At 48.9% G+C, this 140,844-nt stretch overlaps 3 protein-coding genes, 3 long non-coding RNA genes and 1 pseudogene across 30 annotated transcripts in view; 6 read left to right on the top strand and 1 right to left on the bottom strand.

The window, feature by feature from the left end:
- The window catches only part of LOC124092173 (uncharacterized), a 1,847-nt gene extending 1,334 nt beyond the window's left edge, over window positions 1-513 (top strand). The window contains exon 3 of the long non-coding RNA XR_006851542.2: window positions 196-513. This is a non-coding gene — a long non-coding RNA (uncharacterized LOC124092173). The remainder of the gene's footprint in view (window positions 1-195) is intronic.
- Window positions 514-5,025: 4,512 nt separating this feature from the next.
- On the top strand, window positions 5,026-14,786 carry LOC131424158 (uncharacterized). Of its 3 annotated transcripts, none has more exons than XR_009226724.1 (4): window positions 5,026-5,146; window positions 5,380-5,456; window positions 5,621-5,752; window positions 6,052-14,786. It is a non-coding gene; the product is annotated as an uncharacterized LOC131424158 (long non-coding RNA). The 3 variants fall into 3 exon arrangements; XR_009226725.1 differs by lacking the exon at window positions 5,380-5,456 and having other exon boundaries at window positions 5,073-5,146; window positions 6,052-6,218; window positions 8,933-14,786; XR_009226723.1 differs by lacking the exon at window positions 5,380-5,456 and having other exon boundaries at window positions 5,073-5,146.
- Window positions 14,787-17,355: 2,569 nt separating this feature from the next.
- Window positions 17,356-75,338, top strand: Shank3 (SH3 and multiple ankyrin repeat domains 3). 9 transcript variants are annotated; one of them, XM_058579116.1, is made up of 23 exons: window positions 17,356-17,640; window positions 17,958-18,161; window positions 19,214-19,285; window positions 21,017-21,125; window positions 21,199-21,350; window positions 21,443-21,610; window positions 21,700-21,816; window positions 22,289-22,366; window positions 23,261-23,327; window positions 36,504-36,777; window positions 39,470-39,663; window positions 40,560-40,673; window positions 45,966-46,041; window positions 46,331-46,413; window positions 46,803-46,927; window positions 47,032-47,164; window positions 48,123-48,203; window positions 54,537-54,560; window positions 58,042-58,172; window positions 58,724-58,808; window positions 62,801-65,063; window positions 71,896-71,923; window positions 72,844-72,982. In XM_058579116.1, the coding sequence occupies exons 1-23, from the start codon at window positions 17,371-17,373 to the stop codon at window positions 72,862-72,864; spliced, it is 4,869 nt and encodes a 1,622-aa protein (XP_058435099.1). In that variant the 5' UTR covers window positions 17,356-17,370; the 3' UTR covers window positions 72,865-72,982. The 9 variants fall into 9 exon arrangements, with proteins under 9 accessions (XP_058435099.1, XP_058435101.1, XP_058435102.1 ...); XM_058579118.1 differs by lacking the exon at window positions 71,896-71,923 and adding an exon at window positions 67,429-67,463 and having other exon boundaries at window positions 72,844-72,936; XM_058579119.1 differs by lacking the exons at window positions 71,896-71,923; window positions 72,844-72,982 and adding exons at window positions 67,429-67,463; window positions 68,870-68,885.
- Window positions 75,339-78,645: 3,307 nt separating this feature from the next.
- On the top strand, window positions 78,646-84,510 carry Acr (acrosin). The gene is made up of 5 exons (XM_046443486.1): window positions 78,646-78,722; window positions 79,642-79,848; window positions 80,053-80,336; window positions 83,208-83,353; window positions 83,929-84,510. The coding sequence occupies exons 1-5, from the start codon at window positions 78,646-78,648 to the stop codon at window positions 84,508-84,510; spliced, it is 1,296 nt and encodes a 431-aa protein (XP_046299442.1).
- Window positions 84,511-99,923: 15,413 nt separating this feature from the next.
- LOC124092132 (proteasome subunit alpha type-3-like) lies at window positions 99,924-100,641 on the top strand (annotated as a pseudogene).
- A 12,021-nt stretch (window positions 100,642-112,662) lies between these two features.
- Window positions 112,663-127,174, bottom strand: Rabl2b (RAB, member of RAS oncogene family like 2B). 14 transcript variants are annotated; one of them, XM_046443635.1, is made up of 10 exons: window positions 127,032-127,174; window positions 126,629-126,819; window positions 125,602-125,752; window positions 118,694-118,723; window positions 117,509-117,588; window positions 116,652-116,731; window positions 113,935-114,046; window positions 113,570-113,667; window positions 113,204-113,287; window positions 112,663-113,045 (listed from the first exon to the last, which is right to left on the bottom strand). In XM_046443635.1, the coding sequence occupies exons 3-10, from the start codon at window positions 125,706-125,708 to the stop codon at window positions 112,965-112,967; spliced, it is 672 nt and encodes a 223-aa protein (XP_046299591.1). In that variant the 5' UTR covers window positions 125,709-125,752; window positions 126,629-126,819; window positions 127,032-127,174; the 3' UTR covers window positions 112,663-112,964. The 14 variants fall into 14 exon arrangements, with proteins under 14 accessions (XP_046299591.1, XP_046299593.1, XP_046299590.1 ...); XM_046443637.2 differs by having other exon boundaries at window positions 126,633-126,746; window positions 127,032-127,133; XM_046443634.2 differs by having other exon boundaries at window positions 126,629-126,746; window positions 127,032-127,132.
- Window positions 127,148-140,844, top strand: part of LOC124092177 (uncharacterized) — a 14,294-nt gene continuing 597 nt past the window's right edge. Inside the window, exons 1-2 of one of the 2 annotated variants that reach the window (XR_006851543.2) lie at window positions 127,148-127,313; window positions 129,540-129,816. This is a non-coding gene — a long non-coding RNA (uncharacterized LOC124092177). Of the gene's footprint in view, window positions 127,314-127,405; window positions 129,079-129,539; window positions 129,817-140,844 lie in introns of those variants that run through there. The other variant, XR_009226726.1, reaches the window with a different exon arrangement.

A 140,844-nucleotide genomic window follows, 5' to 3' on the forward strand; every position in this document is an offset into this window, starting at 1 on the left:
CTGAGGGATTGGTCTCCTATGCAGTGGTATTCTGAGGTGGCTTTTGGGAAGTGATTGGCTGTGAAGGTGCCAACTTGTAGTGAGGTGCCCCTTTGTGCTGCTGAACTGCCGCTGAGCCATAACCCCAGTACCCACCCCACCCCCGTGTATTTTAAAACTGACATTTTTTTCCTTCCTCTTCTCCCTCCAACTCAGGAAGGCAAGGTTAGCCTTCCCATCCTAGGCTGAGTTACCTATTCTTCAGCTCACTGACCACAGAAATGAAGGAATCCAGACTTCAGGGCTGGCACGGAGGATCTGAGAACAAGTCTCCAAGGCCACATGTGAATGATGTCCTGAAGGGCACACCTGGAGCTTACTTTTCCCATCCCCTCTTTAATAGCCCACCATTTCCTGGCAGTGAGAGTCACAGCATCTGGGACAGGAGACCCCTCTGTGTTCTTCTTTGTTCTTTCCTTTGAAAACAAAACAAAACAAAAAAAAAATAAATAAAAACAATTTTAAAAAATTAAAACTTTTTTTTTATTTGAAAAAAAAAAATAAAACTTTTTTCCTTTTCCTCAAAACTGTGTCCAGCATTGTGGAGGAGGATTGAGCTTTTGGTGTCAGCCTTGTTATTGGATTAATCCACTAATAGCTGGGACTCAAAGAAGGTGGCGTCTGTGGGAGGTGGGACCTGGTTGAAGATCCTTGGGGACATGTTCTTGGGACTGCCGCCCCCCGCCCCCCCCCCTCGCAAGGCGAGAAATTTTGCTTTACCAGGTGCTCTTCCACCTTGAGGGTTCTGCCTTTGGCCCAACCATGGACTGAAACCGTGAACCAAGATAAATCTTTCCTCCTCCAAGTCATTTTGTCAGGTATTTGGGTCAAAGCAATGAAAAGCTGATTAAAAACAGGCAGTGTGGAGGGAAAGTGGAAGGGCAGGAACTCCCAGGGTGTGATGGGGAAAGGGTTGGGCCACAGGCTGCTGCTGTCTCTGGGGACATCTGGCAAGTGATCCCCTTGGTGTCCCATTGCAGCGTGGTTTCTGGGCCTGTGCAAGAGGTGGAGTGGGCACTGCTGGTGCTTCAGTCTGGATCCAGGACACTGCTCCTCTGTGACCCAGAAATCTTTGAACCTGTAATTGGATCTCTCTCAGTGAATTGGTGCTGTAAATTGGAGTTTTGTTTTTTTTAAAAAAAATCAACCAAAAGCACTTTTTTTTTGTCCAACTGCAAGCTGGGAACTACCCCAGGACCTACCCATCACTCCTGGAAGGGACTGTGTTATGCAAATAGTGGTACTCACCCGGGTGCCCACGTGATGGCTGCTTTGCCCAGCCCTGACCTCAAGCCTGCGGTTAGGGCGGGTTGGGGAGGCTGTGCTTGCTGCCAGCTCAGTTTGTTCAAAGCCAAGCTCTGCAGGCTGTCCTGTATTTTGGGGATGTGAGTTCTTTTTCTGCATTGACAAAGCCCCAATTGGAGGCAGCCTGCTGGGGTTTGGGAAGTAGCTCTGGACACCTGGGGCATCGCTAATTTGGGACAAACGCCCACAGTTAGGAGAGAGGCATTGCAGTGAGTAGCAGGTCTCTTCTTTCTGCACCTTGGACGAGGGGGATGAGAGGCCTCTGCATGGGAGGGTGGGATGGAGGAGCTGCACAAGTGAGAGCACTTGGCCTGAGTGGAATTCTGCGCAGTTGGACCAGCTGACTCTTCCACTTCTCCCACCCCCATGGGCCTGCTCCCTAATGTTACTGACAGGACCTAGGTGTGCTGTGCAGGGTGGCAAGAATCTAGAGCCAGGGTGGTTCTCCAAGGAGGGGGCATTCTGGCCCAGCACTGAGGCCTGATGGAGACTGTGCTGGTGACAGTGGTGGTGGGTGGAAAGGTGGGGACATGGCCTGGAACCTGTGAACCCACTGTTGAGTTTTGAGAAGCAGGGGCCAGGTTTTGTTATAATCCCAATGAAAGAGGAAAGCCCTGAGAGACCCCCTTCAAAGATTCACTCAAGAACAAGAATCAGATTAGGTACAGAAATAACCTCTGGTTGCAGATGACTGGACCTGTAGATGACAGCCAGCTAGGCAGCGATTAGTTCCCAAGAACAAGTCTTACCAACATTATAAATTCATAAAGTTACAGAAAATTTTGTTAGCATTTTATTAAGAATGCTTGTTCTGCCCAAACCAGGTTATTTTCCAGTGCTTTGAAGGAACTAGACAGAGCTCATGAGGAGGACCTCTCCAGCAGATCCAGGCCCCAAAGTGGATATAGATAGGGACACTAGAGCTGGCACTTACAGCAACCAGGAACCCCCAGTGCAGAACCCAGAGCAGGTCTGGCTGGGATGGGCTGAGAAGCAGCTGCCATCCTGTGCAGGGTGCCAGAAGCATGGAACCCTGCACAGGTCCAAGGGCCTGAGGAATTCAGGCACTGTGATGTGAACCCTGAACTGGTCACCTTCCAGTCTTCCAAGACAGGGCAGGGGCTACTTAAAGTAAGTCTGGGAAGAGAAGACTTGGACACAGAAACAATGGTATCATTTTGCAAATCTTGTTCAGATTTTGCAGTCCTGGGGAATGGATACCGAAGAAGACCCGTCCTAAACCAGGCCAGCCTGAGGCAATGAACACAGGTTTTGGATCGGAACCGCAGGTGGAATGCCTGGAAGGGGATTGTTTATATTCTGGTAATTAAAACCAGAGTTCACAAAGGATGTGGGAATGAAGGTGAAATAGTAGACACTCCTTGGTTTAATGGAGGAAAAAGGCACCCAAAGGTTAAAGGAGGCAGGTGTGCCCAGTGCTTTGCCTGCCCAGCTGTTCCTTAACTGTCCCAACCTCCCCAAGGTATTAATGGGGTGCACTGTGGAAGGAGACACCCTTGAGAAGCTCTGGGGAGGCCAGCTAGTGTATGGCAGAGATAAAGAGGTGCTGCCTCCAAGAAGCAGGATAAAGAGACTGTGTTGGGATGGGGTTGCTGTGATGGGCAAGCCGAGTGTTGTGGCATCAGAAACCTCTTCGCTGGCCCTTTGTCTAGGACAAAAGCATTAGGCAGCATAGGGTGGGGTGGTGGAAGTAGGGTGCAAAACCTTGGATCTCAGGAATGTGTCCTGACTTGGTCACAATGCAGGGGACTGGAGTTCCTTTTGCAATTCCTGGATGTGAGTCATTCCTGGACCAGAAGCCCTCTGTCTAGGGACAGACCTGGCGGAAACACCCAAGGCCCTTTGGTCTTCCCTCAGCCTTGCTGAAGGGAGGAGCAGCCTTGGCCAGGATGGCTGGGGGAGGGGATGCTTCAAGCAAAGGGGCTGCTGGGCAGAGGGGTTTGGGAGGACAGGTGAGAGGCACATTTTGATTTGACAATGAACACAGTGGGTATGGGAATCTATCCTGTGTTAATTTCCTGGTTGTCTCATATATTGTTTGATTGATTGTTTTGAGCAGTTGGCCAGAGTTTGTGCATAATAAAAGTTTTAAAATGCATATGTGAGCTGGGGATGTAGCTCAGTAGTAGAGCACTTGCCTAGTATACTCAAACGCCTGGGTTCCATCCCCTGCATAAATAGATGAATAAATAAAGCAGAGTGTCCTGTTCATTTATGAATCTGTTTATTATATGTTTGACCAAAAAATGATTAAACATTTTTTAAATTTGTAGATGGGCACAATACTTTATTTTATTATTTATGTGGTGCTGAGGATCAAACCCAGTGCCTCACGCATGTGAGACAAGCGCTCTACCACTGAGCCACAATCCCAGCCTGAAAATTATTAAACATTATGCATATTGACTTCTGTGGCTGACTAAGAAAAGAAGATTTTCAATAATGTAAAATTGCAAAACATCTGGAAATGCTGATTTGAAATATAATAAACATTCCTTTATATGCATAGGTGAACTTCAAAGAAAACAAGGGATATATCCCTGGAGACACAAAATAAAGAGGAAGTTGAAACCAATAGGGTAAATGAGTATGAAATCTTGAACATTCTTAATACCTGGAACTTAAAGCCTTGAGTTTTAAGGCTGCATAGAAAGGAAGAGACATGGATTTGGGCACATGCAATATAATAAGTTGGAAATAAGAGTCTTATATAAAATCAGGACTTTTGAAGTCCAGAAAGACTACAGAAAAAAATATCTGCTTTCCATGAAGGAGAAATCGATGATGTTTGTAATGACCTCATCACCAAAAGTAAATCAAATCTTCTCTGAGAATGTATAGCTATAAACTTCCTTCAAATGGGTGTAGAATTTAAATATAAACTCCCTAGGTGGTTTGGAATTGAGCTGAGTTGGCTGTAGATCCTCAGCACAGGGGCACTTGGCCAGAGCAAAAATACCAGTCATCTCTAAAGGTGTGCACCCTCATTTTGACTCCTGCAAGTTCCCACAGATGAAGATTAGCCAGACATGAGATCACAATCTAAAATCACAAAACATGTAAGTATGCTTAAACTGCTAGTTAGGTAAAGGGTGTAAGGGTGTAATTAGAAAACATGAGAAGGGAATGAGAAACTATCTGAAAGGATAAGAAAAAAAAGATAAGAAAATGAACAAAATACAGCTCCAGAAATGAAAAAATACAATCAATTTTGGGAGGCTGTCGAATTCTGACTGCTGTGGCTGACTAGGAAGAGATTTCAATAATGTAATCTAAAATGCCTCTGTTGCAAAACATCTGGAAATGCTGATTTAAAGCATAATAAACATTTTCCTTCATGTGATTGGAAGAGGTTCTGTCTGTCACTTTTGTAGTGACCTGGTCACTTCCGTAGTGGCCTGGACGCTGCCCTGATCCTCAAAGTAGCAGAATGTGACTTCATGCGTAGGCATGCCTTCCTGTAGCCCCATGGACCGAGCTATGCTCACCTGTTCCTTTGTGATATTATCCCTTTACCCTATTTGGGATAGAATGTTCCATGGAAATGCCCTTTGTGTGTCCCCTTCTCTTACTCTGCCTTTGGGTGTGGCCTTCCTAGATGTCAGTCAACCTGCTGAGCGCAGACATCATGAAGCTAAACTCAGCCCCTTGAAACCTGACCCCTTGCCTCATTTGAATAGCTTCTTCTCAATAAAAGGGGCCAGCACGCGCTCCTGCTTGCCTGTGCTTTCTGTGGACTCTTAAGGTCAGAGGAGCCATCACAGGACCCCCAAAGAAAAAGGTATCTCTGTCTCTTGTGTGGTTATTTTGTGCAGCCCAGTTCCCCTGGAGTGACCCTGAGTGCTTTTGTCGCTGGGAATTCGACAATCAATAATTAAAATTTCTTTTTTTTTTCCTTCCTGGAAAATAGTTTTTATTTTTATCTATTTATTTTTGTAGCACTGGGGAGTGAACCCAGGAGTACTCTACCTTTGAGCTTTAGCCCAGCTCTTTTCATTTTTTATTTTGAAACAGGTTCTCTCTAAGTTGCCCAGAATAGCCTTGAATTTAGGATCCTCCTGCCTCAGCCTTCTGAATCCCTAGGATTACAGGTGTGCAACACCATGCCAGCCTTCTTTTAAAAGGCTGAATATTATTCTATTGTGTATATATGCCACACTTTATTTATTTATTCATATGTTGATGGACTGCTGATTCCATTTTTTTGGTATTGTGAATAATAAAATTATTATTATTATTATATTTCAATGGGCAGGTTCAATAGCAGATCAGTCACAGCTAAGAATTATTCAATTGGAAGATGGTTCTGAAGAAATGATCCAGAATACAGAATAGTCAGACTGGAAGATGAGAACACTTTATAGAAGCTAGAAGGAGAAGGTCTAATGTATGTAAGAGTTTTAAATCACTTTTTAATTCCACACTTTAAAATTTCATCAAGTATATTCCCAGTGGCATCACTGTCCGTTCCCAGAGCTCTTCCTCATCAGAGTCTCTGGGCCTGCCTCCCTGCTCCAGCCCTTGCCCTGGCCCCTCTCACCTTGGTCCTGAGTTCTCTGTGAATGTGCATGTTCTAGACACTCTGCATAAATGCAATCATACAACATCTGCCCCTTTCTATCTGGCTATTTTATGTTAGGTGATGTTTTCAACACTCATCCATAAACTCTGACAATTTGTGTTTAGATGGGGTCTCACTATATTGTCCAGATTGGTCTTCTTCTATCACTTTTATGCAACACTATAAGAGAAGAAGAAACAGGAAGCATAAGAATTCAAGAGAGGAAGTAAAACCATCTCTATTTGCTGACAACCTGATTACGTGGAAAATTCCAAGGAATTTATGCATGCATGTGTGTATATATACTGTATTATAACTCAGCACATTTTATTTCTTTGTTTGTTTGTATTTTGCTGGGGATTGGACCTAGGGCCTCAGGCATGCCAGGCAAGTGCTTTATCACTGAGCTACACCCCAGCCCTTGGCACAATCTGAAAGGTCACAGGCTATTGTGTGTGTATACACACACACACACACACACACACATACACACAGTTGTTTCTTTGTTAGCAACAATTGGAAAAATAAAAGTTAAATGAAATTTCATTTACAATAAATATGTGAAGTTAAAAATCTTAGGACTAAACTTGACAAAAATGTGTCGGAACTGTACACTGAAAGCTATTAAGCTTTGCTGAGATAAACTGGACAAAATAAATGAGGCAATATACCATGCTCAATTGGGTGATACAGTGTGGCTAAGATGTTCACACTTATAAATATTTTTATGATTTAAAACAATATCAAATTCCCCAAAAGTTTTTATTTTGGTAAAAATTGACAAGCTTATTCTAAGATTTTTAAGAAATAAAAATGACCTAGAATAGTTAACAAAATTTAAAAAGAACAAAGTGGTTGGACTTATACTATCTGATTGGAAAACTTACTATAAAGTTTCAGAAATTAAACAGGGTGATATTAAAGGAAGTATATAAATTTAGATCAACAGAAAAGAATAGGGAGTCCAGAAATAGACCACACATATGTGGTCAACTGACTTTCAACAAAGGTGCCAGAGGCAATTCAGCGAGAAAGGAAAGTCCTTTAAAGGACGGTGCTTAGAGAGACCTAGAATAGTCAGATCCATGCTGACAGAAAGTGGGACAGGGCAGGAAGGGCTGGGAGAGGGGATGGGCAATGGCCACAGGGGGAAATGTGGGCTTGGCATGAGCAGATGGCTGCACAAGTGTGCCGCACTCGACAGAACTGTACCCACAAACACATCATAGTGGAAGCACCGTGGTTCTGGGACTGAACAACCCGGGCGTTGCACCACTGAGCTACACCCAGCCCTTTTTATCAAATTAATTTATTTTTTGACACAAAGGACTAAACCTGGGAGTGCTTTACCACTGAGCTACAGCTCCAGCCCATTTTATTTTTTGAGACAGGGCTTTGCTAAGTTGCCCATGCTACCCTTGAACTTGCAATCTTCCTGCCTCAGCCTCTTGAGTTTCTGGGAGTAGAGGTGCCCAGCTAACATGGAAAATTCTATAATGAGCATATTTTGACACAATAAACATAACATGGTTCTGGAACAAATGAACATTTCATAAGAAACATACAAACATCAACTTTTCTTGACACCAAAACTAGAATTTAATTTTAATCAAAGACCTAAATTAAAAACTAAAACTGCTGGGGTATAGCTTAGTGGTGGGGGTCGTGCCTAGCATGGGTCAGCCCCTGGATTTAATTCTTAGCACCACACACACACACACATACACACACACAAAAAAACCCAAAAAACAAAACAGAAAAAAAATTGTGATAGTGTCATAGGAAAAGATTTCTTACATTAGACCCAAAGAATATTACTAGTGAAAGAGAAACAGATAAAATTGTATTCTATGAAAGCATTAGCTTTTTTAAAAAAGAGAGATTATAATGAAAATGAAAAGGAAAGCTATGAAATAGAGAACTTTTGTAACACATATATAGTAAAAAAATGTTTGTCCAGAATACATAAAGAGTTCCTAAATGTCAGTCAAACTACCCATTTAAAAAAATGAGCCATAGACTAGAACAGACACTTCACAAAAGAAGATACTTGAATGGCCAATAAGAACATGAAAAGAAGCTCAGTCTTATTAACAATCAAGAATGCAAATCTAACCCTTCAAAGAGATAGCACTAGATATCCGTTAAAATGGCTTAAGTCTGAAGGGCTGACAATGCCACGAGTGGACAGGGGCAGGTCATGCAGGAAATGGAACAAGGTGGATGTTAAGTGCAGTACCATGCTAGAAAAATTGCTTGCCAATATCTTTACAAGTTAGCATGCATCTCCATAAGGCATGGCTATTCTACCTCTAAGTATTCATCCAAGAAAAATGAAACAGGCAGTGCTCACATCTGTGATCCCAGTGACTGGGGAGGCTGAGGCAGGAGTTTCCCAAGTTCAAGGCCAACTTGGGCACTTTCGTGAGACCCTCTCAAAACAAACATAAAAAGGAATGTAGCTCAGTGGCACAGCACTGCTGGCTTCAGCCTCCAGTACTGTAAAAAACAAAGCTACGGATGCACAAATGTGTACAGCAGTTTTATTCATGATTGTTCCAAACAGGAGACAACCAAATGTGCATATCACAGATGATTTGACAAGCAAAATGTGGCATTTTCATAAAATGGAATACTACTTGGAAAAAGAAGAAAGAACCAAGTAGGACTGATCCTTAGGAGGGTTTCCTTGGGGTAGAGGGCACTCTGGCAGAAAGTAAGCCATGTCCCTGAGGAAGGGGCTGGGACACTCTCCCACAGGGAATGGAACACAGGGCTTCCTCCAGGCTAGGCAAGTGCTCTACACTGAGCAACACTCCAGACCCTTTCATTGTTTTTAGACGGGGTTTGATAGGTTGCCCAGGCTGCCCTGGGACTTGAGACCCTCCTGCCTTAGTAGCCCAAGTAGAATCACAGCCTGCATCACCCCCTGACTCCCAAAGGGTTTGAATCCCTAATCATCATTTTTGAAATTTGACAACTGTTGTGCTTCTGCTTTTCTTGCAGTTTGGCTTTAGGAGCCAACACACTTCCCGACTTCCAGGCTGAAAGTGGGCACAGCAGGGTGCAGGGCTGGCCTTGGGACCGGTGTGTTGATGGGCACCCGGCTCAGCGTCAAGGATCCAGGTGGCCTGTGGGACTTCTCGCCCTCCTCTCTCTCGCCTGCTCAGTTAAAGTGGGGACGGTAACACAACTGTTTCATTGTCTCATTCATGCTGGCCACAGGCAGGGCCTGCTTGGACGCTGTCTATGAAGCAAAGTGCCAGTCCCCAGAGACTCGCCATTAGCTCCCAGCCTCTGGGGTGAGTGCGCTTCAGTCGGGAGCTAGTTCAGGTGCAGTTCCTGTCTTCTCCACCAGGGAAAGGTGCTCTGATAGATGCCCTTCACAGGCGGCAGCTGGTTGTATATCGTTAGAGCTTTAGATTTAAAGCATTATTCTCCCACGAAATGTGGAATCAAAATTGAGATATATGTCTAGTTAAGTTCACACTTAGAACTCCAAGTTTCGTTCAAGGCTGTTTTGCCCAGGTGTTTACCTGACCTCCCTCTCAAGGCCGTTGACAATTTATGATCTATGTGTAAATTTTTATAATTGTGGTAAAAAACAAAACAAAACAAAATTCTCCACTTGAGCCATTTTTAAGTGTACAGTGATAATAAAAAGGAACTGTATACATTTAAAGTCAATAAATAATATCCCATTGCTGGAAGACAGGAACAGGGACTGGGAATCGACTGGCAACTTACAGGAATTTTTGGAAGACTGATCAGACAGGATCAGAGAGAGAAGTTAACACAGCCAGAGTTGGCTGTATATCCTAAACGTCAGCCTGGCTGCTGAAAAGACAGCAGTCTCAGAGTAGTGGCCCTACCAGGATGGAGTGGGATCAGCTAACTCCAGCTGCAGGGGACACAACTGCCCCTGAAGTACAGGGGAGAGGGTTAGAAAGGCCTCGCAGCCAGAGAAAGGGAGCTATCCCTGTGGATAGGGCTTATCTTTAAAATAAAGTTTAAAACAAGATAAAATCAAGTAAAAGCTGTGCATGGTGGCTTGGAAGTGCTCAAGAACCTCAGTGAATCACCTGTTTTTATAATTGCTATTGCATATTTCCTTTCAATTTAAGCAAGTTTTGTCATGATCTTCTGGTGAAAAAGTCTGGGACAATGTAGCCACTGCCGGTCACACCATCTTTGGACCTTGGACTGCATCACACTGTGGTCCTCAGGGTTAAGAAAGTCAATAAGTAAACATAAGAAAAGTCCTGAACTAGCTGTATCATCAAGGTGAGTCAGGATTCCCACATTAATCCAGGCCTACGGTGAACTCATGGCCCCCAAGAAAGTCTATAGACATCCCAAGAAGCAGAGTCTATAGACATCCCAAGAAGCAGACCATCAGAAAGTTCACATAACAAAACAATGGACTAGAAACTTTAAATATATATATTTGAAAAGCTAAAAACAAAAGAAACTAGGCACTGTGGTGCACACCTGTAGTTCTAACAACTCCAAGGCTAAGGCAGGATGATTACAAGTTCTGGGCCAACCTGGGCCACTTATTGAGACCCTGCCTTCAAATAAAAAATTAAAAAGGGCTGGGGATGTAGCTCAGTGGTAGAGTGCTCCTGGGTTCAATCCCCAATACCACCAAACACATACATACATACATTTATACGTTAAAAAAAAAAAAATACTTTGAAAACTTGCTTTATGTAAAAAGCCAAAAAGTCAACATAAAAAAAACAGCAAGCAGGGCTGGAGTTGTGGCTCAGGGGTAGAGTGGTCGCCTAGCACATGCAAGGCCCTCTGTTCAATCCTTAGCACCACATAAAAATAAACAAAGTAGTTTTTTTTTTAAAGCTCTTATCCTGAAAAAAAAAATAGCAAGCAGATTTAAGAATACAGCTTCTCAAAATAAAATCTATGGTCATTGAAACTGGAAGCTAAACACGGTCAAGGGTGAGTGTCATGGAAGCCATGACTGTGAAAGTCACTCAGAATGCAGCACATTCAGGAAAAAATTTCACAGGACCGAGAGGAAAGTAGCTATCAACACAGAATTCTCCACTTGCTCAATTATCATTCAAGAATAACAGCGAAGTTAGACAATTCAAAGCAAGATGGAGGGGGTTTGCCACTAACAGAAACTGAGAAAATTTCTAAAGGATGTACTTTCAGGAGGAAGAAAATTGAACCCAGAAGGAAAGAATGAGGTGTAAGAAAGAATACTGAGCAACAAAATTGATTATGTGAAAAATCTGAGTATTCCCTATTAGTGAGAATAATAACAAGAATGATTTAGAGGTAAAAGCAACATGGTGACAAACCTACATAATGGAGTTTGGTATTCTAAATTCTTTATATTACCTGGAAAAATAAACTGACACTAATTGACTTTGGGCCTTGTTAATGATGCTTGTTGAAAATTTAAGTGTAATTATGAAAATGATAGAGAATGTATAACTTCTAAACCACTGGGAGATGAGGGAAAGGGGAATTAAAAAAACCCTGATCATTTTAGTGGAGGGCAGAAAGGAGAAAAAAGCAGCATACAGAAAAAAGGAAGAACACAAAATTGATAATAAGAATCAGTTAAGATGTATCAAACACAGGAACTCACGATTGTAGCTGTAAACCTCCTCACCTTGTGTACCTAAGAACACGAAGACAAAGGAGAAGGAAGGAAAGAGATTGGGGGCCCATACTCATGGAAACAGGCACTGCAGCTGCACTAACTTTGAAAAAGTATAACCAAAGCATGAAGCATTACTGGATAGAGTGGCTGAGCAATGATAAAAGGAAAAACTTGTCAGGAAACAAAAAATAATTCTTGTTTTTTGTGGAGGTACCTGGGATTGAACTCAGGAGCACTTGACCACTGAGCACATCCTCAGTCCTATTTTGTATTTTATTTAGAGACAGGGTCTCACTGAGATGCTTAGCAGCCTCACTTTTGCTGAGGCTAGATTTGAACCCGTGATCCTCCTGTCTCCCGAGCCACTGGAATTACAGGTGGGTGCCACTGCGCCTGGCAGGAAAATAAAATATTTCTAAACCTAAGAATGTTTATTACAAGGCCCCCAAATATACAAAACCAACATGGGCAAAGTTCCAAGGAGAAATGGGTAAAGCCACCACCCCAGCAGAGATGTGTTCTGAGACAGGTCTCACTGTGCTGCCCAGCCTGGTTTTGCTATCCTGAGCTCAAGCAGTCTTCCTGCTTCAGCCTTGCAAGTAGCTGCAACCACAGGGTAGGACAGGAATCTTAACACTCCTTTCTCAGCAATTTATGAATGAAGAAGACAAAATATTAGTTAGGTATAGAATATTTGAGTAACATAATTAAGGACCTTAGTCTAATAGATACTACATATTTCTGAATACATACACACACCGTCTATATGAATTAATGGATGCAAGGACATGTACTTGCATCTACTAATTCCTGTTGAAAAGAGACGAAATATTTACAAAAATGGGCCATGTACCAGGACACAAAGACTCCATAGAATCCCCAATATTAGTATGATCTAGACCATCTTTTTTGACCACAATGCAGTCATATGAGAAATCAGTAATGAAGAAATCATTTTGAAAAACTAGTACATATTTGAAAATTTAAATAAGCATAGTCTTCAGTCATTTACAAGCTAAAATATATAACTGATGTTAGAAAATTATTACTTATTAGCACTTAAGGAACAAGTGGCACCTGAAAATTTACAGAACCAAATGTATGAGGAAAGAATTATTTTAGAAAAGGAGAACTACTAAAAATTAGTAAGTGCTTAGCTTCATTACTTAAAAAAAAATCAAAACTATTAGTGGCTAAGAATGTAGCTCAGTTGTAGAAGGCTTGCATAGAATGCATGAGGCCTGGATTCAATACCCCGTACACACACACACACACACACATACACACACAAATCATAACACAAAAAGTAGAAAAAATAAACATAAGAATAGAATAAAATGAAATAGAAAACAGATTAAAAATGGAAAGCTGGTCAGACCCAGTGGCACATACTTATAACACCAGAAATTCAGGAAGCTGAGGCAGGAGGATCCCAAGTTGACTATCTCAAAATAAAAAGGGTTGGGGATGTAGCTCAGGGGTAGAGTAACCCTGGGTTAAATCCCCAGTGCCATAATAAAAATAAATAAATAAATAGATAGATAGATAGGAAAACTGAGTCTAAAAGAAAATAAAAACCTCAGTGTATTTCTAGAAAAAGGAAACTTAGATTCAAGGTGAAATAGACTCTGAATATACCTTTGGATGTTATATAACTACAAGCAATTAAAAAAAAAAAACCCACTCATGATTGATGTGGTTGGGCAGACTTGTAATCCTAGCTATTTCAGATGCTGAGGCAGGAGGATTCCTGGGCTATTTATTTATTTATTGGGGGTCCTGGGGATTGAACTCAGGGGCACTTGACCATTGAGCCACATGCCCAGCCCTGTTTTGTATTTTATTTATTTATTTATTTATCTTTTAAAATTTTAATATTTTTTTAAGTTTTGCGCGGACACAACATCTTTGTTGGTATGTGGTGCTGAGGATGGAACCCGGGCCGCACACATGCCAGGCGAGTGCGCTACCGCTTGAGCCACATCCCCAGCCCCACTATTTTGTATTTTATTTAGAGACAGGGTCTCACTGAGTTACTTGGCACCTTGCTTTTGCTGAGGCTGGCTTTGAACTCACGATCCTTCTGCCTCAACTTCCTGAGTTGCTGAGATTACAGGTGTGTGTCACCGTGTCTGATTCCTAGGCGATTCAGCAAGACACTGTCTCAAAATTGAAGAATGGGCTGGGGAAGTAGTCAGCGGTAGAGCCCTTGTCTAGCTTGGTGCGAGGCCTTGGGTTTAATCTCCAGTCCCATCAAAGCCAAAACCAAACCCCTACTCAAAAGAATGCACCAGGTCCAGACGGTGTCATAGTCGGCTGAGCACTCCAGGGTTCCTGCCTTACAGACCACTCTGGAGAAAGTCTGATGTGAAGGGGAAAAGCACTGGACACATCAGTGAACCAGACAGGTAAGATCTGTCTGCACAGGGAACCCACCTTCTGGCAGGAAAAGAAAGATGCTGAGCAACAAATGAGTGGATCAGTCTAGAAGCCAAGAGTGGCTTCAGGAGAAAGCAGATCAAAGTGAGAGGTGAAGGAGCCAGACGGGTCTACACTGGAGAGAGGCAGGCTGGGAATGGGAAGCAGCTAGGGTCTGGCTCAGTGAAAGCCTGCCTTGTTGTCATGGAAACTAGTGGGGGCAGGGAGGAGTCAAGGGACAGGACAGAATCCTGCTTGGGCAGCCTGCAGCAAGGGGGTCTTCTGGGGCATGCTGATTGAGGGAACAGGCCTGGGGCAAGAAGCCAGAAGGAGGGTAGGGTAGGATCTGGGTGACCAAGTTGACCTGTGGGAGTGACAGATAGGGGAAAGGGACAATCCCAGCTAGGCTGCCGGGAGGCGGAACCACCAGGCAAAGAGGAGCCTCGGGTGAGGTGAGGTCACCTGGATGGCCTCAAGGTGGGATCCTGAGTGTGGAGGGCCCAGAACTTTGAGGGTTTGACTTGCCTGAGGTCTGCAATGCCTGGAGTGATCACTGAAGCACAGGTGGAAGGTCACAGGCAGTGACATTTGGCAGTGGCCTTTGCGCCTGGGAGCTACTTCAGGGCAGAGGTCTGAAGCCTGTGCCCCAGGCCAGGCACTATTCTGGGTGCTTTGCCCCCAAGTCCCATGAAGCTTGCTGTGTCTGACAGTTTGGTGGGGAAGAAGTAGGGATGGCAAAAATCATGGTCTTCCGGGAACTTTGGTCCTGATGGAAAAGTGGGGCCAGCAGAAGGGCCTAGTATCTGGTGTGGGGTTAGGTGGAGTGGCGGGGGAACTGGGGTAGGGCAGGCCAAGGATGGCCCTGACTGGGAGGTGGGGGCTGTTCAGGAGGCTTGTGGGGAGGAGCCTGGGATTACTCGCAACAAAACCAGGGCAAAGACACCCAACCAGCTTTCTCCTTCAGAACCTTCAGGAAGACATCTGGTGTGCAGGGCCCAGGCATTATTAGTTCTGCCATCTGCCAGGTGGCAGGGGAACTGGAGGACCACGGAGATCTGCTATTCATTCATTATGCACCAGGCGCTGTGTAGAGCACATGCTTTGTGTCACCCTGGGCAGTGTGAGGGCCAGCTGAGGAGACCACCGGTCTGCAGGCTACCAGGCGTTGAAGCTGTGACATGTCCTCCCCAAAGGCTCGCACAGCAGCAGCTACAGATGTAGGGAGCTGGCAGGAGAGGCTGCAAGGGCCCCCATGAGATCCAGTCTGGGCAGGTGGTCCAAAGGCTCTGGCTCGGGGGCTCTGGGTCCATCCAGGTCCATCCCTGCAGATTTGCAGGGAGCCAAGGAACAGCCAGGAGGCTCTAGACTGTTCTGCTGATTGTGGAGCAGGCCTTCTCCCCTTCCAGTCCTACTGCTGGTAGACTCTCACATCTATCACAGCTGGCTGCATCCAGGGTGCTGAAAGGCTGGGTCAAGGGCTAGGGGAAATTTGTGTGTGTGTGGGTGGGTGGGGGCCTGGGCCAAGGGAGAGGGAAAAGAGACAGGGCAGGAAGGCGGTGGAGGGTGGAGACGCCAGGGGTGGACAGCCCTAGTTTCCTCTCCTGAGGTAAGCTGCAGGAAACCCAGCCCTCCGGCTTCCCAAGGTGCTTCCTGCAGATAAGAGAGACTCCTGGGCCCCTTCCTGCTCCCTGCTCCCAGCCCCCTCCTCCCATCCTGTCTCCACACCAGGGGATCCTCAACTGCACCACTCAGGCCACACCAATGGCCTTGGGAGGGGCCTGCTAGGGCTTCACTTCCCTGTCAGGGAGGGTCCATCCAGGCTGGAGGGCAGGCACACCCACAGACAGCGCTGGAGTCTCAGCTCGGCCGGGTCACTGGTGTCCTGGGGAGGTAGAGATTGTTCCTCAAAGGGTAGCGGAGCAGGAGCAGGGAGCCAGTGGTCCCGGGGAAGAGATCCCTCCTCTGGCGGGGTTGGTGAGAAACCCCCTGCATGAGTCAGTTAGTGCTTTTTGATGGGGCAAGGGGAGTTAGGTGGATCTGTGGAGAATGGGGGCTTCTTCTGGGGTTTTCAATCACTATTCTGTGTGGTGTCAGGGTATTTCTCAGATGGCCCAGGTTGCCACGGAGAGGGATAGGGAGGTTTTCTGTGTTCGGTGGGACTGGGCAGTCCAAGGTTATTCCTGGGAGCTCCAGAGTAACCAGTTTTGTGAGGGATCCAGGGCTGCTAGTGGAGAAAGTGGGGGAGGCTGGTGCTTAGGGGCTGTTTTCCACCAGAGGCAGAGGGCTTCCAGCCAGGCTGTTCCTGAAGGTGATCCAGTGGGTGCGTCAGGGGGTGAGTGGATCACTGCGGAGTCGGGGGCTTTTTTTTTGGGGGGGGGTGTCGGTGCACGTATGCAAGGCAGGAATGGTCTCCGGGACCCAGGGCTGCTCGGTCCTCGGGGATGCGCGAAGCGCTGGGGGCCTGGGCATTTCCGCGGCTGTGCTGTGCGAGGCCGGGGCTGGCACGCGCCACGCGGGCGGCGCCTGAGCTAGTTTCCTCGCTGCGCTCCCCTCCTCCGCCCACTCAGCCCTCCTCCCGCGTTGCCACGACAACGCGCGAAACTAAAATTCACTTCCCCGTCGCAGGTGGAGACTAGTGGCGCCCCCTCCCCTAAGCCCTTCTTGCAGGTCGCGCCCCCATCCTCCCGTCGCTAAGGTGACGGGAAAGGGGCGCCTGGCGACGGAGGGGGCGGCCGCAGAAGGGGACCTGGGGGCCACAGTGAAGTCCCAAACTCCGCCGCGGGGTGCCGCGGGACCCCGCTGGGCGCGGTCCGAAGGCTGATGCGGGGGATGCGGGGGGGTTCTTTCCGCGGGGCAGACTAGAGCCTACCCCGCGCGGGGCGCGCTACCAGTCGACCCCATCGCTGGGGCAGGGTTGACCCCCCCAGCCCCCTCGGGGCCTGGAGTGGGGGTCGGCAGAGTGCCGAGAGGTCGCCATCCCGGAGGAATAATTCTCCTTGTTTCTTCCCCTGCCTGGCCTGTGGTCCTGCCCCGACGCGGCCCCCACCCAGCTCCAAGACCCTCTGCCGTCCCTCGCCCGGTGGTCCGCGACGCTCGCCCGCAGTGGAAGCGCGGCGTGGCCCTCGCCGCTCAGTCACTCCCCCGCGAGGGCTAGGGCGCCTACATCCCGGAGCAGCCCCTGGCCCCCGCCCCACGTGCGGACCCCCGCCCTCCTAGCCGACTGCCCCAGCGCGCGCGGGACCCGGAGAGAACCCCTGCGCTAGGTCCGGGGCCTCCCGCCCCCGCCGCCGGCGCGGCCCCCTCGCCACCCCCGCCTCGCTCCCGGCTCAGGCCCCCTCCCCCCGCCGCCCCCGCCCCCGGGGAAGGCAGGCGCCGAGCGGAGCCGGGGCCGATGCAGCTGAGCCGCGCCGCCGCCGCCGCCGCTGCCGCGGAGCTCCCGGAGCCGCTGTCCCCTGAGCCGGCCCCGGCCCCCCCCGGCCCCCTCCCGCGCAGCGCGGCCGGCGGGGCTCCGGCGGGGGGCCAGGGGGGGCCGGGGCGCCGCGCGGAGTCCCCGTGCGCCCGTCTCCCGGTCGTGGGTAGCCCCGGCGCCGGCGCGGGGATGGACGGCCCCGGGGCCAGCGCTGTGGTCGTGCGCGTCGGCATCCCGGACCTGCAGCAGACGGTGAGCCCCCGAGACCCTGTCGCGCCCCTAGTGGCTCGATCGCTATGCCCCCGCCGGGCGCGCTCAGCGCCCAGGACCCCCGGCCGCGGCTACTCACCCCTCCCCCGCCGCCTCCACGGGACCCTCCCCATCTCTGGGTGGGGGCGGGGCCCGGGGAAGCCCAACCCCGGGGCGGGGCCTCGGCCGCAGTGCTCGGAGGCGCGGGTCTCGGCTCCGCTCCGAGCCTCGGGCTCCCTCCGGCGGGGCGCGGCGCGCGGCGCCCTGCGCGGGACCGGCCGGGCGGGTGGATCCCTGCTCACGATCCCGCTCCGCCGCAGAAGTGTCTGCGCCTGGACCCGACCGCACCCGTGTGGGCCGCCAAGCAGCGCGTGCTCTGCGCCCTCAACCACAGCCTGCAGGACGCGCTCAACTACGGGCTCTTCCAGCCGCCCTCCAGGGGCCGGGCCGGCAAGTTCCTGGATGAGGAACGGCTCCTGCAAGAGTACCCTCCCAACCTGGACACGCCCCTGCCCTACCTGGAGGTGTCGAGCGGGCCCGGGGCGGGGGTGGGGGAGGCCGTCAGGGTGCGACCCCCAGCGCCGTGGCAGGAGTGGTGAAGGGCACAGCAGTGAGAAACACGCGGGGAATGAGTTGGAATGGTAGCAGTGCGCTGTGAGCGGTGTGTGCAGTGGGCAGTGGGCAGTGTGAGCAGCTTCGTGCGGGATAAGCAGTGTTGCAGTGTGGGCAGGGAGACTAGTGTGGACAGTGTATGTGGTGCGTGCAGCAAGCCCTGTGGGGGGTACACAGTGAGCAATGTGCAGCACATGCAGTCAGCGCGCGCGTGGTGTGAGCAGTTTGAACAGCATGTGCAGTGAGCATCCAGTATTGCTCCGCAGTGAGGAGTGTGAGAAGTGAGTGCCCCGGGGGCTGGGGGGTGTGAACACCGTTATCTGTGTGCAGTTTGTTCCCTGCCCCCCACTGAGAGGTCTTCTGAAGTGGACCTGAGTGTACTCTGCTCAGTCATGACGTAAAGGTGCCCTTCCAGGAAGGGGGGGGGGGGTTACAGAGACTGAGTCATGATAGTGAAGTCTTGTAGTTTGGGGAAGGGGGAGGGTGATAACCTCAATGGGCACTGAATTAAGAGGGTAGCTGAGGTCAAGGTTGACCTGACTTTCATGGTGACATAGGGAAGTCTTAGAGGGGTTAGAGAGGGGATATCTAGGAAGGTAAGACTGGTAGCCGATGTTGGGAGAGGAGTGGGATTTCCCAGGGAATATTGGGGATGAGAATGAGTCAGGGTAGGAGCCTGCCACTTAAGATCGCCAGGTACTTGCCTTTCATGGTGCCACATGCCACGTTCAGTGTGCTGGGTAGGTGACAGCTGTCAGCTGTGTGTCTACCATGGTAGTGTGTGCCTGGGCCTTCCATGGCTGTTAAGTGGCAGTGCCCTTGACAGATGTGTATAGGAGGGCTCTGTGATGGTGAGCACTGTGTGTATGTGTGTGTGTGTGTGTGTGAGACTGCAGATGATGGTGGTCGCCACTTTCTTCACTGGGATGGGTACCTTTTCTCCACCTTTTCTTTATCTGAGCAGTTTCGATACAAGCGGCGTGTTTATGCCCAGAACCTCATTGATGACAAGCAGTTTGCAAAGCTGCACACAAAGGTAAAGATATCATTATGGGAAGGGGACCCCATGGCCACTGTCCCCACCTCTAGCTTAGGGCTGACCCACTGATCCCCCCTCCCCTCCCCCCAAGGCCCATTCTGTTGTCAGAGGTCCAGATGTGGGTTTTGGAGCTACTGGAAGGCTGGGTACAGATTCCAGGACCATGGCCAGAGATGGCTAGTCCTGTATTGGCTCCAGTCAGATCAGACTCTCGTTATCCCCTGGCCTAGTGGGTGGAGTGTCCTGTGAGAGGCAAAGCAGACAAGCATCTGATGTGTTGATTGTTGGGGACAAGAGGCCCAGTGCTTATTACCACCTGGTGCTGAGAAGTGTTGTCATTAGGCATCTCAAGGATGCTCTCCCTAGAGGGACTCTCGTTACTCTATTTCATGTGAGCAGACTGCATGGCAGAGGGGTCAAGTCACCTACTTGTGACTGTGCAGCCAAAAGCTGGGCCCAGATCTGTCTGACTCTGCCCTGTTCCTGGCTCATGCATGAGGTGTCTGTATTGTTGGGTGCCACCTCCAGGGGGTCCTGATCTTATGAAATTTGGGGGGCATTGCACTACTTCCTCTGAATGTGCTGGGGGAAAGATGGGTGTCTTGGCCTCCCCCATGGGCAGATTCCTTGACCCCTCACCCCAGCTCTGTGGCCTAGTGTGTGTTTGTTTGCTGGACACTTGCTAGTTGGACCTGGAGCGGAGGTTAGGGTCCCTGTGCCAAGACTCCACTCATGACCCCAGATTTTCAGGCTTCTGAACCAGGCATTTCTGCCGTCTAGGGCAGGTGGTGGTCAGTGGCTCTGGCTCTGTGGCCAGGCAGGCATCATGTAAGAAGATCCTGCTTTCCTCCATTGCTCCTTTGTGATTCTGTCACTTAGGCCACTGCCCCATATTGGCTTTCTCCTGACTTCTTCCTAGTGACCAATAGAACACTAGTGTCTACTCCTTAGTGAGTCCTGCTTGCTTTGGGAATGCACTGGAACTCCTCACCACAGCCCTGCGTCCTGCTCTGGGGTTCCCCTGGCCTTGTACTCCCCCTTCCAGTCCTGGGGCTGGCTGAGGTCTCTCCCCTGAGCCTTTGCACAGACCCTTCCCTTGGCTGGAGTAGCTTTCCTCCAGTTTTATCGCCCCAACCCATGGCAGTGTCCCTAGCTGCCCCCTCCTGCCCTGCTGCATGCTGAGTGTCCAGAGGCCCTGGGCCTTTTGTGTGGTGTTCCTGCCATGTGGGCGCAGGAGGCTTTGTTGAGCGAACTGACTCAGGACTGGGAAAATGGATAAAAGGTGGCCCCCAGGGTCAGCCAGGGGGTGGGCTGGTGAACAAGGACTAGAGAAGAGGTCTTGGGAATGATGAGCATTTGGGTTGCCATAGGGCTAGCTCAGGGCTCTTCTACTCTGGTCATGTTGGGCACAGGAGCCAGGAGACAGAGCAGGACAGTGACTGAGGTTGAGGATGTGAACTTGCTTGGGCTGTGGCTGTGGCAAGGCTGGCTGAGCTGATTGCTGTGGGAGGATGTGGGTATCAGGACTCAGGGCAGGGCTTTGAGTGGCACCATGGGCTCAGCCAAGCTGGAATCGTAGCTGAGGCATGGTGTAGGGCTGAGGGTGGACCAGCTGGGTGACAGGTCAGACTGCTGGGGGTGGTGCATCTGGTGGCCTGAGGCTTACTGGAGAAAATGTGGGGTTGGGGGTCAGATGGCTGTGGTCATCTGAGACAGTTGGTATTCCAGGCAAACCTGAAGAAATTCATGGACTATGTCCAGCTGCACAGCACAGACAAGGTGGCCCGTCTTCTGGACAAGGGGCTAGACCCCAATTTCCATGACCCCGATTCAGGAGGTAAGAAGCAGAGCAGGAGGGACTGCCCTTTGAGTGGCTAGGACCCTAACTTTCATCTGTCCCTTGAACCCAGAGTGCCCTCTGAGTCTTGCGGCCCAGTTAGACAATGCCACGGACCTGCTGAAGGTGCTGAGGAATGGTGGTGCTCACCTGGACTTCCGCACTCGAGATGGGCTGACTGCCGTGCACTGTGCCACCCGGCAGCGGAATGCAGGGGCATTGACGGTCAGTGGAGGGCCGTGGGTGGAGGAGCACATGGCCTGGTGGGGCTGGAGGAAGCCAGGCCTGGCATGAACATTGAGCTGCCTCACTCTCAGACCCTGTTGGACCTGGGTGCTTCACCTGACTACAAGGATAGCCGCGGCCTGACACCCCTGTACCACAGTGCCCTGGGTGGCGGTGATGCCCTCTGCTGTGAGCTGCTTCTCCATGACCATGCGCAGCTGGGGACCACTGATGAGAATGGCTGGCAGGAGATCCACCAGGTGGGTAGAGAGTGTGCTGCAGGGCCTGGCTGTGTGCGGATGGGGGCCCAGCCTCTGTCCGGCCTCTGCAGTACTTCCCTCCTCTCTAGGCCTGTCGCTTCGGGCACGTGCAACACCTGGAGCACCTGCTATTCTACGGAGCCAACATGGGTGCCCAGAATGCCTCGGGAAACACAGCACTGCATATCTGTGCTCTCTACAACCAGGTGTGACCATACATGGTGTTCTATATGTGTGCACTGCCTGTTGGAGTGCCTCAAAGCACGCCTGTGTGCCCGCGTACACATACATGTGCATGCTGGTACACAGGTGGCTCTGTGTCCCAGCTGTGTGCCATTCCATGTGTGTCCTGTGTCCTGCAGTGAGTTGTGGTTACAGGATGGCCGTATGGGCCTTCCTGTACAGTCTGTCTCCTGAGTACAGATGTATCATGTGTGTGTACACGTAGGCCCACGAGGCCATCCTGGTGTTCACTGGGCACATCCAGACCCTCTGGGCTGCTGGGACCTTCCCAGGCATAACTACCTGGGGTTGGGGGTCAGATGGCCGTGTGCAGAGATCATGTAGATGTGAGTGCCCTATCCTACACAACTGTAGGTGCACCTCTGCGTGTGCCTCTTGCTGCACCTGGCCTGGTCTCTCCAGCCATGCAGTGTGACCCCTGCTGCCTCCTGACAGGAGAGTTGTGCTCGTGTCCTGCTCTTCCGAGGAGCCAACAAGGATGTTCGCAATTACAACAGCCAGACGGCCTTCCAGGTAGGTATGGTTCCTGGGAGTGAACTGGGGCAGCCTGTCTCTGTCGGCTTTGGTTTTCCAAACTTTGGTTCTCTGGAAGGCAACAGGGGAGAATCCACTTTCTGGATTGCTTTGGGAGGAGGTGAGCAGGATGGCCAGTGGTGGGATGTGTTGGATGCCCAGGCAGAGAGGAAGGCTGGGGGCTCCAGGCAGTGGGAGGGGCAGACAAGAAGCCCGGAGAACAGGTGTGGGCCTGATCCCCTGAGTGTGAGGCAGGGAGGCAGAGATCAAACCCCAAAGGGCACCACCCTGGCTCCTGACTTCCCCAGTGATGCCTCTGAGTTCTTTGTTTGGCCAGGCAGCCTGGAATATGTCACAGGGGCTGAGGCCATGGAGAGAGCGTGGGTCTCTTCTCAGTTGGAACACAGACCTCTGGTGAGACCTGTGGTCGTGTGGTCCAGGAGGACAGAGGCAGTGGTGCAGGGGTTTGGGCACATCTGGAAGTAGAGACGTCGGGGCCTATCAGGTGACTGGGTGACTGGCCCATCAGGGGTATAGTCAGGGAAGATGAGGGCTGCAGGTTGGCAGCTGGGGTGCCCTGGCCGACCCAGGAATGATGGTTGTGTGGAGGGGCAGGTTAGAAGTTCTGGGAGTATGTCCCAGTGTGCCTGGGACCGTCTCCTGGCTGGGAAGTCTCTTGGTCCTGGGCAGACTGGGTGGTGGGTCACTAGTTTCAGGGTTTGTGTGTAGGACCCTGTAAGTGCTGTCTGCAGCTAGTGGTGTCCCGTTGGACTGCAGTGTTGTGACTGCAGAAGACTGTGCATAGCAGCCTAGGGACCTCTGGGAGCAGCATGAGGTCGGGTGCCCCTAGACCTCCTCGCCACTCGGCGTGTCTTGACCTCCCCTTTCTCCCAGGTGGCCATCATTGCAGGGAACTTTGAGCTGGCAGAGGTCATCAAGACTCACAAAGACTCAGATGTCGGTGAGTTCTGCCCACCCATGGGCCTGTGTGGATTTGTGTGGGTATTAAAGGGCAGTAGTGGGTATTCAAGTGGCATGTCAAGGGCCCCCATCTGTAAGCCCAGGGGCATGCCCCAGAAAGGGCCTATGTTGATAAACAGATGTTTCAGTCAGGATCAAGAGCCTGGTGAGCCAGGCTCGCCCTCGGCTTAGGGTGGAACTTAGGGTCAGGGTCTGTGTTTTCTTTCTGGTCCTAGGAAGGGCCACCTGGGGGCACTGGGCTGTGGATCCCATTGCAGCCTGGAAACTGAAAGCCTTGGGAGACCACAGCCTGCTTTTAGGGTGACAGGGATATCCAGTGACGAGGGTGAAGACAGGTGGCCGGGGCAGGCCCCTGCAGTCGGGCTCTCGCACCTGGTGGCCTGTGTGTCGGGGGGTGATGTGCCTGTGAGTGACTCATGGTCCCTGGAGGAAGGCCAGGATCTGGTGGGAGCCTGGCCCAGGCAGGTGGAGGAAGGGCCAGAACACACTCTTGCCCCTTTGGGCATGTGTGCCAGGCCGGCCATCTTGTGCAGGGTGGAGGGGCTGGACTTGCAGGAGCCCTTGAGCCTCCCTCCAGGAGAGTGCTGGCCACACCCTCTAGCTGCCTGGGTGGAGTGGGCTTCTATGTCTGTGGCTCTTTCTGGAACCTGGGCCCCAGGCTCCCCTTCTGCCCTGGAGGTCTATTCTGCTGTGGCTGTGGTGAGAACCTCACGATGGTAAGGTACGAGTCTCGGTATAGTAAGGGCTGGGGTTGGACTTTGGACAAGGGTTGAGACTAAGGTTAATTTTGTGTTTAGGGTCCCTTCCTCTGTGGAATTTCCCCTGAATCACTCCTCTCCACCAAGTCCCCGGAGCCCCAGCAGGGTGAGGGCCAGGAGGACAGTGGGCAGACCCTCCACTGTAGAGGCAGCTGTGTGGAGCCCATAGGTCCTGGGTCCAGGTTCTGGCTAGGAGAGAACTGTGGGGAAGTTTGGGATTTGAATTAGGGCCAGGACAGGCTGATGGTGCACTAGAGGTGGCCTCTGGCCTGTGTCACGTGGGGGCCCTCTCTTCTGCTGTGGTGTCTGATCTGGGAAAGCTGTGAAGGTCTTGGTGCCTCACTTTCTCTTAAGTAGAGTGAGGTCTTTACCACTGTTCGAGTCCCTCTCCACTCTGGCCTCTTGCAGCTGGACTCTGGGGGGTAGGTGGCCTCTAGCTAGTTGGTTGGAGGGAGGGGGCTTGTTTGTGGTCCAGGTTGAGAGGCAAGAAGACCCTGCTGCCATCCTCCTAGGTCTCGGGGTCACCAGCGTGGAGGCTTGATGTTCTTCTAACCCAGGTGTGCTTGCTTGGTTGGGGTGAGACCCACTGTCTCTGTGCTGCAGAGTTATTTTTCAGTTTTAGGTGGACACAACATCTTCATTTATTTTCTGTGGTGCTGAGGATCGAACCCAGCGCCCCACACATGCCAGGCCAGCGAGCGCTCCGCCACTTGAGCCACATCCCCAGCCCTGGGCACACACCCTTGTCCTTTGGGCAGGAGGGGGCATTCATGAGGTTTATTCTGAGCCCCTTATCTCAAGTCACTGTCAACAACCCCCTAAAGGATGATTATTGGGCCTTTTGTTTGTTTGTTTTTTAGATAAAGAAGGAGACTAAGGCCCAGGGGGATTTGTGGCAGGGCCTGTATGTAAACCCGGGAATTCAGGGTCTGTTCTTCTTACCCGCTCCCATCTGCACACAGCTGCTCAGGGACACTCCCTGAATTGCCCCCAGGAGTCCCCCTGTCCTACTATGCCACCCCCATTTAATGACTTCCCACTTAGAATTTTAAAAAATGACCTCCCTGTTTTTGTTCAGCCACTTGTTTATGAGAGATCGACCAAAACCTGGTAGTAAGTGCCACCATTGCACATAGGAGAAGCTGGAGGGATCTGCCCACCATCTTGCTCCTTATTCCTCAGTGAAAGTATCACCTGGTGACTCCAGGGAACCCTGTCATCCTCCAGAGGCAGGACACCTCCTGCCCCTGTGTGCCTCTGGCCCACAGGGTAGCCTTCTCTTACCTTCTCAGGTATATACTCCTTGCACGTGTGTTCTCGGGGCCTTGTGGGCCATGGTGCACTTGATGAGTGCCCTGGAGCGGCACGTACTGTATAGTGACCACACTGCACACTGTCCAGTGTAGGTTCTGACCCAGCTGGCCTTGGTGGCACTGAGGTTCTGCCCTGAGCCAACTCTAGGTGCAGCAGTGTTGCGGGTCCTGCAGCCACACTGTGTGATGGGCATGGACCTGGCTTGAAAGACAATGCCCAGCAAGCATGTCCAGCCCGTAGCCCTCATCTTTTTTTTTTTTTTAATGGAAGTGAAATATACATCCTGTAAAATTTTGATTGAATAGTTCTGTGGCCTTTCTTATATCCACAATGTTGTGCAACCAATTCTTTTGAACCTCAAAACATTTTTATCTTCCATAACTACCACAGATGTGCTAAGCAGTCATTCTGCAATGCCCTCTCCCCAGCCTGTTGGCATACACACACTTTCTGTCTCTGTGGATTTACCTTTTTTGCTCTTTCATGTAACCAGAATGTGCAGGGTGACTCTGTGTTTGGCCTCTTTAACTCAACATGTGTTTGACCTTCCTCTATCTTGTAGGGTGTTTCACTGCTTTGTTACTTTTTATGGCTGAATAATATTCCATTGTTTTATGTGACATGTTGTTTATCCATTCATCCTTTGGTGGATATGTAGGTTGTTTCTACCTCCCTCCTGCCACTGCCCCTGGCTTGGTACTGGGGATTGAACCCAGGGGTGCTCTACCCCTGGGCTATATCCCCAGCCCTTTATTTTTATTTAATTTTAAATTTTTTGGTGATACTGGGGCTTGAACCCAGGGCTGCAAGCTCTCTGTCAGGAGTCACTTTCTTGATAATGTCTTTTGATGTCAAAATGTTAACTTTATAAGATCTAGTGTATCTCTTTATTTTTGACTTAGGGGTCTCCCTGAGTTGCCCAGGCTGGTCTTAAACTCTGGGCTCAAGTGATCCTCCTGTCTCAGCCTCCCAAGTAGTTGGGACTACAGACACATACAATGGTACCTGGCTAGTTTTTCTTTTATCACTCATGCTTTTGATGTCATATTTAATAATCGACTGCCACATTTAAGGTCATTTAAGCACATTTCAGTTTTAAAGAGTTCATTGGCATGTTCTGCAATCATGAATGGGGAGAATCACAGAAGCAAAATAGAGCAACTGTGCTCAGCTGGAACTTGGTTGGTGGATTCTGATTGGATCTGTTTCTAGTTTCAGTTTACCATTTACAGTGGGCTTTGGTGTGTTCATGTAGGAATTTACAGTGCCAGAGCCACCCCCATTTAATGACTTCCCACTTAGAATTTTAAAAAATGACCTCCCTGTTTTTGTTCAGCCACTTGTTTATGAGTGATTGACCAAAACCTGGTAGTAAGTGCCACCATTGCAGCTGGTTGTCGCTGTGGCATGTGCAAGGTTGCTGAACAAAAGTCCTCTGTTGTTCATCTCAGTTTCCTTGTTCTAAACACACTGTGAGACAGCCTGGCGTCCTGTTGATGCCTGCACACATTCAGGCCTTGACAGGAGGTAGTGTGCTGCAGACATTCCAGTGGTGGCTGTCAGAGGGTGACACCAGAGACCAGATGCTCCCTGGCCAAGGGCCCCCAATCAAGCTAAATAGTTTTTCTTTGGAGCAAAAGAAAAGCAAAATCAATGACTATAGCAAGCCATAAATTCAGCCGGAATCCAGAGGGAGTCAGCCAAGGAGTTTCCAGACTTGGACTCAAAGAAAGTGTGTTTCCTGGCTTGCAGTTAGAGCGTCTTGGTCATGGCATTGGGCATCTTGCTGAGCTCCCCGGTGGCCCACACTCAGGGGTGGGGCCACTCAGGGGTGGGAAGAACCCTGGAATTGCATCCAGGTATCCATCTGCAGCTTGTGGGGTTTCAGGAACAGGGCAATTCTTGTTAGTGTTGCCAAGTAGGAAAAGTGGGAGAAAATTAGATTGGAGGAATCCAGAAGAATTCAAGATCCAGTCCATCCACAGGTAGATAACAAAATTTGAAAACAATGAACTGGGGCTACAGCCTAATAACAGGTGCACCGTGGTTTTCCACCAAGGCATAATTTTTGTCTCTGTAGTTGTCCTAGTTTCTGCCAAGGTAATCAGAGTAAGATTGATTGAATGTGCAGTAATTCAGCCGTGTGAAATCTGGCCAGAGTTTATGTAAAGGCAGCACAGATGGTAGTTGACCACGTAGGCCCTTTACATTTGTTTAGTTGGTACTTTTTATAAGGAACCTTAGATTGGACTTTTAAAAACTTCGAAAGCTAGAAGTCAAATTAAGGCAAATCAAATGTTACCTACAGTGCTTGTAGAGTTAGGAGAATTCTGTCTCCCAAGGTCTCCAAAACATCTTGAGGTTTGGGGACCTGCTACGAGGTACCAGTTTGTACTTATTGTGAGACTGGGAACCCCGGAAAAGCAGCATCCCTCACACATTCCCCAGTAGCAACATTCCAGTCAGGACCTTGATATTTCCAATTGTACCTTCCCCAAAAGAGAGAGGTTCTTGTTGAATCTGTGCAAATAACTGTTGCCACATAATTAAAATATACATAGTTAACTTTCCAGATTCTGGAGGATCAGATAGGGAGAAAAATATTTTACTATTACTCATGAAGATGTGAGTTACTAAATTGCTACAAGCTATAAATAACTTAAAAGGAAAAAAAATGTTTACTTAAATCTGGAAAATAAACCACTAACCAATAACCTTTCAAATAAAGTCATAAAATCATTGTCTTCATCAAGTTTCAGTCCACATCATTAATTCTTAAACAGCAACTCTTTATTCCCGAACTCACACCAGCCGTCTACAATCACGTTCTGGGGAAATCCACGTTCTCTGCCCAAATCCACCTCCACTGGGCTTCTATCTCCAAAATATACTGTCTGAATCCCGTGAGAACTGAAGGGGAACTCAGGCAGCAGGATACGCCCTATTCCCAGCAGGAATAATCTTAAACCTTAAACCTGGAACCTAAACCGGGAACGCCCTAATCCGCCTTGGTCCTTGAGCAAGGTCACGTACATTCAATGTCACTGCAACATGGGGTACGCTGGCAAGGAAATTGTCATACCTACTTGGCTAATGGCTCCCAGCAATTCTTGTTCTGCTTGATCTTGGTCAGCAGTTTATCCAAACTACTGTTTTTATTTTCTTTGTCTTAAGAGAGGGGGTCTTGCTGGGCATGGTGTAATCCCAGCAGCTCGGGAGGCTGAGGCAGGAGGGTTGCAAGTTCAAAGCTGGTCTCAGCAAAAGCTAGGCGGTGAACAACTCAGAGAGATCCTGTCTCTAAATAAAATACAGAGTAGTGCTGGCGAGTGGCTCCATGAGTTTGATCCCTGGCTATTCCCCACAATAAAAAGATAGGGGGAGGGGTCTTGCTGTGTTGCCCAGCCTGGCCCCTCTCTCCCAGGGCTCCTGTGCAGCTGAGGCTGTGGCTCCTCTTTCCTTATTCAGAACATATCCTTCTAGTTACCACTGCTTTGGGGAAGCATGCCTCACTTCCCAGCCACATGCAGTGTTAGCTACTTACATTGATGGGCCCGTTCACCTCTTAGTAGCCTCAGTCTCTAAGGAAGATGAGTAAGGACTATGGAGCATTTAATGTTGGTGCCATCTCGTAATACACATTTTCATGTCTTTCATTAACACCTAAGTATATTTAGCTTCTCTATTACGTAAAGGCAAGATGCCAGAGTATGCGTGCTCTATTTTTTTTTTTTAATATATTTATTTTTGTATTTGTAGTTGAACCCAATAACTATATGTGGTGCTGGGGATCGAACCCACGACCTCGCACGTGCGAGGCAAGCGCTCTACCGCTGAGCCATAACCCCAGCCCCCTATGCGTGCTCTAAACATGTTCAGCAGTTGAACCCAGGGACACTCTGCCACATCCTCAGCCCTTTTTATTTCTTATTTTTAGACAGAGTTTTACTAAGTTACCTACACTGGCCTGTGCTTTGATCCTCCTGCCTCAGCTCTAGAGTCACAGGGATGACAGGTCTGCAGCACTGCACCCAGCTGGTAGTTCCCTGTTTTAACATGGGAATGATTCAACCATTTAATGATCATCAATATTTACTTTAATATTTTAAGTTACCAAAAGAAGATTTTGGAAACTATTTTTAAGTAGGCATATTCTTTAAAATGTTAATTATTTTTGAAAAGTTTATTGGAGAACTTTTTAAAATTTATATCTACCTAACTTTTCTTCTTCTGCGTTGGGGGGTTGCTGGGAATCAGATGTAAGGCATTGCCCAGGCAGGCAAACGCTCTACTACTGAGCTGTACCCCTAGCCCTGATTTACTGTTCTTAACCATTTCGCTTGAATTTCCCCTGAAAACTTCAACGAGACACTAAACAAAGCCCAAACTGAAGGCCTTTGGGAAGTGCTATCCCAAAATATGCTGCTTCCCGAATCTTGGTCACCTGGCCTGGAAGGTGTTTGTAGAGAGCAGGTTAGGGGAGGGGCTTTCTTTGGATGCCCCGTCCGTCCTGTCTGAAGGTAGATGCTCCCACAAACCCAGTGTCTTCTGTCTGCTCCTTATACCATCATCCTGTTCTGCTTTATTTCTGTTGACAAATAAGGCAAGATTAAAAAATGTCACAGAAGCCGAGAAATTTAAAAGTTAAACATGGTTCTTCCCTTCTTTCTTTTTTTTTCCTTCTGTGACTGTCTTGTATCAAGCACTTCATTTTCACTGTGTGTTTTGCTTTTAGGTTAATTTATGGTTCATGGTCTTAAATATCTAGCAGAGACCATACAAGTCTGTCTGACCAGCAGCCCAGGAAAACTGACATTGTCAAAATATTCATATTCTTGTTTTACTAACAATTTAAAAACCAGCTTTATGTACCAGAGATCTACCTAAATTTTGTGAACTTAGGAGGGAAAAACTCAAAACATATTTGGGCCGTTTCTCTGTTTCTGAGAGTTTTAGGAATCATTCATATGCATGCTCATTTGTCCTGAAGCCAATTTAAATAAAACTTTCTTAAAGGATTTGTCAGTTGTTTTAGTAGTACCATATGAAAGATCATACAAACATACACATAAAACAGGCTGGCGTGTAGCTCAGTGGTAGAGTGCTTGCCTAGTAAGAACTAGGGTTGATCTCCAGTACACAAACACATACACACATACACACACACACACACACACACACACACAGAAAAAAAAAAGAAGAAGAAAGAAAAAGAAGGAGAAGTCTTTGAGGGCTGATTGGAATTCCTTAAGAAAAATAAAACTGCCCGTGGACTGTGGTTTGTAATAGGTTTGTCTTTTGTCTATAGGTCTGGTGGATCAGGCATTCTAGGAATGGCTTTCCATGGTCATCTGTGGGTTGCAGGCTTTTTTTTTTTTTTTTTTTTTTACCACGTGTGGACCCCATGTGTGTTACTGTGGCCCCGGGCATCACCTCAGGGTGACAGGTACCTCAGGTCCCGTCACTATGTGCTTGGTCACACGAGCTCAGGGCAGATCCCTGCTGGTGATGCTCTGAGCCTGAGATTTTGACCACAGCACAGGGATTAAAAAGCAGACTGATGGCCTGACTTATAAACACTGACCCAGCCCTCTTCTCTTCCTTTGGGGTGGGACTGTAGACCAGGGAAGAGTCAATGGTTATGAACAGGCAGAGGTCAGGGAGGAAGACAGGTCAGGCACCTCTGCGTATCAGTCCAAGTATAGTTTCTGAGGCTTTCAATGTCCCTGCCTCTTTTCCTGTGCCCTAACAGACAAGTGATCTTGCTTAGGTTAAACAAACTGTACTGTGGTACCCAAACTTCTAGATCATTCAGTAATATTCTCCATTTCTCTAGAAAGTTCAGGCTTCCAGATAGAGTCCCAGACTCCCTGGAATAAATAAGCTAGCAATTCCCTGTCTTTCTGGGACCTTTGGTACCAAGGTATTTTACCAAAGCCAGTCAGCACCTGTCTGGTTTCTGCTGTGACTTCAGAACCCAGTGCAGATCAAGAATTGCTCAAATGAACTTCCATCAATGGCAGAGCCCAGAGATTGTGCTTTGTTTGCTTCTTGCCCCTGTTAAATATCATCACTTTGAATGCAAGATCTGATAAAAGAAAAAGTGAAGCACATTTAAATTTAAAAAATTTAAAAATTTTTATTTTGAAAAACATGAGTATTCTGCAATCATGAACAGCATGGAGGTAGTGTTCTTCCAGGAGGGGAGCGGGAAAAACACTTAAAGAGTAGTTATGGAGGCAGGACAGAGGGACTGTGCTCAGCTGGACCTTGGTTGTGGTTTCTGATTGGAACTGTTTCTAGTTTCAGTTTACTGTTTACAGTGGGCTTTGGTGTGTTCATGTAGGAATTTACAGTGTCAGAGCCACCCCCATCTAACGGCTTCCCAGTGAGAACTTTTTCTACCATTCTGTTTTTTTTCTAAGAGTGTTATGGGTTTAGCTCTTATGTTTAGGCATTGATTTATTTCAAGTTAATGTTTGTATGTGGTGTGAGGTAGAAATCTGTCTTCATTTTTTTTGCACATGGATATACAATTGTCTGGCACTGTTTATTGAAAGGACTCTCATTCTTATCCCATTGAATGATCTTGGCATTCTTTTCAAAATCATGTGGCCATCGATATGTGAGTTCATTTCTGGGTTCTCAGTTGTATCCCATTGGGTCTATGTGTCTGTTTTTTTTTTGGGGGGGGGGTACTTCTCTACCACTGAATTACAGATCGATTAAAAAAAAATCTCCCAATAAAAAAGCAGTCCTTTTAATTTTAAAAAAATTTATTTAAATTTTTATTATTAATATTTTTTAGTTGTAGATGGACACAATAGCTTTATTTTATTTATTTATTTTATGTGGTGCTGAGGATCAAACCCAGTGCCTCACAAGTGCTAGGCGAGTGTTCTAATACTGAGCTACACCACCAGTCCCCTTTTAATTTTTATTATTTTGTGATGCTGAGAATCAAACCCAGGGCCTCACTCAGGCCAGATAGCTGTTCTACCACTGAGCTACATCCCTAGCACCCCCCCCCCCTTTTTTTTTTTCTATTTTGAGACAGGGTCTCACTAAGTTGCTTAGCACTTCATTGAGTTACCCAGGCTGGCCTTGAATTTATGATTCTCCTGCCTCAGCCTCCCAAATTGCTGGGATTACAGGTGTGCACCATCACGCCTGGCCTACATGTTTCTTCTTATGCCAGTATTCACATGATTTTGATTGCTCTAGCTTTGGTAAGTTTTAAAATTAGGATGTTTCAAATCTAGAGATCTCCTTCAACTTTGTTCCTCTTTTTTGAGACCGTTCACATTGTGACTCTGTGAAAGTCATTGGGAGGTTTCAAATCAGGTTTCCTTCCGTTTTGTTCCTCTTTTTGGATAGTGTTTTGTTTAATCAGGGCCCCTTGCAATTCTTTGTGGATTTGAAGATTTTTGTACTATTTCTGCAAAAATAACTTTGATAGGCTTGCATTGGATCTGTGATCATTCTGTGATATCTTTTTAACAATATTCTAATTAATGACATGAGATTTCCTCCCATTTATTTAGGTCTTCTTTAAGAAATGTTTTGTCATGTTTGGTTTACAAATCTTTTACTTTCTTAGTTAAATTATTCTTGGGTATTTTATTTTTTGGATGCTATTACAAATGGAGTTATCTTAATTTTCTTTTGGATTGCTCACTGCTTGTGTATAGAAACAGGTGATTTTTGTACATTTTGTACCCTAGAACTTTGCTCACTTTGTTTATTTGCTTTGGTAGCTTTCTTGGTGATTCTTGGGATTTTCTATGTTTAGGATCATGCCATCTGCAAATACAGGTAAATTTAACTCTTCGTTCCCAATTTGGATGCCTTTCATTTGTTTTCTTTTTCTTCCCCTTTCTATACCTTGTTTTTCTTCTAATTGCTCCCCTAAAGTTTCCAGTACAGTGCTGAAGAGTGTTAATAAAAGTGGGCTTCCTGACTGTGCTCCTGATCCTAAGGAAAGCTTTTGACCTTCTTTCCTGAGTGGGATGTTAGCTGTGGGTTCTTTGCAAGTGTGTCTTGCCATGTTGAGGATGTTTCCCTCTAGTCTTACTGTCTGGTCCTCTGTATCAGTGGAAACAGTCATAAGGTTGCCCCCCCTGCTCTTATTGATGTCATGTATCACATTAATTTCAGTGGTCTCTAGATATATTTCTTTTTTTCTCTTTGTTTTAGTGCTGGGGATTGAACCCAGGGGTGCTCCATCACTGAGATGCATCTCCAGCCTTTAAAAAATTTTATTCTGAGGCTTTTAAAATTTTTATTTTGAAAAATATTTTTATTTATTAGAGGCAGCTTGCCTGGGACGTGGCCGCTCGATGGTGGCTTAGTGATAGAGTGGCTGAGCGTGGCAACTTAGGAACTTGGGAACCTCCTGGCTCACCTCTCCCATCACTGGGATTGTAGGCATGTGCCACTGTGCCTGGCTGGTTCTTTTCTTTGTCATGTCTTTATCTGGACTTGGCAATACCGGTCCCAAAGGATGAGTTGGGAAGTGTTGCCCTTGTTCTCTGTTTTGGAAGCCTGAGGAGGGTTGTTGCTGACTCTTCGGATGTTGGCAGGGCCCACAGTGTGCCACAGATGTTGGACTTCTCTTCCTGGGAAGGTTCGTGATTTCTGAATTGCAAACTTTGGTTGTTACAGGTCTGCTTAGATTTTCAGTTTCTTCTTGGTCTGTTTTGTTGATTTGTTTTCATCTGGGAATTTGTTCATCTTATCTAGCTTTTCCGGTTTTTGGGGTGTTAGTCAGCTTTTCACCTCTGTGACCAAAGTATCTGACAAGAGCAGCTCTGAGAAGGAGAAGTGTTTGGGGCTCATGGTTTCAGACGTTCAGTTCGTATCCCCTGACTCCATTTCTGTGGATGTGAAGTGAGGCAGAAAGACCATCAAGAGGAAGGACATGGTGGAGGAAAGCTTCTCAGCTTATGGCAGCCAGGAAGCAGAGAGAAAAGGCCCAGTGAGAGAGGAGCCAGAGACAAAACCTAATCCCCAAGGACACGACCCCAGTGACCTACTTCCTTTAGCCAAGCCTAGTTGCACCCAGTAGTTCAGTCAAGTTGTTGATCCATCCAATAGACGTGTGTGTTGATTCGGTTTCAGCTCTCATAATCCAATTATTTCACCTTTGAACATTCTTCATTGTCTATGGCATGAGCTTTTTGGGGAACACCTTATATCCAAACTGTAACAGTTAGTAGGCGATTATTCATAGCATTATCTTGTAGTCTAATGCTACAAATATTTCTGGTTTTAGCTGATTTTGTCCATCTTCTCTCTTTTTTAGTCAGTCTAGTGGAAGTTTTGCCAGTTTTGTTGATACTTACAAAGACAATTTTTCATTTCATTTGATTCTCTGTTAGTTTTCTATTTTGACTATCTCTGCTCTGATCTTATTATTTTCATTTCTCTAGTAGCATTCCTTCCTTTTGCTCTCTTTTTCGGGTTCCTTAAGGTATACAATTAAGTCATTAATTTAAGACTTTCCTTTTCCTTTTTGGTCCTAGAGATTGAATCCAGGTCTTTGCACATGCTGTACCCACAGCCCCATGCCTTTTTAAATGTAGATGTTTATAGCTATAAATTTACCTTTAAGTGTTGCTTTGTTGCATATTATCACTTTTGTTATGCTGAATTTTTTTTTGTCTCAAAATCAATTCTAATTTTCCTTTTAGTTTCTTTTTTGATGTGGTTGTTAAAGTGTATGGTATTTAAGTTGGGCATGACGGTGCACACCTGTGATTCCAGCTACTTGGGACGCTGAGGTGGGAAGATCTAAGTTTGAGGCAACTTAAACCCTGTGTCAACTGGATTAAATCATCAGTCTTCTGTCTGTCTTTCTTTCTGTCTCTCTCTCTCTCTCACACACACACACACACACACACACGCGCGCGCGCGCGCACACAGGTGTGGCATTTACTTTTCATATACAGATTTTCCAGTTTTCTTCTATTCTTTATTTGTAGCTTCATTCGATTGTGCTTGAAGAAGATACTTTGGTTTTAGTCTTTAAAATGTATTGAGATTAGACTCGTTTTGTTGTCAAACGTGTGGTCTATGTTGCTCCGTGTGCGCTTGAGAAGAATTCTCTAGTGTGCTCTCTGCTGGGTGGCAGAGCCCGCACGCCTGCCAGGTGGACGGCTTAGGTTCCTCTCTTCACTGTTCTTCTCTCCAGGGGTTCTGTCCACTGTGGAAGCGCAGTGTTGGCACCTACAGTTGCCCTGGTGACTGCCTGTTCCCTCTTTAACCATGCTACTGTTGACTTCTGATAGTTTGGTCGTCTGTTGTTTGGTGCTTATACTTTAATAATCATTAATCTTTGTAATTAGTTGAGCCTTTTACCATTGTTTAATGTCCTTTGTCTTGTTACATTTTTAAATTTAAAGTTGTTTTGTCTGATGTTAATGTAGCCTCCCGGCTGTCTTTTGGTTGCTATTTATGTGAGAAGTCTTTTAACTCTTAACCTATTTATGTCTTTGGATCTAAAGTGATTTTCTAAGTATCATATGGTTGTATCACATTTTTTAGCTCATCATCTATTTCTAATAAAGTTTTATTGGAACACAGATAGACCCATTTCTTTATGTATTTATTCACACTACTGTGGCAGATTATAGAGACTATATGGCTTTCAGAGAAGCCTGAGATAGTTACCATCTGTTTTCTTATGGTAATTTGTTGAAATTTGGTCTTTTTCAGTTTACCTGGCTATAGTTAACCCCTTAAATAGTCTTGCATAGCAGTGGTCTAGTATAGTTGGTCATGGTTAGCCTATTTTGTGTCTACTGAAGTTCATGAAATGAGAAACTGACCGCAGATCTGGGCATACCCAAGCCTCATCAGGCTGAGAGGATAGCAGCTATGTGTCCCCGAAGCTGGAGGTAGAGGCAGCTTGCCTGGGATGTGGCCTGTCTATGGTGGCTTAGTTATAGAGTGACCAACTGTCACAGTTTGCCTGGGATTGAAGCAGTCCCTAGAACACAGGATTTTAGTTTTAAAACCTGGGCAAACTAGGACAGTCGGTCACCCAGCTGGCTCTTCAGAGTCTCACCTGTGCCCTTCCACCCCAGTACCATTCAGGGAAACCCCCAGCTATGCGAAACGGCGGAGACTGGCTGGCCCCAGTGGCTTGGCATCCCCTCGGCCTCTGCAGCGCTCAGCCAGCGACATCAACCTGAAGGGTGAGGCACAGCCAGCAGCCTCTCCTGGGCCCTCTCTGCGAAGCCTCCCCCACCAGCTGCTGCTCCAGCGGCTGCAGGAGGAGAAAGACCGTGATCGTGATGGTGACCAGGAGAATGATGTCGGTGGCCCTTCAGCAAGCAGGGGCAGCCAGAGCAAGATCAGGTAGGAGGGGGCTGGGAGGCCTGGTGGGCAAGGGTGCCAGCACTGGGCTAGGTGTGGCAGTGGGAACAGGGAGAGGTGGTGCCTGGCCTTGGGGCTTGAGATGAGGACTCTCAGGGCCTTGACGGGCCTCCCTGGATGGAGGAGGGAAGAAGATGAGGCCCTGTGGGCTGGGGCAGGCTGATCTACACTTGTTTCTGGTTCAAGCTGGGGCTTGCTCTAGATAGTGGACAACTGAGAGAACATTCTAGGCAGAGAGGGTGTGGTTAGAAAACTCACTGCAATGTCGTGGCTGGTCAGAAGTGAATATGGGATGCCTCTTCATGAAGGCTCAGAACCTACATGTGACAACCAGCCCTGTCTCCATGGTGTTCTGGTATCCCCAGTCCTGTACACCTATAGAACTCTTTACCACCCCCTGTGCCCCAGGACACTGAGAAAGTAGGGAATTTGAGGGTTTTGGAGTCCCCAGGACTTACAGTAGGAGGTGTGGACTGCAGCCTGTTGAAGCAGCAGGCTGCACAGAGGGGCTTGGGGTGCCGTTGCTCTCAGATTGCCACTGTGCTGGGCTCCTCCTTGGTAAGGTGGGATAATCTCATCCAAGGCGTTCCCTTTGAAAAGCCTTCCAGGGTGCTGTAGAGGCGTGTCTGCTGTGACCCTGATGCACTGCATGGGCAGCCCTGCTGGTTGTGGTGCCTGTGCTCCTTGTACCTTGAGAGCAGGAGTTGTCTTTGCTTCCCACTGTTTTCCAAGAGCCAAGCACATAGAAGGTGTTTGAAAACATTGTTGGAGGAAAGTATTATAACAGTGTGTTGTTTTCTGATGGCAGCTAGTTCTTAGAATCCTATCACTTGGTGCACCATTGAACAGAACAGCAAATGTGTCATCTGCATTCACTTCAGTGACTTATTAGACTGTGTCCCTGTGCTGTAGATAGGGGTCCTGATGCCCAGTTTAGTTCAGAAAAGTCATGGGACTAGGAGTTGGCTACCTGGGCCCAGGTATTTGGCAGAGGGCTTGAGGTATAGCAGGAGCTCATGGAAGACTTTCTTTCTGTACTCTTGCCCCTACTCATGCAGCCCCAACTCAGTGTTGACTTCAGTGTCTGTTTGTTTATGCCTAGACTTGCTGGACCCTGAAGGCTGCCTGTCTTGCCCCAAATTGCCATTCTCTCCTGAAGTTTTCACATAACCCCTTGGGCTTCTAAGGGGCAAATGGCCCTGTGGCTGAAAGAATGCATTCAGGATGTTGCCACTTCCCAGAAGGGCTTCTCCTGAGCCTGAGCCCTGTGGCAGCCACAGCTTCCTGCACCTGCTTGTGTGTTCCTTCACCCTTTCAGCAGGTGCAAAACAAAGACTTGCCATGTCATGACCCCAGCTTGCTGGCTCTGTAGGATGGCAGGGTTCTTCCCTATAAATATCGGATAGGTGCCTGTGTCTCATGTGTTGGGAGCTAACAAGAGGGGCCCCAACTGGGTTTTAGGACATGGACAGCTGGGCCCAATATAAAGAAGCAATTAGGGGGGCAGTGACCTAGGTATTGGACTGCTCTGGTGAGTGGACAGGGGTCTGTGGCCCTCAGGAGGGGGATCAAGGAAGTTTGGTGCACTCAGGAAGGACAGCGTCAGGGCAGAGGAAACCTGTGGTCAATGGCCAGAGGATGGCTTTTGCGTAGTGGTGTGGGGCTCTGAGTCCCCTTGTTGGCTGAGCCTGGCGTGTAGTCCCTGGAAAGCCCAGAAATGTTATCTTCAGGGTCTGGCCCCAGTACAATACAGCTGAACCTAGAAGGGTGAGTTTGGAGGAATTTGGAGCTGAGAGTGGGTAACTTAATTGCCAGCAGAATGGGCAAGATCAGAGTAGTTTAGTTGGTTGCAGTGTGGTGAAGGGCTCAGAGGAAGGAGAGGGAAGGTGCCCACGCGGGAGGCTGGAGCATAGTAAGTGCTCCAGTCTGGGAGAACTTGCCCTGTTCCGTGCTAGGGAGCTAGGGCAGGCTTTTGAGCAGAGTGGAGGTGGAGGATTGAGACCTCAGGCTCGGTGCCCAGGTCTGAGGAGTGGTCTGGAGAGGGTGGTGAGCATGCAGTAGGCAGGGGCAGCAGGGGCAGGTGTCCAGGACGAGAGGACACAGGCCCGGAGGGAGGGGATTGGGGCATAGGGTGTGAGGAGGCCAGGCTCCCAGACACGCTGCACCCCTCCCTGTCCTTCCCCAGCACAGGCGTCTTTTCGGGTGCCCAGAGACCCGCCCAGCCATCCCCTGCGCCCACCCAGCAGCCACACTGGCCCCCTCACGTCGCACCCCTGCTGGGTCCGGCGGGGGGGTCCGCGAGGGCGCGGGCTAGCTGGGCGGGAGTCAGGCGGCCGCCGCCGCCCGCAGAGGGAGGAGCCGGCGGAGGAGGCGGGGCGCGGGGCGGCCGCGGCATGGAGCGAGCCCGGCGCGCCCGGGAGCGCAGCCCCGCGGCCCCGGAGCCCTAAGCGGGCGCGGCTCGTGCGCTGGCGGGAGCGGGCCGGGCGCGGCGGCGCGGCCCATGGAGCGGCCCCGGGCCGGGCCCCCGGCGGGCGGGCGGGCGGCGGGCGGGCGGCGGCGGCTGCGGTGAGGCCGGCGGCGGGGCCGGGCCGTGCGCCATGGAGGCCCCGGGCGCCGGCTTCGCGTGCCCGCTGCCCCCCGGCATCGCGTCCGTCACCTACGTGTTCGTTTACAGCCCAAGCGGGCCCGGCGGCCCCGGCCCTGCGCCCGGTCCGGGCCCGGCGCCCCCCGCGTCCCCCGCGCCGCCGCCCCGGGGCCCGAAGAGGAAACTTTACAGCGCCGTCCCCGGCCGCAAGTTCATCGCGGTGAAGGCGCACAGCCCGCAGGGCGAGGGCGAGATCCCGCTGCACCGCGGCGAGGCCGTGAAGGGTGAGGGGCGCGGGGGGGCGGGGCCGGCGTGGCGGAGCCTGGTGGTCCGCTGGTGGGGGTGGCCCTGGCCTTGCTGGATGAGCCCTGCTGGCTTCTTGTGTCCCCGTGAAGGGCTCTGGCCCTTGGACTCCTGTCATGTGGCTCTGCTTGTCGTGATAGAGCCTCAGCTCTTGTCATGGGTGCTTCTGTGTCATGATTGGGGCTGATGTCACCAGGTCCCTGTATTTGAAGGACCCTACAATCCCATTACAGAGCTTCCTGGCATGTGTCACTTCCAAGGCTTCTTCCATGGGAATTCTAGGGATATGGTGGGGCGCTTGTCATCCTGGGGGAGACCTGACAGTTGTGGGTGTCTGTGTACTATGAACGTTTCTGTCATGGAGCTGTTTCTGGGGGTCTGAGCCCCTCATCATGGGGGTCTGTGTCATCACCGGGCCCCTTCCTCCAGTGTTCTGGGGCAGAAGGCATGGGAGCCTAAGGTAGAAGCAGTTGTGAGGGCAGCCCTCCTGGTACATCATGTGGTTTAGCCCACTGGCCATAGCACAATGACCCTGAGCTCTTGGCTGTGACCTCTGGGTGGGTGTCAGAGCCAGGAGGGACAGTGGTCATTGGGGACAAGAGCAGGAGTGGCCCCTGCCTCTGCCTTCTGTCCCATCTAGTGTGTCCATCTGTGTGTATCTGTCCCCCACATGCTTGTCCTGTGCCGAGCCCATCTGTTCCTTTCCCTCTTCTGTTGGGTCCCAAAATCTTCCCAGGGAAGAATCTAGGAGGATGTGGGAAGAGAAGGGGAGCCAGGGTGAGGGTTATGGGCAGAATCTATTCCTGAGGAGGCTGGGAGGCCACTGTCCTGCAGCTCCATACTGCTCTCACATCCTGTCTGGCTTCTGTCTCTCCAGTGCTCAGCATCGGGGAAGGCGGCTTCTGGGAGGGGACCGTGAAGGGTCGCACAGGCTGGTTCCCAGCTGACTGTGTGGAGGAGGTGCAGATGCGACAGTATGACACACGGCGTGGTGAGTGACCTAGGCCCCCAGGCAGTTCCTGAGGACACCGCCCTTCCAGCCTCCCTTGGGTCTCTTGGGCACTAAATGTGGACATTCACAGAGGAAAGACGAGGAGTGCATTCAGACACACCCAAAGTAGATGGAAACTTGTGCACATAACACAGACACAGTGTGTACACAGTGGGTTATGTGTGCATGCAACCTGGTACCGTACACGCCACAGAAACACCTGTGATATGCCCACAGGAGGCACACCCTCGTGACCATGCCTCTGTGTGAGTGATCCCACACGTGACTCCTGTGACTGTAACCACCCCTCCTGCATAGTCCTCACAGAAATACCAGGTGCTAGGAGCTTGCAATTCATGTGTGGCTGGCAGACCAGTAAGGAGGTCAGTGTGAGAAAAGAGGCGTTTTTCCAAAGTGGACAGATTGTCCAAGTGGGCAGAGCAGGAGGCCTGGACTAGCCAAGAGGAAATGAGGCCAGTTGGGCCCCAAGGGGCAGTTGTAGGTACCCTGGGGCTGTGGTGGTCTGAGGGCAGCCAGTGAGGGATGGCCCCTGTCCTCAGCAAGAAGAACAATGTGAAGATGAAGGCTGCAGCTCCTCGAGGTGGAATGGCCTTAGTCCAAGCTTGCTGAATATCTGAGCTTCTAGAAAGGCTCCCTCTGGTCCTCTAGTAGATTCGGTGGCTGGTCCTTTGGAGCTCACTACACGGGCTGGCTGCAGGTCTGGGATCTGACTTTGCAGTGAGACCTCAGAACCTAGGCAGACCCATGAAGTTACTTCTGGCCCAGAGAACTAATGGGATGAAGGAGCCCCTCCTGAGTGGTCACTAGTAGTTGTGTTCTGTGTCTGGATGTAGGTATCTGTTTCCCTCCTCTGCGTGTGAAAGGATTGGGTGTAGGGTTGCTGGGTCCCCTTCCCTGGTGTGAGTTTCCCAGGGGAGCCCATTCCCCTCTGTGGCCAGTACCTCTGCCCAGAGGCCTAGGGAGGCAGAGGCCTAGGGAGGCAGGACTCGGCTGCTGGTCTATTGCTGGCTAGCCTTTGCTTTCTCTTATGGCTGTTCCCTAACTTCCTGAGGTCTTCCTGGTAGCCCTTCTGGAGTGTGGAAGGGCCTGGATCCCTTTTTCTCTGTCTGTGAAGGGTGGGTGTAGTGGGGTCCAGGTGGGAAATGATTTTAGAGATCTGGGCTCTGGTCTGACTGGACAGGAGAGGAGGAAGGGTGGTATCTCTATGCCCGAGGCAGAGGAGCCAGTCCTATGCTCCCCTAGTATGGGTCACAAAGGTTCTCGTTTGAAAACTGTGGATACAGGTACATTTAGACCTCAGTTTGAAACTTGGGAGGGAGGGAAGTTTGGGCTGGAACCAGAACTCAGGAGCAGGTGTTCACTGGTGTGCCCCATGCTGCACTAGGCTGGCTTCTCAGAGGCCTGGCCCAGGCATCAAGCAGAGCAGGCAGGCCTGGCAGCCAGGTGGGTGTGCTGTGCCACTGTGGTGGGGCCTGTGGGTGCGGGAGCTCCCTGGGTTGTCTTGAAGGAGCCAGAGAGGGTGTCCCTGTGCGTCAGGCCCAGACAGTGCTATAGAGCCACACATGGTGTCACTCCTTGTACCTGAGCAGTTCAGTTTTAGGACTTCATCCGTCAAGTGGTAGACAGCAGTCCCAGGAGGTGGGGCCAGTTTTTACTCACCATTTCTAAGGGATGCCTCAGCCTGAAGGGTAGGGTCTTTTTGTTACATAGGCAGGCAGCCTTGTGAGGGATGGCAAGGCTGAAGTGGGGAGCCTGAAGCCAGTCATGTGGCTTTGGGGTAGAGGGAAAGGATGGTGTTGTGGTAGGAGTTGACCAGGCCAGGGCTGCTTGATTGTGCAGGTGTTTTAATGTCAGGGTCAAGATCCCAACAGGACAGAGCTGTTAGAAGTTCACAGAGAAGAGAGAGAGCCACAGAGTAGCCGGTGTGGGGACCATGGCCTGAGACCTGAAGGCAGCTGCAGGGCCTCTAGATGGAGCTGCAGATTAGGGTGTGTAACTAGGGAAGGTTGTCAGAGGTACTTGGGTAGATGGGAGCTCCTAGGGCTCTGCAGAGGCAGCTTGTAGGCAGTGGGTAGGAGCAGCAGTGGCCTCCCTCTGACCTGAGCCGCAGGCCCAGTTCGCCATCTGGGCAGAACCTCCCACTGGGACTCAGGCGCATTTCTGCTAGAGGCCAGAGAGCAGATTAGCAATAGGAACCTGCTTCCTACAGGCTCAGATTAAAAAAAAAAAAAAATCTGATTCAGGGACCAGAGTGGGGACAGAGAAGGACTTACAGGCCCAGGAGGGGACACTGTGCTGAGGAACACAGGCCTGTCTGGTGTCCAGGGTCAGCATTTGCTCCAGGACCAGAAGACAGGCACTGAGCAGAGATGGGCTTCGTGTGGCACTGTTGCAGGCTCAGGGAGTTGAACTGTGAGGACAGTAAATGCTGAGACCAGTTTGTGCAGGGACCTTGAGGTCCGGTATGCTGGGGTGCTGCACTGTCCCTCCCTCCCCGCCCCTTTGGTTCTCATTAGGGGGCTGTTTTTGGATGTTCTCTCTCCAGCAGATTTTCATGTGTCTGATTGACAAAACCAGAGAATGAATTTATAATAAAGACTATGTGTTTGGTTGACAAAAAAACTAAAAATGAGAGGTTAGTTCATAGCTAGAGGCTAGTGAATGCAAGTTTGGGGTCCTTGGGCAAGCAGGCAGTGTAGGCATTTCTATGACGGTCGACCTGGAGAGGAGTGTGGTGAGAGCCAGGAGGGATCTGAAGCCACATCTGCATGGTATTTAGGCGTGATCTATGCTGACTTCTGAGCTTCAGAATGGACAATGTGGGCATGTCACAGAGGGACTCAGCCCCAGCAAGTGGGTGTGTGCGTGGAAGGAATACAGGTGACTAGCACCTAGGGACCCTCCAAGATAAATCTTCTGACTCTGTAAGGAGAGGCTCCAAGGAGATAGTTGCCTTACTGAGAATCTTGCCTTTATGGAAGTCTGTCATGCCTGAAATCTGGACCCGTGCTTTTCTTCACATCCGTGTCTTTGATTTTTTTTTTTTTTGGCAGTGGGGGTGTGGTGGTGGTGGTACTAGGGATTGAAATAAGGGGCACTCGAGCACTGAACCACACCCCCAGCCCTATTTTGCATTTTACTTAGAGACAGGGTCTGAGTTGCTTAGCACTTCACTTTTGCTGAGGCTGGCTTTGAACTTGCAATCCTCCTGCCTCAGCCTCCTGAACCACTGGGATTACAGGCATGTGCCACTGTGCCAGTTAATAGCCATGTCTTCTGGTGTGAATAGGAACTCTTTCTCCTCCTATCTAGCTATGGCTTCATCTCTGTGTGTATCTACTCCATCTCTCCTTTGACTCAGCCAGTCATCCCCTCCAACCACCACCCACCCCTGTGCACCCACCCCTTTCAGGAGACCTACCCAATCTGCCTGGACCTCTATTGATCATTCATCAATCCATTCATCTCTCTATCAACCCATCTACCCATCCACATCCATCCATCCATCCTTCCACCCACATATCCATCCATCCATCCGTCCTTCTCTCCATCAAGCCACCCAGTTCATCTGTCTGTTCATCATCCATCTCTCCATCAACCCTCTTTCTGAGTCAGTCCATCCATCTGTGCATCCATCCGCACATGTATGTATCTCTCTTTAGCCCAGCCATCTATCCTCTCTCTACCTCCACCCACCCATCCATTTTATACATTCATTCATTTTGTTTTGTTTTGTTCATGCAGTATAGATCCACACACGCACCCAGGTAGTTGAACACCATATTCTCTTCTTGTTAGGTGCCAGGTGCTGTGTTAGGCACTGGGACCATACAGAGAATAAGATGTGGTCTTTTCCTTCAAGGAACTCACAGTTATTGGGGAGACAGGTCACAAGACATTGTAGGTTCCCTCTGATCTCATTTCTGGTCACTCTCTGGCTCCCTTTGCTCTAGCTGCATGGTGTTCCACACCGTCTCTTCTACCCTAGGCTGGTGGCCAACACATGGGCTCCACCCTGATAGCCCCATTCTTGGAGGCCCTTACCCCCATGTCCCTGAGCCTTTGCTTGGCTGTCCTTGCAGGTGAGGCCTTCTTGAGATGCCCTGGAACCACACTGTCTTTGCATACTTGATATGCTTTCTTTGCTCTTGAGCACTTGCCAACCTTTGATGTGTTATATATTTGTTATTTATCACATCTATTACAGAATAGCTTATTAACTCCACAAGGGCAGAAACTTTGCTCTGTTCTCTGCTGTGTTCTTAGAACTAAAACAAACAGGGCCTGGTGTATAGTAGGAGCTCAATAAATACTTGGTGAAGTTAAAAATGAATCTTGAGAATGCTGTAGTAAGAGAAAACGAGGGAGGGAGCCCCTGAGGGTAAGATGCGAGGCAGTAGGGGTGCCACCCCAGGGTCTTTGGAGACCTCAAGTGTGGAACCAGAAGCATGAGGAACCTGCCGGAGGAGCCAGCCTGGAGCCCACCTGAGGTCCTGGTTGGCAATGTGGGCCAGACTTTCAGGAGACCAGCAAGGACGAGGGGGCAGCTGGCAACCTGACCACTTCCACAGTGGCCACGAGGGACTTTGAGATCAAAGGACAGATGGGGATAAACTTCCATGGGATGCAGTGAGGTCAGGGAAGGGGGACCCAGCTTCCCCCCTGAATCTTTTCCCACATTTCAGAGGCAGGTCTGCAGCAAGGGACACCCTAGGGGTGCACATCAGGCCTACAGAGGAGAGTTCAGTGCTGTTTCCAGGCTGGTGCCCGCGGTGGACAGCACAACTCTGCATGGGAGTGCGGGTCACGGACACGCAGATGTGTACTGGCACATGCTGAAATCCACTCATGCTCGTGCAAGAGCACAGTGCTGCACACTCTGTTGGTGACAGACACATGCTCACAAGCGTGAACACAGCTTACACATGGCTGGTATCCCACTCCCCCTCAGGCTTTCTCCTGTGCTCACTGACTGGATGGCCCTGGCCTTGTCTGGTCTCCTGTGCTCAGCTGTGTGCTGTTCAGGAGAGATAAGCCATGGCTGCTACCCACTTGGGCCCTGGCTGCCAGAGGCCAGAATTCCCTGCATGGTCCCCTTAGCCTTCCTGCCTCAGACCTCTGGACCCAGGACCCCAGAAGTTGGGGTCCCCACTTCCATCTGGGTACAACCAGGCCAAGGGTGTGTGTGGACAGACTGGGAGCAGCGTAGTCGAGAGCAGTTCAGCCAGTTGGAGGTCATGGCCATTCCTCAGCTCCTGATACTCCCTCCAGAAACCCGGGAGGACCGGACGAAGCGGCTTTTCCGCCACTACACGGTGGGCTCCTATGACAGCCTCACTTCACACAGGTACTGGCAGGTGGGACAGGGTATGGACACACAGGGACACTGGTGGGGCCTGGCAGGTGTGGGGTGGGACATGTGGTGAGAGGGAGGGCCAGGGTGTGCGGAGATTGGAGGAAGGTGAGGACCAGGTGCCTGGCCACCTCTGCATTCTGCAGTTCAGGTCAGCCTAGGGCAATCCTGGGATGATCTGTACTGTGGGGGACCCTGTGGGACCCTGTGGGGTAAGCCTGGCTGCCATGCTCCCCAGCTGCCAGGCTAGCCTTACCCCCCGCCCCCTGCTTTCCTCCGTCAGTGACTACGTCATTGATGACAAGGTGGCTGTCCTACAGAAACGGGAACACGAGGGCTTTGGCTTCGTGCTCCGGGGGGCCAAAGGTAAGGTGTGAGTGCCGTGTGGTGCTGGGTATTCTCTGTACCCTGCTGCCCGCTGCCCACTGTCTCCCATGGCTCCTCCTGCCTCTGCCTTGGCTCTGGCTGTGTAGTGTGGGGCTCCCTGGGACAGGGCAGAGCCACCTCCTCCACTGCTTTCCACTCTGCAAGGAGCCTAGCAGAGTGGGGACCTTTCTGGTCGGGGAATGGGGGTCGGTGCTGGATTCCTGGGCTGGGTGGCCCTGCCTGCTGCCCTCCCTGCTGCCCTCCCTGTCCCAGGTCATTCTGCCACAGTTGTCACATGTTCCATGAGCTGAGCTGTGTGGAGGCTGCTGTGTGCTGGCCGCCCCCACCTGAGCCGTACTGGTGAGGCACCTTTCCTGCTCCCCCTGCAGCAGAGACCCCCATCGAGGAGTTCACACCCACGCCGGCCTTCCCTGCGCTCCAGTACCTGGAGTCAGTGGATGTGGAGGGTGTGGCCTGGAGGGCGGGACTACGCACTGGAGACTTCCTCATTGAGGTGAGCCCCAGCCTGGGCCTGCACAGCCTGGTGGGGTCCTGGCCCCAACCACTGGGGGCGGGGGGGACATGCCTGGCGCCTACCCAGCGGCCCATCTGTCCTAGGTGAACGGGGTGAATGTGGTGAAGGTTGGACACAAGCAGGTGGTGGCCCTGATCCGCCAGGGTGGCAACCGCCTGGTGATGAAGGTCGTGTCTGTGACCAGGAAGCCAGAGGAGGACGGGGCTCGGCGCAGAGGTGAGGGCTGAGGTTCGTGGGCTTGGCCTGGACTCTCCCCTGGGTTCCTGACCTGAGCCCTTTGCCGCAGGCCCACCTTCCTCTCCCCACCCTGACTCTGGGCTACTGAACCTGGATGCGGCTTAATAGATGGAGCTCATCCAATACTTGTGTGTAGCCTAGGTTGCTTTCCAGGCTGTGTGTTAGAACCCTGGCCCTACACCTGACCTCTGACCTCTGACCCCAGATTGCCCCCTCAGATCCCTTCCCCCCCCTTTCCTGGAATCCCCAGCTCCTGGCCTGGCAGATCCCTCCTTCCCCGACTCTGCCAGCAGCTGCCTGGAGGCCGGGGTTGCTATGGCAACCGTGAGGTTGACGCTGCTGCTTATTGTCGGAGGGAAGGGGGAGGCGGCACCTGAGGGAAGAGGAAAAGCGTCTTCTCCCCGCGCCGTCGCCGACACTGCACAGCCGGGCCCAGGAGGCCTTGCCACCCGGCCCAGCCCAGGCCTTGGGCTTGGCTGGTCACACCCTGGTTCTCCAAGGGCAGTGGCCACCAGGCCCCTGGGGGAGCTCTGGAGCAGCAGGAGCCAGCCTGGCAGGAGACCCTCCCAACCCCCATCCCATGGCGCCAGTGCCCCCTCGCTGGGTCCTCAGAGCCTGCAGGGTGGGTACTCAGACTAGAGCCAGCTGGCACCCTGACCCCCACTGGTACCGTTAACTGCCTTCTGAGGCCTGGGCTCTGGGGATCCCGAGGGCCCCAGAGGCCCCCACCACCCCAGCCCCTGCACTCCCTGAGCTCCCCACGCCATGAAGAAGTTTGCATCCAGCCGCAGCCTGAACAAGATCCTGGCTCAGTGCGACTCATCCTCACGGGAGTACGAGGAGATCCAGGCGGTAGAGCGCAAGTGGCACCTACACCTGGCCACGCCGCGCCGTCTGCTGCTGGACAGGAGGTCCAAGGCCTCCCTCTTCTTTGCAGCCCCACCCCCCCCGAAGAGGGCTCCCAGCACCACACTGACCCTGCGCTCCAAGTCCATGACTGCCGAACTCGAGGAACTCGGTGAGCACTGGGGTGGCCGTTGGCTTAGGTCACAAGGCCCAGAGAGGGGTGGGCAGAGGCTGTGTGGGAGGCTAGGGATGCTGAGCTGGGGCTGAGGTCAGGCAGGGACAGTAGGAAGGACCGATGATGGGTGTGGGAGCCGACAGAGTGCTGGAGGGGTGGGTGCCTGTGGGGCAAGGGCATGGCATGTGGAAGGGCTGGGCAGTGGGGCTGAAGACAGACATGGGGATAAATTGGACAGATGGCAGGGGACACGGTCTGACCCTGCAGCGTGTTCGCACTTGTATGCATGTATATGTGCATATGCTGCTCCTGACTTTCCACGTCTTACTCTGACTTTGCATCTGCATTTTTTCCAAGTGAGGAAGGAGGAGTGGTTGGGGAACCTGGGTGTGTTTCTGGCTCTGCCAGGTACTGGCTGGGTCGCCTCTCTATGTGTGTGTGACTGTTGCACCTGTGTGCATGGTGGTCAAGTGAGCCTCTAACCTCCAAGGCCTCTGTGAGCACCTCTGGCAGGTGACAGGATGGGGCTTCATGAACTGGGGGGTGAACAAGAGTGTGTTGGGCTTTGGAGGGCAAATTGCAGGCACAACCCCAGATCACCCAGCTCGGTCTGGATGTGTACTCATTAATAGCCTTGTTGTGAGCATGTTGCAATATACATGATCACGTCCACACATAGGTAACCTTGAAAAGCTCTGTTGTGGGCAGGTCTCCCCTGCATGACCATGTCTTGCATGTGCAACCTTATTGTGCTCATGTGCTGATGCACATGACTGTTGAGAGCCCTGTTGTGGTACATCCCAGCCAGCAGCAGCCCCGCCATGAGCACATTCAACACATGTGACAGTTGATGTGCTCTTCCCTTCCAGTTGGAGCCTAGTCCCTATCCTAGGCTCTACTCTGGCTGTGGTCATAGAAGAAATCCTTCCTCTGGCCCCCAGAGATATCCCTGTGCTAGCTCATGGACTGGGCCCTGACCCTGTCCTGGACACAAGCTTGGCTGTCCTGTTCTTGACTGTGATTTAGTTCAGTGTGGGAAGCAACTACCAAGATAGACTGGGCTGACATGGTGAGGATTTTCTTTGCCTAATACTCTGGATGAAATAAAACGAACACACACATATACAGACAACTCAAAGAAAGAAAGAAAAGGAATCCCCAGGTCTCAAAAATGAAGAGAGAAATCAAAGCCAGTAGAGTAGGGGAAGCTGATCCTCCTACAGTCTGTGAGTGGGAATTCTGAAGCCCCCGTACAAACTCAGATCGTGAGTGGGCTCCCTAAGGAAAACGCTCCAGTAGGATAGAGCCCTGGGCAGTAGTGCATCTGTTTTGTCCCAAGACAAGCTCTGACCCAAGGACCCTTTTGTGAGGCTTTGTAGCCAAGAGAGCAAGCTTGAGCCAGAGTGATGGGTGGCCCCCAAACCAGTCCATTCCCTATGAACTCAAGCTTGGAAATCGAGACCTTCAGCTCTCCTGGAAGACACAGCTGGCTGTGGGTCTGTGGGAAGTGGGGAAGCTGGAACTATGCACAGGAGCTAGAATTAGCACCAGAAGAACTCGGAATCAGAGGAGTATGAAAGAGAATAAAGTAAGATAATAGAATTGAAAGAACTAATGAAAGATAAGAAGACAGAACAACAACACAAAAGAATAAGCCCATTTAACAAACATCCATGAAGACTTGTTATGGAGACAAAAAAATATAGTTCCAGATTTAAAAAAAAAAAAAAAATCTGTGGCTGGGATAAATAGTATATTAGACCCAGCTGAAAAAAAGAAACTGAAGGTAAGTCTGAGGAGATCAGTTAGGGGATGGAGGCAGAAAGCCACTAGGGGAAGAGCCCAGCACCTATCTGTTGGGAGTCCTAGAGGGGAAGAGCAAGAACAGAGGCAATATTCAAACAGTAAATAGCTGAGAATTTCCCCAAAGTGAACAAAGGTGTGAGACTCCAGTTTGAAGAAGTTCCAATCAGGGAAATAGAAATAAATCTATGTCTAGGTTGATCACAGTCAAACTTCAGAATACCATAGACAAACAGAAAAGTCTTAAAAATCACCAGACAGAGACAGAGACCGGAGAGGGAGCAGTGGATTAATGACAGGCTCTGGGTAGCAGCAGTTGGAGGCACAAGACCTTGGAGGTACACACTTCTGGTCTCAGGGTCCTGTGGGTCTGTGGTCAGTCACAGAGCTGACCTGACCCACATGGGTCCATCAGCCAGCACCAGGAGGCAGTTGGGTCTTGTTGGACACCAGGTAGAATGGGTGAGTGGAGCCACCTGTCAGAGGCTGCGTGTTTGGAAGGGGTCCTCCTGGTCTGCACAGATTGATTCTGGGCAACCTGAGCACTGTCATCCCGGGACCAAGGACTCTGCACTGTGAATATGGAATAACTCCTCAGCCTGGCACGGGTTTCTCTGCTGAATCCACTTGTCCTGCCTTTGTTAAAACTCCTGAGCTGCTCTGCCTACAGAAACAGTGAGTGGAAGAGGCAGATCTTCCCCTCTGTTCTAGAGCCACAGGGAAAGGTGGTTGGGTTTGCTCTGCAGACTTTGGTGGTCCAGAGGAGCTCACTCATGGCAGCAGGCTTTCCTGATCTGAGTCTAGGGGAAGACAAGAGGGCAGCTTAGCACAGAGCCTCTGCCTACATTTTTTAGCCTAGGATGACAGTTTCTTTTGAATCTGGACCCAGATTCTTCATGGTTCTGTGTTCTGAGAAGGGCTGGAAAGCCAGTGGCTGGGGGAGCCACCTTGCTTCCCGAGGACGGCAGCCACCTCTGACCAGTCCCCTCTGGAAATTCATGGTTCGTGGAAGCAGGCCAGCAGTCGAGGTCCCCAGGTGCTTGAGATGCCATTCCCAATCCAGAACTTGTGCTTTTAAGAGGTAGACATGAGAGGTGTGGGGTTACCACCAGTCATGACACACATGTCCTGCCCTCACATGGCCAGGAGCTAACAGCCCCCTGGACTCTGTGATCCTTTACGATGACCTGAACACCCGAAGAGAAGAGTGTGCGAGGTGATGGGGAAGTGGGCTGCAGCTCATGCTGAAGTGGCTCCTGCCATGTGGAGTATGAGGCCAGGCCCTGCTGGAGGACGAGGAGGAGGAAGAGAAGGAGGAGGAGAAGGTGGGGAGAGGGGCTCCTGTGAGTGAAAGCTGGTCCCAGGAAACGAAGGTTGTAGTAGTGGGCAGATGTGGGGGTGACAGGAGGAGCAAGAGGTAGTAGAGGAGGAAGCACAGAGCACTCCCAATTCCTTTCCTTATTGGGGTTTCCTCACCCGAGACTCTGCTTGGCTTGTCCTGATGTGAGTGGGGCCAGAACTCAGTGGAGACCCCAGCTCGGGGGGAGCTGGCAGGTCCAAGCTAACTTCTATTCATTCATGACTTTGTTAGGAGAAATTAGTTCCCTGTAATCACTAAGTTCCTTTTTCTTTGTGGTGAGAGGTTGGGGTAGGTTCCATGCCCAGTGTCCCTGTCACTGGCCTCAGTCTGGAAAAGGTTTCCCTGCTGAATATGCTTGTCCTGCCTTTTGTTAAAAACTCCTTTTGGGGCTGAGGGTGCAGCTCAGTGGTAGAGCCCTTGCCTAGCATGGCAAGGCCCTGGGTTCCATCACCAATCATACACCCCCGTGCCCCCACACACTCCAGCCCTACTTTGCAAAGAATGCTCAAGGGTAACTATCAATTTCAGTGGCCTCTGAAATTAAATTTTTGGGGGGATTTTGCCTTTTTCCTGAACAGACAGTTGACTGGACTGAGTATGGTTTAGTTTTGTACATCGTTGTGTATGGTCATGTCTGTACATACACATGCACGTGCACATGGACTCATGGGTATGCATGTGTGTGCATGTGTGAATGGACTTGTGGGTGTGCACATGTGCTCATGTGTGCATATGTGAGTGGACTTGTGGGAGTGTGTGTGCATGGTGTGCTTGTGTGACTGGACTTGGAGTGTGTATGTGCATGGTGTGCTTGTGTGACTGGACTTGGAGTGTGTATGTGCATGGTGTGCTTGTGTGACTGGACTTGGAGTGTGTATGTGCATCTGTGTGCTTGTGTGACTGGACTTGTGGGAGTGTGTGTGCATGGTGTGCTTGTGTGACTGGACTTGGAGTGTGTGTGTGCATGGTGTGCGTGTGTGACTGGACTTGGAGTGTGTGTGTGCATGGTGTGCTTGTGTGACTGGACTTGGAGTGTGTGTGTGCATGGTGTGCGTGTGTGACTGGACTTGGAGTGTGTGTGTGCATGGTGTGCATGTGTGACTGGACTTGGAGTGTGTGTGTGCATGGTGTGCGTGTGACTGGACTTGGAGTGTGTGTGTGCATGGTGTGCATGTGTGACTGGACTTGGAGTGTGTGTGCATGGTGTGCTTGTGTGACTGGACTTGGAGTGTGTGTGTGCATGTGTGTGCGTGTGTGACTGGACTTGGAGTGTGTGTGCATGTGTGTGCTTGTGTGACTGGACTTGGAGTGTGTGTGTGCATGGTGTGCTTGTGTGACTGGACTTGGAGTGTGTGTGCATGTGTGTGCGTGTGTGACTGGACTTGGAGTGTGTGTGTGCATGGTGTGCGTGTGTGACTGGACTTGGAGTGTGTGTGTGCATGTGTGTGCGTGTGTGACTGGACTTGTGGGTGTGTATGTGCATGAGTGTGCATGTGTGACTGGACTTGGAGTGTGTGTGTGCATGGTGTGCATGTGTGACTGGACTTGGAGTGTGTGTGTGCATGGTGTGCGTGTGTGACTGGACTTGGAGTGTGTGTGTGCATGGTGTGCTTGTGTGACTGGACTTGGAGTGTGTGTGTGCATGGTGTGCTTGTGTGACTGGACTTGGAGTGTGTATGTGCATGGTGTGCTTGTGTGACTGGACTTGGAGTGTGTGTGTGCATGGTGTGCGTGTGTGACTGGACTTGTGGGTGTGTATGTGCATGTGTGTGCATGTGTGACTGGACTTGGAGTGTGTGTGCATGGTGTGTGTGTGTGACTGGACTTGGAGTGTGTGTGTGCATGGTGTGCTTGTGTGACTGGACTTGGAGTGTGTGTGCATGTGTGTGCATGTGTGACTGGACTTGGAGTGTGTGTGCATGTGTGTGCATGTGTGATTGGACTTGGAGTGTGTGTGTGCATGTGTGTGCTTGTGTGACTGGACTTGGAGTGTGTGTGCATGTGTGTGCGTGTGTGACTGGACTTGGAGTGTGTGTGTGCATGGTGTGCGTGTGTGAGTGGACTTGGAGTGTGTGTGTGCATGTGTGTGCGTGTGTGGCTGGACTTGGAGTGTGTGTGTGCATGGTGTGCGTGTGTGACTGGACTTGGAGTGTGTGTGTGCATGTGTGTGCATGTGTGACTGGACTTGGAGTGTGTGTGTGCATGTGTGTGCGTGTGTGACTGGACTTGGAGTGTGTGTGCATGTGTGTGCATGTGTGACTGGACTTGGAGTGTGTGTGCATGTGTGTGCGTGTGTGACTGGACTTGAAGTGTGTGTGTGCATGTGTGTGCGTGTGTGACTGGACTTGGAGTGTGTGTGCATGTGTGTGCGTGTGTGGCTGGACTTGGAGTGTGTGTGTGCATGGTGTGCGTGTGTGAGTGGACTTGGAGTGTGTGTGTGCATGTGTGTGCGTGTGTGGCTGGACTTGGAGTGTGTGTGTGCATGGTGTGCGTGTGTGACTGGACTTGGAGTGTGTGTGTGCATGGTGTGCTTGTGTGACTGGACTTGGAGTGTGTGTGTGCATGGTGTGCGTGTGTGACTGGACTTGGAGTGTGTATGTGCATGTGTGTGCGTGTGTGACTGGACTTGGAGTGTGTATGTGCATGTGTGTGCTTGTGTGACTGGACTTGGAGTGTGTGTGTGCATGGTGTGCTTGTGTGACTGGACTTGGAGTGTGTGTGTGCATGGTGTGCGTGTGTGACTGGACTTGGAGTGTGTGTGTGCATGTGTGTGCGTGTGTGACTGGACTTGGAGTGTGTATGTGCATGTGTGTGCTTGTGTGACTGGACTTGGAGTGTGTGTGTGCATGGTGTGCTTGTGTGACTGGACTTGGAGTGTGTGTGTGCATGGTGTGCGTGTGTGACTGGACTTGGAGTGTGTGTGTGCATGTGTTCCTGCCTGTGCTGGTTTTCTCCTTCTTGTTTAGGCCACATAGTAACCAGCTGGCATTTGAGCAGATTTGTGCTCATGATAAGGAGGGGGACACCAGGGGCGGATCTGTGGGGCCTGGTTTTGGGGAGGTGGGGTTTCTAGATGTGGGGACAAGGACTTGAATGTGGAGAATGGGCCGCGCGCCTTGGGATGAAACCTGCCTCTTATTCCCTTTGCTCTGTTTCTTGATTCCAAGCCTCCATTCGGAGAAGAAAAGGGGGTAAGTCATCTGCTTGTGTCCCCAGGCCCAGCCTTACCTCACGCCTGTGGGGAGCACTGGTGTATGAGCCTCCAGTCCAAGTCTGGGGGGTCTGGCATCCTGGGCACACCCAGGATTCTCCCGGGGGACCTGGTAGGGGCCTGGAGAAGGGCTAGGAAGGATGAACGGGGAGCCCCTAGAGTTGTGACTCTGGGATATGCTAGGGAGGCACAGCAGTGGACCCTCGGACTCAGGGGAGCTGGGGAAGGTGGGAGCTGTGGAGGCAGCCTGGTGGAGAGGAGCTAAGATAGTCCCTGGTGGAGGCCACTGCATGTGCCATGGCCTAGAGCTGGAGAGAAGAGGGGCTCTGAGGGGTCCAATCTGGAGTTGGAGAAGCTGGGTGTTAGGATGGGGTTGGGGTGTTTGGCTCTAGCTGTGTTGCATCTTTTCGCAATCCTCTAGGGGCTGCCTCTTCCTGGGTTGTGGGCCCTACTCCTGTGCTGGTTGTTTGCAGGGCTGACTCAGAGCTGACAGTCCCTTTAGAGCAGGGATCTGGGGTCCCCTGCCAGGCTGTTGACTTTGCTACCCTCTCTCATGCCCCATCCTAGTATCCTTTCAAGCTTGTATGTCCAGCCTGGCTGCAAGGGACAATATCCAGGTGGCAACAGAGTCACTTGGGCCTGGGTACTGAGGACCAGTGTCTGATGAGCTCTTGGGCCTGGCTGCTACCGCTGCCTCTACTTCTTACACAGGTGGAAGCCAGGCCCAGATGGAAGCCTGCAGTGGCCCTGTGGCCCCAGGCATAGTGTCTGTGAACATCCTCTGTGTACCTAGCATCCCTCCATCCACCGCTTTATACCCACTGGCCCCCAGCCCACTTCTCTCTCAGGACCTGCAGCCCTGTGCCTCCCCTGCCCCCAAGTCTCCTGGATCTGTTGTCCTTTCAGGTATTAAAAATAGATGACAAAGTCTCTCCTCCAGGACTCCTTTCTGTGCCTTGGGGCAGACAATCAAAGCTACTTCTGGGACATTCTGGTTGTGCCATCCAGTGATAGAGTTGGTCTTCCAGGGTGCTGTGGCCTGTGTACCTCTCCCAGCTGTGGAGGAGGTGGCAGGAGAGTTGTCACACTACTTGGGCCCCAGTGTGTCCTGTCCCACACCCAGATGACCCAGATGGTGGTTGGTGGGAGTGCCTGGACCTGGTTCCTAGTGGGCTTCATTTCCTTTTTTAAGTATCAAGAATAATTTATTCAAGAGTGTGTTTTCTAATTTGGTTGGGAATTTATCCCAACCTCATCATCTTTTTGTCATTTGCAAAATTTGGGGGGATTGAACCAGAGATTTAACTCAGGGATACTCAACAACTGAGCCACATCCCCAGCCCTATTTTGTATTTTATTTAGAGACAGGATCTCAATGAGTTGCTTAGGGCCTTACCATTGCTGAGGCTGGCATGGAACTCACGATCCTCCTGCCTCAGCCTCCCAAGACACTGGGATTACAGGCCTACACCATCGCGCCCAGCCATTTGCAGAATTCTTGATTTCTTTCCTTTTGAAAGTAATTCTCACTTGGCCTCAGCACCTCACCTCATGAGCCATAATAGTTGCTTTGCTATACTTTGTGTGCACATGGCTTTGGGTCCCTGGGATTAGGTTCTCCCACAGCCTAAGTGGCAGCACATCTTGCTAGGAGGAAGGGCTTTCCACCATGTTTACTTCTGTGCTTTCTAGATGGTGCGGCAGTTGACTGCCCTCTTATTGGGCCTGTGATCTGGGATAGTCTCTCTGTTTCAGTTTGCTCCTGGTAGGGTGAGGGTGATAATGGCATCGTCTATATGCTTGCTGTGGGAGATAAGAACCTGCACATGCTGGATATCACCAAGGACTTGTTAACACAGGAAGGCGATGGTGATTTCACCTTTGAAAGGAAATTCTTCAGTCCACTTCAAAAATAAATGGGAAGGTCCCTCATCTAGCCATCCCTGGTCCGGGAACCATTCTGGGGGTTTGTGTTGGGAGGAGCTGGTGAAGGCCTGCACACAGCTGGGCTCAGGAGACAAGGTGCCTTTTGCCTCCAATGGGCACTGAGTACCTGCACTGGGCTAGTGCAGTCATGGGTCCCACTGCAGGGATTCTCCCTAGAGCCAGCTGCACGGTGCCTGGCTGTGCTCATGCCTGTTGTATCTGGTGAGGGCCCCAACTCTGGGCAGTCAGTGTGCAGTGTAGGTCTGGTCTGGGGGCTGTGGGTACCGGACCCTTCAAGAAGCTGCCAAAGGGTGGCAGGTGGAGCCAGCAGGCGCTATTTGAAGCCACAGCTCGGGGCTGGAAGGAGCAGGAGGTGTTCAGGATGAGCATGGGAACTCTTCATCAGGGGCATGTGAGAGTGGAAGCCGGCCAGGGCCAGTGCCCCCCACCCCAGGGTCGGTCGGCAGAGCCCTTGAGAGATGAATAGGACCTGGGGATAGGAAGCCTGAGGGGATGGGTAGAGTTCTGTGAGGCCACCAGAGGAGAGAGCTTGTGTAGCTGCCAGGTAGACTCAAGTGCTTCCCCAGCCCCTTCTGTCCCCTGATGCTGGCCCTGAACATGCTCTGAGACATAGCTGAGTGGCCGTCTCCCCATAGCTCTGTGCCCTCAGTCATGTTAGTTGGACATTTCCAAATTCTTTTGATACGCAATTGTGCCACTTTTAAAGACACTTCACTTTAATAAGGACAGCAAACAAAGATTTCCTTCTATTGACAGACTCGGAGAGAGGCCGCCTAGTACATCTGCCTGTGGGCCTTGTTCAGGCATCAGCCCCATGTGGGTCTCCCCTGCTTCTCTGGCTCCCACTGCTTTCTGAGGGGCTTTCCCAGCCCCTTCAATGAGGAGGACCCTTTACAGCCACCCTGCTTTCCTCTTCGTTTCTTAGCACCCACCGTGGCTGGAACTGCTTCTCTTTGGGGTAAAGGAGGAAGACTCTTTGACCTCTTCGTGTGTACTGAACCGTTTTTTAGATCCCCGGCCTGAGCCTTGTTGTTAGGCTGTATCCCCCACATGTGCGTTCATTGATTATTTTATTACCTGTTTGAACATCCTGTGGACACATGCTTCACATCAGAGTCTGTCACAGGGCTGTGGTCCCACTAGGAGCAGCTTGCCTTGGCTTAGGCCATGTGCCAAGATCAGGCCCAGGACAGAGGGGAGTCAGGGAGTAGGGGCTCTAAATGGTTCTATCCCCCACCCTTGTTTCTTCCCTCGTTGCCATAGTGGCTACTCCTGGAGTGTCCAGTGTGGCTACTCCCCAGGGGCAGGTGGAATCTTGATGATAGGCTGGGGGGCTGGGTTTTGGGGCATGAGGGGCTTGTATGGGATACAAGATGTAGTCCAGGCTGTGAGCCTTGGGCAGTAAGGGGCTGAAGATGGTTGGGTCCCAGTGGCCGTGGTCAGCACTATGGGTCAGGTGGGCCTGGGGGACCAGAGGTAGGTTGGGGGCTGAGGTGGCATCTCCTCCACTGCAGAGAAGCTGGATGAGATCCTGGCAGCTGCTGCAGAGCCAGCACTGAGGCCAGACATTGCAGACGCTGACTCCAGAGCAGCCACTGTCAAGCAGCGGCCCACTAGCCGGAGGATCACCCCTGCTGAGATCAGTGTAAGCTGCCCGGGTAGGATATGGGGGTCAGAGGGCCATGCTTCCTCTTTCTTGGATCTCCTCTCTGGAGGTGGGAGAAATACCTCAGAGCTTTTTGGAGACTCTTGGGACCACTTCAGTCCCCAGGATGGCCAGTTTGTTACCAGTGGGTCTCCTGTGGCTGCAGCCTGCATACCTCCCAGCCCAGGCAGCTTCTGTACCACTGTAGGACCACCAGACCCCTGTCCTGGTGGAGGCTACCACATAGCATGTCCTATCCATGACCATTCCTGGTCTCCCTGGCACCTTCTGGACTCTTCCCCTCGTCCAGACCATGCCTGGGACCTATACCCACCATCGACACTGTCACTGTCTGCACTGCCCACACAACCTGCTACCTGAGCATAGGGCCAGATTTGATTCCTGGCCCAGGCCACGGGTACCAGTGTTTTGGAGGGTGCATGGGGTGTATCCAGTCTCTGGCTTAGGTGGAGGAGGGGTGGGGCTGAATGGAGCACTGGGGGCCTTAATGCCCTGGAACCTCCATGTTCCCCCCTCCCCGACCCCCACAGTCATTGTTTGAGCGCCAGGGCCTCCCAGGCCCAGAGAAGCTGCCGGGCTCTCTGCGGAAGGGGATTCCACGGACCAAGTCTGTAGGTATGGCTGGGCTGAGGGACTGCATGAGGCTGGGAGGGATGGGGCTAGGCTGGGTGGATTCAGGGTTGGAGGATGCTGTCTCTTCCCACCTGTGGCTGGAATTTTCAGTTCCTTGAGTCCAACCTCTTCCTGCCCAGACCAGGGGGTCCCATTTTTGGACATAAGTATGTCTGTCCTTCCATGAGTCCAGGGACAGGCAGCTGGAAGAGACTCTTGAGATTTCTTTCCTGGTCTGGTGCCCACTGGATTCACCACTTCTGTCCGCTGGGCAGCATCCCTCAACCACTGGGTACTGCTGGTCTATCTTATGTGCACTGGGTGCCCCCAACACCTGTCCACTGGGTGTTCCCCTCCATCACTCTGCCTCCCACTAGCACCAGTGTCCTTGTCCCCAAATCAGCTATCTCCTATCCTGGCTGCTCCTCTGTAGCAAGATCCAAGCAAAGGTCCAGCTTGCCGTAAAACAGTCTCTCCTAGGACCTGCTCCACACCCACCATGCGATGCGCACTCTCCTCTACCTCACAGCCAGTTTTCCTGGAAAGGTCTCCTATATTGCCCTAAGCCTGTGTCTGATGAGCTTTCTCCACATCTAAAGGGAAACTCCTCCCCCCAGGGCTACCAGAGGCCTCTGGGGAATCTCCCAGGGCACATTCCACCAGGCATCTTCTTACCACTGCACCAGGTTTCTTGGATCCCTCCTCAGTGAAGCTTCTCCCAGGGTTTGGGCACAGTGCTTCCTGGCTCTCCCTCCTTCAGCCTGCACCATTCAGTCCCCAGGCCCTAACCCACTAACTGCGGACCTGCTCAAGGCCAAGCCCTCCGCATCTTTTCCTTCTTACTCCCTCGTGGCCTCACTACTGCCCCTCCTCCACCACACCCCATATGTGGCCACCTCCTTGACCCCAGGCAGGACTGTATCTACACAGGCATTCAGTCTCCCTCAGCTGCCTACCTGTGCATCTGCCACCCACAGAGCTGCCCACTGTCCATCTACCTACCTGCGGACAGCCACCAAACCCCAAAGCTTCCCTGCCCAGCACAGGGCAGACACAGCATTTACGCACGTGTTTATCTCATACTCTCGGTGACCATATTGGGGAACATCATTTATTTTACTGAAGCAAAGGGTTCAGTAAATTGACTTGCTGACGGTCACACAAGTGTCCTGCCTATTGCCTGCTATCCATCCTCAAGCCAATCAGCTGCCCAAACTCCAGTCCCTCACCTTCCCCCAGGAGCCCTGCTCACTCTAGGTTGACCCTGGGCTGGATCTCAGGCTCAGGTGGAAAGGATGGGTCCTTCAGTTCCATGTTGGGTATCAAGGTACACATACCTATGGAGCTAACTGGGGAGCTCCAGCCACCCTTGGGTGTCACAGAAGGTTGGTGGCAGTTTTGAGCTTAGAATGCAGGGTAAGTGGAAGTTTCCAGGGGACAATGGGGAAAATTGCTGACAGATGCCAATATGTAGAAACATGGGTATATGGAAAGGTCCTTCATGAATTGCTGAGAATCATTTCTGTAGATGGGAGAGTGGTGGAAGAAGGTTATTGAAACTGCAGCTACTTTGGAGCCAAGAGGTGCTTCTTTTTGCCCTCACTGGCCTAAGCCCTGGGCGTTCTCTATGGTTTCTTTCTTATCCTCTGCCTCACCTAATAATTTGGATGGGCTGCCTCCTCACATGTCTCAAGCTTTGCCCAGTACAGGCCCTATTCTTGCACCTGGACCACAGCTTTGTTCTCATGACCTCCAGCCCCCTCTCTGCCCTGACATCCATCCCTCTGGCAAAGGAGACTTTTCTGCAGTACAGTCATTACTGTACATCCTTTAGCTTAACCCTTCGTGGACTTCTCATTGTCCCAGGGCCCTGGGCACCAGCACTGGCCCCCTCCATTTCCACCTCCCTCAGATCTGGGTCTTAACAGTCTTGCTACTGTCCTCCTGCTCTCACTCTGCCTGGATAGCCATCCAGTTGCAGGACTGACCACTGCAGGTCCAGCCCTGTGCATCTGCTCTGTAGGCCTTGAGCCTCCTGGCAGGCCTGCCACCTCCTCTCACTGGGGCCCACTATACTCTCTGAACAAGTGATCTGACAGGTGCTCATTTTGGTCCCTTGCTTTTAGTTGCCAATTTGATCACTGGACTGGGTTGTCAGGCTCCCCCAGACTCCTCCCTGTGTCCCGTGTGGCCCTGGGCTCATGGTGCAACCCTTAGAGCCTCAGGGCCCTCATCTGTTAACATGGAGCACACCTGGTGCCTCCCCCAAGGACTACTTGGGCTCACCAGTAGGCTGTTCCTGCTTGAGCTCCAAGTGGGTACACAGGGGCTTCCCAGCAGTAGCTAACAATGGTAGATCAGACCCTGCATCTTGAGGCCAGGAAAATGCTCTTGCTGTGATGGGGGCAGAGAGGATCTACTTTGCTCCAGATGGCATCAGAACAGACTCCCATTCTGTGCGAAGGCAAGTGACTTTTCTTCACCTAACGCAGAACTTGGCATGCCATTAGCATTAAATCTCCCTTTTTCATCCTCACATGTCACTGCCGCCTCTACACCCTTGAGGTGCAACTGTTCTTCCTGGGGAGCTTCATCTAGTGCAGTCTTGGGGGTGTTCATCCTGTGTGTATGTGTTGTGCAGGAATGCAGCTGGGAGATCCAGACCAACTGGACACAGACTCTTTGTCCATCAGTGTGAGGGAAGGCAGACCTAAAAATGATGATACTTGGCCACCTTCCCAGGGTGCTGCTACCTGTCCAGCCCAACACTGTAAACATTAAATGGCCCTGTAATGGGCAGAAAATCCTTCTGAAATGAGACTGAAATTCCTAGAGGTGACTGGTAGAGCTGGAACTCAAGCCTAGCCTGCAGCAGAAGCCCACCTACCCTTGTTATACCTGACCTGACAGAGCCATTACACCTGGCTGGTCAGAGGCCTTGCTGATGACATTGCACTGCAGCGACTGAGGGAGGATTTAGTCAGAGCAGGCATCCTATCTTTTAGTGACTTCTTAGCCTGCATGTGTCTAACACAGAGCGTACCAGATGTGGTGTGCTGGTGTGGAGCTGCCTACCCCTCAGGCTGGGCCACCCAGCATGTGCAGCCTCACTGGACATACCTGTGGGTGTCCACATTGTGTCCCAGAGTTAGGAGGTTGTCAGGTTTTAGTTAGAATCCTAATGGCATCTACAGGTAGGAGGAGGGGGTTCATTTTAAGGTTACATAAGCCCATGAGAAAAAGGTTCAGAGGGGCTGGCCTGGGATGACACAGCCAATAGGGGCTAAAATGGAAACATGCAGAGTGCTTGGCCTACAGTTCTATTTAAGTCACATACCCATCCTCCCTCCACCAACCCTTACTGAAGTCCAGCCACTGTGGTCATGTCAGCTGCCTCCTAGCAGCCCCGTCAGGCCCATCCATGCCTGCCATCCTTCGGCTGGATGCATGGTGCGCTCTGCCACAGCCCTGTCCCTTATCTGCAGCAGAGCCCTGCTCCCACCTTTGGTTGCCCCCGGGGCCATGCACAGGTCCAGCTTGTTCCATTTGGGGTGTTTTCTGAGCCTACCTTCCTCAGTTTTGCATGGGAGCCCCTACCCCTACAGGCCTGAAGTGTCCTCTTATGGTCTGATTTTTATCTACAGGCATGGCAGATCTGGGGCCCAGGCAGGGAGGGCTTCGGTTCTGTCCCAGAGCCTTTTTCGTGGGGGCTTTCCTTCACCTGTGGCTGAACTTAAGCACGCTCCCGGGCCCTAGCCCTTCCTACTTGCGCAGGGCTGGGTATCCCAGGATGAGCCCAGACTGGCCTCTCACTCAGAGTCCTTGCTGTGGGCTTCCTGAATCATCCCCGATGCCCTGCTGACCCTGACCCATGCTCCTGAGTGGGATGGACTCTGGGTTGGACCAGCCTCCATGGGAGGGGGCGCCGCAGTCCCCAGGGGTGTCTCTGAAGACACAGCGCCCAGGGCAGTCTCACCAGACCCTTCCATCTGCAGGGGAGGATGAGAAGCTGGCGTCCCTACTGGAAGGGCGCTTCCCTAGGAGCACATCGATGCAGGACTCTGGGCGTGAGGGGCGCGGCATCCCGCCCCCGCCACAGACCGCGCCTCCGCCCCCGCCAGCACCCTACTACTTCGACTCGGGGCCGCCCCCTGCCTTCTCACCACCACCCCCGCCTGGCAGAGCCTATGACACTGTACGCTCCAGCTTCAAGCCAGGCCTGGAGGCACGCCTGGGGGCGGGGACAGCCGGCCTCTACGAGCCAGGCGCGCCCCTTGGCCCACTGCCCTATCCCGAGCGGCAGAAGCGCGCGCGCTCCATGATCATCTTGCAGGACTCGGCGCCGGAAGCAGGCGACATCCCCCGGCCCGGGCCCGCAGCCACACCGCCTGAGCGCCCGAAGCGCAGGCCTCGGCCACCCGGCCCCGACAGCCCTTACGCCAACCTCGGCGCCTTCAGCGCCAGCCTCTTCGCGCCCTCCAAGCCGCAGCGCCGCAAGAGCCCGCTGGTGAAGCAGCTGCAGGTGGAGGATGCACAGGAGCGAGCGGCCCTGGCTGTGGGTAGTCCTGGCCCAGGAGGAGGCAGCTTCGCCAGGGAGCCGTCCCCGACGCACCGCGGCCCGCGGCAGGGCGGCCTCGACTATGGCGCGGGGGACAGCCTGGGACTCGCGTTTGGGGGCCCAGGCCCGGGTGCGGGCCCTGGCAAGGAGCGACGGCTTGAGGAACGGCGTCGCTCCACGGTGTTCCTGTCAGTGGGTGCCATCGAGGGCAGCCCCCCCAGTGCTGACTTGCCGTCTTTGCAGCCCTCACGCTCCATAGATGAGCGCCTCCTGGGGACCGGCGCCACCACCGGCCGCGACCTGCTGCTCCCTTCCCCAGTCTCTGCTCTGAAGCCATTGGTCAGTGGTCCCAGCCTGGGGCCCTCGGGCTCCACCTTCATCCACCCACTCACTGGCAAACCCTTGGACCCTAGCTCACCCTTGGCCCTTGCTCTGGCTGCCCGAGAACGAGCTCTGGCCTCACAGGCACCCTCCCGGTCCCCCACACCCGTGCACAGCCCTGATGCAGAACGCCCTGGACCCCTGTTTGTGGATGTACAGGCCCGGGATTCAGAGCGAGGGGCCTTGGCCTCTCCAGCTTTTTCCCCGAGGAGCCCAGCCTGGATTCCTGTACCTGCCCGAAGGGAGGTAGAGAAGGCCCCTAGGGAGGAGCGTAAGTCACCCGAGGACAAGAAGTCCATGATCCTCAGCGTCTTGGATACTTCACTGCAGCGGCCAGCTGGCCTCATCGTTGTGCATGCCACCAGCAATGGGCAGGAGCCCAGCAGGTTGGGAGCTGAAGAGGAGCGCCCGGGCACCCCAGAGCTGGCCCCGGCTCCCATGCAGACTGCATCGGTGACAGAGCCCCTGCCTAGCCCCCGGGCCCAGCCCCCAGGCAGCACCCCAACAGACCCTGGACCAGGCCAGGGCAGCTCAGAAGAGGAGCCAGAGCTGGTGTTTGCTGTGAACCTGCCGCCTGCTCAACTGTCCTCCAGTGATGAGGAGACCAGGGAGGAGTTGGCCCGCATTGGGCTGGTGCCACCCCCTGAAGAGTTTGCCAATGGAATCCTGCTGGCCACCCCACCCCCTGGCCCGGGCCCTTTGCCCACCACGGTGCCCAGCCCGGCCTCAGGGAAGCCCAGCAGTGAGCCACCCCCTGCCCCTGAGTCTGCAGCCGACTCTGGCGTGGAGGAGGCTGACACTCGAAGTTCCAGTGACCCCCACTTGGAGACCACAAGCACCATCTCCACAGTGTCCAGCATGTCCACCCTGAGCTCAGAGAGCGGGGAACTCACCGACACCCACACCTCCTTCGCTGATGGTCATACTTTTCTACTCGAGAAGCCACCAGTGCCTCCCAAGCCCAAGCTCAAGTCCCCGCTGGGGAAGGGGCCGGTGACCTTCAGGGACCCGCTGCTGAAGCAGTCCTCGGACAGCGAGCTAATGGCCCAGCAGCATCATGCCGCCTCTGCCGGGCTGGCCTCTGCCGCCGGGCCTGCCCGCCCTCGCTACCTCTTCCAGAGAAGGTCCAAGCTGTGGGGGGACCCCGTGGAGAGCCGGGGGCTCCCTGGGCCTGAAGACGACAAACCAACTGTGATCAGCGAACTCAGCTCCCGCCTGCAACAGCTGAACAAAGACACGCGCTCCCTGGGGGAGGAGCCAGCTGGTGGCCTGGGTGGCCTGCTGGACCCCACCAAGAAGTCACCCATCGCAGCAGCTCGGTGAGCAGGGCCATATGGGGAGGGACCTGTCCCTGTCTCCTGTTCCTCCTATCCACTCACAGGCTCCTCTGTTCCTCCTCATTCTGTCCCATCTCACCTGTCCCACACCCCAGTCATCCATCTCTTTGTCTAGTCTTGCTTTGTTCTCTGAGATAGAAGGCTCTTTAGGATTGTTGGTCTCCATGATCCTGTTGGTGCTGGCCATGGGGCTGGGTCCATGAGACCAAGATGGGGCATGAGCATGTCCAGGGTTTGGCTTTGTGTCTGCCAGCTAATGCCTCCACTCCTGTCCTCATGGGTGGTGTGGCTGCCCCAGGAAACTGGTGCCATCTGTCCTGGACTGCCAACTGCTTTGCTTATTTTTTTGAGGCCTGGAGCACACTGGCACCTTTTCTTTTGGGAACCAGCCACTAACTTCCTCTTTTCTGCCCAGAAACATTCATCTCATGGTACCCCCTTAGAGCCCCTTAAACACAGATTCCTGTGTGGGATTTTTAAAGTGCAGTAAGAAGATAGGTGGGGTCCTACCATCTGCCCTCTCACCTTCTCCTTCCCTTTCTTGTTTCTCTGTCCTGCTCCCCAGCATGGAGCTACAGGGAGGGGCTGAACTGGGGGCTGGGTGCCACTCTTGTCAATCCCTGGGCTGGCCCTCTGTGGGCTGCATATGTGCTGGATCAGCTGGCCAGCCTCTGGTCTACCTTTCTCAAGCTGCTTTTGCTTCTGCCCCAAGGTCCCCTAACCCCAGGTTTGGGCAGGATGCTCCCTGCTGACTCCTTTCTGCTCTGAAGACCACCTGAGTGGGCTCTTTGCTGCCAGATGTCGAAGGCAGGAGTCCACAGAGTAGTGAGCAGTGAACAGCTTAGGGACTGCAGGTTTTACTCCTAAGGGCTTGTCCATCTTACCGTCTGCTAGTTCAGTATCCAAAACTGGCTGGAAGAATGGAAACTTGGGAAGCTCATGCTGCCTCTCCTGAGTGGCCCAGGTTCCATGCTTGTCATCCTGAAGCTTGCTCTGGAGGCTTCTACTCTTTCAACCTCTTCTGGTTCCCAGCCAAATCTGAGAGCCTGTTTCCAGCAGTGCGGTGTGTAGGGTACCCTTGGAGTGGATGCACAGAGTGTGGGTCAGTCAGGATGCGTACCCTGTGCAGGCCTCTGTGCAGCATAGGAGGGGTCTCCTGCCCCAGCCCTGTCCTCCTCCTCTGCTTCTCCTCCTCCTGCCAGTTGGTCTGCTCCTCTCTGCCTCTGGGTCTCAGTGGAAGGCAAAGCCACTCACAGAGCATCGCACAGTGTCTGGCCCCGTACAGGCCATCAGTAAACATTTGTTAGGTGGATCGAAGAGTGAAGCCACAGGCAAGTGCTGTCTTTTGTGGTTTAGGATGAATTCCATGGAAGGACAGAGAGGGGGGCTCAAATCTATTGCATGTCCAGCTCCTGTAGCTGGCCTCAGTGAGCCCAGTCCTCATCATGGGCTCTGACTGCCATCAGGTAGTAGGCAGCAGGGCCAGATCCAGTGATTCCTCAGCCAGAAGCTTCTGGCATGTTCCTTCTCTAGATTCATGCTCCGGTTGTGGTCTTGGGATTCTCCAGAGGTGGGGTCAGTTCTCTTAGCCTGTGACTCTGTGTTTTGCTAGGCCTGGGTGCTTCATGGGGTGGGGAAGGCCAGGCCAGAATACCCACCTTCCATGGGTCTGCAGGCTGCTAGAAAGTGGGCAGCTTTTCTTACTAGTACCTGCAAAGTTCTGCCCTTCGCCTGGCTTCCAGTGGCCGGGCTTCTCCAATGATCACTGGGCTCATGGGCTCGTCATGAGTAGGGTTGGGGTGGGGGAGCCAGCCCACCTGGCGAACAGGAGCTGAGGCTGAGGGGAGGTCACTCTCCACAGGAAATCAGCTGCTGAGCAGCCCTAAAACAGCAGGCCTCCCTTGTGTTGTGGCCCTTGCCAGCCTCCGCATCCTGCTGCTTTGCCTGACATGGGCTTAGAGCCCTCAGATGACCCTGCATCTCCACTCTCACCAGGCCACATCTCAGCTGTTTTCTTGAGCAGGCCACTTAGACTCTCAGACCTTCTGTGCCTTACCTGTGGAATGGGTCTGCTAATGATGGGAACTCCAGGCTGCCCTAAGGGTAGGCGTGCTGAAACATGAAGCAGGCCCAGGGCTGGGGCAGGATGGGGCCTCACACCCCTGAGCTAGAATCACCTTCCCCCTCTCTGACACCCAGGCACCTGGGCAGGCACTGAGGTTAAGTGTTAGAGGCATTTGTGGGAAAGTTAGCATGCTGGATGTGGCACTAGAGAATGCCACATCACATCATTTCATTTTCACAACCTTTCTATTAGATGGACAATAATATACTCTCCATTTTCCAGACAATCAAACTGAGGTTCCAGAGTCACTCCATCCAGTAAGTGTGGCGTGTCTGACCCCTAGGTCCATTCTCTGTCTGTTGTGACCTGGAGCTCTGCCCTTCAGCCCCTCCTGATGACAGCACTGGGGTTATGCTCCGCAGTCTTCTCACACACAGTGGACAGCATGTTCACTGCCTAGCATGGACTCACCTGCCTGCACAGTCAGATGTGTGTGTAACCAGCAGCACTCAGTGTTATCGCTTGCCCAACTGCACTAAAGTACCACTGCCCTGGCTCCTGTCTCCTCTTGCCTCTGTGCTCCCTTCTGTTCTGCTCACTCATTCTTGGGCTCCTCCTTGCTGTCAGAGCTGGGAAAAAAACATGGCCCTCTGAATTGGGCCCCACTACCCACCACTTCTGGCTGCAGGCAGGGGCCTGAACACAGAACATCTGTGGCCATGTCTGTGTCTGATCCTATTTTGGGCCTGGTCTTTTTCATGGCCCATCTGGAGTGCTTTTGAGAGAATTGTCCGAAGTGTGGGAAGTTCTGACATCCAGGCATGACTGCTTCCTTCCCAGGTCCTATCCTGGCAGAAGTCCTAGGGCAGCAGCCAGAAACACCTTCAGGGTCACACCATGTCCCTTGTTCCTTGTGTGGTCCCTCAGTTTCATCTCCCAAACTCATCTCTTCCCTCCCTTGGTGAATACCACAAGGAAGGAAGCACCCCTTTCCACTACCTTCTACAGGATGACCCGGTCCAGGCTGTGATGCTCTTTAGCCACAGGTACCCAGCAGCCTGAGATATTTCTGGAGTTAAGCTGTTATGTATATTATGAAACTAAAGTTCAGGAATTTGAGGAAAATGACCAGATTGTACTGGGCCACCCTTGTTTTTTATGTGACAGCTGGAGAGTGCATTAGCCTTGGTCTGCCTCTGAGAGTCTAGGACTGTTGGCCTCTAAGACATCCACCCTGGGTCATCCATCTGCCCTGGGTACTACCTTTAGGCCTAGCCCTGCCAGACAGACCATTTGTCTACTCGGCCCTACACCTGACTTAAGCTGTTTTTGCGTGTCGATTCAGACCTGATTCTGAGCTCCACAACTGGCTGTGGGCCCCTTCCCACCTGTCTGTCTTGAGGCCTATACTGTCTCTGAACTCACTTTGTTTTCCAGGGCCCATTCTTGGACCTAAATCCCACATGTGGTCTGAGACCACAGCAATGCTCTGTTCTCCTTGTTTATCAGTTTTACATCTGTCTGACCCTTTTATCTGGTTTTATAGAAAAAGTTTGCAGTGAAATAACTTTTGGAAACACAAATGTGAAGTTTCTTTGTGGCATTACTTCTCAGTGCCCCCCCCCCCACTTTTTTTTTGCCTTGTGCATCTGAGGCAAGCATTCTGCCAGCTGAACTATATCCCCAACCCTTCTCAGTGCCTTTTTTTTTCTTTTTTTTTTAGAGAGAGAGAGAGAGAGAAGAGAGAGAATTTTTTAAATATTTATTTTTCAGTTTTCGGCGGACACAACATCTTTATTTTATTTTTATGTGGTGCTGAGGATAGAACCCAGCGCCCCGCGCATGCCAGGCGAGCGCGTTACCACTTGAGCCACATCCCCAGCCCCTTCTCAGTGCCTTTGATCAGCTATGTGGAGGAGGGCACAGCATGCCGTATTCTCCAGACCTGTTAGTGTCATGGGACCTAACAGGAGACCCACTCTCTCCAGGTTGGCGACGAGGTCCTGCCTACTATCATGTCTGAAAGGGATCTGGACAAAGCCCTGCCTGCTTGAGTGATCATAATGGCAGGTGCCTCGAGGATAGCCAGGCACTGGGGCTAGGATGCAGTGTCCCTGCGGGCCATATGCAGGTGTCCGTTTCCAGATCCCTGAACTCTGCTGGGGAACAGAAATGGGTCACGGAGGATGGGACATAGTGACACTGGGGCATGTGAAGCTGGAGCTCTGAACAGGTCTGTGAGGTAGGAGAGAGGCATCTGCAGAAGAGGCACACCCAGAAGTTCTGGAGTCCTGTTTGGTTCTGTGCTCCTACTGAGGATCATTTCCCTTAATGAGGCCCCCAGATCATGAGGCTATAGGCCTAGACCTACCCCATGTGAATGCACAGACAGAAAGCCAAAGGTGGAGGCCAGACCAGAGCGTGGACTCCTTCCTCCTGTTGGTACCAATGGATGACAGAGGTGAGCAAGCCTGGGTGGAAGATGCTGCATTATATTCCTGGCTCTGCGCCAGGTACCAGGAGTCAAGCACAGTGAAGAAGGGAGGGGCTGGGGTTCAGTGCTGGCATGTCTTCCTGGCATAAAGCCCTGGAGTCAGTCCCCAGCACCCCCCAACAAAAGAGGCGAAAGGTCCTGGGATGATAAGCCTGGACCAGAGATGATCAACGAGGAGGACCTAGGGTAACGTTAGGAACTGGTGACTCGTCAGCCATATGGGTGAAAAGAGGGAGGAGCTGACAGTGGCTCCTAGGCTTCTCATGTGCGAAAAACGGGGCACCAATCACTGAGGTGGGGTGGGAGGTCTGTTACCAGACCCCAGTAGAGGGGGGCCTCATGTGACGTTTCTGGGCACATGAGCCATAGCAAGCAGTGGCCCAGAGAAAATGCAGACTATGAAGAGCAGGAAACAGAAAACCCATCCAGGAGGAGACTGAGGAGAGCATGCCTCTGAGGGACATGGATGAGCAGGTTAGCAGGGGTCCTGCTGCAGCTCTGGTGACTACCAGGGAGCGGGAAAGAGCCTCACTGGCCAGGAGTCACTGTGGACAGTGGGCAAGATCCAGACGTTGGTGGAAGAGACACTGGGGGCTGAGCAAGCTGTCCTCTGGAGGAGGCTGTGGGCTGTGCCTCGTGACGTGCTGTGGCCCAGAGCCCTTTGGGAGGGGGTAGGTGTTGTGAGGTGGCTATGTAGTGGTTGGAGCCCCACCAAGGGAGTGGTCAGAGAGCCACGCATGCCAGTGGACCCAAACGGGCTTGCTGGAAAGTCAGATGTGGACACTGCTAGGGTTCCTGCCCTGGGGACAAGGTGGGCAGCACTCATCCCCCAGAAGAGAGCAGAGTACATACCCAAGCCCTGTGTGGTGAGTCACGCCCTCCTGTGTCCTGAGGCTTTGATATGCCCAGCGTGGGTGGGAGGGGGTGGGTGTGTGACCGGCCCTCTCCCCACTCCCAGCCCAGTGCTCCTCTGTCTCTTTCCTTAGCCTCTGGGAACCTTGAGCCAGCGTGCCCTTGGCCAGAGCTTCCAGGTCCCTCTGCCAGGCAGGAGGGCTTCAGTGCTACCAAGACAGGCATAGCTTCCTCTGTCCTCCGTGAACCCTCCTGGGTGGGGTCTAGTTGAACCTCTTACTGCGCTGTACTTGTCTCCACTGTTCAGCCAGGGTCCTCCCCACCCCTTTGGCTGTATACTTCTGAGACTCCAGGTACACCTGACATCACAACAGCACAGAAACCTATCCCTTGGGATGGGGCCTGGGCAGGTGTCTGACATGTGGTGCAGGTGCTCTGGACAGGGTCAGTAAGTTTGGGGGTGGGAGGCAAGGTGCATATTCCCGTTCTACTCCTGTATGAATAACCCGTCTATCCACAGGTATGATTCCTTCATAGTCTCAACCAGCACTGTACACACAATCACCACCCCCAGGGAACCCCAAAGTGTAAGTGGCTCCCTCAGGCCAGGCACCATAGGACCAGAGAGCATTTCTTCTGGTGGTTTTGCCTGTTCCCTGTGGCCACGTCTGGTGTTTCTGGAGCCCTTCTCTGCTGCGGGCATGGTCTACCCCCTTCAGGAAGTTCTGCTATGGGTCTGAACAGTTGGGAGGAGGCCATAAAAACAGGCTGAGGAAGAGACAGCCAGTGGATGGGATATTAATGAGGTTAAGTAGGAGAGAGAAGTCTCCAGAGAGGGGCTGCCTTGTCCACATGGAGATGAAAGATGAACCCACTTTAAGGGAAGGAATGAGGAGGGGCCATGCAGGTGCAGGACAGGCACTGGAGATTTTGTGTGGTTAGGACAGTACCAAAGGGGAACTCCCAACCCAAGGGAGGACTCCTTAGGCCAGCCTGGGTTGGGGGCAAGCATTGGGGTGGGGGATGACAGAGAGGGGCCAGTCAGCAGAGAGGATGTCAATGGATTACACCACCAAGTGCCGGGTGCCTGCTAATCCACACTGCTCTGCACTGCATAAACAAGAACACCAGAGAACAGCCCCTGTGCAGGCAAGTCACAGGTGCACTCTTATCTGTCAAGTCCACCTGCACTTTCAGATCCCACATAGGTGCCTCCTTTCCCCCAGCACCTCCAGGGTAGCTGGGCCCAACTCCTGAGTCCCTCCCTGCACAGGGTCTCTGGTAGGGGTCCCTGCACCTGGCTGCCCGTTGTGTGGTTGTGACTTGGGCCGTGTGGGCCTGGCCTGCTAACACTCTCTCTCATTGCTCTCTCCTGCCCATCTGCATGTGGCTGCTCTGTCTAGCTGCGCGGTGGTCCCGAGCGCCGGCTGTGTAAGTGAGCATGCCCATCCCATGCCTCTTACAGTCCATGTGCTGTGCCTAGCTGCCCAGGTCTGCTCTGCATGGCTGCGTGGGGCTTTGGGGCCACTGGAAGCTCCTGAGGAATGGGGATGTGGGAGTGGGTTTGCTCTGGAGCAGTCACCCCAGGCAGGCCTCCTGTCATGGTCAGGATGAGGTAGGGCTAGAGGTCCTGGGTCCTGGCAGGTGAGGAAGTGAAATGCCATCCGTTCTTGTATGTGTCTGCACATGTCTGCTTGTGAGCCGCTGAGCCCCTGCCATGGCTGCATGTCTGCAACCTGAGTGGGTACCATTGCTGTCATGAACTGTCCTGTGCAGGGAGGCTACCTGTGTGTTGTGGTGTACTGCGTCCTCACACCTGCACACACTACCCCGTGTGGGGGTGAGCACCTCTTGGTGTTTGTCTTCAGTGTCATGGACCTGTTTAGTCTTGTACCACTGTCAGCCTTTTCCATGACTCAGCTGTCCCTGAAGCTAACCAGGTTCTCTGGGTCTCCTCAGGGCAACAGAGCTGTATAGGGGGAGTGGTGAAGGCTACTGTCTTGAGCCTTACCGTCTAAGACACCTGTGGATGGTGCCATGCCCAGAGCCAGTGTTGGAGGCTGGAAGTGAAGGGGCAGCTGGCTCTTTGCCATGAGAGGCTGTCTTCTTGGTCCGCTGCTCTTGGAGCCTCCATGAAGTAGGGGGAGGAAGGCACCAGTCTTACTGCTCTAGTCTAGGGGTCCCTGAGATCAGGACACTGGCTCTGACCCTAGGGGCCAAGCAAAAGGATTAGGATGACAATAGGATATTCTCCCCAGCCACAGCCCTCCTGGCCCCTTGCCCCACTCCCCCCTGCCCGCCCCCTTTTACTTCACCCCCTCAACTGGCCCTGACCCCCTCTCCCTCCGCAGGCTCTTCAGCAGCCTCGGTGAGCTGAGCACCATCTCAGCGCAGCGCAGCCCCGGGGGCCCGGGCAGCGGGGCCTCCTACTCTGTGCGGCCCAGCGGCCGCTACCCCGTGGCGCGACGCGCCCCGAGCCCAGTGAAGCCCGCGTCGCTGGAGCGGGTGGAGGGGCTGGGGGCGGGCGCGGGAGGCGCGGGGCGGCCCTTCGGCCTCACGCCTCCCACCATCCTCAAGTCGTCCAGCCTCTCCATTCCGCACGAGCCCAAGGAGGTGCGCTTCGTGGTGCGCAGCGTGAGTGCGCGCAGCCGCTCCCCTTCGCCGTCACCGCTGCCCTCGCCTGCGCCTGGCCCTGGCCCCGGCGCCCCCGGCCCGCGTCGGCCCTTCCAGCAGAAGCCGCTGCAGCTCTGGAGCAAGTTTGATGTGGGCGACTGGCTGGAGAGCATCCACCTAGGCGAACACCGCGACCGCTTCGAGGACCACGAGATCGAGGGCGCGCACCTGCCCGCACTCACCAAGGACGACTTCGTGGAGCTGGGCGTCACGCGCGTGGGCCACCGCATGAACATCGAACGCGCGCTCAGGCAGCTGGAAGGCAGCTGACGCCCTACCCCCAACTCCCGTTCCAGCTGCGCCCTGCGGGCAGGGCTCCCCACCCCAACCCCGGGCCGCGGGCTCGGCCCGCCCCCTACGACGGCGCCCGGGCCAGGAATGTTGCATGAATCGTCCCGTTTGCTGTTGCTCGGAGACTTGCCCTGTACATTGCTTAGTGCCCTCCCCTGCCCTGCTGCCGAGCCCCACCCAGCACACAGAAAGGGCACGGACCAGGGAGGCTGGGGCGGGAGTTGGTTGGGGGTGGGGTGCTCTGGCCTGACCACCGCCTTCACAGCTCCGGGTGGCCATTCTCCCAGAGGGGGAAACTAGTCCAGCATGCGAGGTCAGGACACGCCTTGGTGACTCGGGGGGAGGGGGGAGACATTGGGGTTCTAGATGGGGGCCAAGGAGCCCCCTGTTTTGCATATTTTAATCCACTCTATATTTGGAACGAGAAAAGGAACAAATATCTCTGTCCGTAATAGTTCCCGCCCCCTTTTCCCCTATCCCTCCCGCTGGTCCCACTGCAGCTGCCCAGTCTTCCATCTCCGGCCCCTCACTGCCACCCCATACGGGGCAGGGGACACTCCAGCTGGTCTGGGGTTGGCCAGGGTCCTGGCGGCCCACCCTGGGGCCCCAGCTCGGCTCCCTTCCCTTGCTGAGCTATAGTGTGCCCCACCCACCCTTCAGGTGCTGCTCGGGGGCGGGGGAGGGGGGCAGGGGCGGCAGGCATCGGGTCCTGCTGGACACCAGCAGGGCCCTGTGGCCTGGGAGACCATTGCCCTGGGGCTGGGGCTGGGCCCTAGCACTCCACCCCTAGCCATCTTCCTCACAGGGTCTCTCCCCAAGAAGGGGTCCAGCATCCTCTCCATGTTCTTGGGCAACTACAGCAGAGAAGCCTCCCTGCCTCGGACCCCAAAGTCTCCTGTTCTTACCCTGTGTGTGTGCACACCTGTGTGCGTGTGAAACCCGGGTGCAACTTAGCACGTGGGAGCCCTGTGTGTGCCTGTGGAGTGGCCCCCTGGGGCTGCTGTAGACTGGTGTGGGGGCTGTGGAAATGTGTGATGGGTGTGTGCCTGTGAAAGCACCCCGTCTCCTCTTCCAAAGAAAGTCGGGCCAGCTTGCCGCTGGGCCCTGCTGTTTGCCCAGCCTGTCCTTCCAGAGCCTCCCCAAGCCTGAGCGGATTCTTTGCTGAATTCCTGCTGCTTGGGGGAGGCCCAAGGGCCCCCTGGAGGCAGTGCCCCTCTTTGGGCTTCTGAGGGGATCATGGGGTCCCCTAGAGTCATGCCACCACAGGCCCTGGGGAGAGTCAGAGACCCTTGAGGGTGCCCCAGCCCCCCTACTGTGACTCCTCACACTCAGCAATGGCCTGTGGGGTGGGGGGCCTGGGGCGTTTTTAAACCTAGGGTTTGGAGTCTGGACTAAGCTCCATCCACGTCACTCACAAGTTTCTGTTTATATTTCTAGCTTTTTTTAATAAAAAAAAAAAAAAAAAGAAAACAGAAGTTTTCACAGCCCAGGGGCCTGGCACGCCGGTCTGTGCCTGCCCCTCCCTGGCCCACCGGCCCCATTCCCTGGGCTCAGAGTCACACCCACTGACCCTCTCACCAACAGACCAGGTCACACACAGCAGCGGTCACTGTAACAGACTGCCACATACACACTCAGTCTCACACTCACCTGTGGGTTTTCTGTTCCGTTCAATTTGGGTTTTTAACTTTACAGGGTCAGTTCTGCTTCACCCCTCCTTTTGTATGGAGTTCCATCCAGGGGCTTTCACCCCCTGCTCCAGTCCTGAGGCCTCCTGACCCTGACGTTGTGATACACCCCACAGAGATCTATGTTTCTTATATTATTATTATTGATAATAATTATTATAATATTATTATGTAATAAATTTATAAGAAATGAAGCCATGTTCCACTTGCCTGTTTGAAGGGATGTTGGGAAGCAGAGTCTGGCTCTGACTCTGAGACTGGTCACCCAGTCCCAGAGCCCTGACCAATGTGTTGGTGACTCAGAGGTGTGTCTCTGACCCAGGCCTCTGCCGGCCTCCCTGCTCAGTTCCTGGCTTCTCCCTGGACTGCTGGCCTCCAGGCTGCCCACACTGGTCCTTCTCTCTGCTCAGCAGCTCACTGAGTGGAGGCTCCTGAGCTCCAGGCTGGTGGTCCTCCATGGTCTCTGCCACTTTTTCATTTTGGGGTTCTGTGGCTCAAACCCAGGCTCTTAACCTCCTGCTCTGCCACCGAGCTACACCCCAGTCCCTCTGTCATGATCTGAAATCTAGGGCTTAAAACCTCTCTCCAGTGCCCCGTTGTTCATAAAATCCACAGTCCTTCATTCTGAGTCCTCTCGTGCTCCCCCTGTCCTGTGCATGCCTGCTGCGCACAGTAGGGCCCACTTCTTTCCCTGGGCTCAGGCGCTAGTCTTGGGCTCCATTCCTGCCCTCTGCTCACGAACACCCGACTGTCTTTGTGAAGGAAGGCGTCTCTCCGCACACCCTCTGGCCTCCAAGGTGGCCTGCTCCTCCCTTCCCTGGCCTCACTCCACTCCTGAAGTCCTGGAGCCCGTCTGGTGGCTCAGGGGCGCATCGTTGCCCTTTCCCCCTCTGCTTGGATCGCCCACCGCACCACCTTTGTAGGTTGAACTCCAGGTCCCTTTTTCCAGGAAGCCTTCCTTCCCTGACCCTCACTCTGCCTCCCCACAGCCCTCTAATCTCCAGCTTCCCACCTGGGACCATCCCTCTGGGGACCAGCACCTCAGGAAGGTGAGGTTTCTCTCTTCAGGCTATTTGACCCAGACATGACCTTCAAGGGCACAGGCCTCCTGTGCACAGCCAGCTGCCACTGGCCAATAATGTGTCATGGGAGACAGCCTGTGTGGCATCTTGGGGGGGGGGGCAGCTCACAGTGTGGGGGAGGGGCACCTGGATGAGAGAGAACAGGAACAGAGAGTTGAGTGGGTTGACAGTCCTGCTGAGCGGGAGGGTAGAGACCTCAGGAGCCGGGGCTCAGAGCTGTGCCATGCCTGAGGGCAGGGGTTTCTGGGGTCTGTGGATTCTGCCCCTCTGCTAGCATGAACATAACAGACTCACTCCTGACTCAGGTTAGGGGTTGGTGGTGAGGCTGGGGGAGGAGCCAGCTGGCCAGCCAAGCAGAAAGATCCTGGGAAGAGGATCAAAGCCGAGGGCAGAGGGAGCCTTCAGTGTGCTCTCCAGGGGAAGCAGATGCCCTGCAGGCTGCTTGGGGGCAGGTGAAGTTCTGGTGGCTCTGAAGTGATGGCAAAGTCCCTCTTCAGGCTGGGATTGGTGACTTGCAGTTTGTTTACAAAGCCCCACAATTACAGATGTTCAACATTTTCAATTTTTTTGGTCTCATTTTTAGGCTAGAAACTCTGGTCATCATACAGAAGGGAAGACCCAGGAAGTCCAGGAGAGAGGCCCTGGGAAGGCCTGCTGCGGCAGAGAGACAGAAGGGACCAGAGAGACTGGTTTCCTTCTGAGCAAGGGTAGGGGGGCTTGTCTTTCATAGAAACAACTTTGCCCCCTCTGGTTCCCCAAGGGTTTGGAGAAGATGAATATTCCCCCAGGTCAAAAGCCTCAGAAGACAGGTCAGGGTCTTCAAGGACTAGAGCCGAGAAACCTGCTAGAGGTAGTATGGAAGTGGGGCTTCACCTCAAAGCTCCAAACACCTGAGGGAAGATCCTTTCTCCTTCAGGGCCAGGGAGTCCTCAGGAACTCAGAATCCTCCCTGCTTTGCCCTGGGGGCACTCAGACACCCTGGATGAATCTCCTCAAATAGGAGATAGAGGACTTCATCACTATCAAGTAGAGGAGGTGAGACCTTTAGACAGACAGACCAGAGCTGATATGAGAAATTTGGAAAGGAGAACTTGAGATGCTCTGGTAAAGGAGATAAAAGCTGTGACATTCAGGTGGGAAGATGAGCCTATTCTCAAGTAGAGGATAGGAAACTTTGTGGAAGTTGGGCCATGGAATGAGAGCTCCTGACACTTCATTATGACACTTGAGACTTCAGGACACTCACCCAGTGAAGTGCCACCTTTAGACATTTGGGCAGAGGATATAAGACCTCTTGACTCTCAGGTAGAGAAGATGCAACAAGATGAAGCTAGGTGGTGGAGATGAGACTTACTTCTTGGTGGAGGAGATTTAAGACTCTGGACCTGAAGTGGAGGAAAGAGATGTTCTCACATATGGGGAGAGGTGAGAACTCCTTGATATTTGAGATCCGCTGGACATTCAGTTGAGGGGCATGTGACCTCCTGCAAGGTTTAGAAATGAGAAACTATGTCCTTTGGGTAGAGAAAATAGGGAGAGAAATCAAGATCATCCATAATCCCCAAACTCAACACTCAGGAAGAGAAAAGGAGGTGTCCCAATAGGTAGACAAGAGGAGCTCTCGTCACACTCCTAGTAGAGGAACAATCTCTTTGCCCTCTGATAAGCTGGCAAGACTTCCACTGAGGTGGAGGAGGTAGGTGTGCTCTACATGCAGGTACAGCAGATCAGAGCTCCGGACACTCTTTCAGGGGCGGGGAAACATTTGAACATCCAGGAATATGTAATAAACATTTGTCACTTCCTGATAGTCAAGATGCCGTCTCCTGACAATCAGAAAAGGTGAGGCTTTGATCCACTTGTTGCACTTAGTTCCCAGAGAGGAGGTCTCCATGTCCAGGGAGGGGACCTTGTGATACTTGGCAGTGAACAGGAAAGTAGACTTGGTAGTCATAAACTTGGGAAATTCAAAATGGCTCTTTGAAAAGTATACTGATGGCATGTACTTGGAGAAGGAAAAGGCAGTTTTCCCTACCAGGTAATAAGGATCCACAGATCTTCTGAACCTGACTCTTTTTAACCACGGACATCTTGCACCATCTTGTTGCAGCAGGGCCAAACTGCTCCTCAGTGCTTGAGTCTGCACTGGTTACAGCTGGAAAAGAGACACACCCTTAACTCACACAGTGGGACCTTGGAAGAGTAATTGGCAATGAAGATCTTGGCCTTGGGGGTGGAGGGAACCAGGTGGTGGAGTGGTAACCTGTCAGGAAGTTGGGGCGTCACTTCAGCATGGATCAGTTAAGCCGAGAGGCCTGCCTGGCTTACTGCTGGGGTGGGGGGAGACTACCCTGCTGATTGGCCAGGAGGCCACGGAGCTTTGTGAGGTCATGGCCTGCAGCCAGGCGGGGGCAGGAGTATGGTGGAGATGCTGCCAACTGCCATTCTGCTGGTCTTGGCAGTGTCTGTGGTCGCCAAAGACAACTCCACGTGTGAGTAAGTGTCAGGGACTCCTGGGTCAGGGAAGCTCAACAGGTCCTGCTCAGACTTCCTCTGTCCAGGGATGGGGAGGGGGCCAAATTGGGGCCTTAGCAGTGCCTGGGCCTCACATACCCAGCTCAGACCCTCCTTGCTCCCAGAACCATCGTTCCAGAGACCCTGGGTCCGGAGTTGTCTCTAGTTTCCCCTAAGAAAGAGCTCTCAGCTCCTAAATCCATGCTCCTAATTCCCCTGGTGATTGACCCCACTGCCACTCAGACATCAAGTCCTGACTTTCAGGATGCCCTGTCCTCCATGAACAACTGAGATGTCCCCCATGAGCCTGACTCCATGTGCCTCTAGCACTTCCATCTACCTACAGACTCTCACCCCTAAAGTGCCCCACAATGCCAACAACTCCCAAACTACTACTGGCTTCCCACCTGTGACAGTTCCCAGAACTTCCATTTCTGGGTCTCACTGCTCGTAGTGCGCCTCCCCCTAGGCCTGTTGATCACTGTATCTGCTGGCAGGGATTCTCCTCCTGCTACTATCTAACCCTGACACTACAGCCCCAAGATTCTCTAAATCACCTGATCTCCTACCTGAGATTGTCTCTAAAGACCCCAGTCCATTATACTCTTCTACCTCCAGACCCCTCATTCCACCTCTAGCCTCCTACTCTGCCCAGGGATCTCCCATACTTCTATGGCCTACACAGCCCTACCTATGGCCCCTCTTTCCTTATTTTGTGATAACTTAAGACCCCAAAATAACCCCAAACCACTTCCTGGAGCTGATGGCTTCTTGCGTGCCCCAGGTTTCCCTTTTCTTGGAAGCCCACAGCTCTTTCCCACCTTCCCCAGCCCCATATCCCTGCCTCTCCCCAGGACTGGCTGTGCCAATTGATTTGAATCGTGTCTCGGTCTCTCTTCAGTGGCCCCTGTGGGTTGCGGTTCAGGCAGAACCCTCAAGGGAGCTCCAGAGTGATCGGAGGGCATGTTGTGCAGAATGGGGCCTGGCCCTGGATGGTCAGCCTTCAGGTCTACCAGCCCCACAACAACCGCAGGTACCACTCGTGTGGAGGATGCCTGCTGAATTCCCACTGGGTGCTTACAGCTGCTCACTGCTTTGACAATAAGAAGTACGTGCGGGAACACCCAGAGGGAGGTCTCCAGAATGCTCTTTTTGGAAAGGGAACTTCCCCAGGGGCTCTGTGCGGGGTCTCCCTGGGGTCCCTGGCAAAGTGGCAACTGGACTCTGGTTGGGGGAAGGCTCTAAGGGTTACTCCCCAGGGGATTCTGTCAACCCATCTGTGAGAACGATTGTTTTACCTTTGTACCCACAGAAGAGTCTATGACTGGAGACTGATTTTTGGAGCACAGGAAATTGAATATGGGACAAACATGCCAGTGAATGATCCTCTGCAGGAGAGATATGTGGAGAGAATCATCATCCACGAAAAATACAACATTGTGACCGAGGGGAACGACATTGCTCTCTTGAAGGTCACCCCTCCTGTTCCATGTGGGCCTTTCATTGGGGTAGGCTGCCTGCCCAATTTTAAGGCAGGCCCTCCCAAAGTTCCCCAGACCTGCTATGTGGCTGGCTGGGGATACATAAAGGAGAAGGGTGAGTGTGGGAAGGGCTCTGAGGAGGGCATGCTGGTCTTTCTATTGGTGGGCTTGGAGAGGCAGGGATCATACACTGATGCCCAGTTGAGCAACTTTCCGTTCCCATCGTGGTACCATGGGCAGCGGCTGTCACAGTGCCCTTTACAGCTGAAGAAGCTGGGGTCTGAGGGAAACTGAGCCCCTGTCCAAGGTCACAGGACTGGCTGCCTAGCGGAAGACCGAATGGCATGCACAAGTAGAACCCTGGCCTTTGTTCCTGTCTCTGCCTGGCACCTGGAGCCCCACCTGCTAGATTCTGGAAATGAGGAATGTACACTGAAACAGCATTTAGAGAAGAATTCTAGATGTGCTTTTGTGGCCATGGGCTAGTTTTGCTTCTGTGTAATGATGGCCTCCAAGCAGAACAACTCCAACCTCTGCTATGACAGGGTCACTCTTATCCACCAGCAGCAGCAGGCTCCTGGCTCTGTCCTTGGATAGTCCTGGCACAAACTTCCACCCTTTTCATTTGATCTGCTTGACATTGTCTCTGTCACCTTAGAGGCAGGCAGGCAGTGGGTGGGCTTTCTGCAGGTCATGGGTATTCCGGCATTTGGGGCACCTTGGAGCCATCCACCCGGTCCCTTGCTGTTCATGATGATGGTAGCTGCCTCTCTAGACTTCTCTGCCTTGGCAAGCTATCAGCCTCTTCTCTGGCCCAAATATCTCACCTGCCCAACACTGCCCAACCCACTTGGCACCAGTTGAGTGGTGAGTGAGTACAGGAATCTTTTTTTCCACTGCAGATGGGCTCGCAGAGGGTCCAGGGAGGAATCTAAAGCAACTGCCATTGCTGACTCCATGGTTATGCTGAGCCCAACATCTCCCCATGTACTTGAAGCCTAGGGGTACTCTTTGTCCCAGGGGTAATTGTAGACAGCAAGATTCTGACAGAGGACAACCAAGTGGAACTTGACCTCTGTGCATGACCCACACTCCAGTTTTCCATAAGCAGCCACATAGAATTTCATCCACTGACATTAGGGTGGTGACACAGAAACCTTGCTCTCAGTCTCTTCTTTGATAATAGAAAATTTATGCTTCTTAATTCAAGCAATTCAGCCACTTGGGGCTTAAAACTTGTTTGAGATTCTTTCTTTTACTCTTATTCCCTTGTTCCAGCGGGTGATCTAGTTCCTGATGGGTTTGTTACCAGTCCTATCCCTCTGATCTCATTTTCACTGGCCGTTGCTGACATGAGACCATCACTTTCTGACCTAGTGTGCCCACCCCTGTCTCTGCTGCTGATGCTAATGGTTTTGCCATGGTGTCCAGAGTGAGGACATGCATTATTCTAGGTCACACTCCTTTCTACCCTTTGGCCTGTCCATGGCTTGAAGGGTTTTCTAGACCCTGGAAGGCTGCTCTTGGGGTCCTCACTCCAACCCCACATCTGCGATCCAATTGTAGGCTCCCAGACACACCTTGGAGGTCAAAGCAAGGCCTTTTTGTCCTGGAATCCCCCAGAAATTAATGGGGCACTCTTGTTCCTTTTTTTTCAAACATCCCCTAAATTTAAGTCTTAAAGAAACACTCAGGCTCCAATCTCCTGTGACTCACCGGAATCTTCCTTGTTCTGGCTAATCCTTGAACTCTTTGGGGCTGAAAGAGTACCCCAGAGTGTTGCTTCTTTCCCTTGAATTTTGAGTTCCTGTGGGCTTCTGGCCTTTGTTACTTAAGCCAAGGGGCTGGGATTGAGGAAACTTTCTTCTGTTTTAGGACACTGGGCATTTCACAATGATTATGACTTTCAGGACTATGGTTCTGCATAGATCTAAAAAGTCATCTTGACTGCTAACAACCTGCCATCTCAGTGTCGCCACCACTCCAAGGGCAGGGCACATATTAATCCCTTGCTGCTGCTTGAATAGGAGGAATGGTGGTAGCTGAAGGGATTGAAGAACAAAATCCCACCTGGCAAACACACATTAGCAGTCATCTACAAATGCTGGCTGAGTGTGCATCCCTGTGTACATGCCTCCAGCATCTCCTCCCTTACCCTCTGGGCCTGCATGGTTGTGTTCCCTAGGCTGCTCCCTGCCTGGGCGGCGAACCTTCTGGATCTGCCCACAAGGCTGTGGTGCTGCCATGGAAGGGGTCTTGCTGTGTGCACTGGATGGGGGCACGGAGGCACTGGTGGTGGGGCTACGTCTGACCCCATGCTTGCTGCTTGCGTGAGCTTGCACAGACAGGCCTTTCCTAACCCCCAGGTCATGACAGGGTCGGAGCTGTGAAGGAGACCCAGATTCAGCTCTCTTCTTCCTACAGTCTCCTCAAAACAGATCTGAGGCATGTGGGGAGGGACTGATTAGCCCAGCTCCACTGCTGGAAAGAGAAGTCCTGATGAGGAATAAGAAGCAGGAAGGCTGATTCCTAGCCAGACGGTGTGTTCTAGACTTGGGTCTGGAGAAGAGTGATCCTGGGCAGATTACAGCTACCACTTCCCACCGTAGGCAGGTGGCACTCTAGCCCCAGGGAATAACAGGATCAATAATGGGAACAACAGGATGTGACTCGTGAGTGCTGGGCAGATTCCAGTTGTTTTGTTAATGCTACAACTAACCTCCTTAACCCTCATCTACTATTAATATACACTCCCATCCACCCTTCCTTCCTTTCCCTCTTCATCCAGGTGACAGTGCCCCACTTCTGTCCCTGGCTGCTCTTTCATTGTGTATTTCCTCAGGAGTGTATGAGGAAAGGTGGGGCATTGGCTGGTGGATCTAGGTTTAACTAGAGCATTACAAAGGATGGGGGCTCCGTGGAGGAGGAGACAGGGCTTCCCTCCATGTCTGCCTTGATCACTGACCACTGCACGGCCTGGCTGCAGCCCCCAGGCCATCGCCTGTACTGATGGAGGCTCATGTGGACCTCATTGACCTCGACCTGTGTAACTCGACCCAGTGGTACAATGGGCGTGTCACGTCAAGCAACGTGTGCGCAGGGTATCCCGAAGGCAAGATCGACACCTGCCAGGTAACCCTCTTCCTGGTGCCAGACTCCTGGGTCCCTCCAGGGCTCCTCAGGACTGAGGACACCTCTTTTTGGGTCCCTGAGCTCCACTGCCTCTACTCCCTGCCTAGTGCCCTTCCCTAGTGAATCTTTCCCTTGTCCCTCTCCCAGCACTGACAGTCACAATGAAGATGAGAGGTGACACCCACCAGCTACTCCTACAGAGAACTCATCACCCCATTCAGAACTCGATCCCAACCTCAGCCATCAGAACATATCACCCAAACCTAGTGCCTGAAGACAATGCTCCCCTCTTTCCCAGAACTCAAAGCATTCAAACCCACAAGTGCTGGTGTATGCAGGCAGATCTACCTGCGTGCACACACCTCACTCATCTCACTGCGGGAAACCCGTTTCCGTCCATGCGGTTCTCAACCCTAGCTGAGGCTGTGGCACCGTCTCCAATTTCAGCACAGCCATCTATGTTTCTGGCAGCAGGAAACCATGTGGCTGCAGAAACTGCCCTCCCAGAATCCCACGACCCCTCTGGGCAAGGAGAGTGGCTCAGGCTGAGAGTGACCTCTGTGTCCTTTGGGCAGGGGGACAGCGGCGGGCCTCTCATGTGCAGAGACAACGACCAAAGCCCCTTTGTTATCGTGGGGATCACGAGCTGGGGGGTAGGCTGTGCCCGCGCTAAGCGCCCTGGAATCTACACGGCTACCTGGGACTATCTGGACTGGATTGCTTCCAAGATCGGTCCGAACGCCTTGCACATGATTCAGCCGGCCACCCCACCTCCTCCTACTCGACCCCGGCCTCCACCCCGACCCAGCTCCCGGCCGCCCTCGGCTCACCGTCCTTGGTATTTCCACCAGCCTCGCCCACCCCGGCCCGTTCCCCTCCTTCCACTCCGTACTCCAGCCTCGTCTCCGTCCCGGATCCCGGCCCCCACCCCCACCCCGGCCCCCACCCCCACCCTGCCCCCACCGCCACCGCCACCGCCACCGCCATCGCCATCTCCTCCGCCATCTCCTCCAAGGCCTTCCACCAAACTTCCCCAAACACTTTCTTTTGCCGAGCGACTTCAGCGTCTCATAGAGACCCTGAAGCGGAAGGATTATTCCAGCTCCCAGACCTCTTATGACACCGAGACCATCGAGCTTCCAGGATCCATATCCTGATCCCACCCTGTTTTCAGCAGACCCGGTGAACTCTTCACTCCTGAGGGGGGGAAAAAAAAAAGATGAAATAAACATATATTTATTTATTTATAAAAAATATATATACGTGAAGAGATGCTTTCTGGACTTCTGTCTGTCTGTCCATCCAGTCCGACCCAGACCTCCATCAGATCCATCCCTCCTTTCACTCTCCAACAAGGTGGAACTTCCCATGCATTCCTGTGAATTGTGTGTCTTGAATCTGAAACGCTAGTGCTGGATTAAGGTGATTGGGTCCACAGGCCAGGTTTAGTTTTTATCTCACCCTTTAGTGAAACTGGCTAGAAGGGGTCGTCTCTGCACATGCAATTCAGCTGGGGTCGTGCCCTGAAAATGCGTGAGCTGAGCTGACTGGGAAAAAAGAGGCGAAATTCAAAGTCTTCCACAAGGAGGCCAAGTTCTCCTGGTGCTATCAGGAGACAGCCAGAGAGGCTTGTGCAGGTGGAGAGAGCTCTCAGAACATGGGACAACACAACTGTGCAGCCATAACAGCAAATGTCCAGTGCAGCACACAGATTGGCTTCTGTTGACTGGCTGGCTGAACATTGCTTGTGCAAGTTCCTGATTGGCGAAATGAATTTGTTCCTGGATTCAGGCAAACTAGAAAATTATTTGCTATAGTTTTCCAGGAATAGCAATGGAATAGAGGTATACCTTTTGGTGGATGCACCTGAGTGGATTTTGAATGGCTTTCTTACCATTCAGGGGTATTTAAGATCTTCCATTGCACGGAACAGAAAGTCATTTAAATGATAAGGATGCAAAGACATCACAAAGAACCAACAGTAAATGTCAGAAACAGGAGCCATGGCATGGCTAGAGTCTGAAATTTTCTCAGAGTGGCTACAAATGCTCAACTTGAGTGGCAGACCTACCTGCACTGTCCCCAGGCTGGGGTCAGCCCTCAGAACTGCTCATATTTGTTGGCAAAGTCCTGGGAAAGAAATCCTGATGGACTCAGGTCAACTACCCTCTTTGGTCAAAGGAGTAAATAAAATGTGACTGCTATATTACCACTTGTGTTATCAAAGATGGAAGATCCCAGTGAAAGAAGACCCTGGCTTCTGGCATTCACTTGCATGTCCATTCATCAAATTGCTTGTGTGCATGTCAATTGCAAGATGTCTAATGCCCTGGCTGTAAAGACAGATGGCAGAGGGAAGGTGTTGCAGCAGGTGGGGGCACCCTCTGTGAGAAAGCCTGTGGGACAGACATGGATAGGGATATCTCAGGCTGCTTTGGAATTCCTTTCTCTGCTTGGCAAAGTCCTGCTCAACCCCTCTCTGCCTATGGGGAGATGCACCTGAGGGTGTGTGACTGTGGGATAAAGATGGGGTGAAGCATGGGATCAGGACTTGTGAAGCATGGGATCAGGGCTTGACACTGAATGCTCATGGATGTGGGCTGTCACGTGGAGCCACCTGGTGATGAGCTTCTCATCTGTATTTTCAGGGAGCACTGTGGGGTCACCATTTTCCTGAAATTCTTTAGCTGCATAGGAGGGCTTGCATATTGGTCTGAATGACCCATAGCTCTGCAGCACTGCAACGTTTGAATTAAGTTTCAAAAGCCAAATTCTTTCTGGTTAAGAGCTGGCATTGCTAAGACTGGAGTTGGCAATTTTTTTTTTTCCTTCCTCGTCCCGTCCCTTTCTTTGCAGTGCTGGAGCTTGAACCCAGGGTCTCATGCATGCTAGCCAGGTACTGTGTCACCAGACTATATCCTGAACCTCCTAAATCAGATTCTATTTTTTTTTAGGGATTAAACCCAGGGTGCTTTGCCATTGAGCTTCATCCCCCGCCTTTTAAATCTGTGTATTTTGAGACATGCTCGTGCTAAGTTCCTGAGGCTGGACTTGAACTTGCAAGCCTCCTGCCTCAGCCTCCTGTAGTTGCTGGGATTACAGGTGGGTGCCACCATGCCTGACTCAAGCCAGATATTGTCTTTATACCTGGTACCAGACACTAGCCATCTTCTGAATACTGAACAAACAAAAGGCAAAGGCCCAGTTAACAGAGCAAGACAGTCCACGCCACAGGACACATGATCCAAAGAGCAGCAGCTCAGGACTCCCCTCATCCACGATGGCGCAATCCTGTACCTGAGCCAGATGCAGCACCAGGTGGGTTCACAGGTGGAGCAGGGGGCAAGGTGTGCTCAGACGCATGGAGGGATTCTGAACAAGTCGGGGAGGGACTGCAGTAGTAACAGTACTGTAATCCAGAGGTCTTTTTTTTTTATTGTGGTATTGAAGATTGAACCATGTACCCAGGCCTTTTGATTTTATTTTGAGATGGGTCTCACTAAGTTGCCCAAACTGTCCTTGAACTCATGATTCTCCCACCTCAGACTCCAGAGCAACTGGGATCACAGGTGTGCAACACTGCTCCTGACTCATCTCTTCCTTAGGAGACTTCTTGGGCCAAGAAGAGTTTTGTTTTTTTTTAATTTTTAATTTTTTATTGTGGGTTGTTCAAAACATTACAAATTTCTTGACATATCATATTCCACACTTTGATTCAAGTGGGTTATGAACTCCCACCTTCACCCCATACACAGATTGCAGAATCACATCAGTTACACATCCATTGATTTACATATTGCCATACTAGTGTCTGTTGTGCTCCACTGCCTTTCCCATCCTCCCCCCTCCCCCCTCCCCACCTCTCCCCTCCCCTCCCCTCCTCTCTCTCTACCCCCTCCACTGTATAACCCTGAGGGTCTCCTTCCATTACCATGCAATTTCCCTTCTCTCTCCCTTTCCCTCCCACCTCTCATCCCTGTTTAATGTTAATCTTCTTCTCATGCTCTTCGTCCCTACTCTGTTCTTAGTTACTCTCCTTGTATCAAAGAAGACATTTGGCATTTGTTCTTTAGGGATTGGCTAGCTTCACTTAGCATAATCTGCTCTAATGCCATCCATTTCCCTGCAAATTCTATGATTTTGTCATTTTTTAATGCAGAGTAATACTTCATTGTGTATAAATGCCACATTTTTTTTTATCCATTCGTCTATTGAAGGGCATCTAGGTTGGTTCCACAGTCTTGCTATTGTGAACTGTGCTGCTATGAACATCGATGTAGCAGTGTCCCTGTAGCATGCTCTTTTTAGGTCTTTAGGGAATAGACCAAGAAGGGGAATAGCTGGGTCAAATGGTGGCTCCATTCCCAGCTTTCCAAGAAATCTCCATACTGCTTTCCAAATTGGCTGCACAAATTTGCAGTCCCACCAGCAATGAACAAGTGTACCCTTTTCCCCACATCCTCGCCAGCACTTGTTGTTGTTTGACTTCATAATGGCTGCCAATCTTACTGGAGTGAGATGGTATCTTAGGGTGGTTTTGATTTGCATTTCTCTGACAGCTAGAGATGGTGAGCATTTTTTCATGTACTTGTTGATTGACTGTATGTCCTCCTCTGAGAAGTGTCTGTTCAGGTCCTTGGCCCATTTGTTGATTGGGTTGTTTGTTCTCTTATTGTCTAATTTTTTGAGTTCTTTGTATACTCTGGATATTAGGGCTCTATCTGAAGTGTGAGGAGTAAAGATTTGTTCCCAGGGTGTAGGCTCCCTATTTACCTCTCTTATTGTTTCTTTTGCTGAGAAAAAACTTTTTAGTTTGAGTAAGTCCCATTTGTTGATTCTAGTTATTAACTTTTGTGCTATGGGTGTCCTATTGAGGAATTTGGAGCCCGACCCCACCGACTGTAGATCGTAGCCAACTTTTTCTTCTATCAGACGGCGCGTCTCTGATTTGATATCAAGCTCCTTGATCCATTTTGAATTCACTTTTGTGCATGGCGAGAGAAAGGGATTCAGTTTCATTTTGTTGCATATGGATTTCCAGTTTTCCCAGCACCATTTGTTGAAGATGCTATCCTTCCTCCATTGCATGCTTTTAGCCCCTTTATCAAATATAAGATAGTTGTAGTTTTGTGGATTGGTTTCTGTGTCCTCTATTATGTACCATTGGTCCACCCGCCTGTTTTGGTACCAGTACCATGCTGTTTTTGTTACTATTGCTCTGTAATATAGTTTGAAGTCTGGTATCGCTATACCGCCTGATTCACACTTCCTGCTTAGTATTGTTTTTGCTATTCTGGGTCTTTTATTTTTCCATATGAATTTCATGATTGCTTTCTCTATTTCTACAAGAAATGCCGTTGGGATTTTGATTGGCATTGCATTAAACCTATAGAGAACTTTTGGTAATATCGCCATTTTGATGATGTTAGTTCTGCCTATCCATGAACAGGGTATATTTTTCCATCTTCTAAGATCTTCTTCTATTTCTCTCTTTAGGGTTCTGTAGTTTTCATTGTATAAGTCTTTCACCTCTTTTGTTAGGTTGATTCCCAAGTATTTTATTTTTTTTGAAGATATTTTGAATGGAGTGGTTGTCCTCACTTCCATTTCAGAGGATTTGTCGCTGATATACAGGAATGCCTTTGATTTATGCGTGTTGATTTTATATCCTGCCACTTTGCTGAATTCATTTATTAGCTCTAATAGTTTCTTTGTAGAGCCTTTTGGGTCTGCTAGGTATAGAATCATATCATCTGCAAATAGTGATAATTTAAGTTCTTCTTTTCCTATTTTTATGCCTTTAATTTCTTTCGTCTGTCTAATTGCTCTGGCCAGTGTTTCGAGAACTATGTTGAACAGAAGTGGAGAGAGAGGGCATCCCTGTCTTGTTCCAGATTTTAGAGGGAATGCCTTCAGTTTTTCTCCATTCAGAATGATGCTAGCCTGAGGCTTAGCATAGATTGCTTTTACAATATTGAGGTATGTTCCTGTTATCCCTAGTTTTTCTAGAGTTTTGAACATAAAGGGATGCTGTACTTTGTCGAATACTTTTTCTGCGTCTATCGAGATGATCATATGGTTCTTATTTTTAAGTCTATTGATGTGGTGAATAACATTTATTGATTTCCGTATATTGAACCAGCCTTGCATCCCAGGGATGAATCCTACTTGATCATGGTGTACAATTTTTTTGATATGTTTTTGTATCCGATTCGCCAGAATTTTATTGAGGATTTTTGCATCTAGGTTCATTAGAGATATTGGTCTGTAGTTTTCTTTCTTTGAAGTGTCTTTGTCTGGTTTAGGTATCAGGGTGATGTTGGCCTCATAGAATGAATTTGGAAGTTCTCCCTCCTTTTCTATTTCCTGAAGTAGCTTGAAAAGTATTGGTATTAGTTCTTCTTTAAAGGTTTTGTAAAATTCTGCTGTATACCCATCCGGTCCTGGGCTTTTCTTAGTTGGTAGTCTTTTGATGGTTTCTTCTATTTCCTCAATTGATATTGGTCTGTTTAGGTTTTCTATATCCTCCTGGCTCAATCTGGGCAGATCATATGACTTAAGGAATTTATCTATGCCTTCACTATCTTCTAATTTATTGGAGTATAAGGATTCAAAATAGTTTTTGATTATCTTCTGTATTTCTGAAGTGTCTGTTGTGATATTGCCTTTTTCATCCCGTATGCTAGTAATTTGAGTTCTCTCTCTTCTTCTCTTCGCTAGCATCGCTAAGGGTCTGTCGATTTTGTTTATTTTTTCAAAGAACCAACTTTTAGTTTTGTCAATTTTTTCAATTGTTTCTTTTGTTTCAATTTCATTAATTTCAGCTCTGATTTTAATTATTTCTTGCCTTCTACTTCTTTTGCTGTTGTTTTGCTCTTCTTTTTCTAGGATTTTGAGATGAAGTATGAGATCATTTATTTGTTGGTTTTTTCTTTTTTTAAGGAATGAACTCCAAGCAATGAATTTTCCTCTTAAAACTGCTTTCAGTGTGTCCCATAGATTCCGATATGTTGTGTCTGTGTTTTCATTTATCTCTAAGAATTTTTTAATTTCCTCCTTGATGTCTTCTATAACCCATTGATCATTCAGTAACCTATTGTTCATTCTCCAAGTGATGTATGCTTTTTCCTTCCTTCTTTTATCATTGATTTTCAGTTTCATTCCATTATGATCAGATAAGATGCATGGTATTATCTCTACTCCTTTATATTGTCTAAGAGTTGCCCTGTGACATAATATATGATCTATTTTTGAGAAGGATCCATGTGCTGCTGAGAAAAAAGTGTAACTGCTTGATGTTGGGTGGTATACTCTATATATGTCAATTAGGTCTAGGTTATTAATAGTGTTATTGAGTTCTATAGTTTCCTTATTCAACTTTTGTTTGGAAGATCTGTCCAGTGGTGAGAGAGGTGTGTTGAAGTCTCCCATGATAATGGTATGGTGGTCTATTAGACTCTTGAACTTGAGAAGAGTTTGTTTGACGAACATAGCTGCACCATTGTTTGGGGCATATATATTTATGATTGTTATGTCTTGTTGGTGTATGGTTCCCTTAAGCAGTATGTAGTGTCCCTCTTTATCCCTTTTGATTAACTTTGGCTTGAAATCTATTTTATTTGATATGAGTATGGACACTCCTGCTTGTTTCCGAAGTCCATATGAGTGATATGATTTTTCCCAACCTTTCACCTTCAGCCTATGTATATCTTTTCCTATCAAATGCGTCTCCTGTAGGCAGCATATTGTTGGGTCTTGTTTTGTGATCCATTCTACTAGCCTGTGTCTCTTAATTGGTGAGTTTAAGCCATTAACATTTAGGGTTATTATTGAGATATGGGTTGTTCTTCCAGCCATATTTGTTTATTTCTGTTACTAAACATGGTTTGTTTTCCTCTTTGATTATTTTCCCCCCCTTTACTGTCCTACCTCCCACTGTTGGTTTTCATTGTTATTTTCCATTTCCTCTTCCTGTAATGCTTTGGCGAGGATGTTTTGAAGAGATGGTTTTCTAGCTGCGAATTCTTTAAACTTTTGTTTATCATGGAAGGTTTTAATTTCATCTTCCATCCTGAAGCTTAATTTCTCTGGATACACAATTCTTGGTTGGAACCCATTTTCTTTCAGTGTTTGAAATATGTTATTCCAGGATCTTCTAGCTTTCAGAGTCTGTGTTGAAAGATCAGCTGTTATCCTGATTGGCTTACCCCTAAATGTAATCTGCTTCCTTTCTCTTGTAGCTTTTAAAATTCTCTCCTTATTCTGTATGTTGGGCATCTTCATTATAATGTGTCTAGGTGTGGATCTCTTATGATTTTGCACATTCGGCGTCCTGTAGGCTTCTAGGATTTGGGATTCTGTCTCATTCTTCAAGTCTGGGAAGTTTTCTTGTATTATTTCATTGAATAGACTGCTCATTCCTTTGGTTTGGAGCTCTGTACCTTCCTGTATCCCAATGACTCTTAAGTTTGGTCTCTTTATGTTATCCCATATTTCTTGGATGTTCTGCTCATGGTTTCTTAACAGTCTTGCTGAGCTGTCTATGTTCTTTTCCAGTTGAAATACTTCGTCTTCATTGTCTGATGTTCTATCTTCTAAGTGTTCTACTCTGCTGGTAGTATTCTCCATTGAGTTTTTAAGTTGGTTTATTGCTTCCTGCATTTCTAGGATTTCTGATTGCTTGTTTTTTATAACCTCTATCTCCCTGTATAGTTGATCCTTTGCTTCCTGGATTTGTTTGCGTAATTCGTTGTCGAAGTGATCTTTCATTGTCTGATTTTGCTGTTTAATGTCTTCCTTGATACTCCAGATCATCTGAAGCATGTATATCCTGAATTCTTTATCTGACATTCCATCTGCTGCAGCTGTTACCTCTTCTAAAGTTGCGTTGACCTGCATTGCTTGTGGTCCTTTCTTTCCTTGTCTTTTCATACTACTTGCGTATCTTTCCTGCAGGCGCAGGCGGCGGCTCTGCTCTCTCCTTATTCCAATTGGGGTGTCGTGGCTACCACGCCGGCAGGTCACTGGGCCTGTTCTGGGCGCTGGCGGCGGCTCTGTTCTGCCGCTACTCCAATTGGGGTGACAAGTGTACCACGCCGGCAGGCCACTGGGCCTGATCCGCCGGTCGGTTGCAGGTTTGCCTACCCTGCAGGTGCGGGCGGCGGCTCTACTCTGCCCCTACTCCAAATGGGGTGACGTGTCTGTCGTACCGGCAGGCCACTGGGCCTGTCCCGCTGGTCGGTCGCAGATCTGCCCACCTTTCGGGCACAGGTGGAGGCTCTGCTCTGCCCCTACTCCAATTGGGGTGTCGTGACTACCCCGCCTGCAGGACGCTGGGCCTGTTCCTGGCACGGGCAGCGACTCTGCTCTGCCCCTACTCCAATTAGGGTGGTGTGTGTACCACGCCGGCAGGCTCCTGGGCCTGATCCGCCGGTCTGTTGCAGGTCTGCCTACCTTGCAGGCGCGGGCGGCGGCTCTGCCCTGCCCCTCCTACCACGCCTGCGGACCCCTGGGCCTGATCTGCAGGTTGGTCACAGGTCTGCTCACCCTGCGGGCACGGGTGGCGGTTCCGCTCCGCCCCCACTCCAATTGGGGTCACGTGACCACCACACCGGCAGGGCCTGATCCGGGCGTGGGAGAAGGATCTGCTCTGTCCCTACTCAAGTTGGGGTGACGTGTGTACCACACTGGCAGGCCACTGGGCCTGACCCGCCAGGCTGTCACAGGTCTGTTTACCTTGCAAGCACGAACGGCGGCTCTGCCCTGCCCCTCCTACCACGCCCATGTACCACTGGGTGGCGGGTCTGCCCACCTTGCGGGTGCGGGTGGCGGCTCCGCTCCGCTCCCTCTCCAATTGGGGTCACGCGGTCACCACGCTGGCGAGCCGCTGGGCCTGCTCCGGGCGCTGGCGGCGGCCCGGCTCCTCCCCTCTGGCTCGACGACAAATTGAGGAGACTCGGGTGTCTGTGCCTCACCCCCCCTACCAGGAGACCAACTGTTTATGTTGCCGCTGGTATTGATGAAGTTCTCTCCTCCACCGCTTTCTGCTGACATCAGATCTCTGCCATGTTGGTATCCTATGCGAATGGCAGCATTTCGTTCCCCTTGCCGGGCAACCAAAGCAACGGGTGAGTCCTGACCGGCCCTCAGCAGGACCCGGACCGAGAAGCAGTTTCCGTGGGCTCCTAGCCCCGGGCCAGGGAAGTTCCGGGAACCGGAACTCGGCCGCTCCGTGCTCGGTGTAAGCTCCTATAAGTGTAGGCTCCAAGAAGCAGTCCCCGCGGGCTCAGTTCCGGGAGCCGGAATTCGGCCGCTTAGTGCTTGGTGTATGCTCTGATAGGAGCAGGGTCCAAGAAGCAGCCTCCGCAGGCTCCACAGCCCTGGGCCAGGGCGGTTCCGGGACGGTTCCGGGAGCCGGAACTCGGCCGCCCCGCGCTTGGTGTTAGCTCCGATAAGATCAGGTTCTAAGAAGCACCCAGGCACTGAACCCTAGCAATCTGTCTGCAAGCCGCAGGCGAATTGCAGCCTGAAATTACCTGTTCTATGGCTGAATGAGCTGCGGTCAGTCGAAAACAGGTATGGTGACATCAGCTTTCTAACATGGTGGCTGCTGGCCTCCTCTGTGGTCTGACCGGTGTGGAGAACCGAAATGGACCGCTTCCTTCCCCCGTCTCGAACCCAGAATTCAGCCCTGAGTACGGTGGTTGCACGGCTGGCAGAAACTGCAGCGCTGTATCCCTGCGTCGCTATCTCCTCGTTTCCCAGCGCGCGCTGCAGACTCTAGCCGCGGGGCGATTTGCTGAATAAGCAGTGTTACCCTCCGTGCGACAAACCTCTCGCGTTTGAGTCCCTGTAGCCGATCCTCGTGCGATGGAAATCCTTCCTCCAGGTTCCGGAGCACCCCACTATTTCTGGAAATTCCTAACAAGATATCCTTTAGCCATCCTGACTTGTCATACTCCCACACAGTGAAGCAGCACACGGGGGCAATGCACTCCTCTCGCCGCCATCTTCCTTCGTTGCTCCCCGGAGGCAGGCGCCGCGGCGGTCCCGCAGTTGCTAAGGAGAATGCTCTTCCCAAGAAGAGTTTTCCTGGTGCTCTTTCTCCTAATTCACTTCTCCTCCCTCAGTGAAGTGGAAAGTCTTGCGCTGGCCTGTCATCCCTAGCTAGCGCCCGATCTCCTTCCTGGACAGAGGGCCTACTCTCAGGACACAGACACGTGCGCACAGGCTGGGTGGAGCATGCAGAGTCCTTGTTCACATCTGGAGCATCCCATCCACATGAAGGGGTGGATGCATGCTGCGATCCCCTATCTAGTTTCCACTTCATGGTACTCTATGACTTCCTTTTCTATCCAGCAAATAGTTGTTTCCACGTGAGCTTGTGCAGGCTCATCTCAGTTCTATAGATGGGTCTCATGCACCATACTTCTTCCTGGCAGAAGCATGTAGCCTTCCATGCCTGAGAATGCTCATTTCCCCATATCTTAGCCAACATTGCTAAGATGCTAAGATTCACTCCTAATCTTTAAAATTAAAACATCTATTGCATTGGCAAAATGTCACCTCACCCAACTCAAGCAAGTACTTTTTATTTTTTTTTTTTAATATACCTTCTTTCACTCACCATTCATTTTGACATTTGTTCATGTGGTAGTATGTATCAGTAACTTATTCCTTTTTATTGTTAAGTGTTTCATTGTATGAGTATACCACAATTTGTTTTTCTATTATATTGGGTTGTTTCCAGTTTTGGCTATGACAATAAAGCAGTGATGAACATTCATATTCATGTATAAGTCTTTTGCATTTTATTTGGACTTCTATATATATATTTTTTCATTCTGTTGGTTAAGTGCCTACATGAAGAATGGCAGATCATATAGTAGGTGTGTGTTAAGCCTTTTTTCAAAAACTGCCAAAATATTTTTTCAAAGTTTCTTCAACATTTTGTATCCCACTAAAACTGTAGAGTTATAGTTCCAGGCCCTCTACAGCCTCAGCAACACTTGGTATGGTCCTTCTTTTCATTCTAGTCCTTCTGATGGGTATATAGTAATAGTCATTGTGTTTTTAATTTGCATTTACTTAATGATTGGCAATGTTAAGCATCTTCTCACTTGGTTATTTCCATCCAAATATCTTCTTTGATAAAGTTTCTGGTCAAATCTTTTGCCTATTTAAAAATATTTATGACCATTTTATAGAGTTTTGTGGGGTTTTTTTGAGTCTTGAGTTTTTCTGTGTGCTGAATATGACATTAATACTTCGTATGCTTTTAAAATCTCTCTCCCTGTCAAGGGGAGAATTCTCTAAACAGTCTTTAAATTCTCTAAACAAGGTCCTTTGAAGAACAGAAATTTTAAATGTTGATGGAGTACAGTTAATCAAATTGTTCTTTTATGGATCATGTTTTTGATATCAAATTGAAGAAAGTTTTGCTTAACCCAAGCCTGCAAAAATTTTCTTCTATATGGTCTTCCAGAAATTTAATTTTAGGTTTCACATTGAGGTCTATGATCCATTTTGAGTTAATTTTCGTGTTGGTGTGAACTGTGGGTTGAAGCCCCCCTTTCTGCATGTGGCCATCCAGTGGTTTCAGCACTACAGTTTGAAAAGATTCTCCTTTTCCCATTGAATCGCTTTGCACCTCTGAACAAAATTAGTTGTTCATATACGTATGGTTCTATTTTTGGACTTTCTATTTTGTTTCTCTGATCTATTTGTCTTGATACCAGTACCACTCTGCCTTATCTTATATAGTATATAGTTTACAGTAAGTCTTGAAACCAGTTAATGTCTGTCTTACAATTTTGTTCTTTTCCACGACTGTCTGGCTAGTCTAGGTCCTTTGCACTCCATTTAAGTATTAGAATCAGCTTATTGATTTCTACATTAAAAAATCCTGTTAAAATGGTACAATCCAGTCACTTGGAAAATATTTAAGGGATGTGAAATCAGTGTGTCAGATGGATATCTGTTCTCCCATGCTCACTGCAGCACTGTTCAGTAACCAGGAGATGGAATCAACCTAACCATCAACGGATGAGTGGATAAAGAAAATGTGATACACATACACAGCATGCGCGCACGCGCACACACAGAGGAATACCATGTGGCCATGAAAAAGAAGGGAGTCTTATCATCTGTGACTGCATGGATGAACCTGGAGAATATTGTGCTAAGTGAAAGACAAATACCAAATACACTTTGTATCGTCTTAACGTATGCCCTGAGTGTTCTTGATTGTACTGAGATGCCTCCTTCCTCTAGCACTTTACTTAACGCCCTTTCGGTTTGGTTCTTATTAATTTTTAATTCCATATTTCCGTGACGAAGATACCCCTCACTAAGATAATGCAAAACAAAACCGAGACAAAATGAAACAAAAACGGAACAAAAATTCATTATATCAGCCTTTCTATCCTCCTGAAATGTCCATCCGTCCTTTCTCCCTATCTGTTCCTCAGATGCAAATAGTTTTTCCTCAGATGTGAGCAGTTTTTCTTCCATCCCACCCATCGCCAGGGACTGACAACTTAAAACAAAAGCGAAACAAAATGAAAGAAGAATCTTTAAATGGTTACCCATCCTCTCGCACTGCCCTCAGGAGCAAGCAGTTTACCTTGTCACTTACCCTCAGGCGTTCCCCGGACGTGTCACCAATTGCCGCAGTCTGGCTGGGCACAAATCACGAGCCACTCAAGCAGGAACAAACTTTACTTCTGAACTCCCCCGAATGCCACCCACGCGGTCCTTCTAGGCACACCACACACCAACCGGAACTCCCTCCACCGGAATTTCACCAACCAACGCCAACTCCCCAGGAATCCCTGCGAGAACTCCAAAGCAGTGGGCGCCTGAGGCGGACAGCAGCGGTCTATATACAATTGAATACGCAGCCTGTTTCAATCCTGCGTCATCTTAATGGCTCGCCTCTCAACCATTACTTCTGGCAAAATGCCAGGGGCCATTCCGACTTGGCTGTGGCTCTCAACACTTTCATACCACACAACTCACCCATTTGAACTATACAATTCACTGGTTTCCATCAGTTTTAGAACAATTTCATTGTCCCTGCAAGGAAACCCTGTACCCCTTAGTTTCCCCACCAAGTTTCTTCCCCGCTGCCCCCAGCCCTGGACAGGCACTCATCCGCTCTCTGGTTTGCCTGTTCTGCAAGTTTTGCAGAGTCAGGACCATGCAATATGCTGTTTTGGGAGGCCACCCACACCCCAGCAGTACCAGTGCTTCATTTCTTTGCATTTTCGAACAACATGCCACTGCATGGAGAGACCATGCTGTACAGACATTAGGGTTATTTCCAGGTTTCTGGCTATGTTGAATAATGATGCTATAACATGCATATCCAGGCTTTTGTATGAGTGTGTTCTCATACATCTTGAGTATATGTCTAGGACCAGGTCTGCTGAATCATGTAGTAGCTATGCTTAGCCATTCCAGGAATTGTCCACCTGTTTTCCAAGGTGACTGCCCTATTTCACATTCCCACCATCAGTGCATGACGGCTGTGATTCCTCCACATCTTCACCAATGTTCAGTATCTGTCTTTTTCATTATATGAAGTGATATCTCATTCTGGCTTTAATTTCTAGTTCCTTGATGGCTAATGATGTTGAGCATCTTTTCATGTGTTTGTTGTCCATTTGTATGTATATATATATATATATATATATATATATATATATTTTTTTTTTTTTTTTTTTTTTTTTGAGAAATGTGTACTAAAATGCTTCATGCATTTAAAAAATCACTTTATTGACATACATATTTACTGTATACAACTTGATGAGTTTGAAGATAAAGGTTTTTCTATGAAGCCATCACCACAAACTATGCCATGAACATATCCACCACTTCCAAGTTTGCTCTCATTCTCTATTATTATTATTTAATATTAATATTATCATTATTTAATAATAACAATAATTTACTATTTTTGAGACAGTGTCTCATTATGTGGCACCGGCTGGCCTTTTAATTCTGGGACTTGAGCATCCTCCTGGGCAGCTAGGATTGCAGGTGTGTACCCCAATGTTTGGCTTATTATGTATTTGTGATAAGAAACACTTAACATAAGAGCTACCCTTTTAGCAAAATCTCAAGTGTGCAGTACAATGTTGTTAACTTTAGGACTGTATGGATGGTAACAAGCATGTGAAAAAAAATGCTTCATATCACTGCCATTTGGGAAACTCAGAAGCTCAGTGGATTAGAGAAGGGGGAATGAAGGAAAGGGAGGGGGAATGGGAATAGAAAAGACAGTAGAATGAATGGGACATAACTTTCCTGTGTTCATATATGAATACGAGACCAGTGAATTTCCATATCATGTACAAGAATGGGATCCTAATATGAGTAAATTATATTCCATGTGTGTATAATATGTCAAAATACACTGTCATGTATATCTAAAAGAACAAATGAAAAATAAGAAAAAATGAATAAGCAGAATGGCTTGAGCCAGTTCTCAAAGCTACTGAGGGCAGAGGCTCAGTGCCTATGGGGAGGAGCCCCAAGATAGCAGCAGGACATGAAGTAGTGATCACCCCCTTCCTCAGAGGTACCTGCCATGTTCATTGAAGGGGATTCCCAGGTATTTTAAGGGCTTTCTGCATGAAATCAAAGCAGATGTTGATCCTGGGGATGCAAAACCATCCCAGCCCACTTGTTAGCCTAAGAGGGTGTGTTGGGTGACTTATGCATTTCTGGCTCAGGTCCTTCTCACAGTGGGTGTAGTCGCATGGATTTATCCTGCGACGGTGATGTGTACTTTGAATGGACATGCTGAATAGTGGGAGAGCTCCTGTATCAGTTCCTGGGCCCACAGATAAGAGCAAATAGAGCCGTTTGAGAGTCAGTACCTCCATACCTCAGCCCACACCAGGATGGTAAATAAATAATACTGCATTCCTTGAGGCGTGGCAGACTAGTACCAGCCATAAAGACAGACTTTTCAAAGTGAAGTGACACCAGGAAAACAGCAGAGAACAGCTTTCAACTTCTGTGCCTCCACAGAAAGCCTGGAAAAAAAGAAAGAAAGAAAGAAAAAGAAACATTGTCTGAACTCTGGAAACTAGTCAAAGTCTTAGAGAAACCAAGAAAACAGTGATACCAGGAAAAGGCACTTAAAAGCCTTCTGGAGCGTTTGCTCACTCTTGCCCCCCCACCCCCCACCCAGCTTGGTCCTGAAGACCGTAGCCCACTTTCCCAGTGTGGGACCTTGAACTCTGGTTCCAGAGGGAGCAAAAAAGACAAATTATTGCTTGTCCATTCTAATCTATTGGGCTACCTGAAAGACTAATGGGAGGTGCCTGTTTGTTTTGTGTGAATTTGAACCCACTCAGGGTAGAGAAGTGATCTAGTTTGTTTTTGTGGTGCTGGGGATGGAACCCGGGGTCAGCACTCTATCAGTGAGCTGCACCCCAGATCAGTTTTGACAGGGATGTCCCTGAATGTCCAGAACTAAAGGTCAGACTAGTCTGCATGGTCATGCAGTGTGGTGAAGTGCTTCAGGCCAGGTGACCCTGCGTGTCCTGGTGGCTCTAGCATGGTGTGCACCATTGGCACCAGGTATGACCTGTCAGCCTGTACTTTCTCTCCTGAGGGAAGAGTTTTTCAAGCTGAATATGCTGTAAACTCTGAAAATAGTAGTACAGCTATCAGGATGAGATGTAAAGACAGTGCTGGCTGTTGGATAGAAAAATCAGTCCTTTCTAAGCTTATGAAAAAGAGTTCAGTAAATGACTGAGCGTTGGCCAGCATGTCGGGATTGCCATAGCAGGTCTGTTTGCAGATGCTCATTCTTCAGCAGACGTAGCAAAAGAAAAACCTCCAACTTTATATCTACATTTGGCTGCAACATTCCACTAAAACGTCTCATAGACAGGTGGCCATGTACAGACACTTGTGTACCCTCCACAGTGCAGTAGTTAGACCTATGTCAGGGTCTTACCAGATGAACCACACGAGGGACCCATTCATCAGGGGTGTGTTGTTGGCAAAGCCAGGCTGGCTGTGAAGACAGTGATAGAGAATTTCAGATGAATGACATGACCTGCTGTAAGGGTAAAGGAGTTGTGACAGTGACTAACATAGCAGTCAATGAAGTTAAAGATGAGGCTTTTGAACTAGATCTCTGCTGGGTTCATGGATTGACTAAAGGAGGATATGAAGGGTTTGTTCCAGAAGATATAAGGGTAGGGGCAGAGAAATATGCTAAGGAATCTTCAAAGGAAGAAGATGAATCAGATATTCATAGTATATAACATTACTTCAGTATCTTCTCTGTTACACATTTCTATGAAAGTCTCAAAACATAAAAAATTGAAAAAATAAAAACCAAACCAAGAAACAAAAAGAACTCAGAAAAGTCAGTAAACAAATGGATGACTACAACCTTCAACAATTAAGATCAGAAAACCCTGGGAAAAGGAAACATGTGATTTCCAAAAATTACCACATCATATTATTATAACAGTTTTCAATAAGAAATCACAAAGTTGACAGGGAATTGTGGGCCATTTATAAGAAAAAAAATGACAGAAACCATCCTTGAGGAAGCCAAGATGTTGGGGTTTCTAGTCAAAGACATGAAATAAACTGTCTTAAATATGTTCAACGAGCAAAAGAAAACCATGGACAAAGTACCAAAGGAAATAAAGAAAATGATGCATGAACAAACTGAGAATATTAATTGAGAAAAACAGATACTGTTAGTCAATTTCTGTCTCTATGATGAAGTACCAGAGATGAAAAATTTATAAGAAGGAAAGATTTATTTGACTAATGATTTCAAAGGTTTCAGTTCCTAGTTGTTTGCCCCATCACTCTGTGCTTGTGGTAGCACAGTATGTTTTGGTGGGCACATGTGGCAGAGGAGGTCTGTCAACCTCACCAGAACTGGGAAGCAAAAAGAGAAAGAACGAGGAAGAGGCCATGGGGCCCTTTAAGGGTGTGCCCCAGCAAACTGACTTCCTTCTAGTAAGACCCACTTCTTAAAAGTTCCACCCCCTCCAAATAGCACCTCAAGCTGGGGCCAAGCCTTCAACACATGAGCTTTTGGGGGACATTCTAGATCCAAACTATGACATGCCACTCCTGTTTGATTGATGTCCATCTCACGATGCAAAATGCATCTTGTCCATCTCCAAGAGTCCCCAAGTCTCAACAGTTCCGGCATTATTCAAACATTCAAGTCCAAAACTTCCTCTAAGACTTATGGAGAACTCAACTGTGAACCCCTATAAAAATAAAAAGAGCAAGTTATAAACTTCCAGATACAATGGTGCAGGGCAAATATTCCTGTCCCAAAAGGGAGGAATAAAGGCATGAAAAGGAAAAACCAGACCAAAACACACAGGGCAAATGTTAAAACATGTCCTCATGTGCAGCATCTGGGACGTGTGGTGGCATGCTGTGAGTTCCAAAGGCCTTGGCCAGGGTGTGAAGGTGATCTGGCTATGGCATGCATCATCCCATCAATCACCTGGCTCATCTGGCTGGCCAGGCACGGTGCCCTTCTTCACTCACCATTCTGTGTGCATCCATGCTCAGTGGGAGAGGGTGACATTTCCCCATAACGAAGGAACATTCTTCCTCCTTTTCTGGCTGTGCTCAACTGCTAATATCTCCAAATAAGGTTTCAAAGTCCAAAGGGCTTGGCCAGCCCACCCCCATGTCTCTGCTTGCTACCTACAGCTCCTTTTAGCAGGTGGTCCATGTTCCTAGCATCTCTAATCTGTGGAGTGTCCATTGCAGCTTTTGCTTTATTCTTACAGTTTTATGCATCACCATGTTGGGGGCTTCTTGTAGTGACTTCAAGCCTGCCACATACTGCCTAGACTCCTGGTTTTCCTCTGAAATTTCAGTGGACACCTCTAGGACCCCATATCTTGTGCATCTTGCATGCCAGAAAAACCATGTTCAATGAGCATCATGTGGATGATGCTAGGGTCTGCTGCTAGCGTGAGCTGTATCAGGGCTTGTTTAATCATGGCTGCAGCAGTTTCTGAGTGCTCACAGCAAAAAGAATGCCCCAACAATTTCCTAGGTGACCCTGTGCAGAGGGTGCCTTGGGCTCAGGCTTGCCTTTCCAATGAAAGGTCTACACCCTAACCCTTTGAGCCTGTCATAGATGGGGTCTTACTGATTACTGGAATTCCATCAAGGGATCTTTTCTACTGTCTTGGTGAAAGAAATTAGCTTCTTTTAATGGTGGTATCTCTTTAGCAATGGCACCCTTCTTGAGGACACTTTTACCCTTGCTCCTTTTTTGGACAAACTACAACTTTTTCAAATATTTCCACTCTACGTTTTGCTCCCAATTCTCACTGTAAATCCGGCTAAAAGCATCCTGCTACAACCTGAATGCTATGCTGCCTTGAAATTTCCTCTGCCAGATTAATTAGTTCATTGCCTTTAAACTCAGCCTCCCATGAAAATCCAGAGCATGGACAAAATGTAGACAAATAATTTGCCAGAATGTAATGTATGGCTGCTAGTCTAATTCCTAATGGAGTCCTGTTTCCCCCCAAAACCTCATCACCATGGCCTTCACTGTAGCATTTCTGTCACTATGCTGGTCTCAGAGCCTTCACCTGAATCACCCATTATGCTCTGCTTACAGAACTCTAGGTTTGATTTAGTTTGTTTCCCCAAACTTTTCCAAATTCCTTCTGCAGACCAGTTCCAAGGGTTTCTGTCTTACTTTTTGGTATCAACATTCTGTGTTGATTTCTGTCACTGGGACAAATATCTGAGATAAACAACTTAAAAAGGGTGAGAAGTTTATTTTGGCTCATGGTATCAGAGGTTTCAGCCTGTGGATGCTTGGCCCTGTTGCTCTGGGTCTCTGGTGGCCGGGGACATCATGGCAGGAATGTGTGGTAGAGGAGGCATCTCCTCATGATGGCTAAGAAGCAAAGCGGGGAAGAAGAGGGCCTGGGATTCCAAGGTTCCCTCCAAGGGCACACTCCTGATGGCACCACCTCCTGAAGTCCCACCTCCTCCCAAGGGCACCGCAGGCCACTGATCAACTTTTAGCCCATGATATGTCAGGGGACATCACAGATCCAAACCATAGCTGTTTCCAACCAGAAATTCTGGGACTCAAGGGTACAAAAGCTGCCTTGAAAACCTACTAAAGGAGCTCAACAGCAGACTTGAGCAGGCAGAAACAAGGTGTGGAATGATTCAGTTGGAGGAAGAGAAAGAAAAGGGAGTTAGAAAAAAATGAACAGAGCCTGGGGGACCTTTGGACATCACCTAATACACAGATTATAGGAGTTCCAAAAGGAGAGAAAGAAATGGGCAGAAAACTTATTTGAAGAAATTATGATCCCAAACTTCCCAAATATGAGGAAAGACATTAATATACAGATAAGAATTCGAAGAACTCCAAGAGATATACATCAAAACACATTATCATCCAAGTCATGGCACCAAACATATGCACATACACACACAATCATAAACGGTCAAATTTTTGCCTGTATTTGCTCATTTAGGTCATTCTTTAATTCACAGATCACTTTAATTTTGAACCTTCTGAACTCCTTCTCTGATATTTCATCAACTTCGCTGTCCATGGCTTCTGTTATTGTAGTGTCCTGGTTTGTTTGGGGCACTTTCCTCCCCTGTTTTTTCATGTTGTCTATGTGTCTTCTTCCTTGCAGCGTGGATCCTGAACCTCATGCAAGCTGGTGAGGGCAGATCTGGGCCAGGCTTGAGCTCCTGCAGTAGTCTGCTGGTCAAAAGGGGTGTCCTGTGCTGGGGGCTGGGCTCTGGTGGGTGTCCACCTATGGTGGGATGGACTGGGACCTACTGTGAGCCTCTGTCCTGGTCCTGTACAGGCCGGTGTGGGTGGATCTGGGCCGGGCCTGCCTTCTCGCTATATCATAAACTGTCAAAAGAAAAAGAGCAGAAAGAGAAAAGCAACCTATATATATATAGTTGATTTCCTACCAGAAAGTATGAAAGCTATTTGGGATGACAAAATTAAAATTTAAAGAAAAATTCTTTCAATCAGCAATTCTATTGCCACAAAACTATGCTAGATGACAAAAAGGTGGGAAGCAAAGGTGTAGAAAAACACCAAGCTGTGTGCATAGCACCCGAGGCCTGGGGTGGCTCTATTATTGTCAGACAAAATAGATTTCAATTCATAAAAGGCTGCAAGAGACAAACAAGGATGTTTTATATGTTGGGAAAAGTTTGAATGTACTAAGAAGATGTAAGTACAAACACATTGTCTTAGTCAACTATTTCGGTGCTGTGACTAAAGGATTTGACCAGCACAACTGTCAAGGAGGAAAAATTTATTTGAGGACTCATGGTTTCAGAGGTCTTAGTCCATAAAAGGCCAACACCTCAGGGGTTGAGGGGAGGATGAACATCATGGCGGAGGAGTGTGGCAGAGGGAATCGGCTCACGTCATGATTGAGAAGCAGAGAGAGACTCCACTTGCCAGATACAAATATATACCCAAAGCCATGCCCCAATTCCCACCTCTTCCAGCCACACTCTACCACTGCTGTTACCACTCAGTAATTCCTTGGTGGGATTAAATCATCGAATGGATTAAGACTCTTATAACTGAATCATTTTCCTCTGGACCTTCTTGCATTGTCTCACACGTGAGCTTTTTTGGGGATACCTCACATCCAAACCATAACACACATTCACACCTAACAACAAACCCCAAATGTATAAAGCAAAAATGGATAGAATTTAATGGAGAACTATTTATTTCCGTAATAATGTTTAGAGAGTTTAATGCCCTACTTTAAATAATGAATAGTATAAGCAGACAGGATATCCACAAGGGAATCGAAGACTTGAATGCCAGTATAAACCAATTTGCCATAACAGACATATACAGGACACTGTACCCAACATGAGCAGAATACTCACAACTCAATGTTCTCCAGGACCAACCATATGTTAGGTCCCCAAACAATATTAATAAATTTAAAAAGACTGAAATCACAATGAAGCATCTTTTCTGAGTTCAAAAGAATAAAACTATAAACCAGTAACAGAAGGAGAATTGGAAAATACACTAATATGTGAAAGTGAAAAGTTAAAACAATACATTCTTTTTTTTTTTTTTTCACCAGGGAAGGGGCACTTAACCACTAAGCCACAGCCCTTTAAAAATTTTTTTAGGGTCTTGCTGAGTTGCTGAGGCTAGCTTTGAATTTGTGATTCTCCTACCTCAGCCTCCAGAGTTGCTGGGATTATAAGCATGTATCACTGCACTCAGTTAAATAATACACTCTTAAACAACCAATGGGTCAAAGAATAACTCACAGGTAATTAGACAATGCCTTGAGGTGATTGAAGAAAAAAACACAACACACTAAAAACTTATGGGATGCAGCAAAAGCAGACACTAAGAGGAAAATTCACAGCTGTAAACATGTATATTAAAAACCAAGCAATTCTAAATCCCAAATATAATCATATATCTGAAAGATCTAGAGAAAAGTAGATCTGAAGCTAGCAGAAGGAAATAATAAGAATCAGAGTAGAGACAACACAGATATTAGAAAAATAATAGTCAAAGACACCAATGTTGGTTCTTTGAAAAGAACAACAAATTGACACCCTTTTAGCTATATTGACTAATATAGTAAAAGAGAGAAGACCCAAATTACCAAAATAAAAATGAGAGTGGAAACATCACCATCAATTTTTATAGAAACAATAAGAGAATATTATGGATAATTGAATGTCAATAAATGGATAATCTACCTAAATGAGATGGAAAAAAATAGAAAAAATCTGAATAAATCTTAATAGACCTGTAACAGGAGAGGCTGAGTCAGTACTTAGACACCTTTCAAAAAACCCAGACCAGATGGCCAGATAGTGGCACTTGTGAAATCTATCCAACACTTAAAGACTAAATACCAATCCTCAAACTCTTTTTTTTTTTTTTTTTTTTAATTTTACAGAATTAATTTTATTTTTTTTTTTTTTTTTAGTTTCTTTATTTTTTTTTTTTTTTTTTTTTTAATTTTTTATTGTGGGTTGTTCAAAACATTACAAATTTCTTGACATATCATATTCCACACTTTGATTCTAGTGGGTTATGAACTCCCACCTTCACCCCATACACAGATTGCAGATTCACATCAGTTACACATCCATTGATTTACAAATTGCCATACTAGTGTCTGTTGTGCTCCGCTGCCTTTCCCATCATCCACCCTCCCCCCTCCCCACCTCTCCCCTCCCCTCCCCCAATCCTCAAACTCTTGCAAAAGATGAAAAAGAAGGGAATACCTTCTAACTCACACTATGAGATCAGCCTTATTTTGATACCAAAGCCAGACAAGGATACTACTAGAAAAGAAAGCTACAGCAAGTAACTCATAAATGTATTTGTAAAAATCCTTCACAAAATACTTGAATTTCTTGCTAACTGACCTTGCAACGACCAATCAAGGAGAGGGCCATAGAGCAAGCGGAGGGACTGCAACAGATGGCCTCATGTCCTGGCTGCCTACAGTGTAAGCAGCCTGCCGCTCATGCGCCTAGCATGAGGGGAGTGGCCTGCCACTCAGATGCCCTTAACGTATGCCATGTATGCAGTACTCCATGCACCTGTCCCCACAATTAGGCATTAAAATTAGAACATTCATAGAGACAGAAAGTAGAAAAGGTTACCATTGCTCATGAGAGGCTCATGCTTAACAGTTACAGTTTCTGTTTGGAGTCATAAAAAAGTTATGAAATAGAGAGTGGTAGATGGTTACAGAAAATCATGGGTGTAACTAATGCCATTAAATTTTATGCTTACAAACAGTAAACCTTGTGTTATTTATATATTAGTACCATAAAAATAATCGAAAAAACTTATACCACAAAAAAATCAACTAAACACAAAAGAACGCAGGCATAAAGAAATAAGTGACGGAAAGTACAAGATAGTATACCCATAGTGGCAACTAGCTGGACTTCTGCTGGCATCCAGGCTTGCAGATAGCAGAGGACCTGTGAGGGTGGCCTCATGGGGTCCCTGATAAGTTCTGCAGCGAGTCATGCAGCTCTTTGGCTGCAGCTCCAGGCAGCGGGGTATATTCACATCTTCCTTTCTCAAATAAGTTGCAGGTAATCTTCCAGCAGGTGCATCCACCATTGTTGACTGAGATTTGGACCTGTGTTGAGAGTGAGAATGGTGTGGAGCTATGCCATGAGAATGTGAAGAGGTCCATGGAAACTCACAGTGCAGACCCTCCAAGAGGAATCTGAAATCCTCAGTGTGGTCATCATTGGCTACTGTATGCCAGAAAAGTACTTTTCTATTTAGAGTCACTTATTCCAACAATTCTTGGTGATATTGAGGAAGTTAAGAAATTAGATTCACCAGCATATTCAAAACTCAAAGAAGACCCATGTTCCAAAAAGCAAAATAATGAATGGCCACTGATGAAAATCTCCTTATTTGTTCATTTTTTTTCTGATATGTCACTGCTCATTACTATATATTAGTGTATAGTCACATCTTAGGTATATTTAAAAATTAAAACATGTTCAAACAACTATGAATTAAATATGTATGAACTATATCATATAGTTAACACGTTGTTTCACCTGTTATATTAAACCCATCATGTTATAGTAAAAAAAGATCCATAGAAAAAAATCAAGATTTAAAAACTTCATATGTTAATTAAAAACTCAAAACTTTCTAAAATGTACCTACCACAAGGAAGTTTCTCTTATGATGAACATAAATCGAATAAAGACACATGTGAAAGGGCAAAACAGCAGTGTTAGAACTGTAATGTTCATGGTAAAACACCAGCAGATACTACCAGAGAGGCTTTGTAAAAGTAAATGCCTGTTGGGACTTTGAAATGGTGGTTCCACTACACAAAGCAGTTTGGCAGTTTCTCACAAGGCTAAATATAGAATTATCACATGACCTGGTAATTCCATTCTTTTTTTTCTAATATGTTTTTAGTTGTAGTTAGACAGAATACCTTTATTCTATCGATTCTTATGTGGTGCTGAGGATCGAACCCAGGGCCCCATACGTGCTAGGTGGGTGCTCTACCGCTGAGCCACAACCCCAGCAGTAATTCCATTCCTAGATACGCATCTTGCTATAGACTTAATTGTGTCCCCTACTCCTTCCCAAATTCATAGAATGAAGCTTAACTCCCAAGGTAACAATATTTTGAGATGGGCCTTTCAGAGGCAATAAGGGTAATGAGATCATAGGTGGTCCTAATCCAACAGAATGTGTGGCCTTCTGAAGAGAGGAAGAGAGAGGATCTCTCTCTTTGCTTGCATGAACAGAGATCATGAGCACGTAGGGGTGCTACCAGCCAGGAGAAGAGGCCTCAGAATGACACCAACCTTGTTGGTACCTTGATCTCAAGAGTTCTCAGCCTCCAGAACTGTGAGAAAAATAAGTTTCTATTGTTAGCCACCAGTTTGTGATATTTTGTTGTAATAGAATGAGTTGACTAAGACAGCTGAAGGAACTGAATTCTGGTACTCATGCAAGTACATGTTCATGGGTGTTCTTAGCACCACTATTTTTAGTAGATAAAGATTGGAAACAGCTCAAATGTCCACCAACAGATGAATATATAAATCCTATAACACGTTGTTATATGATAGGATATGAACCAGACACAAAAAGGAAGGAAGAACATGTTATGTGGGTGAATCTTGAAAGCAGTGTGCTAAGTGGAATAAGCCAGATACGAAAAGTCACATATGGTGTGATCCCTTTTATATGAAATATCCAGAATATACAAATCCACAGAGACAGAACACAGATTAAATAGTAAGGTGTTCATTTTGAAGTGATGGAAATATTTTGGAATTAGAAGTGATGGTTATACAATATTGTGACTGTGTTATATGCATGGAACTTTTGATTTAATGCTATGTGAATTTTTAAATTTTATGTGAATCATTTAAAAATGATTTATGGGTAGTAGGATTATATATATAATTTATTCATTTAATTTGACCCCTACAAGAAGTGGTTGACTCATAGAGGATGAGAGTAGACTCCCTAAAACTTAACAAGAAGTAGCCTCATGAGAGCTGTTGTGCAGGATTTGGTGTCTTTACTGGAGTGGAATAACAGAAACTTGGAAATATGGACTGTGATTATTGCTCCCCCCAAAATGCATTATTTTCCAGAAAGGACAAGCTGTTGCATTCACTTGGGATCAAGAGCTGTGTAATTGCGCATGTTCTTGGCTCTGCCCAAGGCTATGATAATTCTGCTACTCTTTTATAACACACTCTGAAGGTAACTGGACCACCTTGATCTCCCATAGAACATCATTTCCATTCACTATATTGATAGCTGCATAATTGGGCCTGGGGATCTAATTATTCCAGATGCCTTGATAAGCTGTGTGTACTCCAGAGGGTGGAAGGTAAGCCCTACAAATATTCTGGAGCCTGCCACATTGGTAAAATTTAGAGATTTACTGGTCTGTTAGCTCAGTATGTAACTGCCACAAATGGACTGCTGCGCCCTTTGGGATGATGATTCTGAAAGATGATGGTAAGGGGAAATCTTCCCAATAGTCAGAGCTTTTGGCAATGCAAGAGGCCATGCACTGTGTAGAGGGAAGTGGCTTGAGTTAGGGTATTCCTAGATTTTTAGTCTCAGATGGTTGTTAGGGGGCCTGAGAAGAGCAAGACCAAAGAGGTCAGGTGCACAATAGTCTGCAGAACTGTAAATATATAAAATTACCTGTCAATTGATAAATAAGTAAATACAAAGTGTTTTAGTCAGCTTTTTTGCCATTATGACCAAAAGACCTGACAACAATTTTAGAGGAGGGAAAGTTTATTTGGGCCTACTATTTCAGAGGAGTCAGCCCATAGATGGCCAATTGCATTACTCTTGGCCTGAGAGGAGGCAGAATATCAAGGCAGAAGGGCATGATAGAGGAAACCAGTTCAGGACATGGCAATCAGGAAGCAGAGAGAGCTCTCTCACAAGGGACAAAATAAATACCCTAAAGGCATCCTCCCAGTGATCCACCTCCTTCAGTCACACCTACCTGCCTGCAGTTACCACCCAGTTAATCCACTGATCAGGTTAAGAGCAGATTAGGTTAAGGTTCTCCTAACCCACTCTTGCATTTTCTCTCACACGAGCTTTGGGGACATCTTCTATTCTAACCACAACAGGCCCTTCAGAATGTGGTATGCAACTCAACCATCTGTGTAGGATTTCGTGTCCTGTATCTAGTAGCCAGGGATGGAGATGGGAGTGCCCTGCTCACCCTCTCTTAATGACACACTCAGGGAATCTGTGGTTCTGGGCTGCAAGTGTAGGCACTGAGTGGAGGTCTTGGTAGGGGAGGTGATTTCCATCAAGTGACAGAGTAAGAGTATCACAACATAAAGCCAGAGCTGCTTCCTCAACACTGATCGTGCTAGGAAACTGGCAAGCAGAGAAAGGAGTTAGCGTTCTGGAAGGAGGTTACCAATCTTCACTCGGAGGAAGGATGTTGCTATATAATGGAGGCAGATAGCATGCACTTGTACTCATGTGACCCTGCTACCTTGGTACTCATACATCCAGCTCTAAGTGCAACTACTGCCTCAAAATGGCTTAGGCCCCTCAGTCAAGAGGAGCAGGATCCATACAAGGCAAACCACCTAGACTGGCAGAAGTGCTAGCCAGAGGGTGGTGGTGGAAAAGGGAGAGGGTGTTGCTCTCTTCAAGAGGGTCCAACTGCAGCAGCAGGGCTCTGGTTTCCCTCTGACTCTCCGTTTGTACATTTCCCCAGAAGCTAGGACTGGTCTGAATGTTGGGGAAGCTCGGCCTGGATGAGATGAACTGCCTAAGAAGCAACAGAGGTGAGTGGCTGAGGATGGGTACTCAGCATTGATGGATAAAACCACAGCTGCCCTTTCCCCAGAGAGGGGCCCTAACTCAAACAGGAACCACTTGCCCTGGAGACTGCAAGCTGCCCCTTCCACCTCACAGACTGGCTGACTGGCTCAAGAGACCCTGGCCTTGAGGCAGGACCAACTCCGAGGCAGTCTGGCCCGCAGTGCTTCCCTGGGATGGGAGGAGGGTTGAAGTTGGCCTCCACTGAGACCACACCTTGCTCAGCTTCTTGCCTCCCAACCTCCCCACTCCTCTCCTTGTCGCCCCAGTGAGCCATTGAACAATTGCCGTCCCAGGGTCTGCTTCTGGAAAGCCTGATACAAAGCAGCTTCATAAAGTCAGTGTTGACAGTGAATCAGTTTTGTGTGTGAAGTCTACCTCAACAAGAAGTTTGTAGCCCTGAATTTGTTCCCCAGCACAGCAAAAAACGAACCAGCCCTCAATTAGTCATTTATAATAACTAAATAATAAAAAAACTCCACCTCATGAAAACTCCTGAGCAGCTGAGATCTAAGTTGAACATGTACAAATTACTTAAAGGGGAAACATGTTTATTCTCAAGCTCCCAAATCAATACCTGTTCTTTTTAAAATACCGCATTCCACTGAAATGGTCTCCTTTACAGTTGGTCAAAAGTTGACACGGGTTCCCCCATGGCAGACCAAGGCAGACTCCCCTCATTCATTGGTTGATAATATGTTTTGTCTTTTTGCTCAGATCCATAAAGCACACATGTATACTTTTTTTTTTTTGTAATTCAATCTTTAATGTAAACACAGAAATAATACAGACAATAAATTAAGGACCCCAATGCAAATGATGCCCAAGATGATCCTAAAAGCACACTAGCAAGCCTTGGACACGGGCATGGCTCAAAGGCAGCTGAACAGCTCTTCCTCTGCAGTCCTCGGCCACCCCTGGGAGGCACAAGATCTCATTTGTCCTAGAGAAATGAAGGAATAACTCCCAAGCTGATAGAGAGGCTTCAAAGGGAGCAGTTCTGAAAGTTGCTTTCTTATAATCAAAATAGGTATTCTCATGGTCTGGCTGTTTACAGCCAGTACTGTTTACTTTCCTTTGTGTATTTATATGACCAAGTATGGCTAGACTTGTTACCTGCTATTATTTAATTTTAATGGCAAACCTGTTCCTGTGATTTTGGCCTGACCTACAAGAGCTCCTGAAATTTTTAGGTGCTCAAAAACTTGGAATGAATAGCTGTCTGTTCAAACACATCTTTAAAAAAGTTGACTGAGGAGACTACAGGGGAAAAAGGACAAGGCCTTACACATTCTGCAGTGGGGGCCTGGGGTAATCAGGGAATAGCAATCATTCTCTTGTAAGAAATGCAAGGTACATTCCCTGAGGTCAATCTGGGGAAGAAAAAACAAAAAACAAGAACCACCTAAATGTGTGTTTACTGTGAAGAGACACCCAATTATGTTTTCTGGTTCCTTCCACTGGCCAGCTCAGGGTGGGATGGGAGGTATGAAAGACACCAATCCCTAATTCTGTTGCCAGCAGGTCTGGGGGACCACATACCTGTCCAGGATGCTATTGCTAATCTCATCCTATATTATAGGGCGAGTTTATGGGAGGCTGAGCAGGGGTGGCCAGGAGATTTTCCATTCAGAGCTGGAGGGGTATTCCCAAAGGCTCCCCCATACATCCCCAAGTCAGCCATGAGAGGCAGCCCTCTGATCAGGAGGGGGATGGGCGTTCGATCCTGCTACTCTGGTCTTGGTCGGGTGCATCCTCCTCTTTCTGCTTCAACTTGAAGTTCTGTGAACAAGGTCACAGGTGAGGCCTGGCCCTGCATTTGCCCAGCTGTGGTTCTGATACATTTAAAGACAATCAAAAGCCACTACATTGTGTTATAGTCCACATCTTTGAAAGAAGGCCTGCTTTGTCTATCCCACTCAAAACTTGGCCTGACCTACCTCAAGCTCCTGCAAAACCTCGTCCATGAAGTCCTGGGAATTCTGTTTGTAGGATACAGCTAATCGAATTGCATCATTGAAGAGCTGGAGGGGATGGCGATGGAAACAAAGTGTGGCAGTGGGCAGGAAGGCCATAAACCCAACCCTACAATCGGCCAACTCATCCTCAAATTCACCTAACCCCAACCCATGCAAGGCCAATGCATCTGTGCCTCATCAAGCCCAGGCCATCACATCCTCCCTGCCCTGTCACATGTGCACACTCACTGGTCCTGTCCTCTCATCCCTTTCCTTCCCAGCCTCCCTATGACTGCCACCTGACTCTTCCAGCCCCGTCATTGAATTGCTTTGGTAGACTCCCATTACCTTCACGACATTGGTACCATCAGCAGCTGAGACAAAGTACAGGGGCAGAGAGAACTTCCTGGCAAAATTGAAGCTTTTTTGGGTCGCATTTATATCCGCTGCAGAGAGAAGTAGGGCATTGGCCTGTCTGTTCAAGGGAAAGGAGAGGGGACTGGAGGGTCAGTGGGGGCCCTGTGCCACAAAGTGGGGCAGAGATGATCAGGGTTGTATCCTCTGTATCTTAGGAAGAGGGCAAAGATGGCTCAGCTGACATCCTTACTGGGAAGGGAGGACAAATTGCTGACAGCTGCCTGCCCTAGGAGAGGAGAGGAAACATGGAGATGGGTCCCATGCATCACTGTCACCCAGGTGCAGGGATGGCCCACCATCAATTTTGTTGGCTACCACGATGCATGGGATCTCTGGCCTGAATTCCCGAAGCTCTGCATACCAGGTACTCAGGTTTTTATAGGTGACCTTCCTCTGCACATCAAACACCTGCAAAAGATACAGAAGACAGTTCTGGTATGTCGACATCTCTGCACTCCACCTAGGTGACTCAAAATACCCAGTCAGTCAAGTGTGAGCATGTGCCACACAGTGGGAGCCCAGGCCAACACCCTTAGAAGAGGGTCTGAGAGGAGCCAATGATGTGCCACAAGCAGAAGGCTACTTCCAGAGAGAGAAGTGAGAGGACTGAAACTGAGATGGCTGGGTGCCGCAGTCGGCTGGGCTGGGCAAAATAACTGGGGGTGGGGGGAGTGACAAGCAACTTGTGAAGGTTGATACAGCGGGAGCCGCCTTATTGTAGGACAGCAGAGGTGTATATACACTTAACTGACTATACACAGCTTGTTTCAATTAACATCATCCAGATACAGCAATTAGCCAATAAGGAATCTCTATCATCTTAATGGCTCGCTGGCGTTACTTCATCTTAATAATTATACACAGCTTAACTCAATTAACATCATCTTAATGTCTCGCTGGCGTTACTTCTCAAATCACTCCTCCTGGCAAAGTGCCAGGCGCCATCTTGACTTGTTTGTGGCTCTCAACAGCTAGAAGTAAACTTCTGGGTTCTTGAGAGACAGACTTTAGCTCCTATCTGCTTTACTGCACCATTCTTGTTTAGTACCATTAGTTATCAGGATTAAAACTCTAGGAAATCTTCAAAGGTTCTGTACCTAAGGCACTGCAGGAGAAGTCTGGTGACGAGCCCTTTCTTACCAGAGGGCAGGAGAGGAGACTCCTCTGTTCTCACCACAGTGTGGCCAGCTGCTAGGCTCCTGCAGCAGCACTTGGGCCTTTGCCCACTGGCACCTGCATGTGCACAGCACAGAGCCCACGTGCCAGAAGTGGGTGCACAGGGGAAAGAGAACCTCTAATGACAACATCAGGGGTGGCTGTGAACTGGGGAGGAGCTGAAGGGGAGAGGGAGGGTGACCAACTCCTTCTGCGTGTCCTCTGTTGCTGCTCCTTATGGGTAAGTGACAGCCACTCAGGCTTAGGGTGAGTCTGTGCATACTACAGGTAGCCATTAAGTAGAAGGCAGGGCTGGAAGGCTGGGTGGTACAAAAAGCTATGGGAGGCAGGGCAGATTTCAAATACCAATAGTGGTAGCAACGTATCACCCAAGTGCTCTAACCAGAGACTGCAGCCAGAGCGAGGCATAGGGTCTGCAGGATGAGGCCACTGCAGCAATATAACTCTCAACAGGCTCCCCTTGGGTGCTCAGTATTGGGTGACTTTGTGAGCAAGCCCACATCAGCCCACACCAATGAAGTGTTGGGAGTCACATGGAGCAGCACCTGCTGGTGGCCCAGCTGGCTGCCAGTGTGTGTGGAGGTGCTGGGGGCGGGGGTCTTCTCAGCTGAGACCCCAAACATTATTGGTTCTTTTTTTTTTTAATTTTAATATTTATTTATTTATTTTAGTTCTTGGCGGACACAACATCTTTGTTTGTATGTGGTGCTGAGGATCGAACCCGGGCCGCACGCATGCCAGGCGAGCGCACTACCTCTTGAGCCACATCCCCAGCCCCATTATTGGTTCTTGACCCAGTATAAAACTGATGTTTTATGTCACCCAAGTTTTTATTTTGTGTAAAACCAGTCAATTGGGCTGGGAATGAGGCTTAGTGGTAGAGTTTAGGTATGTGCTTAGTTGGGTGCTGGGATTACACACTTGTAATCCCAGTGGCTTGGGAGGCTGAGGCAGGAGGATCGCAAGTTCAAAGCCAGCCTCAGCAATCTAGTGAGACCCTAAGCAACTTAGTGAGACCTTGTATAATAAATAAATAGGCTGGGGATGTAGCTCAGTAGCAAAGTGCCCCTGGGTTCAATCCCTCGTACAAAAAAAAAAAAAAAAGCGTGCTTAGTATGCTCAAGGCCCTGGGTTTGATTCCCAGTACAAAAACAAACAAACAAAAAAACCCCCAAACAGTCTATTATTTCATGTGTTATAGACAACTAATATGAAAAAATTTATAAGTGGCCCAAAATAAAAACACACTCCTTTTTAGCCTTTAAGAATGGTGACCCGAAAAGGAGCCAGGGAAGCCACAGACAGGCACTCCTGGAGGATACAGGTGTTCACGGCCCCCCTTTCACTAGTCCTTCCATGCTGCTTTGGGTATTCCTGTGGAGTCCACTATACTCTGGCCACTGGGTGCAATCCTGAATGACCAGACAGCAGAGCAGGACACTGGGAACAAGATGAGGGCTGGTGTGAGAGGGAAAGGTCACTGGGGAGCATCAGAGGTTCTGGGGGCTTCTCTGAGGGAATGTGCTTCACCAGAGACGGGCTGAGGCCCTGTCTCTGTCAGATCTGCCACTGGAGCCCTGAGGGTGTTGCTCACCCTAGAATGAAAGTTCTTCACCTTTCCTTCACCCATTCCCACCTGAGGCAAGCTTACCTGGCATATTCTCACTTGGAAACTCCGGGAAGCACGTGTGCTCTGAAGCATCTAGGAGGTTCTGATCCCCTCTCCCACAGGAACCAGCTTGGTTGGGAGAGCCCAGGACTGCTGAGCCCCTCGCTCCCTTACCCCTCAGGGCAGAACTGCCCGGTGCCTTTGTCTCCTCCCCAGCTGGTCTCATACCATGATGCAGGCGTGGGCCTTGTGGTAGTAGGAGGCATGCATGCTCTGGAAGCGCTCCTGGCCTGCTGTGTCCCAAAAGTCTGTAACATGAACACAGCTCTGACTGCCTGATGGGGCTGGAGAGCAGACCCCCCACGCCCCAAACATTTCTGCACAGGTATCTGTACGCAGAAACACAACACACGTGGCAAGTGTCGTGTGTAAGTGCATGGGGCACATGGGACGGAAGAAACTTCAGACAGTTCCATATGTCCTCAGGACACGTACTGGGTGTGCTGAGAGGTATGTGTACACTGGTGTGTGTGTTGAGGGGACACAGGGCCAGGGGCCCGGAGGAGGGATAATGCAGACAGGAAGACCCAGAAGAGGAAAGGTAGGTGCCCCTCATCCGCACATTCAAGATGCAGGGTCCTCCAAAGTTTCAAATTCCAGTGCCATGAACACAGGTGGTGAATAGTCAGGCAGGATGAGTGGCCTGGCCAAGGAAGAGGCCATGACCTCATGGAAGGTCAAATCCACATGGGAGAGGATGCTCAGGCCACATTGGGTATTTCTTTACACTGGCTGAAGGAGAAGCCCTGAATGAGGAAAGCTACTGCCTTGCCAAGGCCTCTGTGTTCCTCTTTCCTTTGGCAGGCACAGAATCCCAACGTTCACCTTCCTGAACCTTCCTCTGTATGCTGCTTCTGGCCTGATGCTGGGGTTAGGAGCAGTGTGTCCCTGTGTGTTCCCTCCTCCCTCCCTGGCTCCCGCACCTCCTCCCTCCCTGAATCCCTCCATGGACCTCCTCAAACCTCTCTTCCTCTCCCACGTCCTTCCCCTTGAGGCTCAGTGTGGCCTGGGCCTATGCTGCTCACCCACAAGAATGGTCTTGCCATCCACGGTGGCTGTGTGCTTGTACAGAGTCAGAGCATATGTGGACAGCTGCTGTGGCTGGCTGCACTCAGGTTAAGGAGCAAAGATGAATAATGGGAGCTAAAGAAGGGACAGGGAGGGAGGGAGGGAGGTATTTGGTGTTTGGGGTGATGGAATGGGCCCCTTCCCTTCTTTTATTTTTGGTGACTTATATTTTAAATGAATGAATTTTGGAGATGGAGAATGAGGCTCTCACTGGCACATGGTCCAATGGAAGGGTGAGGACAGCAGGGTTTGGGAGTGTGCTCTGGCTATCTAGCTCTGAAGTAAGCCTGGGCCAGGATATCAGGGAACCTGTCATAAGTGGCACCATGGAGCTGAAAAATGCAACTGTGGATGCCTTCTGCATGGACAGAACCCTTGTAGCCTAGAAAGGAAACCCTAGCCCTAGGCAGCAACAAGGCTGTTCCATGGAAAAAAGTGCCCACAAATCAGACAGCTGATAAGCTGTTTATAAATTGAAGTTTGCCTACGTGTGAAACCCTAACAAAAAGCCTTGGGCATAATGCCTCCTGAAGCACAAAGATGCTGGATGTTGTAACTAGCAGAGCCAGCAGTTAGGCTGGGTGTAGAGGAGCACTTGCTATGAGGTGGACAGAAAACTCAGATTCCAGAGCACCTGCCTTCAGCTACACAGTGCCAGGAGAGGGAGCAACAGGCTCTGGAGGTCTTCTCACTCTTGGTTCTGAGTGGGCTCACCTGGGCATTATAGGAAGGGCCTCATTCCAAAATAAACCATGCAACAATTCATGGGAAGTGGGGGAAGACAGAAGCTTATATTCTACAAAGAGACTATATTCCTATCAGAGACTTATTATGGGGCCTGATCTCTCAGGTCAGAGGTTAAGGGACCTGCCCAAGAAGGATCTGAACCCAAGCATTTGATCCATATCAGGTGTTGTCAGCCATTCTTACTGCCTTCGTAATACAAAATAAAGCCAAATATGAGCAAGTTCCAAACCCGAATGCACCTATCATGTGAGGGCATGCAGGTTACCCGGTGAGCAGGCAATGAGAAAAAGGCAGGCATTCATTTGCCCACCACTCTTCCCTGGTGGAGGAGGTTGAGATGCATCAGAGTGGGAAGAGTCGTAGGAACAAGGGGCATCTCCAGACTTGAAGGATACAATCCATTCATGAGAAATCTCTCCATGAGTCTGTAAGAGAGTATTTAAGGCAGTCATCAGGCAGTGTCCTTTTCTTGTCCCTACTTTATTACCCCCAGGCTGACAACCTGAAAACTCCATGTGGCTTCCCTTCTCCTGCTAACTTCCACCCACATGGTTTCTAGGTGAAGTTCCCAATATGGACTTGTGTCACTATAAGACCAGTCCATGTGAAGCTCTCAGATCCATGATTTCTACTTCAGCACACTGTTTTATGTACAGGGAAACTGAGGCCAGGAAGACTGTATCCTCCACTCAAAAGCTACTTCCCCAAGATTCTGGAGGTCCTAAGGACTTTGCTCAAACGTCACTCAGGCAGTGAGACTGACCCTGAGGACTTTGTTTAATACATTTTGTATTCCTTCCTCCCTTTCTACCTTGTACATAACAGCAGCTGAGGTGCTAGTAATTTTATTCCCCCTCAATCAGAACGGATTACGGACCAGAGTAGTTCTCAAGTTTGTATCTTGCTGCTGTATCCCCAATGTTTAGGGAAGAGCAGAGGTGCAGTAGGGCTCAGGCACCCTCCAAACACGTGAATGTGGTGGGCACAGTCAATAAGCTTAATACAGACCCCCAATCTCTGAATGCTTTTCTGGCTTTCACATAACTGACCACCAACTGAAAAAAAAAAAAAAAAGAAAGAAAGCCACCCTTCCCCAAAAGATATAATCAAGATCACATCACAACTAACACGACTATTTTTTTAAAAATTTAACCATTTCTGTATGTTAGAATTGAAAGATGATCAAACATATAAAACCACCTATAAATAACTCATGTTAAAAGAATTACTGGGGCTAGGGTTGTAGCTCAGTGGTAGAATGTTTGCCTAGCATGTGTGAGGCACTAGTTTCAATCTTTAAAACCACATAAAAGTAAAAACAAATAAAATAAAGGCATTCTGTCCAACTACAACTACAACAAAACCAAACAAAACAAAACTTTACTTTAGAACACAGAAAAAAAAAACCCCTCAATATGGACAATAGTGAAAAAGTAGAGTGGAAAAAGGGAACAGGTCCTAGGGGACCTGTGAACAAAAATTGATATGTTTGTCACTGAAACCTCCAAAGGAAAGGAAAAAGAAGACCAGACTGGAAAATAGAAGAAATAACATTTTAAAAATTCCTAAATTTCGGGTAGGGGTTATGCATCAGTGGTAGGGCTCTTGCTTAGCATCGGGGAGGCACTAGGTTTGATCCTCAGCACTGCATGAAAAAAATAAATAAAGTCATTGTGACCTCCTATAACTAAAAAATCATTTAAAAATATTCCTAAATTTGGAAAAAGACATAAACCTATGGAGTCAAGAGGCTGAGCATATGTCAAACAAAATAAATCCAAAGAAAGCCACAACAGGACACAGCTTAGTCAGCTCCTAAACTCTGGAAACACAGAAAAATAAAAAAAAAAAAAAACCTTGAAAGCAGGGGGAGAGAGGGAGGGAGGGAGAGAAAGGGAGGGAGGGAGGAGACAGAGAGAGGGAGAGGGATGGGAAAGAGAAAGAAAAGGAGGAAGAGGGTGAAACGGAGGGAGGGAGGAGACAGAGAGAGGGAGAGGAGGGAGGGAGGAAGAGAGAGAAGCCAGGTTTACTTACCTTTGGGGAATAAACACTAAATGACAGAGGATTCCTCATCATAAACTACTGAGGCCACAGGAAAGGGCACATAATTCTTAAGTATTCAAAGAGAGGAACTGTCAACCCAGAATTCTAAATGCAGTGAAAATTCTTGAGAGTGAAGGAGAAATTAAGTTTTTTTTTTTTTCTTTCTTTGTTTCACATTAATGAGAAAGAAGAGAATTTGTTTCTAGCAGGCTACCCTAAAAGAATGGCTCAAGGAAATTCTAGAAACAGAAAGGAAAATGATAAAAGAAGGAACCTCAGAGTATCAGGAAGAAAGAACAAGGTAAGGAAAAATACTGGAAAATATAATACAATGTCTTCTCTCCTTTGAAAATTTCAAATTATTTTTGATGGTTAAAGCAAACATTGTAACACTGATGGGAGCTCTCAGTTATGGAGAGGAAATATTAATACAGTTAAATAAGGGAGGGTAAAGGGATGTAAAAGCAGGCAGGGTTATGATGCTTCACTCCTAACGTCTGTGACCAGAAAGTTGCCTCCACATATTTAATACCTAGCCACACAGAGAGGTACAGTCAAAAACACTATAGATAAATAAAAATCAAATTTTTTAAAAGTGTAAGTAACCTACAGGAAGGCAGGAAAAAAAATTCAAGGCCAGCCTGGGCAACTTAGTGAGATCCAGCATCAAAATAAAAACCTACCCAAAAGCAAAGCCCGGGAGTGGATAGCTTCATTGGTAAATTCTAGCAATAATTAAAGAGTTTACAGCAATCCTTCTCAAACTCTTCCAAAAATTATAGAGAGGAGGAAACACTGACTAGTTTTTTTCTATTAGGCCAGCATTGCCTTGATCAAAGCTAGATAATGAGGGTACAAGAAAAAAACCACAAGATACTAGCAACTCAAATCTAGCAGCATATTAAAAGGATTATGCACCATAACCAAGAGGGACTTGTGCTTGGAATATAAGTATAAGAAAACTGATCAACTCAATACATCACCTGAGTACAATGAAGGAAAAATAATCAGGTGATCATTTCAATGGATGCAGACAAAGGATAAGACAAAATCAAGAATCACTTCATGAGAAAATACTCAGTAAACTAGAAGAGTTACTACATTTGTGGGCACGCAGTTGTTCACAATAGTCTTGATACATTATTTTCATTTCTGTAAAGTGAATACTCATGTCCTCAGCTACATTTGTCTTTCCTCTTTTTTCCTAATCAGTCTAGCTAAAGAACCAACTTTCAGTTTCATTGATTTTTTTTCTCTATTTTTGAATTTTAGTTCTTTTATTCTTTTGTTTACTTCAGTCTAATTCCTCAGCAGGGTAAGGCCATATATGAAAAGCTCATAGCTGACATCACACTCAATGGTGGGACACTGTTAAGCTTTTCCTCAAGATCAGGAACAAGGCAAGGACACCTGCTTCATGCTTCTATTCAGCACTGTACTGGGAACTCCAGCCAGCATACCTGTGCAAGAAAAAGAAGCAAAACTCTTCCAAAATAGAAAGGCAGAAATACAATTAAAGACACCCGAAAACCTGTTATATGTAATAATAATAATAAAAAAAAATTCAGCAAAGGTGAAAAATATAAAATTGACACACAAAAAGCAATTATACTTCTATTCACTTGCAATGAATGACAGGGAAAGAAATGAAAATAATTCCTTTTATAATCCCATGAAAAAAAATACTTAGAAATAAATTTAATCAAGGAGACATAAGACTTGCAACATTGAAAACTACAAAATGTTGCTGAAAAATCAAACCAGACCTAAGTAAATGGGAAAACATCTGCATTCGTGAACTTGGAGACTTACTGTTTGGTAGATAATACCACTCAAAGCAATTTACACATCCAATGCAATCTCTTTCAAAATCAAAATGTCTTTTTTCTTTTGTAGAACAGAAAATAGATCCTAAACTCACATGGAAATCTAAGGGATTCCAAGTAGCCAACGCAACCTTGAAAAAGGAAAACAGAGTTAGAGGACTGACATTTCCCGATTTCACACCTAAACTACAAATGTGTAGTAATCAAAAGTGTAGTGTAGATGTTAGGCCAATGGAACAAAATAGAACCTAGAAATGAAACCTCTCATGTGTGGTCAACCGATTTTTGACAAGGATGCCAAGACATTCCGTGGGGAAAGGACAGTCTCTTCAATAAATGGTGCTAAAAATAAGCAAAACAAAGAATGTAGACCCTTATACCACACCCTAAGCAAAACTTAACAAAAATTAACAAAAAGACCCGAAATGCTAAAACTATTAATCTCTTAGGAGAAAATACAGGGAAAATCTTCATGTCCATGGATTTGGAATGATTTCTTAAATATGACACCAAAAACTCAAAAAGAAAAAAATGGGTAAATTAGAATCATAAAATTTAAAAACTTGGGCTGGGGTTGTGGCTCAGTGGTAGCGTGCTTGCCTAGCATGTGTGAGGCACTGGATTCGATTCTCAGCACCACATATAAACAAATAAATAAAGGTTCATCAATAACTAATAAAAATTTAAAAAAATTTAAAAAACTGTGGTGCATCAAAGGAAACTATCAAGAAAGTAAAAAGACAACCCAAAGAATGAGAGAAAATATTTGTAAATCATATATTTGATAGGAGTTTAGTAAGCAGAATATATAAAGACATCCTATAACATCACAAAACCCCCAAACAACCCAACGTAAATATGGGCTATTTCCCTAAAGTAAATACACAAATGATCAATAAGCACACCAAAGGATGCTCAGCTTCATTAGTCCTGGGAAATGCAAATCAAAACCACAATGAGATGAATGACTAATATCACAGAAATGGAAAAGAAGGTGGGTAAGGCCGTGGAGAAATCAGAACCTCCGTGCATTGTCAGTGGGAGTGTGACATGATGCAGCTATTGTGGAGGACAAACTGGCAGTTCCTCATAACATTAAACACAGAGTCACCATGTGACACAGCACTGTCACTCCCAGTTGTATACGGGAAACCTGACTGCAGGGAGTCCAACAGACATTGTGAATATCCAAAAGGTACAAACAACTCATGAGCCTTTCAGGAGGAACAGATAAACAAGTTGGCGTGTAGATACAATGGAATACTATTGCCATAAAAAGAATAGTCTATGTCATGGATGAACCTTGAAAGCATTATGTTAAGTGAACTCAGCCAGGTGCCGTGATAAGTGGGAACAAAGGAGGTTCTTATATATGGAGCAGGCTGACTAGTGCTGAGCATTTGGACAGTGAAAGGGGTCCACGAAGGACCTCTTGAGCTGGCTGGCTCAAGTGTTGTCAGGATCTCTTCTCTTAACAGTATCTGACGCAGAAAGATGGCACACTCAGGAATGAAGGGACCGCCTTTCCAGGAGGCAGCACCAGGTCCCAGGATGCCTGCGGGGTGGGAGCCACATCATTAGAGCCCACACTCAATGGAGTCCTGGGGTGCTCATAGGGAAAATGGCATCTAGAATAGAACAGCAAATATGCCACATGAGGAAAAAAGGACACTTTAAGAAGGCTTGTTGATCTGTGCTGCCAGCACTGTAAATCTCTAAACTTCAAGAAGGCATTACAGTTTCAAAACTACCCTCTGGAACTGAGGCTGTGCATAGATAGATGCCCCCAGATATGAGGAACATGGGCATTAATTAGCTTCTTTTAAAAAAATTTCTTTTTAGTTGTTGATGCATCTTTATTTTTTTATTTATATGTGGTGCTGAGTATCAAACTCAGTGCCTCACACATGCAGAGCAAACACTCTGCCACTGAGCCATAACCCTAGCCCATTAATTAGTTTCTTAAAGAGAGTTTCTCCTGGGTTTAGAGATAATTAAAAACTTGCATAGAGTTCCTGAGTCCCATTGAAACTGAACCAAGATTTTTCTTACCTACCCACCTTTCTTCAGATATACTGTTGCCATCCTGGTCTCTACCTGTGGAACATTTTACCTGAGATATTGCTAGGGAAAGGGGGCTAGCGTGTGTTCTAAACCTTACGGAAATTACTGCTATGGTAATCTTTGATGTCCTGTTACTTACTTAGACTCTTTTTTAAAAAAAATATTTTTTAGTTGTCAATGGGCTGTTATTTTATTCATTTATGTATGGTGCTGAGGATCAAAGCCAGTGCCTCACATGTGCCAGGCAAACACTCTACCAGTGAGCCACAACCCCAGCCCTACTTAGACTCTTACTGGTACTATTTTAAGTGAGGATGGAGTTGAACATGGGGGCTGGGTATCACTGACTTAGTAGGCAGACCTCATTGGATCTCACACCAGGTTATGTTCCCCCAAATGTCTATCGGTTATTAAGCTGACAATTTACTCCCCCACCTGCCTTCTAATCATGTTCTCTTTTATCAGTTCTAGACTCCAGTGGGCATAAAGGGACTGTTACTTATTGAATAACTTTCCTAAACTGCAACCCACCTCACTTTTGTTGTGTAGGACATTGTTAAGGAGGTCAGAGCAACCATAAAAATACCAAAGTAGAGCTGCAGTGTGTGAGTATCGAGTGGAGAAGAGAGGGAACATGAATTCATGAAGATGGCCTGCAAACAGCAAAGCCCCTACCAAACTATTCACAGCTACCTGAGTCCAAGGCAGAAAGTGAGGTAGGCTGGGAGCTCCTGGGACATCTAAGCAGGGACAATGCTACCTTATCCTGAGAAGGCGCAGTAGGCACGTGCCCTCACCAGTCCCAAACAGATGAGAAGTGGCACATCTCATGAGGACAAGCAGCCAGCACTCACTGCAGAGCCTCTCCTCACTTCTCTAGGCAGAAAGTTCCACAGTGGATCAGGTAGGTACTGAAGACAATAGAGCAAATTGATTGTGATTGCTATCCATACTTCTCAGCCTCAGGAGTTGCTCCAAGAAAGCATCTTTACAACCTTTAACCAATTTGTCACTTTCTTCTTTCCAGTCCCACTGTCTCAGGCCCACAATCCCTCAGCCCACAGACCACATACAGAAGTTCCCCAGTTTTCACATCCTCACCCTGGATTACGTCAGTAGTCTCTAGGGTAACCTGCTCTACACCTTCAGTCAGGACTTGTGGAAATACCCAAATTTCCTCTGTCTTTTTGACTTACCCCCACTCCCTCAACACACACATCTGCTGAGGTGGCTTCCTTGTTCCTCCATGTAAACCTGTGTTCCATCCAAGACTGCTCCCTCACCAGCCCATAGAAGCCACTATGGAGGACTTTTCTAACAACCCAGATCCATTCTGGGCCTGGTCGTTTTTCCATAATCTCCCAACATACTTGGACTTGCCCACTGCACTGTCCCCTAGGCAGATGATCTTCACGTTGTCATCAGCATCGTATTTCTCTTGGTCCAGCTCCCATGGTTTGGCTCTATCCCCTGCCATTGGCTCTCAGTTGTAGAGGCCCAGCTAGATGATCTTGTCAGTGTCTGGGAAGGTCAAAAAGAGGTTGCTATTAGAGATAAGAACTACCCTCAACCAAATCTGTTTCTTCCTCCTGGATGGGAGAAAGGAGCCCAAGGACACACATCTTTCTCCCTTTACCACTGATGTAACTGCCACATGCTAGGCCTCAGGGTTGTAACCTTGTCTCATAAGATTCTATGTTATCTTCCTAGTGCAATTACGCTCAGGCCACACTTCCCACCTGCCATGCTGAAACTTTACAAGTTCAACATATGGGTTTTCTTATCAAACAGTGACAAAAAATAGTACCCATGCCACATGATACGTACAAGACACTGTACGGCAAAAACAATCTGAGTTCTCATCACCAAATAACATATACTACATAGCCAAAGATGCCTAACCCGCATTCCTGACTATCTGCCCTCTCACCTCTCACCTCCCCCTAATCTTCCATCCTGTTGCATTCAGCAGCTGCCTCTCTCTCCTCAACATGGATATTCCCCAAACCCTCTTCTACAGGAGATATTTTTTAAACCTCTAGTAATTTCAAGCATCTCCTAAATAGTAACTACATGGAGAATGCTTCCCTTAGTGCCAGATTCAGACATGTAATTGACCATCAGACCTGTAAATAGGAAATGAAAGGCCTGCAGGCAAGTTACATGTTAACACAAGTACTATAATCCTGCCCATCACAACTGCTGCTCTTCACATTCCCATATATGCAAGACACCACCACCATCCAGTGCCAACGCCTATATACAACATCATCTCTAGCCTGTTCTACTCCCCTCACACCTAAATATGGCACTGCAAACATTCCTAAGATCCTGAACTAGCTAGGCACACAGAAACGATACTCTGATGATGACCTAACAGCACTAATTCGCACTTACTTACTGGGCAGACCTCGCACTGAGTTCAAAGGTGTGCACAGGAGTTGACTGTAATGCCTTTGCATAAGAAGGAACTGAGCCTTGCTCACTGCAGTGCTCTCAGCCGTTAGTGCAGTGCCTGGGAAGTGGCAGATGCTTGGTGAGCATGGTAAGGGTTCTCTCCTTCCACTTCCACTCTGCGGCGCAGCGACCTATACGAAAGCCAAACCTAACCTATGACTGTGAGCTCGAAGACCTTCAATGGCTGACGCTGTCCTCGAGATGTAGGGGACAAGCTCTCTTGCATTCGACAAACACTTCTGAGAGAACCCTTCCCAGGCCCTCCCTCCGCCCAGGGCCCTCGAACCGCCTCCGAGGGGCGGGTCCCACAGGCCTAGGCACCCCTGGGAGGCCTCGTCCTCACGTGCGATCCAGGGAAACGGCTGGAGACACCAGGGACGCCACCGCCCTGCGGACCCGTAGCCACGCGGGGCCCACCCGCCAGCCCAGCTCACGCAGCACCGCCCTCTGCTTCCGCTGTGCAGCGTCCCTGCAGCTGCTACGCAACCGCGCCAAGGACCCCGAAAAGGGCTGCCCGGCAGAGCGCCCGAAGGACCCCGCCAGGGCGCGGGGTGGCTGGCGCAGGGCCTAGCGGCGGCCGGCCAAAGGATGGCGTCGGGCTCCTGAGCGCCCAGGTTCAGCTGCTGTGTGTAGGGGTTGGAGTCGGGGTTGGGGTCGGGGTCGGGGGCCTTGGGCCGGGCTGGTATAGGTTCCGGGGCGTGGAGGGAGGGCCATCAGCTTTTGCACGCTTATGAGCAGGAGGTTGCTGCAGGTTGTAGTTCTTTGATGGGTAAATTTGAGCAAATGTCTCAACTTTTGTCACCGACTCAGCGGGTCCTTTAGCTCATGCTAAAGGAATGAAATCAAACAGGACTAATAAAGAGAGGGTTAGAAAGAATTTTTATATTGATTAATATAGCAATGTGATTACTCATAAGCAGAAAAGCCAGGAGAGGTGGCTCTGCCCCACTGGCAGAAGGGCAAGGAAGGCAAAGGATAAACACAGAGCTGTGGATCAGAAACTTGCATATTTATAGGTTACATAGCAATATTCATTACTAAGTTGCAATTTCTTAGTCCACCTGCACCGTTTTGCACATGATCATAAATGTGTCTCAAATCGTTAAGTCTTGCCCCAGGTGTTTATTTTACTGTGGAAGTGAATTCCAATGAGAGTCCTGGTTACCTGGTTACTTTCGGTTGTGGTCAGATCTGGTTACATCAATTGATTTTTTTTTTTTTTTTAATTTTGAACAATGAATGCAGTTGGCTAGGGCTTTTGACCATCCATCTTGAGCATAGAGCGTTTAGTGCCTTTTGTCACCAGTTTAACTCTATACTCCTGCCTCATTTTGACATTTGTAACTAAGCATGAGCCTAGATGGCCCAAAAGCCTAAATTGCTGTGAGTGAGCAGGAATTAGGACAGGGGCCTGTGACTGATTCACCTGGCAGGTTCCAGGTCCCATGAGATCAGCTCTTATGCCAAACACTTCCTAGGGACTGTGTGCTACTGTGCCCGAGAGAGAGAGAGAGAGAGAGAGAGAGAGAGAGAGAGAGAGAGAGAGCTGTGATATTGCAAAGGAGGCTCTGAGAAGGCTGGAAGATCAGGGAGAAGGTGCATTAAATCTATAGGAAACCGGGTAGTCATAAGCCAGGCAAACACAAGTTCTTTTATTTCAACTTAATTTCTAATATCTATAACTCTCAATCACATATCACACGTTACACAATTTTTGCAAAGGCAAAAAGCAGATATAAATGCAGAATTACTGTAGGTGGTCAAATAGAACTTGTCCAGGGTGCAGAGCCAGGTTCAGTGAAAGGCCAAGGCTCGTCATCGGAGATCAAAATGCACACACAGATAGCAGTGACAAAGATGAAGCACTTTACTGCAAGCTGGTTCTAGCTTATATAGAAAGTGAGAGTCAGTTATCTTAAACCAGGAAGCTCCCGGGGCCAATCATAGTAAAGGTCAGATCATCACCTACGGTGCACGCATGTCCACCCTGCATAAGATTCATGGGGGGCACCAGCTGTCCACGATCACGGAAGATGGGAGGACCAATTAGAAAATTTTCAAAACAACTTGTTATCTGCCCACTGGCAACTTGCCTGCCGCCATGTTGCATTAGGGGCTCCTTATCTGAAAGGCCCGGGGAGTTCTAGCCACCCACTGGCAATTTGCCCACCGCCATGTTTGAAAGGCCCAGGGAGTTCTCATGGAGACTCCCAACATTCAGAATAGACAGCAGTTTCAGAGTGTCAGCTTGAGATATCAGCTTGGAGTGGGCCATGTACTATCATCATGGACAGGAGAAGTTGTACTCTGCTGAAGCCTGGGGATGGAGATTCAGAGGTTTATTGCTGTGGTGATTTTCCTGGGCAAGGCTCGTGATGAAAATTGATCAGGTGATGGGATCAGGGTGCCCACAATGTCCAGTCTCAGGGCATGCCTCCTTTTAGGGATCTCAAATGAGGGGTTGCTTTACTCCATGGTCTGGCATGTTTGATGAGCTCCTGATCCTGGATTTCCAATATGTGTTTGATAAGCTTGTGCATCCGCGTGCTTCAGATTAATTCACTAAGTTCACATGTGGTCATTCTTATTAGCATGATTAACTTATTTATCACTTTGTGCTTTATGGTTGTGCCTGGTAGGTGGTGGTGGTTTACTTGTACAAACAAGGCATGGAGTCATTCCACCTCAGCACTTAAACTCAAAATCGGAGCTTCACAGGGGTGGGAGAAAGTGGCTCTGTGCGCCCTCTGCCTGAGCAGCGCAGGATGCTAAATACTCCCTGCTCAGCAGTGCTTCTGCACCCTCTCGTGGCAGTTCCGTGAAGCTCTGAAATTTTTTCGGATTATTCCAGGCCAAGATTTTGGAACTCAAACAGAAATAGAGCCTACCATCCCACACCGTAATCCGAACGGATGAAGACAGCAAGAAGCAAAGTACATGGTTGACAGGCCTTGGAATCTGGCAGAGGTGCCTCTGCATGTAATGCTGTGTTGGTTTTCTGAGTGCAGTGGCTTGAAAGCTGGGCTTCCTGTGATGCCTTCTGGGGAGAAAGGATGCTACTTGAACTTTCAGGGGCATCTGGGAAGAAATGTACCTTGGGAGCCAGGCCAGCACTCCATGAGGAACAGGTACAGATTTTCACCTTTCAACACAAGTTATAGAGCTTCATTTTGAATAAAAAACAGAGGTATCAAGAATTTTCTTAAGTTTTTTGCTGAGATGAAACCACTGCCATCCTTCAGTAGTGTAGTTGGCAGCTTCCTGGTTTAGAGGGAGAATTTGAGAATTATTCAGGACTTGAAGGTGGGTCTTTTCAGCTCAGCAGTCACAGATCAGAATTGAGCTCCCTGTGACTTCTGTGCAGTGAAGTCTTCCCTAGACAGGGAAGTGTTCCACCTTCCCACCACCTGTGCACAAGGTCACACTCCTGCACCCCAATAGCCTTCTGATTGGGGTATGACTGCATTCTGACATAATTGTGTCTGTGGGGCATCTCCCTTGAGTATTGAGAAGGAAACATGGCTGAGGAAGGCCCAGGGAGAGTAGACAAGGGTGGATTTTCCATCAAATTGTAATTCATTGTGTTTGAGAAGAGAGTTGTGGCTCCCATCCTATTCTATCCTCACTCCATTAAAGGGCCAGCTGGGCCCAATGGACACAGGTGACCATGTGGAGCATCCTCTTTTGTGCCTTCCTGATGCACCTTTCCTTCTGAGATTAAAAGGGACACCTTGGCTGTTCCAAACTGTAGATAGCTAGAGGAGAAGCTGGAGGAGGTATGAGAGGTGGTTTGTCCAGCCCTGGGCTTTCTGGACTCTGGGACTTTGGGGATTGAGATTCTAACACATGAAATGTGGAATGCAAACATTGAAACTATAGCAAAATCTTTTTCAGATCAAGGCATGGAATAGTGGGCTCCATTTTAGCTTAAATGTGCAAATTTTATGTGTTGGAAATAAACAGAACACTAAATTTCAGGGGTTTTACATCAGGGCTAGGCAGTGGCATAGCTCTCTCTGCAGCACCCTTTTTCCCTAGAAGGCATCTAAGCTCAGGGCTGGGAATATAGCTCAGTTGGTAGAGTGCTCGCCTCGCATGCACAGGCCTTGTTCAATCCCCAGTACCAACAGATAAATAAAGTACAAAATAGGACTGGGGATGTGGCTCAGTGGTCCAGTATCCCTGAGTTCAATCTCCAGTACCCCAAAAAAGAAAAGTAAAAAAAAAAAATTCAAGCTCAAAATACAGTTGAATTGCAACTTGTGGAAAGAGATGAGATTAAAATTTGGGATGGGGGTATAAAGCTGCAGCATAAAGTGCTCCAAGATACTCAGAGGCAGGACCTCTAATGACAGCCACCTGTCATTAGAGGCTTTCCCTGGCCATTGTGGCCCTGTGGGGATCCTGGAGTTGCCTCCATGTCTGTCTGTCCTTTTCCAGGTGTTCTCTAGGCAAAGATACAGACTTGGGTTGTTGTGCCTGCATTTTCCTGAGATGAATGAATGCATGTACAACTTAAAAAAAATCTCTTTCCATAGGCAACAACTGCATCCTGAGCCTGTTTATCAACTGCATCTACAGGTGTTTCCATACAGAACCCAATTCTGTGCCCCAGTGTGGGGCACAAGAGTAAGGGCAGCCCAGGCGGACCAGGTCAGAGGCCTGGGGAAGCTCAGAGACCCCAGGCCTCCATCACACGAATGTACTGCATTTCTGTCATTAAGGCACATTCTGATTCCTTAATTTATTTGGCCATTCTGCATAGAACTTCTTGTGTAATTGCATGCTGTATTTAGACATGTTTTCAAGATATATTTTCTAAGCAATTTAAAATTCTTAGGTTCATATTGAATCATGTGGTGTGCTCATGTATAACTCTGGGAAAAAACTGAACTTTTAAAAGTGATGAACTATGTATTCCACTAGTAATAAATGAGAGTTCTGGTTCTACATCTTCCAATGGATACTGCATCAAAGAAGGTTGTAGCCACTTAATACACATGTAGTGCCAACACGGCAGTGTAGGTCATTTCCCCTCATGTCAAGGGATGCTGAGAAGCATTTCTATGCTTTTTTGCCATTTTCATATCTTCTTTGGTGAGTTGTCAGTTCAGATCTTCACCTGTTTTTAATTGGATGGTTGGTTTCTTACCATGTTTAGGATACAAGTCCACTTTAGATACGTATTTTCCAAATATTTTAACCCATCTGTGGCTTATTTTTTGTTCCCTTAATATAATTTTTTCAGAGTAGATATTTTTATTTAAATTTTTTTGGTATTGAGCATAGAACCCAGGGGTGTTCTACCACTGAGCTATACTCCCAGCTCTGCTTATTTATTTATTTATTTTTTTTACTTAGAGATAAGGGCCTTGCTAAGTTGCCTCAGGCTACCTAATAGCTGGGACTAGAGGCATGCAGTACCATGCCCAATGACAATTCCAATTTTAATTAAGCCCACATTATCAATTCTTTCTTTCATGGATTTGTTTTGGAGCTGCATTTAAAAAACTCAATATGAAACATGGTCATAAGTATTTTCTACTACAATTTTTATAGTTTCACATTTTCAATGTAAGCCATGGACTACTTAGAGTGAATTTTGTGAATCTGATAAAGGTTTTCCCTGTCCATTACTCCTATAAATTTTCTAAGCACTCCATCACCATCTGTGTAGCAGATGCTCTTTTCTTCATTGAAGGTATTTTTCCTTTGACAAAATTAGCACTCTGTTGGTATGGGTGAGCTTTGGCCTCTCCATTCATCTCCATTTATCTACCTGTGCATTTCTTCACAACATCACATTTCCTCACTACTTCTGCTTTCTGACAGGTGTTGAAATATAGATGTGTGAGTTCTTTGTCCTTCTGTAGTCTGTGTTATCTGTTCTTGGTTCAGAAACAGTTTGCTGGAAATTTGAGTGTGATTGAGCTGAATCTGCAGATGAGGTGTGAGAGAATTTCATCTTGACTATGTAGAGACGTGAACAAGAAATATCTCTATTTATTTATATTTTGTTTGATTTCTTTCAATTTTCCAAGGTTTTCTGAAAGCACAGTTGTAAGTAAAAACTTATATTTTAAATTTTCAACTCTGGGGGTGCTATTTTAAATGGAATTGTTTAAGGTTTTTTTCTTATTCTAGTTTTTAAATTCCAATTTTTCCTATACAGTTTTGATGACTTATAAGAAATCAATTGACTTTTGCTTATTGACTGTGTATTTTGCCTTTTGTTGTTTATCCTGTACGAGCAAACATGGAATGGTGGATTCTATTGCCGTTTGATTTCCAAAGTTATGGCCTGGTAAAATCAGAACCATGAATTTCAGAGCTTCACCAGGACTGCCACAAGGGGGCGCAGGGCCATTGCTGAATAGTGAGCACTGAGCATCCTCAACTGTCCACAGTGGCCAGCAGGGGGTGCTCAGAGTGACTTTTTCTGAACCCCTTGTATCATCCGTCTGCCAGGGATGGGTGTCCTGTGCCCACAGCAAACTTTCTTCTCAGGACTCATCTGGGGAAATTCCATGGCTGGGGATACCTGGGGTCTATGTCCACAGTGAGGTAAACCTAACTTTCAAGACTTACCATAACCCTCACCCTTGTGGTCCACTAGGGGAGACCATGGCTGTAGACATGTGGGGCTATGGCTGTGGTGATAAAGGTTCCTTTTCCTTGGGACCTATACAGGGAGATGCTGTGGCTGAGGACACCTGGTGGCCATGTTCACAGTGAGGTCACTCAAACTTAAACTTGGGACCTCACCCAGGAAAAGGCCACAGGTGCAGGCTAAAGGCACCTTGGAGCAATGACTGTTGTGGCAGAGCCTCCTTGTTACCCTCACAGGGAGATGCCTTGGCTGGGTCACCTAGGGACCATGTGTACCAGGAGATTTCTTCCCCCTTGGCCTCTACACATGGATGCCACTGTGGTTTTGGACTGAAGTCTACTGAGGAAAAGGTGGGGAAGACTGAGGAAAAGCCTCTTGCCCACTCTCCCATGTGCTGAGGAATAAGCTCTGCTGTGTTTTACTTTTGTAGGTAATATTTTAGTGGGACTAAATTTTATGAAAGTATCCCTTGTGAGGCTTTGGCTACTCATTGTCATAGTATTCTAAAGTACATTTTATGGGAGAAATCCCAGGATACTGAAAGGAGAAACTGAGACATGAACTCAGGGTAGTGCAGGGAAGGCCTGGGGTTCCCAGCATGTGGCATCTCACTAGTGTCTGAGAGGAAGGGCTAATATTGCCTCATTGTTTATATTTACCTTTACGTAACTTTTTTTAGTGTTACAGTACTTGAAAAATATTGAGAAGTCGGTGAGTCAGTGTAATAATAATATTATGGCTGTACTGAAGAGATATTCCTACCATGTGACTATGAGTTTTGTAGACAATACCAGGGCTTTCTAGATAAGTCTGCACACAGTTGAGTGGCCTGCCTGAAATTCCCAGAAGCCACTGTGGTGATAACTGTGCCAGACTACACTGCCCAGAATCCCTGGGGTGCCTGGGCAAACATTGCTACAGCTCCCACAGTCCTTTGTGGAGAGGGCTGGACAGGAAATCACTGAGCTACACTACCAAGATTCCTTGGAATACCAGGGCAAGCACATGGCCCAAAGCTTCCAAAGGTCTCCATGGTGGGGGCTGAATACCAGACTGCAGTGGCACAATCCTCAGGGTTCTCTGGGTATCTCTTGGTATCTGACAGGCAGCTCCCAGCCTTTGGGGTGAAAGATGCATTGGCAGAACAATTGACTACACTACATGAACATTAGGTGCCTGCAGCTCCAAGAGGCCTCTGCAATGAGGACTGGATTTCACTGCCTAGAGTTCCTGAGCTTGCCCATGTGAATGTGCAGCCTGGAGCTCACATTGCCCTCCACAATGAGGGCTGTACAGGTAGAATGCTGCACTGGAGATGCCTGAGGGAAATATGCACCTCTGATAGTCCTCTGTGGTGAGAACTGCATGGGTAGGTCATTGGACCATAGCACTGAGTCTTCAGGGTGCCTGAGCAAGCATACAGCCTGCAGCTTACAAAGACACCTGACAGAGGTATATGTGGGAAAACACTGGACTACATTACTCACAATTCTCAGGGGGGCAGCAGAAGCTTACAGGAGTGCTCCCCACTGTGAGCTAGAAAAACATGGGACTACACTACCCACAATCCTAAGGGGAAAGAAGCTCTCAGGATCCCCCACAGAGAACCAGCCAAACATTGGACTTCATTACCCACAATGTTTGGGTGGGGGTGGGGAATGGGAGGTTCATAGGAATTCCCTCACCATGAGCTGTAACGTGGGACTACATTACCCACAATCCTGAGGGACAGAAATCACAGGATTCTCCTGCCTCCTGTGAGCTGGCAAAACATGCGACTAAATTGTTCACAATCCCTAGGTGGCAAGTCTCCCAGATTCCCCTACAGAAGCCAGCAAAATGCTGCACTACAGTGCCTTCAGCCCTCTGGTGCAGAAGTTCTCAAGAGCCCCCTTTCTCCACCCATCCACACCCTATGAGCAGGCAAAATGCTGAACTACATTTTCTATAATCCAAGGAGGGGGAGGTAGAAGTGCACAGAATCAACCCCTCTGAGCCAGAAAATACAGGGGCTTCATTACAATCCTAATGGGGCAGAAGTTCCCTGGGTTCTGCAGAAGACCAACAAAATACTGGATTACATTACCCACCATCTATGGGGGGGGTTACCTCATGGGAGAACTGCCCCCAATAAACTGACAAAATGCTGGACTACATTACCCACAGCCCTCAGGGTCAGAAACTTTTAGAATTATTTCCACCTCTTTCCGTGAGTGGGAAAAAGTCTGGACAAATGACCTACAATCCTAAGGAAGATGAAGCCCCGGGATCCCTCATGAAGAGCCAGCAAAATGCTGAGCTACATTACAACAAGAATAGAGTTAGGGTTTGGGTTTTTCTGGCTCTCCTTAGAGGATCCTGGGTGCTTCCTCACCCTAAGAATTATGGGTGATGTAGTCCTTGATCTCACTCACACACCTCTGCCAGGAGACCCCTGAAAGCTGAATGCACATGCTTGCCCTTATACCCTGAGAATTCTGAGTAGTTTTAGGGGTAGTGGTAGGGCTAGGCAAAAATTAGCCACAGGGCAAAGGTTAGTGAGATTTACAAAACCAAGAGGTACTCTTGAATTTCTGTCACTAAAGACCATGGGTAGTATAGTCTTAGGTTTAACCACTGATACTGGAGATCCTGGGAACTTCCTCCCCTTAGGATTATGGATAATGTAGTCCCAGTATCTCCTGCTCTTTGCTTGGTACTGTGGGAGGCCCTCCCTAAATATTATGAGTGAAGTATTAAGAGGTGAAGTATTAAGTGGGCTCAGATTGAGGAATTCTGGGTAATTCCTCCCCCCAACTCACATGGAATTGTGGGTAACATAATTCCACATTTTATTCAACTATGGAGAATTGTGGGAGATTCCGCTCCTGTTAGAATTTTGGGTAATGTAGTCTCATGATTTATTGGCTCTGTGCAGAGTATCTTGGGAACTTCCTTCCTCCTAGGATTATGGGTAAGGTAGTCCAAATTGCCTGCCTACTGCTGGGTATTCTGGGAGCCTCCTTCCTGAGGATTTTGGGTAATGTAGTCCCATGATTTGGCCTCTCTATGTAAAGAATTCTGGGAACTTCCTGTGCCATAGAATTGTGGGTCATGTAGTCCCATGTATTACACAGTGGGGGACTTGTGGAAGCTTCCTTTCCTGTGGACTTATGGGTATTGTGGTCCCATGATTTAGCCTCTCTGAGCAAAGAATTCTGGGAACTTCCTCTCCTTAGAATCATGAATAAGGTAGTCTCAACATTTGCCATTCACCACTGGGTATTCTGTGAACCTTTTCCCATAAGGACAGTGGGTGAAGTAGTAAAGAGCATACTGTTAGACCAGGACGCAAGAAAACACCACTGACTCCAATTAAAATCAAATTAAAGCAAGCTTATTATTTCGACCAGCCGGGCTGCCTCTCCCTCCCAAAACAGCAGGAACAAGACAACAGCAGCAGCTTTCCTGCAGCCCAGCTTTATAGCCCAGAAAGTTACACAAAGCAGGGTTACAGATAACAGAACTCTGACGAGCATAACACTGATGGTAGTTTACATTTTTTGCTGGCCCCAACATCAAAATTTATGAGGACCATTAGAGTCTCAGAGAGGGTCATTGTCTGGCCAGGGAAGGCCAATATTTATGAGGTGTCACTAAAGTTTCAGAGAGGGCTGCTCTCTGGTCAGAGAGCCAGGCATGGGTGAATTCAAGGCACGGGCAGGCATTCCAAGCAGGTTCAGAATTTGCAATAATTTATAGTAAAGCCAAAATAATCTTTTCATGGCTTTGTGGTGAGATTGCTCCCAATTTTAAGAAAAGATCAGGTTGGGTCTATCACATACCACTCTGGGCAGCTCTGGGAATTCCACCCAATAGAATTGTGGGTAATGTAATCCCATGATTTGTCCTCTTTGTGCAAAAGATCCTGGGAATTCCACCCCTTTAGTATTATGGGTAACATAGTCCCATCTCACCACTTGTTATTTTGGGTGCCTCCTTCCCTGAGGATGGTGGGTGAAGTAGTCGTGGGCATATCACTCACTTTGGGGAATTCTGGGAACTTCCTCCCCTAAGAATTGTGGGTAATGTAGTCACACTATTTGTATTATCTGTTAGGAGTTGTGGGAGCTTTCTCCGTATTTGAATTATGGGTAATGTAGTCTTATAATTTGTCTTCTTCATGTAGAAGATCCTGGGAACTTCCTCTCTTAAGGATTGTGGGTAATGTAGTCCCAACATTTGCTTGCTCACCGCTGGGTATTCTGGAAGCCATCTTACCCCTTAGTTTTGTGGGGTATGTAATCCCAAGGTTTGTCTGCTCACTGCAAGAGATCCTGGGAAATGCATCTTCATAGAATATTGGGAATTAAAGTTCCATTATTTGCTTGCTCACTGATGGCTATCCTGAAGACTCTTCCCCTAAGAATTATTGGTAATGTAATTTTAGCTTTACTACTCACTTTGGGGAATCCTGGGTGCTTCAAGCCATGTAATTGTGGGTATTGTAGTTCTAGACATAACCACTTTGGGGGGGGGTACCATTACCCATAATCCTAAAGTGGAGGAAATTCCCAGTATCCCATTTCCTCCATTTTAGTATTATCGGATATGTCTCAGGTTTTTCCCTGATAGCAGTAGGATCTCAAGGGAGGATTATGAGTAGTGTAGTCCAAATTGCCTGCCTACTGTTGGGCATTCTGGGAGTCACCTCCCTGAGAATTTTGGGTAATGTAGTCCTATGATTTGCCCTCTCCATGTGAAGAATTCTGGGAACTTCCTGTGCCATAGAATTCTGGGTCATGTAGTCCCACATATTACACAGTGGGGGATTTGTGGAAGTTTCCTTTCCTGTGGACTTGTTATTCTCCTCAGTGAGGGTTGTTGGTAATGAAGTCTTGGGTTTATCACTCACTGGGGGATTTGGGAGACTCCTCCCCCATAGAGATTTAAAAACTACAGTCTCAGGTTTACCACAGGCCCAGGGATTCCTGGAACATGTTTGCCTTAGGTAATATAGTTCCAAAATTTATGAATAACATGCCCCCATTTTTTCCTTGATAACCATTGGCAATGCTGGGAGCTTGCTTTTTCTTGGGATTGTGGGTAGTGTAGTCCCTGGTGTAGCAGCTCACAGTAGGGAATTAGGAGTTCCTAAATCTTAGTCTGTATGTGATACATTCCTGGGTTTACCACTCATGACAGTGGATTTTGGAAACTTCCTCCCATTAGGATTGTGGACAATGTAGTCCCACAATTTTTTTTTGCTTGGCACTGGGTACCCTGGGATATTGCTCCCTTTAGGATTGTAGGTAATGTAGTCCCAAGTTTTACCTGAACACTTAGGGAATCTTGGGAATTTCTGCTCATATTAGAATTGTGGGTAAAGTGGTTTCACAATGAGGAATTTTGGGCTCTTTCTTTTTAGAAAATTATAGATAGTTATGGATAATTAAAGTCCTGGGTTTAACCATTCAATGTGGGGGATTCTGGGACCTTCCTACCTCTTTAGAATTGGAGATAATACATTTCCAAAATTTATTTGCTTGCTTCAGGGATTCCTGGGAAACTTGTTAAAAATTATTGTGGGCACTGTAGTCCTATTTGACTGTAAGGGTCCCGCGAAATGTCGGAGAAAGAGACCACCAAGTGACCACTCATGCAATTGGCAGAAGGGGGATTTATTGAACCAGCATGCTGGGGCTCCGTGCCCACTCAAGAAGGGAAAGCAGCCCAGAGCCCCGAGCAGGGGCTGAGCACTGCTTAAGTACACTTTTTGGGGAGGGCGGAGGGCTTTGTATACATCAGAACAAATCATCATGAGGCGCGGGAAAATTGAACAACAACTCCTAAACACGATTAGTTCATTCATTGGCGGGAACAGGTCAGGCTGGAGTGATAGGTCATTCCTAAGGAGGGGGTTACATTTAAACTGATTGGTCCAGGCCCTGCAATGCCTACGTGCGACCACACAGAGCCCTTATTAAACAACCAAATAGTCAGGGGAAATATTTACTGGGCAGTTCCAAGCATTGTCTTAACAGGTACAGAAATTTCAGGTTTTGCAGGTAGCATAGAAACCTAACAATACCTCCTTTACATTTTAACTCAGACCTTGCAGCTTAGAAACTTTTACAACACCCGGTCTTTTACCCTTTAACTTTTACACTTTAACTTCAATTTCTTTTACCCTTACAGACTGACCATTGGATAATCTTGTTGCTGTAGAAAATGTAGTCCTTGGAATACCCTCACTGTTGGGGATCCTGGCAACTTCCCAAGGATTATGGATAATGTAGTCCCAAGTCTTTACTGCAAACTTCAGTGATTCCTGAAAAACTTATTCCCAAAGAATCGTGGGCACTATAATTCAATTTGACTGCTCACTGATGGGTAACCATGGTAGTTTCTGCCCCTTAGAATTGTTGGCAAGTTAGTCATTGGAATTTCCCTCTTGCTGTAGAGGATTCTGGAAACTTCCTAAGAACTATGGGTAATATAATCCCAAAATTTGCGTGCTTACGCAGAGAATTCTGGGAAATTTGTCCATGTAGGATTGTGGGTAATAAATATTTGTAATTTATCACATAGCAGGAAAATTTGGGAGCATACAATGTCATAGCATTGTGGGTTTTGTAGTCCTTGGATTGCCCTCTTACTATGGAGGATCCTGGGAAATACCTCACTAAGTATCATGGTAAATGTTATCTTGTAATTTCCTATCCTGTCTGAGCTGTACATGAAGAACCAAAACAACAACAAAACAGGTTTTCTTTTTATGGCACGATGCACAGGGCTCCTGGACTCTACAATGAGAGATGCAAAACTGGTATTCTATGTTGCAGCAATTCACTTGCAGGTCAGCATGAGAAAGAAAGAAGAAGCAGAGCAAGCAAAGCAGCAGCAGAAAAAAAGTCCTTTATTGTATACAAGCAATCTTTTTATAGTATTGTGAACAAAGAAGGCAGCCTTCCAACAGCAATAAATCAGGTCTTTCAGCTAATTAAACATAGCACACAGAAGTTTTACTTTCTAATCAGAAGTGACCCACTTCTCATGACTAATCTACTCTCGGCCTGGAGGATGCCGAGCTCTGCTCTTATTAAGAACAGATAATAAATTTTTTCTCAGCGCCCTCTTAGCCCACTTGGCAGAACATCCCGTTTGCAGGCAAGTCCTCCCAAGGACAGCAGACACCTCATTTTCAAGCATGTCCGCTGTTACCTTATCTAAACCTTGACAGAATATCCCGTTTGCAGGCAGACTCCGTCAAGGACAGTAATAGTAACGCAGTCACATCTGATTCTCTACAGTTCTATGACAGCAGGACAACTGATCTTTATGTAGAGAAAAGAAACTCTTTTCTATGGTAGCAAAAATACCAGAGCTTCTGTGAGATATGTGGAAAGCCAGGGAACACAGGTTAGATAAACTGGCCTCCCATGTTTTCTTGGCTTTCCTTGGAGAGAGAGAAATGGGGTTCTATCATGTCAGAACTCACAGTTCTGCAGGTCTGTATATGGAGAGCAAGGGAACTTGGTTTCTATGATTGTATGACTCTCGGGAC

The sequence above is a fragment of the Marmota monax genome, unplaced genomic scaffold, assembly GCF_021218885.2.
Source record: "Marmota monax isolate L192 unplaced genomic scaffold, Marmota_monax_Labrador192_F-V1.1 WCK01_AAM20220418_F8-fsc00234, whole genome shotgun sequence".
NCBI lineage: Eukaryota > Metazoa > Chordata > Mammalia > Rodentia > Sciuridae > Marmota > Marmota monax.

Coding starts and splice junctions, on each gene's coding strand:
- Shank3 (XM_058579112.1), top strand. CDS start 17,371: ATGCAGCTGAGCCGCGCCGCCGCCGCCGCCGCTGCCGCGGAGCTCCCG. Junction 21,611..21,699: donor GCTGGCAGGAGATCCACCAG/GTGGGTAGAGAG, acceptor CCTCCTCTCTAG/GCCTGTCGCTTCGGGCACGT. Junction 46,414..46,802: donor CGTGCTCCGGGGGGCCAAAG/GTAAGGTGTGAG, acceptor CTCCCCCTGCAG/CAGAGACCCCCATCGAGGAG.
- Acr (XM_046443486.1), top strand. CDS start 78,646: ATGGTGGAGATGCTGCCAACTGCCATTCTGCTGGTCTTGGCAGTGTCT. Junction 78,723..79,641: donor AAAGACAACTCCACGTGTGA/GTAAGTGTCAGG, acceptor GTCTCTCTTCAG/TGGCCCCTGTGGGTTGCGGT. Junction 80,337..83,207: donor GGGATACATAAAGGAGAAGG/GTGAGTGTGGGA, acceptor GCCTGGCTGCAG/CCCCCAGGCCATCGCCTGTA.
- Rabl2b (XM_046443635.1), bottom strand. CDS start 125,708: ATGGCAGGGGATAGAGCCAAACCATGGGAGCTGGACCAAGAGAAATAC. Junction 117,589..118,693: donor AGATTTCTCATGAATGGATT/GTATCCTTCAAG, acceptor ACCTGAGTGCAG/CCAGCCACAGCAGCTGTCCA. Junction 113,046..113,203: donor AGGTTTTGCAGGAGCTTGAG/GTAGGTCAGGCC, acceptor CCTTGTTCACAG/AACTTCAAGTTGAAGCAGAA.